Below are 144,179 nucleotides of genomic sequence, written 5' to 3'. Positions count from 1 at the left end.
GTCCATTGGGAAGCGGTGCACCTGGGGTCATATCGATGGAGTGCTTGACCTGACAGTGCAGAGGAACCCCTGCAGGGGGAGGTGAAGATGTCCTCGTACTCCTCCACGACCTTGTCCATCTGTAGTTGTCGTGCGGAGGGGCCCTATGTCGAGGTCTTGGCCACCATCTTCTTCTTTCGTTAAGGGCGTATCATCAGGAAAACAAATTTCCCGGTTTTGCAAATGAGCTTACTGCATTGTTTTATAGTAACCAAAGAGATGGAAATAGGTGATGCTACCTCCAGTATCCTGTACAACTTATTTCCCAAAGTAACAATAACAGCATGGGGCCTTGATTCATACATAGCATGTTGCTTCCACAAGTATGGTTGTCCTAATAATACATCACAAACATCAAGGGGAGCAACATCACACAATACCTCATCCATGAAGGGCTTGATGTTGTATGGAAGGCAGCACTACTGGCTCATGCAAAGATCTCGTCCTTGGTGAAGCCACCCGATGGTGTATGATTGTGGATGTGTTGTGGTCGGTTAGCCCAGCTGCTTCATGACCTCTGCTGAAAATGGGTTCTTTTGGCTCCTGTTATCAATAATGAACTGTAGAAGGGAGCCCTTTACCCACATCTGGGAGTGGAAGAGACGCTCCTCCTCCTCTGGGTCTTCGGGTTCCTCCTTCTGGATCTTCGTGGTGGCAATTGTGGCATTGGGCTCCTCATCGATAATCTGCTTCCCTTTGTCATTCCCCTTGTTGGGTTCTAACTCAAAGTCAAAACATGCATCTGATTTTGAAACCCTTACCTCGGCCAGCAGTGACTGCTTGGCCCAACACTCACTTGTGTTGTGAGTGGAGCTCTTATGGAACTCACACCACATTCCTATTTCCTTTTTTGGCTTCGCGACATTGTTCTTTGCTTGCAACTTTGGTGGGTTGTCTTGGGTCGCCCCGCCTTGCCTTTGTCCTTTGTTTTGTGGTTCAGGGGCACCTTTCCCTTGCTTCGGATTTGTAGATCCAAAGTCTCACTTCTTCTGTTTAAAATTTTGCTTGACCTTAACAGCATATTGGAATGTCGTACCGAGAAAGGAGATGTTCAGGAATTCTATTTCTTCCTGGATGTACTTGTGCAGGAAACCATGGTATTTGAGTACCAAATGTTGCTCTGAATCCTTGATACCCAACTTTGTGCGAAAAGTATGGAAAATATTGGTAAACTCTGGCACATCTTCGTCCCTTCCCTGCGTAGCGTGGTCCAGTTTATGTATTGATCCTCATAGCTTCCGACAGGGTAGTACTGCTCCTTGATGGCAGTCCAGAATGAATTCCAAGTGGGTGCGGCTGAAAATAGTGAGCCCGTAATTTCATCCTTCTACTCGCAGTAGGTTTCCCACCAATCCTTGACGTGGGGGGCTACTTTGAGAAGAGCGAAAATAATCTTTTCCCGACTTGAAAAATCATGAACAGAAAAATACACTTTTAACATATTTAACCATTTATCTACAGCATCTGTGTCTATTTGACCATCGAATATGGGGATTTCAAAATTAACGTGTACCTTAAAGGGTGTGGAATTTCTAGAGTAGTTGTTAGAAGCCGATGCGTCGCCTCTGGGTAGCCGCTAAAGGATCTGGGCAAATTTGTCCATCATCGAGTTCCTTTGCCACTTGAGTGCTTCTTCGAGCAAGATTTTAATAGTATCTCCTAACCCCTTGTCTTTCTTTTCATCCGCCATGGGAGGCCATCGAGATTTACGAGGCTAGTCTTGCAAAGGTTCGACCAATTCAAGCCCTAACTCCTTATATCCCGACCTCCTTGGGGACATGCAAAGAAAAACAAAGAAAAAGCAGACCACTCTAATACCACTAATCCGGATTTAAATGGGAACGCAACAAATTACAGAGATAACCATAAATACAGATATGCAACAGAAATAATACTTCATTTCATTACTGTAAAATACTGAAATATGCTTACAAACAGAAATGGAAATAAACCAGCTAGGGCGATGGTAGCTTATCTCTGAGAAGAGATGTGGCAGCTACATGCCTCTGAACTGTGTTACAATGAGGCTCAAAGGCATATTTATTGTTGAGAAACAATGAAAAACCCTAAACATCCAAAAACCTAACCCTAGAAGATGAAACGCCAACTTCAACTTCCCGGGGCGTAACTTTGGCATACGATCTTCGTTTGACATGCACAATATCTCGTTAGAAATATCTATCCGAGAACTACAACTTTGGGAAGAGAAACATTGGTCCATGGAACCATGTTGCTCCCATTTCTCCCAAAAAACATAGTTTAGGGCCTCAAAACAACTTTGAAAGTTTAGGACCTGAAAAACTACTAAAAACAGTAAATTGTGCTACAATTAAGGAAACTGAAAAGCTGAAAGAAACAATGGTGGGGGTCCAAGTGGACTTGGCGGGTGACCACCAATATCCACTTGGATCAATATGCTAGCTAACTCTCCTTTGAAACACTAGGTGAAACATTGAGAAAAGGGGAAAAAACCTCCCCCTTCCTAAATAAGTTAGTGACGAAACAAACATCCTCCTCTTTAGGTTAGTAAGAATAAGACCAAATTTGAATATATATGCCATGATCTCATAGATGGAACAACTCAGACAATAACTCAATGTTCCCTCAAGGGATTTAGCATCCTAAGAAAACTTTAGTAGGCCAACACCCCCCGAAAGGAGGTGAGTCTGAATAGTAATCAAATAATGAAATAAGTCCTTCTCCTCCCCCCTTGGCCTACCAAACATTCAATATTTATGTGGTCATCCTTGCTTTATATACAAACCTCATTAGGAAAATGTAGATATAAAATATACAATATGTACGAAATTACAATTTTTAATCTTTATTTAATATTAAATTTTAAATTTGGTGCATTAAAATTGGGTAAAACACCATGAAATGCCTCTTTGAATGAAACACATTGTCTCCAATGTGCCTATTTATTTATAACACACCATATATGTCATTTTAAGCTTCTATATTTACACTAGAGTGTTCATATTAATAAATACACTATAAAGTTGTGCTTTTTAGACCACACCAATTGTAAGACCCCACCCCACATGTACCCGCTCTTACAAGATCTCCAGGGTAAACATGAGCTAAGAGTTACTATGCATGACCCAACAACCAAGTTCCAATTATGAAAGTGGGGTCTACTATATTTAAACTTTACAACAACCTCCAAGAATACCTGATCACCTAGATGTTAGACAATATCCACTGATCAACTTTTCCTGGACCGGAACTACCCTCTTTGACTCGCTTAATAGCCCAGCTACACGCATGCAGACCTATTCATGCGGTAAAAAGGCTCCAACCACACACACAACTCACCCTCCATGCGGCTACAGTCAAAATTTCCAGGATTTGAGAGTGCGGCTAGAAGCCTAGTTTCAAATTTCAGGGCTAGCCTATAGGCCAACTACCCAGAACTACCCAGAACTTCTAGAGCTTCCTGTTGGAGTCTTCTTTCATTGTTCTTGACTCAATCCCTATTCAAACTTGCCCAATACGTATGATAATCATGTATACAAACACTTTGTAAGCATAGTACTTGTAGGCCATCAATGCATATCTATGCAATAATTCATTAAGTTCATCAAAGAATCATCAAGAAGGCTTGCTTCCCTCTTGTTGATGGTGTTGGACCCGCCAACATGTTAAGGGAAGCTCCTCGATAAGAAGTCCCAATTAGACCTCAAACTTTTTGGTGTAGGAGTCCCAACAGTGGGTCGTAAAGCAATGCCTTGACCACGATGTCGCACAAAGGCAAGTAAGATAACTCTATTGGTAACAAGGGTGTGACTACTGCAGTGAGTTAAGGAAGGTGTAAGGGAGGTTCTAAAACATGGGAGGTTGAGATGAATGCGCCCCTTGGCAACCTGTAACAGTACTCAGCTGGGAAGGGAACACGCGAGCAAAGATGCATCACAGGCTAGAAAGCAAGTCAGCCGACAATCCAAAGTGATGGTTAAACCAACAACAAATCTACAACAAGATTCATATAATTGCATACAAAGCAGTTCATACACAACTACGTAAGTTAAACAACATACATTGCTAAGCAACCAGAATAGTCCAACTACAATAACAACATATGCATGAAAATGTGTTGGCTCTTATTATATAAAGAAGTGTAAGTCCCAATCATACAATACATCCATGTAAACCTGCTAGCCCCAACAGTGGAACATTACAGCCACATCCGCCTACTCCTCCAAAGATATGAACTAGCTTCGTGCAGTGGAGAAGCCAAGGCGCATTACAATATTGTCCAAGCTTTCTCCAAGATAGTCTTATCAGAAGCTTGGTTGACCAAAAGCCCTTACAATGAGTTATAAGGGACTATTTATAGCAAAGGGTGGGGTGACCCTTGACATTCCCCTTTGTGAAATTTCATCTACCCTCATGACTCTTCATTTACTCTATGACTGTTACATCCAACTATTGACACTTGACATGACGTTACATTACAATGCACATGTACTCATGTGAGACAACATGGCTTGAGCAAACCATGCAAGACATCACTGACACTTGGTCCGTTGTGATGAAACCAACTCTTTGACATGCTTGTGATGGTGAAGGTGGTGAGCTGATGTCAAGATTGGTTGTCCATGATGGTGTGCATGCACCTCATGGTGACATCTTGCTGAAGTGAACTCTTGCCTCTGTTGCAATAGGTGCATTGGTTCGACTCCTTCATCCAACTCGTCTGCTAACATGTGCATGGTCTTCTTGGGTGCGGCTGAACCGGCAACACACTGATGCATAGTGTCCGTGTTGATCGTCAAGTGTGTGATGGTGGTCATGCGCATCAACTTGCCGAAGTACATGTTTAGCTCCAGTTGGACTTGCTTCTCGTCTTCGCCTTGGTGAGTGTGTTGAATGGGTTGGATTGCATGCGCGTGCACAATGACATGCATACTGCTGAATCCCTTGCATGCGATCAACAAAACTGCTCAACATGTCTACTCCATGGTAACTGCTGGTATGGATCTTTAAATTGTATGAGAGCAGTTTCATCCGTGAGTGCATGTTGTGCCCACTGTTGTTCCTGTTCCTACTACAACTCATTCATCTGTCTGTGCAGCTTCATTTTCTTCCTTGATTTGTTGCTTCAGCACATGAAACTCCTTTATTCCATTATCTCTCTTCGTGCGATCTCCATGTCGTGTCGTCACCTCATAGCCTAAGTCTCCACAATTTCTTTCATCATCAATGGATCTGCTTGATCTTGCAACTTTGTTTCGCCTCTGTGTTGTCGACAACATTGCTCTTACATTCGTTGTGTTAGTTGTGTTCGATGCATTTGTTGTGTTCACTGCATTCGTTGTGTTTGTTGCATTCACTACGTTCGCTGCATTCACTGTGTTCACTGCATTCATTGTGTTTAGTATGTTGCCTTCAATTGTTGTTCACGATGCTGCTCGTTGTGATATCTTGATGTTCTTGTCTACGAACAACTTGGTATCTTCATGAGTAGGCAAGCTCATAGACATTTGATCGATTGCATATCCTGGTGTTTTGGGCATGGTATCCCCCCAAGGCATTCTTAAAGTCCAAGTTTTGATCGAATATTTTTGCAAAAGCCCCATGAATTGCGGGCGTGGAGCGCGAGAGTATAATACAGTCACAGGGTTGTCCACCCTAGTTTTTGAAATGTAATTTTGGTTGGATAAACCTGCCCATGGTCAGCGGACCATGGGATTGTATAAATAAAGCGAGGCTCTAAGTGTAGAATAGAACAAGAGGAATGGAATAGAAGCATGAGAAGTCTAAGTGATTGAGTCGAAGTGTAAAGCATGTCTGTGGGTCGTAGAGTAGGAGAAGGCTCTGCAACTAAGTGCGCAAAGGAATAGTAGTCCGCAACTGAGTGCGCGGACCCCTGCAACTGAGTGCGCAAGGTAGGTCGAGTCTATAACCGTTGGAAGAATCAATAAAGAGAAGTTTTGCTATAATTATGTGTATCGTTTCCTGGTTTAATACATGATTGGATATAATTTGCAAGTATACTGTTTATTTACTGCGCGAACCTGTATGAATGTTTTGCATTATTAAGTATAACTTAAGACATTTAAGTAGGCGAAGGTGCTTAATTAATACTGGAAGATAAATAAGATCTCGGATAATAACACAGAGTACGGCATAGCCCTTAATTAGGGTTGTGCGAAGGCAGGGTATCAGGCCGCGAGGAAAGGAAGGTGGGCGAAGCCACCTACGTGCAGGAACAAACAAAGGACTAGTTGACCCTCTCAGACATCTCAAGGGTGCAGAAACCTGGTTCTAGCACCCTCCCATACTACTTCGGGTGAGACCTCAGTCCGCACTCCGTGGATTGTTGCTGAAACGACCAGTAGTACAGGGATTTGTTTGGCTACTTAACTCCGAACCTGGGTCAGGCCCCAACAAGCCAACAAATGGTTCTGTTGTCGGGACCAGGATCTGCATAGAGATTTATGATGTCGTATCACTGAAATCCGACAAAGAAAGGAATTGAAGAGAGGTTGGACAAAAAGATTCACGAGTTCGCGGCGCAGGAAAACAGGGATCCGCGACTATCAAAGGAAGAGTTGTTAGATTGCTACTTGTATACGGAGATCCACAAAATTTACTTTGCATCCTTCCCTACTGAGTTATATGAGTGGATCGCGAAGCTAACAGATATCCAAGGAAGGTGTAAACTCGACAAACCTATTGTGTGGACTCCAGAATTGGTGTGCATACTGGAAGCATCGAAAGATAAGATTGCGCATGCCATCGATCACTCACTCGATCGAATCATAGGAGGATTCACCACTGAAATTGCGGTAGATACTTCAATCAACTATAGTGAGGCAGAATGACACTTCCTCAAGGGACTGCGAGGTAAGTATGTTAAATCTTTGAACACTTGGATTAAAATGCTATTGTGTGAAAAATGGGTTATGCGAATAAATTGATGTTTGGGGCTACGCAGAGTGAGAAAATCTACAGAAATGAAGGTAGCACAGAACTAGAAACTAGCCCCTTGATTTCACCTCCGCGAGGGGGCGAGGAAGAGCTCACGAAGGTTTTTCCAAGAAGTGCGATCAATCTGATAAGGAAAAGAATTCCGCGCATACCACCCCCACCCACACCACCACCAGTTTCATCGTCTTCACCCCCGTCTTCACCCATACCACCTCCGCCACCACCGCGAAGCAGTATGGCCAGCGCAATAAAGATACCAATGTTCAAGGGAGTAGGGAATGAAGCACAGGGTGTCACGGACGACAATATAAAGAAGGCAACATTGGTCAGCGCTCTGCAGGATCGCGCGCTGACCTGGTACATTAAGCATTCCAATGAAAATCCGAATGTGAGGATAGTGGATATCCAAGTTGTGCTAAACAAATAACTTAACAGGCCAAAATCAGAGGCATAGTCAATTATTGTATTCAAGGAAATCACAATGCTACCAGGCGAAACCCCGTGGGAGTTGGATCAAAGACTGAAGTGCACAATTCGTGAAGCGAACATGACATTAACAGATGGGCAACACCGCGAATGGTTTGTAGCATCGTTAACACCACATCTATGGAACACGTTGTCGCAACAAAGGCTAACCACTCAGGCTGAGGCTTTGGAGGTCGCGATGAGATTGCACGAGACTCCGATACAAGATCCTAACCTGGGAGTTCAGCAGATTCACGTGCAGTTGAAAAACTTGTGCCTTGAGATGCAGAGTTTGAAACAAGACAGGATGGCTCACCTAGAAGTGCGCGACGAGGTATGGTGCATAAAATGCAAGGGCCAGGGGCACAACAAGGACCATTGCCCGGTGTTCATGAAATACCTTGCGGGAGGAGGGCCAATGCCACTAAGACCGGAGGCACAAGTAGGACCAAGTGCGACGCCTACGTTATGGTGCACAATTTTTCAGATAGGAGGAAAGCATGTTATAAATAACTACCATCTATTACAGAAGTATACGCAGAATTCCCAGCAGTCGTTCTGTAATTTCTGCAGGTCAGTAGGACGTGATGAGTGCACCTGTAGATGTTATGAACTGATGATGGATCGAACTCCTACCTACAGTGTTCAGGCCAAAACACGGGCCCTCGATCAAAACACAGGAATGGCACGCACCGGATTTCAGGGGCGCGGACGAGGCCGAGGTGGAGGGGGACCAGGAAGAGGTCGCAGACAGCTGATATGTTACAATTGCGGGGGGCCAAGACATTATGCTTGCGATTGTATGAATTCAACGTGGCCATCATGCTTGTATTGTACATTGTTTGATCATGAGACAGAGGATTGTTCAACGCTTATAGCGAGGTTGCGCGATAAAGGAGCACTCCAACCTCCCTCGACTCACAACCTGCAAATGATGAGGTCTGAGTTGCGCGAGGAAGACCCCAATGTAAATATCATGCTCTGGAGTGGTATTACGATAGGGGATGACAAAGGAAAGCAGCCTGAAGAAAGTACCTGGGTTCGTAAGGCCCCAACAAAGGAACCAGCATTTGATTTGGAGCATGCTAAGGAGACCTTCATGGAAGCTAAGAGGAGCTTCGCAGATGCCTCCACGTCAGAAAGTCAAGACAGACTGGAGCCGGAAATGGACCCATCGATTCTCACTACGTTCTTGGAGACATGCATGAAGCTGCTGCGTGACAACAAGGTTGTAAAGGGGTTGTAAGAACTCACAACTAGATGCATTGGGACCGTGCCAGGAGCACACGATGCGAACAGGAAGGGAGATGAGATTGACCACGCAGATCGAGGAATATGAGATGGACCAAGTGATTCTGGATCTAGGATCGGACACTAACGTCCTACCAAAGCAGACATGGGAGCACGTGGGCAGGCCTGCGCTGCAATGGTCTCCTATCCAACTACGAATGGCTAACCAACAAAAGATCATACCTATGGGGATGTTGCAGGGAATCATAGTAGACATCGAAGGAGATAGCACGCTAGCAGATTTCGAAGTAATAGAGATTGTTGATGACAGCAATCCCTACCCCGCGCTATTGGGAATAGGTTGGGCCACTAACATGAATGGAGTGATAAATATAAATAAGCACAAAATGATCTTTGAGAAAAAGTCTCTGCACGTAGTGGTACCTTTAGACCCTGCAGAAGGATTGTGCTACACAAGGCCAATGTGTGACTACGACATCAGCGATGACTTGGACTGTATTTACAAAATAAAGGTGCGAGATAAAGATTGGGTAAATCCAACCACGGATGGATGAATCTCTTGGGAGCGCAAAAGCTCTTGCACATCAGATTCTAATGAGGAGATAGAACGATGGCAAAACCAGTTACACGAGGTAACCACGCTCAACTATAACATGATGACAAGGTCGTTGCGTTGCGTGGCAACACAGGTAAGATATCTACCTACGTATGATGGGTTGAGCGAGGTGGATGACTTCTTGAACAAATTTGAAAAAGAAGTACCAGAACAGCAGCGTTTTGATGCTCTAAAATGGGTACTACGAGCTACGCTCGCAAGATGGTGGGGGACGCACCAAAGAAGTTTTGAGGACTGGCGCGAATGCAGAAGGATGATGCGCATGTGGTTTGGGAAGACTCATATGCAATTGAAAGACAATTATGACAGGGCCCGCACACCCACCTATCCAGGTAGATACAGGGATATGGCGTGAAACCTGCACGAATGCACACTGGCCTCGCGGTAGGAGACACGATCAGTAAGCAAGTGCGGGTAAGGCAATGGTGCGAACGAACTCTCCGGTTGGGACCACAAAGTATGGAAAGACCAAGTGCGCAGAAGAATATCCACGCATAAGCTTTTAACAAAGTATGCGAAGCGCTGAACAAGGTCCACAATGTGAAGCGGACAGTGTGGGACCTGTGCGTACCAGCAGTTCTCTGGGCTTATAGGACCGCGTGCAAAAACCTGATCGCGCAGGCACCGCCAAGTCTGGAGTATGAAGCAACCACAGTAAGCCCTATAGTACTTGGAGAACTTAGAATGCGCATGATAGCACCGATAGATACGACGGTTCGCGGAACCTTGGAAGCAGAAATCCAACAGGGAAATCTCAGACTCCAAGAACTTGAAGAAGAAAGGATACGCTTGAGAAAGAAAAGCGCTCTAGTGGACGTGGAAGTCAAGAAGTTGGAGGACGAGATAAAGGAATATTTTCTCGAAAAAAATACCAGGGTGATAAGGCAGGATGCGTACGATCGCGATGACAGGTTTAAGGCCTATCGCCACGAATTGATCAGTCTGATGCCTTGGCTTGGACAACACATTGCTAAGCATATTGACTAGGGTAGCGTGTTGCAAATGATAAAGTGCGCGATGCTGATCGTAACAATAAAAGGTTGGTATTCTCTGAGAAACATGATGGATGACAGGATGAAACTTTTTACTGGTGGTGCAGCCCCCTGACTAGCCGAAGGAAGAATAGTCTTAACGCTCCAAGCAGTTGAAAGGGAGCACGGGACTATAAACTATACTGCCCGGAAGCTGCGCGATGTTGAAGCTGCGCACAGAAGCAAAGAGTCACAAGGTCCACGACCTCGCACGAGGGGCTGCGCTGCCACACAGGTTGACCAAAAAGTGACCGTTGAAGTCACTATTCATGATGGGATGCTCGACTTGAGACCAAATGGAGCGAGCAGCAAGCATTTAAGACGCGATTTATGTGCAAGATTGGGGAAAATATGCTGCCAAGGGAGCATTAATGAACCGGATTTGAGGGGAACGGTCGAATTCAAATTTAAAAAGTGCTATAAATTACAAAGGGCTGCCTAGCAAACAACACTTGGTCATTTGTGAATTGAGCTATTGAGCAGAGCCCTGATTGTTGTATCCCGAGCGTTGATTGAGCCCCTGAGTTTGCGAGTGCTAGATTTCTGGATAGTTACGATGGCAACATCTAGATATGTTATGGAGATAACAGAAATGACCGCCGAAGAGGCCGCGTAGGCCCTGATTGTGGGGGAGGCTTTGGAAGATGCCGGGATTGTGGCATAAATCCCAAAATCACTATGCACACCAAGACCCAAGAAGGACAAATAAGAGATGGTTCATGTACGTGTGTCCCCGCGAAACCTGTTGTGCACCAAGATGTCAATGGAGGAGAAGGGGAAAGCCATCACCATAGAGACCGATGAAGAAGAGGAAGACCTGGAGGACCTAATCATCGCAGAAGACGAGGACGAAGGCATGGAGGAGGAAACTTAGCCTGCGCACCCCCCAACAAAGTTGCCTGCCTATGTCCCCCCGCGAAAAGGGAAGGCTAAAGTGCCCAAGGACTTGGACGAGACCAAGAGCTTGCTCCAGACCCTGCTCCTCCCAGACAACATTATGTTTGAGGGCACGCACCTGGGACAGGTGCCAAGCCTAAAATTTGAAGATTGGGACCTCACTGACCACGAGAAGTTCCCTCACCTTGAGACAAGGCACCTTATGAAGCCCAAACAGAACACCGCGGCAAGGGTTACAGAATTAGAGCCGCAAAAGTGGTTGCGCGGAGTGGAAAAGGCTGGGTTACTGAACCTGCTCTGGGTGCCGCATTTCTACCGTGCCCCAATAACCATTTTCGTCATCAGGCAACTGCTCTGCCTAGTGCATGATGGGTGTTTGTGGCTGGAGGAGCCCATCCCCATCACGACAGACTTGATTCACCGCATCTCCCGGCTTCCATGCAAAGGAGAGGACTTCGTGGACATCCTGGAGGGGAATAGAAGTGACTTGGCCATCATGGAGACCATGAAGAAAAAATACAAGCTGGCGAAGACGAAAAGGGGCTACACCATATCCAAGATTTGCGACAAAGCAGTGAAAGTGGCAACCCAAATACTAGCTGGTAAGGTTATGCGCAAGTGCAATCCAGACGAAGTACCCATGCAAGTGGTCACACTGGCTGAGCAATGCACAGAGGGGGTCCAGTTTAACTGGTCTGAGTTCCTCTGTAAGGAGTTTTTAGAGAATTGCCGCGAAGCTCAGGAACAGGGCAAAACGTTCCACTATGCATGGCTTCTACTGTCCATAGTGCTCGTGGTAGGGGAAATACCAGAGGATAGTCAATTCCCCATAATTTACAGGGACCTGACAAAGGCCGCGAAGTATGCTTCGCTTTGGGCTACATAGGATGCTAAGAGGATTCGCGACAATAAAATATTTTGCGTGTTCATGGAGATGAACCTCAGAATGGAGATCAACCACAAGTCACGGTTGTCGCCCACTATCTACAACAGCCTGCAAAGTTTTGCGGAATTCAAAGCAGACATCCACAACATTTACATCAGAGCACGCAAGGACCCGACCAAACAGTGGATAAAGCTACCCTTTGTAGCCACAGATGACGTCATTTTTAACGTACTGGAGGCATGGCCGCCAGAGTGGCGCACCCCAGACATCGCGAAGATAGAGAAGTCGACGGCACAAAGAAAGAAAGACAAGGCCAAGTTGCGCATCGCACAGTTGGCTGAAAAGAGAAGGAAGGAAGCAGCGACAGCAGAAGTGCGGGTGGCGCGGGACGCTGCACAGACAACACTTGAGCAGGAACAAGTCGCAGTAGCAGTAGCAGCAGCGCATGAGGCAGCCTCGAGGATGCGTGAGGGCCAACTGTCGCCTTCGCATGGGAAGGAAGCAGAGGAAGAAGAGGAAGGCACAGACCCACGAACCACGTCAACATAGTTAAAGCGCCAACACCCAGCTGAGTGGGCAGGGTCACGTAAAAAGGTCAAGGCATCAAAGTTATCGATTGACCTGATCACCCTAATCGAGGGTGATCTGCATGACATCAGTGAGACAGTGCGCAATGTCACCTCTAAGGCCCTCCAGAATTTCATGCAGGAGAACTACAATGTGTTGGGGGCCCTCAAAGCGTAGCTGCAGGAGTTGCAGGTTCGCCCTCCTCAAGCTAGTACCCTTTCGACCAGCCTCACAGTTGGCTCAACGGCAGTGGAACAGATGTTACGCGCGTGGATGGCGAATACCATAATGTTGCCGGAAGGGGCACTAGTGACAACGAATGAGGCTGACAGACCTACGGTTAGCGCACTAAATGGTCTCGGTATCAACATAGCTGCACTCCCACGAGAGACCTTATATGTCTTGCAGGATGGGATAACTTTAAAGTTACGAGCTAGGGAGAGTCGCGCACTGCAAGTCCTCAGCGAGCATAAAATAAATATGGAACAATTGAGCTTGCAGCACGATGAAGTGGTGTCGCAGAATCAACAATTGGTACAGGTAATAGATGACGCTTGCCAAAGCATCCCGGAGCTGGCCATCCCAGAAGACATGCCAGCAGAGGCGCAGATCCACAGGTTAGCAGCAGGGGTACATGAGGCGAGGGAAGAAATGACAAAGGTCCAACTAGAGCTGAATCTTCATATCGCCAAGCTGTAGTTAAAGGCGCAACCGTCCACCCCCATGGAAGTCAGAGAACAGTGCGCTATCACTATCACAACGGGAATAGAGGAAATTGGCATTGCAATGCAAGACTACACCAGCATGTTGGAAGAATCATTTGAGGTCCTCACAAATCTGCAGGAGGACCCCAACATCCAGCACTTAGAGATAGAGGCGGAGAACTCCAACAGCAGTATGACAGCGTCAAAGGAACTGCGCAGATGGTGGCCCTCACTCAGAGGCTCGTGCGAATGCAACAGGCTAAAGCGCTGAAAGAACAGGTGGATGTGACACGACACAAGGAAGCAGTCCTGAAGGCACGCATTCAGCCTTGGATCGACGAGGCCTTCACCATCACAACAGAAATTAAAGGCAAGCTCGCACAAATGCAGGGGATGCACACATTAATGCAGAGAAGCACTTCCAACATAGAGGTCTCGGAACAACGTATGTAGCAGATCCAGCAAGCAGCAACTTAGTGCGTTGCTGACCTTGCCGCAGTTCAAGAACAGTTGGAGGGACTCCGCGCAAAGATCTCCGCGCCAACAAAGTGACTCGAGGGCGAGTTGCGATGTTTGTGTTGGGGGCATGTTGGGCATGGAATCCCCCCAAGGCATGTTTTGGGGCTTAAAGTCCAAGTTTTGACCGAATCTTGTTGTAAAAGATCCACAAATTGTGGGCGCGGGGCGCGAAAATATAATAGAGTCACAAGGTTTTCCACCCTAGTTTTTGTAATGTAATTTCGGTTGGATAGCCTTACCCATGGTCAGCAGACCATGGGATTTTATAAATAGAGTGAGGCTCTAAGTGTAGAATAGAACAAGAGGAATGGAATAGAAGCATGAGAAGTCTAAGTGATTGAGTCGAAGTGTAAAGCGTGTCTGTGGGTCGTAGAGTAGGAGAAGGCTTTGCAGCTGAGTGCGCAGAGGCCTAGTAGTCCGCAACTGAGTGGGCGGACCCCTGCAGTTGAGTGCGTAGGGAAGGTTGAGTCTGTAACCATTGGAAGAATCAATAAAGAGAAGTTTTGCTATAATTATGTGTATCGTTTCCTGGTTTAATGCATGATTGGATCTAATTTGCAAGTATACTGTTTATTTACTGCACGAACCTGTATGAATGTTTTGCATTGTTAAGTATAACTTAAGACATTTAAGTAGGCAAAGGTGCTTAATTAATACTGGAAAATAAATAAGATCTCGGGTAATAGCACAGAGCGCTGCACAACCCCTGGTTAGGGCTACGCGAAGGCAGGTATCAGGCCGCGAGGAACGGAAGGTGTGTGAAGCCACCTGTGCACAGGAACAAACAAAGAACCAGTCGAGCCTCTCAGACATCTCAAGGGTGCGGAAACCTAGTTCTAGCACCCTCCCATACTAATTTGGGTGAGACCTCAGTCTGCACTCTGCAGACTGTTGTCGAAAGGGCCAGTAGTATAGGGATTTGTTTGGCTACTTAACTCTGAACCTGGGTTAGGCCCCAACAAGACAACATGGTGTGCTATGAATGGTGTCTTCGAATTTGCCCTCTTGGAAACCATTGTACCTGCACTGCTGAGAGGTGGATGAACACCTACAATACCTAGAGACATGGAAACACTCATGGCAAGCAATTTGTCAGTCGAAAACCAAAATGAACTTTAGAACTAACTTTCAACATACCTGTGTGACTGATCATGAAGGTTGCACAATTTCGACCAGGAGGTCGGAAGACTGATTGCCAAGACTGTGAAAGGCACAGTCTGGGCTACTGGGAGACTCGCTGACTGCTAGAACTGAGCAACGCATAGTCCAGTCTAGCTACTGACTACTAGAATTGTGCAATGCGCAATCTCAGCTAGCAATGGTTGCAGGCTCAGTGACTGCATTGCACAATTTTCTGGGCCAGCAGTCACTATCCCTCAGAAATGCGCAAAATAGTCCTGGAGGACAGTGCCTAGGTAGAAATGCACATTTATGGAGAGGAAGACAAAGCCTTCCTTCCCCAGATTGCGCAATGTTGTCTCAGTGAAGGCAGAGTCCAGACCAAGGTTGGTCTGACTCACTGACAGGAAACTGAAAGAAAATATTACAATGGATGCATGGTGACACTTAGTGAAAGTAAAAGTGATTGATAGTGCATGCAAACATGAATGAAAGATTCAGTAAACAGATCAACATGCATGTGGGTGAGGCGAGTCGTCGAATCGGTGACCGTTCATGAAAAACAGTTTCATGCATGCGACAACAGTGAGATGTCAATGAAAACTGAAACAGTGCTAGAACAAGCTAGTATACATGTAAATGACAGAACACATTCAAATAAAGCAAGCAAACAGAACTCGTACAAGCGAAAACACAAAAAGCGATATAAATGCAACACAAGGCATGGAAAGCGGGCTTACCCCAAAACAACTGAGCTAAATGTGCCGACTGCGCCTAGATGTGATGTGCGATTTCAGAGCTGTAAGGTTGATGTGAGAAAATAGATCTACGGCATCCAATTGATGAGTCTTAATAACATCGATGGAAAGCGACACTTGGTGGGAGATTTCTGAAACGAATCTTGCATGTAACCTCCAACTGCTAAAAATAGATCCCTGAAACAAGGCATGCCTTTTCATGCTGCTTTGGGATAAATAGCCCATGCATGCAAGTCAATTTTTCTCGGTTCCAGAGGGAACCGGTCAACTCAATTGCACATGCAAGAGACTGCTTGACTGCTGGGAGAAAATGCACATTTCTAGCTAGGCGTTGGGCAAGTTTCCCATGATATTTGTGCAATTTTTGGGCATAGCAGCTGACTGCTACCCATATTTGCGCAAATTCTAGGTTGATAAGCATTGCTGGGGAAAATTGCGCAATTTTCACTATGAGTGTTGACTGGCAGAATTGCGCAATTCTAAAGCCCAGCAGGCTGCCAGAGATTATTGCGCAATTTCTGGAGGGAAGGTTGGTTGCCCTCCAAAATTGCACAATTTCTTGGGCGAGCTGCTCAGCTTGCAGCTGGATCGAGTCCGGATGATCAGCTTGTGAGGGGAATGCATCGAGCTGTGATCGACAAGCTGCCTTTGTGCAAGAAAAACACTGAAGCTTGTGAACTTGATGAAGCAAGACAACTTGTTGTGAAAGGTTGGTAGGGAGGCTCCAAATTGAGGCAAAGGCAAAATTTTGGAGGGTGGTTGTAGCCGCTACAACACCTCCCTTACTAGTTGTAACAACACACATTAGCTCATGCATTCATATAAAGTAATCAAGAGCCCATCAAACCATGGAATGGATGCATAAAAAGAGCACATCATATGATGAGAAATATACCATGCATGTGTCCAACATTTAACTAGAATGGAACCATGACAAACCAGTCGTAAAATCATACATTAGACCAATACTTGTGCTCATTAACCTCAATAAGGAATAACACATGATAACATATGCAAAATGCCAACCAAGTCAAGGACTTCCATGTACCACCCAACCATAGATTAGGCTAAACCAAATCTTTCTTTCAACCAATCACCCTCATGCCATATTCCAAGCATAAATGTGGGATCTCATGGGATAAACCAAATATAACCAAACAAGGAATCTAGAGGTTAAACCACCTCCACCCTCAAGCCACAGTGATCTCACCTAAACCGGTACAAATATCACCAAACTAACACAATATTGGATGCCTCATAATTTCTTCACCATACCCCAAGGAATTTTCCTTTCTCCACCCACTTGTCAAGGGCTTCTCGGAGAAAACCATCTCCACCCCCAACCCTTGGGATTTTCATGAGACCACCTCACCCAGATCCAAAATCTTCCAGTAATCCAAACATCAACCAAAATGGGACCCACTACATCATGACTATCTAGAAATGACAAAGGAAAGGTTATGCTTCACAGTAAATCTGGGCAAAACCCATGCCAATGACAACAAAATAACTAGTGACCAAATACATGAACCATGCATTCAAATCCCAGCAAGGAAATCACACATGCAACTTGTTTCCTGCAATATCCTCGTATTGTAGCTACATTTCCAATCTTCTTCTTGCGCTCCTTGCTTTTATTTTCTTGCTTACTTGTGTCTTCCTTGTACTTTTTCCTCTTGATGTAGTTGTTTTCCTCTTCTCTCCTCCAAGTGAATGGTAGAATTTCCAAGTCTGTCCAAGAGTGTGATCCAAGCATAACCAAGGGTGTATGATCCAAAAGAGTGATCAAGTGAGTCATAAAATGTTCTATCTCTCCTTTTATTTTCTTTTCCTTCAATTTCCTTCATTTTACCTTGCATGCATATTCTTGTCTCTTCATCTTACTTTTCTCCTATTTTCCTTTATTTCTTGAATTAATTTCCATTTATTTCCTTTTGCCTTTTTCCAATGCCAATGCTAATTTCCATAGCCAATAATTAACCACAAGTGATGCCCACTTTAATGTTTTTCCCCTTCATTCAACTTGGAATACATGTCCCATGACCTTGGTCTTATTTTGCCTACATAATGTCCTTCCATTTACATGGAAAATCAACTTGGGGTTGTTACACCAATGTACCATGAGAGCAAGGTATGTGTCACCTATGTAGTGTGTTGAGTATGTTTGATTATAATACATGGTGTGTTAAGTCATCCCTAAAAGCACTATTGTACACAATATATTGAAAAAATTTAATAAACACGCCAAATTATGTGTGTAGTCACTAATTCCAATGTGCATGGAATGTGTAACACAACCACATGGTGCTATTGGTCCTCTTCTATGCATCACATATGGTAGGCAAGTACACAATGCCAAGCAGTATGCTAAAGTGAAATAGTAACATCGACTACAATACACTAAATCATCCACACACAAATTATCATTGCAAGGTATAATTGTCATCATCTACCAATGCACATCAAATAATTTGTAGCATTAAATAAGGACATTACTATTTCATGTCAATGCACTAGTTAACACAAGAACATACAAATTGATAAGCCAATGCACCAACATGATAGTGTAGCACCGACAATAGTGCGCTACATCATCCACCGCCATTTCGTGGTGAGCATGCATGGATATTTTTCCATGTTAGTGGTGCTCAATGACATCCCTTATTGTATTGAATAGCATAATAACTGTGTAAGCCAATTTTTTTTCAAAACATTGATGCACTTGATGTTGAAGAATCTAGGGCAAAGTAGTGTAGTGTGATTCTTCGTTACTTGATAACAATTTGTGGGGTCTTTTTATTTTTCTTGTTAGCTTATTCTTATTCTTATTATTATTAGTTCATATGTGTGTACTTCATCAAACTACTACCAAAACATAAAGCAAGAACACAAGATGTTGGCTCTCTGCCAGGGCCAAAACCTCTCTTCTCTTGAGAGGAAAACCCTTTAGTGAATTTCTCTTTTTGAAGCTTGTATTGATCAATGCCAAACCATACACCCATGACTAAGAGATCCTCCAAGCACAAGTCAAGTCTCCACTCCTTTCTGCACCATATACCCTAGCACTTCGTCCTCCTTCCTCCAACACTTCATTCTTCTTTCAACTTGTTAGTAACCTTGTTGTACTTGCTCTAGAGAATATGTCTTTCCCTTATGATGATCCCTTCACTCTCTGACCAAAGAACCTATTCATGACTGTCAAGGGAGGGTTGTTATGAGGACAAAGGCATCCTCCTATTTCCTCTCATGTGTGACTGTAATGGGCTTTAGGACAACCCTATTATCTTCGTTCTTATTCCTTACTTCTTCACTTGAGTGAGAGGCGCTCTAATTGTATGCACTTGGCCCAAATGATGAAGTTTATAGGACTGTGGTAGAGGGTTGCTATAATAGCAGAAAGACCCTCTCCTCCTTTGCACGCGTGACTGTTTTCTGCCCTATAAAACATTGTTCTACCTTCGTTGTCCCTCCCCCTTTCTTCGCTGCATCCTTTAGACCCTTTTCCTTGACTTCCTTCATTCCTCCTTCACTTATTTCTCTTGTGGATTTTAGAGACCAAGTTTTGTGTTGTATTTGGAGTGGACAACCTCTACAAATAGAGGACTGTCCCTCCATTTAGGCCGACTAGTAGGCCGACTTGATTGCTTGCTTGTAGGCCGACTTTGAGGGTGGTTTGTAGGCCTACTTGGAGGGAAGTTTGGTGGTTGATTTGTTGAGCAGACTTCACATATTTTCCATGGTGGTGTAGCATGCTTGAAGGAGCTTCTTGAAGGTGTCATAGGAGTAGACTTGACTTTTCTTGGAGGTTTCCCTTTTACTCTACTATAAATTTATACATAGTGTAACATGCCCTTAAAGCCTTCAATATTTTATCTTGACTATTTGACTCACCTATAGCACTTTGACATGTGCTAGACCTACTTCAATGAGTAAGACTCATTGTCATATATTATAAAAGTAATATTTCTTTTCTTGAATAAGTACAAATATCAAAAGTACATTTATGAAGACCGAACCTAGTTACACTTACTTGAACACTTGAAATGGTAAGGAGTATTGCACATAGTGTAACCTATAATGCATTTTCATGTAGTGCATGAATACAAATAGAAGGTCACATTAGTATCATATAATATAAAAAATAACAAAAGAACGAAATTGGAAAACTAACATTGTGAAGAAATTATCAAGTCTCGTCTCCCCCGCAAAGGCATGGTTGTTGTAATCACAAATTAAATTTAGCTCAATGTTGAAAAATTCAAAAATAAAATGGAATCCACTGTGAATGAAAACTATCAGTAAAATCCAATAATTTGGAAGCATGTAATGACAAGGCACTTATAAAGGGACAAGAAACATTGGTGCATGAAGTTGTTGGAAGTATTGTTGAATATTAAAAATGAGAAATTGATTTTCCAATTGTGTTTAATGCTAATGTTTTGTGCCCAATATTCCAACGCACATGTGCAATTATAGGTTTGGGATGCAAATCTAAGCAATCATTTAAAAATATTTAACCTTATCATGGTGTGTTGTGTAGATTTATGCACCAATATGTGTAGATTTTTTTGTAAGCATTGCGAAGTTTTTTTAAAAATATTATTTTTACAAAAGTTAGTTTTTTTTTATTAAACCCTAAAATGATGTGATTTGTACCAAGATGCACCAATGTAGTTGTATGTTTAATGCACACCACATAACAAAATTTTAAGATTGTTTGTTTTACATTTGAGCACTTAAAAAAACATCTACCGTGGTGTGATTTGTATTGTGATGCACCATTGTATTTGTAGCTTTAGTAAGCATTGCAAACTTTTCTAAAATGTGCTTGTTTTAAAAAACAACTTTTATATATTTACCCTGAAAGTGATGTACATTCTACCAAAATACATCAATGTGATTCTATGCTTAATGCGCACTGATGCATTTATATGTTTAGTAAAAACTATATGACAATTTTTTATTTTTTTAAATATAATGTGTTCAAATATTTAAGTGTAGGAGCTTACCTTCTGAAATATTATATGCAATGTATTTAGATATATAAGTGCACTAGTCTGGTTCTTACCATAGAGAAATGATGCATTTACTTGTATTTAGATGCACTAAATAAGAAACCTCCACTACAACCTCTATCCACCCACTTCATTACAAACCTTTGCTAAAAGTAGATCAAGGAGAATTGCTTTTGAGAGATCCATTATAACATATGCAACGATGTCAAAATCTTCATCACCATGCTTGATAAATTGAATTTGACTATCTAGAATACAAATCTTTTTTGGTGATAATCCTAGCCAAGAGTGTTTTTAGCAGTTTGTGAGGAAGAATATAACCTTTTTATAATCCCACCCAGGGTAACAAGTGTTTATTGCACAATGGGATAACACCTTTGTTAGCGTAAGTAGATTTGGATACATATGATTGGACATAAAACAAATCAAACAAAGGTCTATAATACTAATGCAAATGGGCTATTCACGATTTTTGTCAAACAATGGCACAACACTTTCTTCATATTTGTGTCTCAATGACAACATCAATAGAATTGTACTTAGTGATTTAAGAAAAAATTATGTCATGGGTTGAGACTTGGAAATAAATTTTCATAATGTTAACTTAAAAGGTGATAGTATAATGTTGAGTGCATAGTAGATACAACTCTAATGTATTACTACTATAAAAACATTAAACTAAAAATCTAAAGGACTTTCAACAACTTGGAGAATTTCCTCTAGGTCCATAGGAGCATGCCTTTTATTTAAATTTTTTAAAACCTTTAAGACGACATAATGCCAAAGTTCCATCGAAAAAATAACTAGCAATTGCACCAAGAGGTGCAAAGGAATGCTGAAAGAAGAAGTGAGGAATGTGAAAGGTAATAATAAAGTAAAAGAGGCCTACATGCTTATGCAATTTTTAGTAAGGCTCGTGCACTAGGCATGAATGCGAGGAAACATGAAAACAAGTCTGCTACTATTAATTCACAGACAAATATGAGAATAATGAGAACATAAACGAAATCAATGAATATAAGCCCCTTCAAAAGCCGAAAAGTGAGTTGAGAGTAATATTAGCCTGTGTGCAGCCATTACCACATATTAAATTCAATGTAAACTTAAGTACCAAACCCTAAACACCCCAAATTATTTTGTTTATTAAGATGTCTAAATTCTTGAGAAGCTAGAAATATCCAGATAAATAAGCCTCGAATATATAAATTTTGGCATGATGCACAAGCAATTAAATTATACTGGTTCACATTCAAAACCATGTGCGACCACCAAATCATATTCATTGATAAATCTTATTGAGTTCCAATTTTAATTTTAATATTCAACCACACAAGGTCACATGTACTGTTAAATATTATTCAACCCTAATCTAATTTTAATGTTAAATTACTAATTAAGTGGTTTCACAATTATTCTTCCTTAGCAAGCACTATAGGGGTCTATAGTTATTACATAGATGGTTCTACAACTCTCTCAGCAAGCACCACAATGATGAGATTTCCTTGTCAATTGTTTCATTAGACAATGACAAGCACCGTGTAGTTCAAGCATCCTGAGCTTCCCTATGACCATTTAGGTTGAGACTCACTGTCTAGTGGGCTTAATAATAATAATAATGTCCATTTTTAAGGTCACAACCAAGCCAGACACCAAATTGGTGTATGAGACCCCCTTGTTTGTGGGACAAGGGACCCACCTCCGCGCAATGATTTGACTGCTAAGTCTACGAAGGCATACATACTCTACCCCCCTCTGGTTTTGAACCTGAGACCTCTTAGGAGGAAACACATGCTCTTAACCATTAGGAAATACACAAGATGAGAGGAATAACCCCTAGGCTTCTAAACATTGGCTTTTAGACATTCCAATCCAACTCAATTCTTCAACTTAGCTTTGGAAACACCTTGCTCTCTCTCAAATTTTAAACTTAGCTATGACAACACCTTGCTCTCTCTCTCCAAGGCTTCTCTCACACATGCCCTGTTATGTGAATACTCTCCTTCTATAAAGGTTGTGCCTCCTCGCTACACTTCTCTTATCTTTTGTTTTCTTCCCAAGGAAGTCGTTCCACTGTCTCAATCCCTGAGGAGGCGACATGGATGGGTGTCTCCCCCCTCCCATGCAGCCCCATTCAATCTTCTTCAATGCTTGACAACGCTAATTGGTCACAGGGTAGTTGGAATTAAGGAAATTCAATGTGGTTGTATGGCCTTGTTCTCGACATGCCACAAGAAATCGACACACATACCATAGGCACCACAACAGGCACACTACAACCCTCCCCTCAAAGATTTGGATCTGTGTGTCCCTCCCTTCATCCAACCATCAATTTATTTTCCACATAAATTTATATACATCTATAATTTACACAGTTGGGTTACATACATGGGGTGTTATAGAAAAACAATTGTTACAAACTTATCAATGTGTATGCCAAAAAGGGTAAGAGATAAGGGGAATCCTTTCTTGACTCTTATATCGCAATTAATTTCTTCTTACTAACCCTTAGTGGTCCTAAACTTGGCAATAACATTCTCATACAACCTTGTTGCAACACCCCCAACTCCAAACAAACCTTTCCTCTTATTATAAATATGTTAAATATATCTAAATTGTAAATATATTAAACAACTTAAATTTAATTTAAAGACAATTGAGATTAAGTTGTTTGTGTGTGTGCATGCGTGAGTTTGTTAAAGTTGTATATATATATATATATTAGTGGGATTGGAGGATTATTCTTTATCTCAAGAGATATCTAAAAACTTCACTTGAGTTTTAAGGAATTTCACAAATTATCAAGTTGAGACATATACCCTTTTGGAAGGTCTTCTTTTAGTAAATGAAGATAGAATAAATAAATTACTTTTTTTATCAACTATTATAGTATAACTATCAAGTTGATGATCTCAAAAGCGCTTAATAGCATGAATCTAGAAGGAGGTAGTTTATAGATTTCAAAGGGTCTCTTTCTTCCAAGCTCTAAGAGAATACAATTATTAGGCCAACTCTCTAACTAACAAAGCAATAAGCTCAACATTAAGGTTCTTTAGAAAAATGACATCATGCTTTAGCCATACCTTAATCTTTGTATGCAAGGAAAAATGAGGCATGCTTCTATAGCCTAATGTTGTTATGGAACACATTACATCAATATCAAACAATATATGGCATGACACCATTTTCATTGGATTTTAAACAAGAGATCGAAATCTGAAAAGATATGCATCTTTACTTAATACATGCATAAATTAACTCCTAACCACCATTTTGAAGCATAATATGTATTTTTAACTCGTTACCAACATTATGAATCATAATACGTATTTTATCAGAGCAAATAATGGGATATAATGTCTTGTATGGATTGCTAGAGCTAAATTGCATGGTGGAGGAGTATTGAGGTTGAAATTCTTTTTGGAAAGGGCTTCCCTTTTCTTGGTGGTTCCGTATTCGAGCTTATGTTTGGTGAATAAAAGCTCAATAGACATTTGGTGCATTGTCATCTTTTTGTGGTGACAATTCAAAATTTGTTGGGTGTTTGGTTTTGATCGACACTTCAAAATTGGTTGAATGTTTGGTTTCTAAGATATTATGAAATTATGGTTATCTCTTGGTGATTTCCATTAGTTGTTGGTTATGGTGTCCTAGAATTGTGAATAATTGGAGGTTTTGTCCCCTTTGTGGGCTTAGTGGTTTCTCACGCATTTAGATGGACATATCAATGCTCTGTAAATTTCGCCTCGGTAAATGAAGACCATGCCTTTTCGCTTTGAATGAATTGCGCACAAGAAATATTTTGGAAAACATTATATTAATGGAAATATTTAATTTATTCATCGACTTTTGTAGTCACCAATGATGGGATGTTGCAATGCCAAGTGTCGATGATCATAGATAACATTAAAAGGCTATAAGTGCCTTCCCACTTAAAAATATATTTAAAACATTAATATAAATGAAAAATGATATATATAATATATACTTTAGAATTATTTACATTACATGTTTTATTGAATACAAGTGACTTTATAATAAATAAGCAATTTAATTAATTTTTAAATTGACTTTAAGGTGTTGGGTTTCTTAATTTATTTGAAATGGGCCTCCTTCAAATCCTCTCACTTTTCAAGGCGAATATCATGTTTTCATCTCATCTCTTAAAGTATATCTCACTCGTAACTCTAGGTTCCACCTTCTCAACTTTATAGCAATGTCGTTTACTTTTCAAAAGTGGGAGAAATTACCGTTAAATTTATGCAGTCCACCATGGTTCGAAATGCATAGAGTCTTACATGCAAAGGCAGTTAACAGGGGCCCTAGTAACCTTCTCCCTTACATATAAAACCTCTCTAATTGCTAAACCCTTTTGATACGCAGTCATGCCACGAAAATGAGCAGTGCCCATAGGATCACGTTCACCCCATGGGCTACCTACTGTCGTACCACCATACAAGGTTGAGCTCTGCAAGCCATCAGTAACAAATGCTTATGCGAAGAAAACCAAACTCCCGTGGTTCGATCCCATCACCAAAGCTAAACCATCTGCCAAGGACGTGATCATAACCTCAGGGACCATTTGCTATGTACTCCCAGAATATATTTACTAGCCCATCCCAACACACTTAAATCGTAGATGAGAATTATGCTACATAGTGATTAGTGAGTAAACTCATAGCTAAACCAACAGCTAGAATGTGCGGTGATATTACAACTATACAATGAAATTGATTTTGACATAAATTTATTTAAAACAATATACACAATTATCTATAACTATAAAAATAATTACCATATTTATGTTGAAAATAGCAACAAGAAATGATAAAAATAGAATCCAAAATATTCCAATTTTAATTTGTCCTTGAATTAAAATTCGAATTTAGTCTCACTAGTTGCTTGAAAATAATTAATTAATTCATTATGGATTAATTAGTTGGAGAAATTCAAGTTAGAAGTCTTTCTGAAGTCATGCAACAGTTATCCCTTAAATTAAGGAGATTATCCCTTAATTAAGGACATAAGATTAAGTTATATTTGGGTTCTAATTAGTTAGCTCAGTTTACTAAGTTAAGTCCAATTACATTAGTTCCAAACTGTTTGAGGAACTAATTGTTAGGATATTCCGACACATAGGATATAGTTAAGTTCAACTTGGTCTAGTATAGAGTTAGGTTAGAGTTAGGTAAAGTGTGTTTCTTTACCGTTGTACATTTTGTAACTTACAATCTGACGGTCACGATATGTAGTTATCCGACGGTTCACTCTCACCTCGATATTACCGACACTTGATCTGTGGCTTGACACCCGATTGGTCCATGAGTTCTATTTAAAGCGCATGGAAGGTCATTGTTCGGGTAATCTGTGCATGAGAGAAGCTTATGTAAATTTTCATTCTTTGATTAATAAATTTCCTGTAGTACCCACGTTGGGACAGGCCGTGGACTGTTTCCCTCCTTGCACTTTGAGGGTTTTAACCACGTCAAAAATACTAGTGTATTGATCTGCGATCTGGTTGTGAGCGGTGTCCTTTTGGTATTCTTTCTGAGGAACTTACCCTGTAAATTCCTACATGGTATCAGAGCTATTTGAGGGCCGCGTCCGTTGGTGATCCAAATCTGAAGCCGGTAGAACTGCATGCGGCTGTCGTTTCCTAGATCTGTTGTTTCTGACTGCTTTCGGGCCGAGAGGACTGCTCTGTTGCGTTCGGAGCATCTGTTCCAGTGAGGAACCCCTTTCGTTTCATGCGAAAAGGTTTCCGGTAGCCCTAGCTGCGTCATTTTTCAGATCGGGAGGTATACAGTGTTTTTTTTTGCAGTTTACTGTTATTTTCTCTCTGCTTATTTCGGTCTCAGTTTATTTAGCCTTTTTTTTAACCGGATCTATACCTTTCATTTCTGCGTATGCTCTTTGCCCTGCGACTCTGTGCGATTTGGGCAAATCAGAAACAGAAAGGAAGGATTTTTCTCATGCGTATGCTCTTTTCCCTGCACCTTAGTGTGATCTCGAAAAATCAGAAACATTGAGAAAAATATTTAGTTTTTCGGCTAAAGCTAACTTTGAGATTTTTTTTTTTTTTTTAATTTCTAGTTTTTGGCTAAAGCTAACTTCGAGCCGCAAGGTTCGTTTTTCTTTGCATATTCGTGTTGGGTTTTGTGTTTTGTGTTTTGTAGGGAAAAAGAGCTTTCTCAAGGCAAGCACGCAAACCAAGGCCCCCCCCCCCTCTCTCTCTCAAATTTTTTGTATAGATCAATTGGTTCAAAGCTATTTTAAGAGAGTAGAGGTCTTGGGTTCAAGTCTCCATTTTGTGGGGGCGGATTTTTTTCATTCTCGCACATTCGCGCACTTTGCCGGCAACGTCAACAATTTTTTTTTCAAAAAGCCATAACTTCTTCATCCGGAAGCCTTTTTCAGAGCCGTTTTTTTTAAAACCGCCTATTTTTTCGAGATCTATCCCTTGGAACACTTACTTTCAGCATCTTCAACTTCAATTTAAAAAAAAAAAAAAAAAATGGAAAGTCCATGCCAAGTCATTCTTGACAGCACTAACTACTTCCAATGGGTAGCCTACATGGAAGATTTACTTAGAAGTAAAGGTCTCTTCAGAATAGCCACAGACCAAGAGAAGAAACCAAAAGATGAAGACAAGGTTGCAAAATGGGAAAATAGACAAGATCAAGCACGTGGTTTGATAGGGATGTCTATTTCTCCTGATCTTAGATTCCACATTGCAGATCTTGAGACTCCTCATGAAGCATTACAAAAACTCGCTAAAGTTTTTGGGATTAAAAATGAAATTAGAGCCCATCAACTTGAAAATGAGCTGCTTACTTTGGATCCTAATAATTTTTCTTGCATTGAAGATTTCTTGTCCAAATTCAAGACCCTTAGATATCTCTTGGAAGGTGTTAAAGTTAAGAAAGAAGATGGTAACCTTATTTATTCCATCCTTACTAAGTTGGGACCAACCTACTCTGTATTTGTTTCCACTTTCCATTCTACAAGGGAAGCTTTCATTTGTCAAGGAAAAGACTACAAGGCCCCTTCCTTTGACTCCTTTTGTGATTCCTTAATAAGAGAACAAGAAAAACTCTTACACCTTGGTCTTCTTAATCTTGGAAACTCTTCCACGAAAGCGTTAGCCGCCCAGCAGCAACCAAATTCAAAGAATCCTAAGAAGTCATATCCTCAAAAGAATGGTCCTAAACCATCTCAGCCTCAAAATGAAAGATCATTTCAGCAAAATGATAAGACCAATAAAAACAAATGGAAGAAGACTGATAGACATTGTAACTTTTGTAATCGAGATGGCCACTTAGAATCTAAATGCTTTAAGAAGATGGAAGCCTTGGAAGCCGCAATGAAGAAACATAACATCCATGTGGAGCCTACTTCAACTTCAACTTCCGGAATGGCACTTTCTGCATGTCATTGTCAATCATCTCAGTCTGGTTATGCATTAAATGTATCTTCTTCTTCTTCTCATTCTCATGAGTGGCTCATTGATTCTGGAGCCTCTTGTCACATGGCCAAAAACCAAGCCATGTTTTCTTCTTTAAATGATTGTAACACCAAAAATATATATGTTGGTGATGATAGATCTCTTAATGTTGTAGGGACTGGAACTGTTCATCTAGACAATGGTCAGTTTAATGATGTATTATGTGTTCCAACCTTATCCTGCAACCTTCTATCTGTCTATCAGATAACTCATTCAGGTGAAGGTAAAATTGTTGAATTTTCACCTCATGATGTTGTAATCAAGGATCTAAAAGATCCTAAACAGATTCTAGCTACTGGTCTTGCTGATGATTCCAAAAGGTTGTATAAGTTTCACAACTTTGGGTCATCAAATCTTCCCTCAGTATTTGTTGCTCATAATGATGAAGTGAGCAAACTTTGGCATGAGCGATTTGGTCACTTAAACTATCGCTCCCTTCAGCATCTATGTAAAGAAAATATGGTGACAGGTCTTCCTATGGTATCTTGCAGAGATGGTGTTTGTTCCGGATGTGTACTCGGAAAACATCATCGGGACAGTTTTGACAAACGTGCCTCTTGGCACGCCTCAGCCCCTTTACAGCTTGTGCACAGTGATTTATGTGGTCCTCTTCCTGTTGCTTCATTCTCTGGCTGCAAGTACTTCTTAACTTTCATTGATGATTTCTCCAGACGCACTTGGGTATACTTCTTAAAACTCAAGAGCGAAGTATTTAACACCTTTTTGGCCTTCAAAGCCTTTGTTGAAAAACAATCTGGACATCAAATTCTTAAGCTAAGAACTGATAATGGTGGAGAATATGTTAAAAACACATTCATCAACTTTTGCACCGAAAATGGAATTCAAATGCAACATACTGTTCCATACACTCCACAACAAAATGGTGTAGCTGAAAGGAAAAATCGCACCTTAAAGGAAATGGCTAATTGTATGCTGCAATCTAAAGGACTCAGTCTTAGTTTTTGGGCCGAAGCAATTAATTGTGCAAATTATATAATAAATCGCACTCCTACTAAGGTTCTAGAGAATATCACTCCAGAAGAAGCTTGGAGTTCCATTAAACCAGATGTAAGTCACTTTCGTGTGTTTGGAAGTGAAGCATGGGCCCATATTCCAGATGAAAAGCATAAAGCTTTAGAACCTAAGAGTGAGAAATGTACTTTTGTTGGATATTCTGAAGATGTAAAAGGTTATAGACTTATTCCATTTAAGTCCAAAAATGTTATCATTAGAAGAGATGTAAAATTTGATGAAAATAAATCGGCCTGCGAGCCTAGTCCGGCGGATGTGCCACCTCTTCCTATCTCTTCTACTTTTGAAAACATTTCTTCTTCAGATGATGAAAGCGAGGATGATAATCCTCCCCCACCTTCTCAGGATCCTCAACTTCCACAATGGGTCCGTGCTACTCGGGATGCAGCAGGTGATCTTGCCGGTGATCCTACAGATCAGCGACGTACACGTTCTCAGTTTGAAAGAGCCTCTTCTTTACTGGCTCAAGCTCCAGTAAATCATGATCCTGACACTTTTGCAGAAGCTTCAGGCCATCCACATTGGGAAGCAGCTATGAATGAAGAATATCATTCATTGATGACAAATGATACATGGGATCTTGTTCCTCTACCAAAGGGACGCAAACTTGTTAGATGTAAATGGGTTTACAGAACCAAGTATGGACCAGATGGGAAAGTTGATAAACATAAAGCTCATCTCGTTGCTAAGGGCTTTTCACAGGTTGAAGGCATTGACTACACTGAAACCTTCTCCCCTGTTGCCAAAATGAACTCTATCCGCCTTGTTCTTTCCCTTGCTGCCTCTTTAAAATGGGAAGTCCATCAGATGGATGTTAAATCTGCCTTCTTGCATGGGGACTTGCAGGAAGAAATCTATATGGAACAACCCATTGGCTTCATACAAACAGACTCTAGCCTTGTTTGTCGACTTAAGAAATCCCTTTATGGCCTCAAGCAAGCTCCTCGGGCTTGGTATGCCAAAATGGATAGCTTTCTTTTAGAATCTGGCTTTTCTAGGTGTCATTCTGACAATACTGTCTACACCAAGAAAGTGGGCAACTCTCTTATCATCCTTGTTCTTTATGTTGATGATCTTATTCTTACTGGTAGTGATCCCAACCTTATAAACCATGTGAAGTCCAGCCTTAAAAAGAAATTTGAAATGACAGACTTAGGACACTTACACTATTTTCTCGGTCTTCAAGTCTTGCAATCCCAGGAGGGTATTTTCCTTTCCCAGTCCAAGTATGCTTGTGATATTCTTCGTCATTTTCACATGGAAGACTGTAAGCCAGCCCCTTCTCCCTTTCAGTCTGGAGTCAAACTTTCAGTCTCTTGTACTTCTCCTGAAGTTGATGCTACCTTATACCGTCAACTTGTCGGAAAACTCTTGTATTTAACCCATACTCGTCCTGATCTTTCCTTTGCTGTTGGCCTTGTTGCTCGTTTTATGCAAAACCCCCGTGAAAGTCATTGGAAAGCAGCTAAAAGAATACTTCGTTATGTTCGAGGTACAGTACAGTTTGGGATTCATTACAGTGCCAAAGCAGCTCCTCTGTTAGTTGGTTTCACTGATTCTGATTGGGCTGGTGACCCTGATGATCGGAAGTCTACTGCCGGTTATGTCTTCACTCTTGGTTCAGGACCTATTACATGGGCTTGTAAGAAACAGGCTGCCATTTCTCTTTCGTCAGCAGAAGCAGAGTATTGTGGTGCCGTGGAAGCAAGTAAGGAAGCCTTGTGGCTTCGTCAGATCCTATCAAAGTTTGGCTTTGAGCAGCAGCATCCAACCACACTTTGGTGTGATAATCAAAGTGCCATTCAGCTATGCAAAGATCCAGTCCAGCATCACCGCAGCAAACACATTGAACTACACATGCACTTCATCAGAAAGCTCATTCATGACCATGTTCTTGAAGTGCAATATTGTCCAACAGATGATCAGGTTGCAGACATCTTCACAAAGGCTCTCACAGAGGCGAAGTTCACTAAACTTCGATATATGCTTGGAGTTCAAGAAGTTGTCACTAAGGGGGGATAGGCTCTAGTGCCTCCTTCCTTCTCCTATTGTGTCATATTTGTAAATCCTTCAATCCTATCCCAAGTTGTTCTTAAGGGGGGATGTTAGGATATTCTGACACATAGGATATAGTTAAGTTCAACTTGGTCTAGTATAGAGTTAGGTTAGAGTTAGGTAAAGTGTGTTTCTTTACCGTTGTACATTTTGTAACTTACAATCCGACGGTCACGATATGTAGTGATCCGACGGTTCACTCTCACCTCGGTATTACCGACACTTGATCTGTGGCTTGACACCCGATTGGTCCATGAGTTCTATTTAAAGCGCATGGAGGGTCATTGTTCGGGTAATCCGTGCATGAGAGAAGCTTATGTAAATTTTCATTCTTTGATTAATAAATTGCCTGTAGTACCCACGTTGGGACAGGCCGCGGACTGTTTCCCTCCTTGCACTTTGAGGGTTTTAACCACGTCAAAAATACTGGTGTATTGATTTGCGATCTGGTTGTGAGCGGTGTCCTTTTGGTATTCTTTCTGAGGAACTTACCCTGTAAATTCCTATACTAATTGTGACTTATCAGTCAGTTGCGGTATGCATGCACTCAACAAGTGTACTCCAGATAACTAAAGATTCCCTCATCAAAAACTCATGCATGTCTATTCTGAGAAAGACCCAATTGAGCTAAATGTCAAGGACAGTGTACTATCAGTTGCATGTTTTCTCCTATAAAGGAAACTCATGCATGCAGTCAAGGTAAGGTTCCTTGACGTTTGCGTTGTTCTGACAGGGTGTGAGATCAGTGTTCCACTTGGTTGAGAGTTTTCCACTTGGTAACAGGAGGATCACCTAGGAGAAATTGTGCAAGGAAATAGGAGCTTGGAGGGTAGAGGAGAAGGCTTGTGAGAAGCCAAGTTTGCCTGTGAGCATCCAAGAGGATTGTACTGAGAGCTGGCTAGCTGTGAGAGCTAAGGCTTTGTGTAATTCTAATGTATTTCCACCTTGTATGATTATACAGATAGTGGGGTTTTTAGTTGAGGCTTTCCCCTGAGTATTTTATGTGTTTCATGTGCATTGATTCTTCTCCTTATGGTTATTTGTGTTCAGCTCGATCTTGCTCAATCTTTTAAGCTTCCACAAATTGATAGTAGAAATAGGTTATAGTATTTCCTTTGGTTATATTGCATTATCGGATTAACCTGCAACAGATCTACAACGCTATATTTGTAAACAAATTTTCTACCATTTATATATATTTTCTATCATTTTAAAAATAAATTTTCACATTTTTTCTATTTATAAATTACAAAATAAATACCACACAACATATAAAACTATAAAAATTAAATTAAAAAAACTCTTAATATCATAAATAAATATTTTAACTATCTTAAAGCATTCAATTTATATTAAAGAAAACAACACCTCTTATTAACATTTTTCCATACATTTCTCATTAACTAATAAATAATTTTTTAAAATTAAATAAAATACATTTTTTATACACAAATTCAATATAATATTATGTATTAATACTTTTCATCTCTTGCAACTATGTAAAAATACTAACTTATCAACATTTTCAATCTCACTTTCATAATTCTATAGGTGTTATGTATTTTAGGTTGGTATTTAAAAAAAAAAAAAAAAATTCTTTAAAAAATAGTAATAAATTTAATTTTGAAAATGATTAAGACAAATTAACTTATATAAAATATATTTTAACCTATTAACTTTTAAGGTCTATTTTATAAAACAAAATAAAGTGAAATGAAGTGGTTGAAAGCACTTTTATATCAGTGTAATACCTAGAATTTGACTGGTTTATAACTGACACCTTCGACAAGCACATTTGTAGATCAAGAGGTTTTCTCCCCCGCACTTTGTTTTGTTTATAGCCCGCTCCTTTGATGACTTTACCTTTTGCTTTTGGCGTGCTTCACGAACAATATCACTCATAGAGCTTAACAAACTCCCATAAGTTTTCCCTTCTCAATTGCCTTTATAAAACTGTAAGTCATGGCTCCGGTTGATGTAATCTTTGAAAGGCCATGTTCATAACAATTTTATTATTATATGCAAAAATAAGTGTAAAGAATCACACATATTATATACAATTTATTTATAGATTTTGAAATATTTTAGATATGTGTATAATAATATTTATTATTTTTATTTTTATTTATTATATTTCCAAAATATTTTATTATCTAAAATTATTTTAATATTTTGAAATTAATTTATATAATATATTTTTAACATGTATAAACAATAAGATAATCTTACTTTAATAGAAGTTTCGTCATCATCACATCCACTAAAAGATATGGTCTCACCTCCTATTGTTCTTTTCCACATACGATATGGTCTCACCTCCTATTGTTCTTTTCCACATACCATTTTGAGGTGTATGGTCCTCCCAAACACATTTTCCCCCACTATTACAAAAAAAAAGGTTGAAAAATGAAAACAGATGGATCTACTACTATAGAATAGTTGAGAACCAGCAATGATTGTAAGCAATAATTGTGGATGAAGACGCAGATGTAGGGAAAATCTAAAATAGTGCCATTGGCATGTGTTTCACAAACAGAAAAGAAGGCATCTCCACCTGTATCGAGTGCATCGACTGTATGAACTAGTGGCTCCCAGTATTGGTAACGGGCGGCTATCTATCGGCTAGCGGGTATCGAAACCTCCCGGAATGAGGGTCTTCTCTCGGTAGTGAGGAAAACCCATTCCATTAGAGTTCCGATGATATAGCCCCATAGATATTTCTTATTAGGCCTAACCTAGCCGAGATATAAGGCTGGTGGGGCTTAGTCAATGGCTGAATCAATTCTCAAATATATAATGAATGGAACCTCGATGATTGCATGCAGTCGAGCTCCTGGAGGAAGGGGTTTTACCAGCGTATCGTTGATCTCATTGTACACAATCATCCCCGTTGTCTCAAAGTCAAGAGGCAACAACGTTTCGTGGCAGACATCGTTGATCTCATTGTCCACAATCATCCCCGTCGTCTCAAAGTTAAGAGGCAACAACATTTCGTCGCAACCATCTAGGAAGATGGGTTCATAAATGTCCGGGGCCCAAAACTCTACAAAACTTGTCCGAAATTCATTTTACGTGTTAAAATATAGTTGGTTAGAAGGACGAAAATAGAGCTCTAGGATTGGGTGGGATGAACAGTGTTTTCCCACCCAATCTCACAAAAAAACGCATTTCGGCGTAATTAAAAACTATAAAAATTATGCACACACATAACGCTGGAGTATATAAGTTATACCTCTAGCTTAGAGTGGAGATTGTTTGGAGGAAGTGACCTTTTGCTATTTTTTATTTTATTCTCAACTTGTAAACAAATATTATGAGTAATGGAAACAAATGGATCCATAAAATAACAACTATTGACATGGTTATTGTACCTCAAATGTAGATCCTTGAGCATCATTGTCCCCCAACATCAACAAATGCTTATTATCCCATTTTTGCATTCTTTGATCAACTCTTCTCTTGTATTTCCTAGCCATATTATCGAATTAATAGTGCTGACCAACCCCACAAAGGATACAATATTTATGAACTAGTTGATAAGCATTCTATCAATGTGCATGAAAATATCTTTCATTATTTGTATAGGTAGGAAAAAACAATGTCCCAACTTGCATTAAAATTTGGTTGGGGTTCCATGCTCATCTTCCCCTTGCCCTACTAGGCAGTGCTTTAGTAAATTTCTGTACTCCCAAATAGTGCACCTTGAAATTTGAAAATTTACTCATGTGATAGATTTTGTTGTAGGGCTAGATCACACAATAATTAAGAGTTGTTAACAACCTCAGTTACAATGAAAATAATTGCTATTGATGTGAATTCAATTCCAAAGGATTGCTCCAACATAATGCCTTTTATTCGTACCAAACAAATCAGATGGAAAACATTGGCCCAATTTAACAAATTAAAACACCAGTTTGTTCGAAATTATAACACCAGTTTGTTCGAATGATTGATGTATTTAAATATTGATTAAAAACGTATTATTTTTTCAAAGTTTTCCTGTACTATTGCAAGTGATAGTTATTACTCATTCATCGTTTCTAAGAGCTTACAAATATTACAAAAAGTATCTACTATGAAATCAGGTAGTAGGCCCTCGTCCAAAATATTGAGGAACAACCAACAACACATGAGAATAGGTGGTATAGAATTAATTACTTATATAAGCATAACCACGACACTTGGCACTAAGTAGAGTGGAGCAAGGCCTGTCTTATCCTCACCATTTTAAATGATATGAAAGTGTAGCCCAACTTACACTCAATATTTTAAATGATAATATACATGACTCGACATTATCCTTACCCTTTTAAATGAGAACATAACAAAACCTGTCTTATTCCTCAACATTTTAAATATTACATAACAAAACTCACCTCTTCAACCTCTCAAAGAATACTAAAGGGTTTGTTGAGTGTAGGGCTTGGAGAGTTTGTTGAACACAAAGTAAGAATGTTTATGAAGTGAACATGTTTAAATAGAAGAGTAAGCCAAGTGCAATGCATGGGGTTTGTTGAGTTTAGAGTAAGATAGTGGGAGAAATGAATTCATTTAAGTAGAGAAATAAATGTATTGAGAATGAATGTGGCATATAACATTATGTAGAGCCATCATAATTTGATGTTGGTATGAACTTGTAGATTGAACTTTAACACCCTTTGTGGGTTGGTTAGATGTTAAATGAATGGGTCTCTTGCACTTTAATTTTAGGGATATAAGTTCTTATATTACTTCTAGGTTGGTTTTTGTTGTTGTTGCATATAATTAAATGATAATCATTTCCTATGATCATTAGAAGAGCTTAGTAGCCTAGGGAATATGCTAGGGAGAGAAAGGTCATTCCTCATCGATTGAGGCAGCTATATGTGTGATTCCAAAATACAATGACAATAATTGAGGGGTTTGTGTGATGTTAGGATAAATATGATAACATATTTTTTTGTATTAGGAGAATTAGTAGATTTGTCCTTCGTCCTTGAGGAGAACTAGGGTTGAGTTGGAGAGATTCTCCCTATACTTATGAGACTAATGCCACCATCCACATGCACGCTAAACAAGAGACTAACGTTACCATCCACACGCACACTAAACAAGTTAACTGAATTTCAAACTTAAACGACCCCAATATTAATCGACAAATAATTTTCAGTACAAAACGTCCACCATTCGACCTTACACAATGAAATAAATATAATAACACATAACATCTACCTATAGCATATAATAACGTCTACCTAACTTTAGTTTGTTGGAATTGTAGAGGTTACCCTTGGAGGAGGGGACCTAGGTTAGGGCCTATTGTGGAAGGTAGAGACATAATTTGTCTCACAGAAACTCATGAGCATGATGGTTGCAAAACTCCTGTGCTTAACGGTTATTTGAAGTTGGCAGTTTGGAACAAGGTAGCAGAAAATAGCAAAGGGTATGGGGGAATAGTAGTTTTAGTGAAAGAAAAAGAAGGCCGCCACATTCAGTTAATTAAAGAAGATGTAAATAAACAATATTTATGGTTCAAAATATCAGAGAATGAGAATCACATAAGAATTGTAGCATGTTATTTTGCCCCTCAAGTCTCAAAAGCTTACAAAAATAAGGGGTTTGACAACAAGGATCTGTATGCATCTTTAAAACAAGATATTGTTGTGTACTCTCAGCAAGGAGAAGTTATTTTAGTGGGAGATTTCAATGCTAGAACAACAAATAATCAAGCTAGCATTCTTTGTTGCAAAGAGGATAACAATCCTATTTGGCTCACTGAAGAGGAGAATCCCCAATGGCTGAGGTGTTCAGAAGATGACAAAGTTAGCAATCATTTTGGAGAGGAGTTGCTTACACTGTGTGGGGCTTTCAACTTAATTATTTGCAATGGTCTAAATTGATAGAAAAGGTCTAGGAACATCACTTGCAACACATACAATGGGGCAAGTGTCATTGACTATGTGATGTGTTCACAAAGCTTGATAGAAAAGAGATGAAGTTAATATTGGAGAGCATATTTGGGACTTAAAATCGAACCATAACCCAATTTATATAACGTTGTCATGGTTTGAAGAAAGGCAACATAGGAGGAAAACCCCATGCTCTTGACAATCACTATCAAGGGGCAAAATTCTTCAAACACAAGAAAATTGTACTATCTTCAAGACAATGTTAGAGAGATTATTTCAGAAGGAGAAAATTGGTTTCAAAAGCTTCAAAAATCACAAGTTAACAAATATAATTCAAAGTGCACTTAAGAAGTGAAAAAGAGCAAGAAACAAGAAATCATAATCAAATTGTTTTCCTGTAATTGCTTGGTTTGATGAGGAATGCAAAATGGCAAGGAGAATCTCGAAAAAGGCAGGAAAGGAGAAGATGAATGTAAATTTATATAAGTAGATACTAAAAAAGAAAAAAGACGAGTTCATGCAAACGAAGCGAGAAGAGTTAATATATTTAAGCAAGAATAATCCTAAGCTTTTATGGCAGGAACTGCAACCAAGGAAGAAGAAAATTGAAAATAATATTACAGTCAATCAATGGTTTGAATATGCAAGGCAACTAGAGAAAGAATCTGAGGCGGAACCCCCCTATGATCAACACAACTTCAAAGCTCTTCACGTTACAGGAGGTGGAGAATGGAATTAAGAAGTTGAAAGCAGGAAAGGCAAAGGACTTGGTTCAACTTCAAGCAGAGTATCTAAAATGGGGAACGAACGCTCTTGCATCGCACATCATGGAAATATTCAACAACATCATTCAACAAGGATTCCCAAGACACTAGACAACTAGCCTAGCAATACCCATTTTTAAAAGTGGAGACATTAATAATCCATCCAACTATAGAACCATTATGATCAATCCTTTGTTTGCAAAGCTTTTCGGCAGCATGATAGAAAACAAAATCAGTAAGTGGAAAGAAGTAAGAGAAAAGAGGGCAAGCTGACAAGCGGGTTTTAGGCTGAATCATTCTACAGTAGATCATGATATCATGTTGAGACACATTGTTGAAAAGGTTTGGGAGGACAAAGAAGAAGTATTTTTCTGTTTTGTCAACTTCAAAAAATCATTTGACACAGTCCCTAGACATAAGTTGTGGTGCAGAATGGAAGAACTTGAAATTCTTGTGCATTATAGAACCGTCGTCCATAGACTTTATGAAGAGGCGAAAGTCAAAATTAGAACCTCAAAAGGTATTTCAGAAAGCTTTAGAAGTGACATTGGAGTAAAGCAAGGTTGCCCTTTATCCCCTACTCTTTTTCGTTTATATATTAATAAATTGGAAGAGTGGCTAAATCTGCAAGGTGGAGATGGTGTTCGATTGGGGGATTTTGTGATAAAGCTTCTTTTTATATGTTGATGATATTGTATTGATTTCTAAATCGGCCCATGGATTGCAAATGCACTTATATGCCCTTGAGAATTTTTGTAGAGTAGTGGAGATGCAAAGTCAATACTAGCAAGACCAAAATAATGATTTTCTCTAATAAAAGGAAGCAAAGCCAACACATTTTCTTCTTTGAAGACAACACTCTTGAAGAAGTAAATGAGTACAAGTACCTTGGGATTGATTTCAAGAACAAACTCAATTGGGAGGTTTGTAGAAAGAAGAGAATTTTAGGAGGGTGGAAAACGTTATATGCTCTTCAAAACAGATGTAGAGAGGCACAATTATGGGATTGGAAAACAATTAAAATGCTTTTTGGACTCCTAATTTGTCTTGTGATGCTATATGGGTGTGAATCGTGGGCTAGTAGCACCCCTGTCTGATCCAGGTGGATGTTGGTGGCTACCCACCTATCCCACTTAGACCCCAACAACTGTCTCTTTCAGTTTTTCAGTTTCCATAATTGTAGCACAATTTACTATTTTACTTCCGGAGCCGTTTTGAGGCCCTAAATGACATTTTTTGGGAAATTTGGTGAGCAACATGGGTCCACCCAAAGTTGTAGTGCTCGGATAGATCTTTCTAACGAGCTATTGTACGCGTCAAACGGAGATCGTATGCCAAAGTTATGGCCCCGGGAAGTTGATGTACCAACTTACCCAAAACGGGGCCCACAATTTGGCGTTTCATCTTCTAGGGTTAGGTTTTGGGATGTTAAGGGTTTTCCATTGTTTCTCAACAAGAAATAGACCTTCGAGCCTCATTGTAACATAGTTCAGAGGCATGTAGCCACCACATCTCTTCTCAGAGATAAGCTACCATCACCCTAGCTGGTTTATTTCCATTGCTGTTTGTAAGCATATTTCAGTATTTTACATTAATGAAATGAAGTATTATTTCCACTACATCTCTGTGTTTATGGTTATCTCTGTAATTTATTGTGTTCCTGTTTAAATCCGGATCAGTGGTATCAGAGCGGTCTGCTTTTTCTCTGTTTTTCTTTGCATGTCCCCAATGAGGTCAGGATATAAGGAGTTAGGGCTTGAATTGGTCAAACCTTTGCAAGACCAGCATTGCAAATCCCGATGGCCTCCCATGGCGGATGAAAAGAAAGACGAGGGGGTAGGAGATCCTATCAAAATCTTGCTCGAAGAAGCCCTCGAGCGACAAAGGAACGTGATGATGGACAACTTTGCCTAGATCCTTCAGCGGCTACCTAAAGGCGATGCATCGGCTTCCAACAGCTACTCTCGAAACGCCACGCCCTTTAAGGTACAAGTTAATTTTGAAATCCCCATCTTCGAGGGTCAAATAGATGCAGATGTCGTAAATAAATGGTTAAATCTGCTGGAAGGGTATTTTTTGTTCATGATTTTTCGAGTTGGGAAAAGATTATTTTCGCTCTTCTCAAAGCAGCCCCCACGTTAAGGACCGGTGGGAAACCTACTGTGAGAAGAAGAATGAAAGTACGGGCTCACTATTTTCAACCGCACCAACTTGGGATTCATTCCGGGATGCCATCAAGGAGCAGTACTACCCTGTCAAAAGCTATTAGGACAAATACATAAAGTGGACCACGCTGCGGCAGGGACGAGACCAAGATGTGCCGGAGTTCACAAACATTTTTCATACCCTTCGCACATAGTTGGGTATCAAAGATTCTGAGCTGCATTTGGTACTCAAATACCACGACTGCCTACACAGATACATCTAGGAAGAGATGGAGTTCCTGAACATCTCCTCGCTCGGCACAACATACCGTTACGCTGTCAAAATCGAGCAAAAGTTCAAACAAAAGAAGAGAGACTTTGGATCTGTGAATCCAAAGACCAAAGGACAAAGCCAAGGTGGGGTGACCCAAGACAACCCATCGAAGCCACAAGACAATAACAACACCACGAAGTCAAAGAAGGACACAGGAAAGTGGTGTGAGTTCCACAAGAGTCCCACTCATAATACAAGTGAGTGTCGACCAAGCAGTTGCTGGTGCCCGAGTTGAAGGCTTCAGAATCAGATGCATGTTCCGACCCTGAGTCAAAACCTGACAAGGGGAATGGCAAACGGAAGCAGATCATTGATGTGAAGCCCAGCGTCACTGTTACCACTGCCAAGATCCAGAAGAATGAGCCCGAAGATCGAGAGGAGGGGGGGAATGTATTTTCTAGTCACAGATGTGGGTGAAGGGTTCACCGCTGCAATTCATTGTCGACAGTGGCAACCAAAAGAACCTCATTTCAGCAGAGGTTGTGAAGCGGCTGGGCCTACCGAGTACACCACACCCGCAGTTGTACAGTGTCGGGTGGCTTCATGAAGGACGAGATCTTAAAGTTCGTCAGCAGTGCCGCCTTCCCTACAACATCAAGCCCTTCACAGACGAGGTATTATGTGATGTTACACCTCTGGATGTTTGTGATGTACTATTAGGCCAACCATACCTGTGGAGGCAACATGTTGTGTATGAGTTAAGGCCTTGCGCTGTTATTATTTCTTTGGATGATTCATTATACAGGATACCAGAGGTAGCCCCACCTACCGCCACCTCTTTGATCACTGCTAAGAAAGGCAGCAAGCTCATCTCCCAGACTAGGAAATTCATTTTCTATCTGGTTCACTCCTAAATTAAGGGGAAGATCGTCACCACATCCATGACCCTCGTGAAGGGTTCCTCCACGCAGCAGTAGCAACAAAGGGATACGGTCATGACATAACACAGGAACAACTTCTCCCCACCCACAGGGCCACGACACAAGTTTCAGGCGGGCAACAAAGTCTGGTTGCATCTGCAGAAAGAACACCTTACAAGAGCCCATCAGAAACTCAGACCACTCCGACATGGTCCTTACACCAGTACCAAGGCTACGGGAAATAATGCTTTGGAGCATAGCATTCCTCCATTCCTTCGCCTGCACCAAGTGTTCAATGTGTACCGCCCTCGACCATGCTTCCCACCATTACTGGACACATCCGAGATTGTAGAACAACTCACCAGGGACCAAGTTCAGCAGATGGAGGAACTCAACGCAATGGGGACCATTGCTTCCTAAGGGGGGAGGAATGATCCAGGTGGATGTTGGTGGCCACCCACCTATCCCACTTGGACCCCCACAATTGTCTCTTTCATTTTTTCAGTTTCCGTAATTGTAGCACAATTTACTATTTTTAGCAGTTTTTCGGGTCTTGAACTTCCGGAGCCGTTTTGAGGCCCTAAACGACATTTTTTGAGAAATCTGATAGCAACATTAATCTACCAAAGTTGTATTGCTCGGATAGATCTTTCTAATGAGCTATTGTACGCGTCAAACGAAGATCGTATGCCAAAGTTACAACTCCGGGAAGTTGATGTACCAACTTACCCAAAACGGGGCCCACAATTTGGCGTTTCATCTTCTAGGGTTAGGTTTTGGGATGTTAAGGGTTTTCCATTGTTTCTCAACAATAAATAGGCCTTCGAGTCTCATTGTAACATAGTTTAGAGGCATGTAGCCACCACATCTCTTCTCAGAGATAAGCTACCATCGCCTTAGCTGGTTTATTTCCATTGCTGTTTGTAAGCATATTTAAGTATTTTACATTAATGAAATGAAGTATTATTTCCGCTACATCTCTGTGTTTATGGTTATCTCTGTAATTTATTGCGTTCCTGTTTAAATCCGGATCACTGTCTCAAAATGGAAACAAATTGAGAAAATCCAAAAACGCTTCATCATGAGCAAGTTCAAAATAAAAAGTTCAGTGTCTTATGAGATAATGTTGAGTGAGACAGGAGCAACTCCCATCGAAGCAATTGCTATGGTGTTGCTTATAAGATATCTAAAAAGAATTGAGCAAATGAGAGTAGGTAGATGGCCTAATGTTATCTTCAATGAATGCATGAGTGAAAGAAAGAAAACATGGATGAAACAAAACTACACATGGATGCAAAAATGGAATATCTACCTCAATGCGTGTCCCATAAATAGTAAGGAGCTAAAGAATTTTCTTATGGAGAAGTTTCGTAAAAGGGTACGGGGAAAAGAGTTGGGTAGAAAGAAAAAGTACTACATATAGGAATTCAACCCTACGTGTGATCTACAATAAAAAAAGTTCATTGGAGCTAACATTTCGTGGAGGGCAAAGGTTCTTATTGCTCAATTAAGGACTAACTCGCATCAACTTCGGTGTGAAACAAGACGGTGGAAAAGGCCTAAAGAAGCTTGGGAAGAACAGGTGTGTACATTTTGCACATCTGGGACAGTGGAATCAGAAAAACATTTCATTTTGGAATGTGACACATTCAAAGACATGAGAGAAAGTTATGAAACATGTTAGCATCAATTTCTTGGAATTGTCTTTCATAGAGGGGATTGTTGGAAGGTTGAGTCAGCGCATCATCAATATAAATCGGAAAAAAATTGAATTGCAAAAAACAAAAAACAAAAAACTAATGATTTCATAAACTATTGTTAGTCACGTAAACCTTAAAATATCATTTCATTTCAAAAAAATGTTAATCATGAAGTGTAGCAAAATATCCCCAAAGGCATAACGAGCTAGGGTGAGGAAGGACTTAGCGCGGGTGGCTGGATGAGCACGTTGGCCCCATGGTGCGCCAAGTGGGGACCTAAAATATACGATCTTTCTCACCGACGATTGTTTACCTGGATTATACGTAAGCTTAAATCGTGGCAAAATAATTTTTTCATGACAGGTAAGAGATGCTGTGGACCTATCAATGATGAAGCTTCCTTTAGGTTGGCAAGTTTAGACGCATAGAATTCGGAAAACGGTCATGTGCACCTATGATAGAGAGAGTGTTTGTGCACTCAATTCTGTTTACATTCCATTTCTTTTGTTTCCCCTCTCTTCACGACAAAGTTTAATGATGAATCCAAGCGTTTGCATGAATGTGATGAATGAGTTGGACTGTGGAAAACACTGAAAGAAGAAGTGCAGAGGCAGTGAGCCAATAGAACACTTTTAGTGTGCTCGAGGAAAGAGTACAACCACCCAAAGGTAAATGGTGGCTTATTTAGGTCAATTTCACCTTATCTTAATCTGGAAAGGGACTCAGAATGGGATCGCATGGCACCACTTTCGTTGTCTTGTGGCTCAATCTCTTCACTCTGGTATGGATATGAACATGAATTATGTGGATTCATATGAATATGATTTGCTATAATGCATTTGTAGTGAAGGAGTAGCGGGGGTTGAAATTGCAGGTGGTGTCTGTGGGGGTTGCAGGGATGGGGATATGGCTGAGCACCAGACATCATAACGAGTGTGACAAGCTCCTCACTCTGCCTGTCCTCGCCATTGGAGGTTTTGTTTTTCTCATGTATGTATTGCTCTACCCACTTCCATTGCAACCTTATTTGTTTATGTTCTATATGTTTAGTTGGGGTCTATGTACCCAACTCTGCATTATCAACGTACACCTACTTCAATGCGGGGGGCTGTCAAACTCAGTGACTAGTTCCCATGATCGGGTTTCTTTGTTAGTTGGGGCCTGAACTGGGGTCATTATTGTGGAGACACACCTCACAACCTCTAGGCCACAGCCGACGGACATATTCCTACCACCACCTTTGTGTTCTATTTATTTTTACTGAGTATACATTCGTTAAGCTAACATTAATGGATGCCTGATGTGTTGCCCTTGTTAGATCATTGACTGGGTTTATGGGAGCTCTGAAAGACATATCTATACTCTTATGGATTGTATCCTTTGAAATTCTATTAAATATTCCATTTTAAGTATTACTGATCTTTTACAAGTCAAATGGATAGAGGAGAAGAGAGTCCTTGACTATGCTTTTGCAGTACTTGATACTCATGTTTTTGCTGCTGGTGGGCATTGCCTCGTTCACAGTATTCGCGTAAGCTCTCTTCTTATTTTTATTCTTTGGCTTCCATGCCGTCTCCTTTCAGTGTGTTTTGGGCTGCCATTTCTCTCTTTGGAATGTCGCTGATAATTAGCATTGTTCCTTTTCATGCATTGGTTTTACAGATCAATCAATATTTGCATCCATATTTATACATTTGTTAAGACGAATTGAAAGGATCTTAATTGGTGGCTGTTGGACTAACTGACAGCTCTAATGACAACATTACACACTGGCAAAATGGAATGAATGTTGCAATAGTTAGGCCATAACAGTCTTTTTCCTTTTTTCATAGAAAATGTTGCCTTTAGCTCTTGGTGTTTAAAGTATGTACACATCTGCAATTTGTAATGAAAAATGTGGTTTGAAAGGGCAACCACTGCTAGCAACAGGGACAGTGAAGATCCCCATAAAAGTCTCTGAGTACATAAGTTAGTACTGCGATGAAGGGGGGTCCAACCTATATTCGTCTTCCTCAAAAAATTGTGCTTTGTCTGCAGGCAGCCCGATCTGTGCTAGGAGCCAAGAAACATAGTTCTTTAGAACTCTGTGAGACTAAATACGAAGTCTGGTGACATTAAAGATAACACCTTTTCACTTCCAAGTTCCTACATGTTTCAGTTGTTTTACTGATATGTATTGAGCATTTCGAGAAAACATGTTTCAAACTAAATGTGACAAATAACGTTATCCTTGGGGCTTATATAAAAAGATTTCTGTTCAAACTTTATACGAGTATAATCCAAGCCACCATTACTTAATCTTTTCAAAAGCGATTATGAACGTGGCCAATTACTGTAGAATACCTTGTTTATGTCCCTCTCCCCCTTTCAACTAATTTTCTTCGTGCTCTACCATAGTTGCCATTTTTTTTCCAAGGAAAACCTCATGGGAAACCCTTGGATACTTCTCCACATTTTGCAGATGGTAATCAGTGTAAGCCTGTCACAGCTGATTACAACACCTGACCTGGTAGAGACATCAAGTGAGTCACACAACAGAGGTTGTCAGCCCCCGGGATTGATTTTGAGACCTCATGCATGAAGCTCAAAGCACTCAACCACTCGAGCTAGCTCACTGAGATCACCGTTACCAAGTTACTTCTCAATCATAAACCGACCATTTAAAATAAAATATACTGTGAGGATTTGTCACAGATCTGGCATTATTACCCAACTGTAATAATTTAACATTTCACTTCTCTTAAAGACACCATTCATCATCTTTTCAAGATCTCAAAACATCATTGCCAACAGTCTGGCAACTGATTGCTAAAACTTAAAACTACGAAACATTTCCGTCTAATTGCATGCGGAGCATATAAATCACTTGACACTTATACCATACAAGGCATTAAGACAACATCACAGATATGATTGGTTAAGCCATAAGGCTGCTTAGTCTAAATACATTCAAGACTCTGCGCATCTATTAGGTACAGTCATGGAGCCAATAATAATAGAGTGGTTCATCTCTTTCAAACAAGAGAACATACATACGTACATACATAATATTCATGTATATGTGTTCTTATTGGTGTTGCAAATATCTCTGATTTGAGATCTCTCCTGAGTTTTCAGGTTGCTGATATGTCTGAAATTTTCTGCTTTTTGAGGTCCAGTTTAATTTTGCTGATATTTTCCATGATATTTCCAATAATTTTCTTTCCAGACCCTCAGAGACATATTCTCTGAAATGGTATTTGAAACATTGGTTCTTCTGTATCCATTTTGTTTATTTTTCTTTATCCATACTTGCTCTATCCATATATATACGATGTATCTGTGGAGAAAAGAAAATATACAAAATGGGTACAAAAGAATAGATATGTATGAATAAATAGAGGAACACATACATACACATGTATGTGTGGATAGAGAGAATATACAAGATGCAAACAATTGATACTTATCTTTTAGCAGAGATGGCATGTGAAACCAATTGCTATAGGACTGATTTGCCCCTCAGTTCTAGGCATTCCTTTTTGAATGCCACCTTTAACTTGGGACTATGAGATGGTGATGAAGTTGATCCTTTAGAACAACTTTTTTTAAAAATCTAGCAACTTTTCATAGCCAAACCCTTGCCAACGTCAACTCAATCAAAGAAAGCAACATGTAACAAGAAATATCAACAAGTTAAATCCCTAACCATTTGTGAGAATATTTAATGTAAACCCAACTTGAAGTGTTGTTTGGATCTTTGGGGCTTTTTGATCACTCCTTCATTAATGGTTAATCACTTTATTGGATATTGTGATCCCACCCTTTATCCCCACCCTTTATCTTAGGGGTAAACCCTAAACCTCTTTACTGGTGAGGCTCTAATCTCATTCAACATGCACAATACACAAAATGCTTTGTGCTCTTTGGGATTTTCTTTGGAAGATGTGTTTATTGGTGTTTTTGAACACCAGCATTGCACATCATGCAATCCTATCATGGCATTAGAGCGAGGGTTGCGGAAAGGAGTAAAACTATGTCCTGTGGAGGGTGATTTGATTTATTTTTAGGTATGATAGTATCACTGTAACAATCGTGCTTATGATACATTGATCTGGGTTTTGTTGCTGTGTGCCCTAAGTTTGATTAAGTTTGGTGATATAGTGATCGTGTTGACAAGCATATGTTAGGAATCACACTTCTTTTGCATGTCATGTGATGTGAGAATTTTGTGATTGGTGTGCCCTTCTAGAGGTGAGACCATTGTGATATGTGAGGTCTGCAAAATGGTTGCATGAGTTGTGATATGGCACTGTATAGAGTTGCGAATCTTGTTTTGGACTAAGCACAATTTTTTTTTCACAGCTAGGGCATTGGATTGCATTAGAGTTGTGGGTTTGTGAAGACGTACCCTGTGATGTTTTGGCGAGTAACTTATGCTTATGACAATGCAATCTGATTGCAGCAAATTGTGTTATGAGGACTGATTGAGTGATGGTTGATCCTTTTGGATTTGGCTACTATCAGATTGAAGTAATATTGAGCCTTCTGCCGTATCACGATTTTATAAACTTGTATTAGATATCATTGGAAGATTCACTTGAGCTTTCTTTTGTTTAGCTTTCCTTGAAATTATCGATTCTCAGTCTTTATTTTTCAACAAGAACGGTTATGATATGTATTAGAAAATTGCTGTGGCCATGCTGGCCAGCATAATAATACAAAAAGAAAGCTGTAACATAGTCTATAACACTGGTCAACATGATAATACAAAGAGAAAGCTATCACATAGTCTATAGTTCAGCATTTGACCAAAATAAAAAAAGTTTGATGCAAAAAAAGACTACTATCCTTCGTAGAGGATATCTGAAAGCTTTTGGTAGTGTAGATTCTAAAAAAGACTCCCAGGACGAGATCTATTTTGCAAAACACATGGCAAAATTATTATTAATGAAAGATATGATTACTGTGCACTTCATTCTGGTTGACATAATAAGGCAGGGGTACCTGATTCTCCATGTCCACATTTCTCAGAACTTGATGAATAGTTTCTTCTTCTTTGGGGTCCCCAGGCACTGATCCCATGGACATTCTATAGTCAAAGGCAGCGGATTGAGAGCCCCTGTTAAAAATTACAGCCCTGGTATCAAAACAAGATACATTCTACTTCTAAGGCTTGAATTTGTCGCTTTACTGTATCATGGTTTCCATTATAAGTGGATGCTGAATGTTATGAATTTTCTCTTGGCCATGCACTCTGCTTATAACATAAAATATCGAAGTTCTGTTATCCTTTATAAGATCTTCATGCATGTGAAGGACCCTATGATTTCGAAAGATTTCACAAGGATTTGACACGTTAATGTTTCAGATAAGCTGCTTCAATTGCCATGCTAGCACCCAGATGTGGCTTCTCCATAGACACCACACTTCTCTTTTTGTGTGGGTGGAGTTGTCCCAGTGAAATCTGCCCAAACAACAGAGGAAACACCACAAACATGGACAAGAAATTTCTTGAATTGCAAACAAACCCATGAGGCAGACTACCATCAATGCCAGTTATGCATTCATCATATAGACTAAGAACTCAACAAAAGTATGTCCAATGGTCTTAAGGCTTATGGGATGTGTTGAAGTTGAATAGGTGCACTTGCAAGGGCTCAACCAAACTAGAGCCACCAAAACCAACAGTTAAATCCATTGTCTTACCTTCAAACCACCTAGTCATCGAACCCATCTGAAATTGCTAGTTTTTCTTAAAGACAAAAATGCGTGAAAGTACTATAGATGTGATATCCATCATTATGTGTTCTCTCATAGGGTCTTTGCCTTGCCATTTGAATGCAAACGTTCTGGGCATGCAATCAATTATGTCAATCATCACGAAGAATTAAGGTATGGGAAAGATGGACGTCCCTTATTTGTTTCTAAGACTCTGCAATCCTGATAGGAGGTTGTAGAAGCGAGATCATCTTCCTATTGGTTGAGCTGCTCTTAAGACATGGTAATATTCTGTTGTGTCAAAGTGATGTGTTTCCTTTTGTATTCCTAGGATGAGTCTTGCAAGTTTGCCATTGGATGGGATATTCATTTTGCTCTTAAGTCTTATGACTATGGATGAGTCCCCAATAATCATAATATATTCCTGATGCAGCTTGGGTCTAGGAGTTTTATCCCTTGAAATAGAGCTAGTGCTTCAGCCTAACTGTTTGTTGCTACTCCCAATCCCTGTTCACAACTTGTTTCTTAGTTAGCTTTTGGGATCAAGGATGATCCCCTTCCCTCCCCTCCTCCCTGCTGATTTTTTGTGTAGCATCAGGAGGTATTCTTGCAGGACAAAAGGGTCTTTAAGTCGGCCTTGGATGAATTTTTATTTTATTGAGACAAGTCGGCCAACCAGTGAAGGGGCGTGTCCCTTGGGTTGTCACACCCCTTTGACATGTAGAAATAGATGATGTGATGTCTCATTTGATCACCAACCAAGAGCAAGTCTTTCTCTCTCCTCATCATTCTTTTATCCTTCTTGAGGCCACATGTGTGAAGGAAGGGCGATTTTGACCGACGTTGACCTGGGATGTTTGACTGCAGGAGGGCCGCATGTTCAGGCTATTGACTATAGGACCGAAGTTGACTATAGGCCGAGCTGACCACAAAGTCGATTGTTTGACTAGTGTTGACTTTTGATTATTTTGGTTGGTTTGACCAATGCTGACTTGCTGAAGTTTTGACCAGATTTCATTGGTATTTTGACTTGGATTATTGGCACAGATTTCTAGACAAATAGCTGATTTGTAAACTTTGCTGAAGAATAATTTTTCCTAAGAATTTTTTTTGGGTTTTCTCCCAAGGTTAGGTTTCCCGACGTAAAATTATTGTCTCTATTGTGCATGGCTGTGTTTCTATGATCTTTATTGTTTCCACAACATTAACTGTTGAGATTTTTTAGAGTGTAATTATTCAATGATACCATGTGAAAAATCATTAGAAAATTAATTATATGGCAGAAAATTGTATTCTACTACACTTGGCATAGAATTTCAACATGGTATCAGAGCTTTGTTGAAAGATCAACCATTGAAGTCAACCTAAGAGACAATATTCAATAGCTTGATTGGATTTTTTGATCTCTTGTCAAAATGGTGCCAAGTCTCAGAGTAGAAGACAAGTTGGATGGTGCTACTAATTTTAGATCTTGGAAGACCAGGATACTCCTTGTATTGGAAGAAATTGATCTTCAAGATCATGTGAAGGAGGTCATTCCATAGCCAGAGGGATCTGAGGAGAAAACCAAGTATAAGAAGAATGAAGCCAAGGCTAAGAGAATCTTGATAGATTCCATAAAGGACCATAACGTGATGATGTCTAGATTAGATTTTATTGTCTCCTATCTTATGAGAGTCTCCTAGTTGAGAGATGAACCTAGAGCCATTTGAGATACCATTTATGATACAAAGCTTGTTAAAGTGACTCTCAATGGATTTCCTTCCTTATGGGAGCCATTTGTTAAGGGAATTTGTGCATGAGAAAATTTGCCCAAGTTTGATAAACTATGGATTGATTGTGTTTGAGAGGAGGCCAACTTGTTGTCCAAGAGCAGCTGCAAAGACCTAGGATGAAGAAACTCAAGCACTTGCAACTTATGCACAAAAAGGAAAGGGAAGAAGAAATTTTGGAAAGTTTGATATAGGTAGAAGACCAACTTTAGTTCCAGATTAGAAGAAGAAGGATATGTCAAAGATCAAGTGCTTCATTTGTTGCGATTTTGGTCACTATGCTTCTCAGTGTTCTTAGAAGAAAAGGAAAGGAAAACAACATACATTAGCAGTTGATGTTGATGATGATGATAAACATCCACCTTAGAAGAAGTCAAAAGAATATTTCTTTGTCTCCACTCTTACAAGCACTATTACAGATGGCTGTGATGTTTGGTTGGTGGACAACAATGCTTTTAGGCATGTGATTGGTTTCGAGATTCTCTCTTTGATTTGACAAAGAAGGATTCAACATTGTAGGTGGAACTTGGGGATAAACCAAGTATGCAGTGAAAGGAGTTGGGACAACATCATTTCAACTGGAATCCGAAGATTCTCTACACATGAGAGATGTTTTGTTTGTACCAAATTTGAAGAAGAACTTGCTCTCTATCTCAACGTTGGATGATATAGGTTATGGAGTTGCATTTTTTTATTGTTAGGTTCTTGTATGGCCTAAGGGCTCGAGCATAGACTCAACAAGAGTGATTGGTGTTCGAGAGGGAGGACTGTACATATTGTTAGGACATCCAGCGCATGCATTGATACATGACAGTATCAGAGTAGAGCCAACAGAGCGAGTGGATCTACCTAAAGATGTTGTCGTGCCTAGAAATAGGCCAACATGGCTTCATGACACTTTGCAGGATGTAGAAAGGCATGCAACTCCCGTGGTACCTTCAGGGAGAGTAGACGACCACAGAGGTATTCGAGCCATATGGCATTGATGAGCCACATCATTGATTTTGAGCCTTCTAGTTATGAGGAGGCAACAAGCCAACAGGTTTGGAAGGATGCCATGATGGAGGAGTATCAATCCATCATGAAGAATGATGTGTGGGAGATAGTGTCGAGACCTGAGGGGAAGTCAATAGTGACTTCCAAGTGGATCTATAAGATCAAGCATGCAACAGATGGCAGCATTGAGAAGTACAAAGTGAGGTTTGTGGTGAGAGGGTTCTCTTAGAAAAGAGTGGACTATGAAGAGACATTTGCTCCAGTCGCCAAGTACACTTTTATTAGGACTATTGTTTCTATTGCTTCTGTTATGGGTTGGAGATTACATTAAATGGCTGTAAAGGTCGCATTCCTTAATGGTGTAATTGAGGAAGAAGTGTACATAGAGCAACCTCAGGGCTTTGAGGTACATGGGAAGGAGTTCCACGTTTGCAGATTGAAGAAATCTTCGTATGGACTCAAACGGTAACCTAGGGCATGGTATTCCAGGATTAATGGGTACTTGATGATTTTGGGCTTCACCAAGAGTGATGCGGATCTTGACCTTTACTTCATGGTTGTTGATGGCGATCCTTTGATCTTGGTGCTATATGTTGTTTATCTATTCCTTATTGGGGCAAAGAGACTCATCATTGGGTGCAAGAGAGATTTAGCCTTGGAGTTCGAGATGAAGGATCTTGGCCTGAGGCATTATTTCTTGGGATTGGAGGTGTGGTAGAGACCTAATGAGATCTTCCTCGGACAAGGGAAGTGCATTGTTAAGATTTTGTGGAGATTTGTTATGATAGACTGCAAGTCCATGGCTACACCTATGGTGACCAATTTGAAGAAGCTGAGTGATTCTGCTTTAGATTCAGATTGTACAGGCAATTGGTGTGATCCTTGGTGTACTTGATGAACACTAGGCCATATATTTTTTTTGTAGTGAACACCTTGAACCATATATGTTTGAGTTGAGGCATGTGCATTGGGTTGCAACAAAGCATGTGTTGAGGTATCTGCGTGGTGTAGTTGGATATGGTTTGAGATATGCCTTAGGTGGTGAAGTGAGGCTGCAGGGATATTGTTAAAATTGGCAACTAGGGCGAAAATCCACCTTGGACAACTCATATGATGGAGATGATATTTTTATTGGATTCCTCTTTTCGAGAGGTGTAGGATTGATCTAAAGATTATTTCATTCTGACAAGTAGAAATGGAATTATGAATTTATTTCTTCTATGGACAAATTGTCAAGGTCGGCCAGAAGTCTAATGTAGGCTCATGAAGCCCAACAGACGTGTCTCTACATCCTCAACGTTGTGTATATATAGAGGAGTCATTTTCCTCATTTGGTAACTGTTAATTTTAGGTATGTTCTATGCTGATAGCAAATTTACTTCAATTTTCCATATTAGCTCAATATGAATTCCAGATTAGCAATCACATTTAGCATGATAGTAAAATGCAGATAGAACATAAACATAAATCGCAGAAGACAAGCCAAGACAAGAGGACACAAGATGTGGCGCCAGCCAAGGACAAACCCCAATGTGGGGAAACCCTTGATCAATCTTCTTATATGTTCTTCAATTGTTCAACAAAGAGAGAGAGATAATACATATACATCAGAAGTCAATATTTTGACTTATTTAAATAAGAGCAGAGATCTTCTCAAAGATGTCACATGAGGTAGTTGATTTGGACTTAGGTGAAGGGATGCTGATCCTCCAAGGTGACTCTATCACCATGCTGCACCTCATCATCGTGCTGCACCCATTCACTGAGCTACTCTTATCACTGAGCTGCACCCATTCATTGAGCTGCTCTTATCACTGAGTTGCACCCATTCATTGAGTTGTACCCATTGCTGTGCACTATGTTGCACCATTCCATCACTGTTGTACCCATCACCAACAAGCTGCTGCAATGCATCGTGCTGCTGCTATGTCTACATGCCCATCATCACCATGTTGTACCATTGTGCAACATAGTACTGCATCCATGCTGCCCACACCAGTCACTGCATTTATCATGTTGTACCCATCCAAGTATGCTAAACATACTATCAATACAACCATGCTGATACAACCAAGCTGCATCTTATTACATCATGTGTTGCACCATATTGTACTGCACCATACTGTCCATTTTGCTGTACCTAAATATGCTGTCATATCAAACTTCAGTCCTCTATGCTGCTAGCATGCGGCCTAGCCCAACAGCAAGACAACCCAACTATCTTTACCCAATGACTTCCTATCAACCTTTTTGCTGCATAGCCTTACATCGTCTAATGGCTGATAGGATCCTCTCCATGGACTGTGTTTAGGCAGCGTTTGGTCTTCTCTTTGATAGCTAGGACTGTGGCCTATTCTTCTCATTCTTTGTGGCTGGGTTAAGACTTGAGACTGCAGAATAGGACAACAGCTTAGGGCACATGAAAACCCTCCTCAAACTGCGGCCTAGAACAACAATAAGGTCTTCTTCTTGACTGCGTTTAGGGCAGCTTCTTGACTGTGTTTAAGAAACAAACAAATCCTCTAGCCCGAGAGCGGGTCTAGCCACAAACAAACATTCTATGGAAGATTTCCTTAGGCTAGAATCAATTAAGAGGGCCTACCTCTTAGTATGCTTATTCCGCTTGGTGATGACTTTGCTTCCTTGCTCCAACTATCTTCCGTTTCCTTCTTTCGAACACCTGAAACAAGTAAACAACAACAAACAATGATAATATACAAATTGTATTCAACCTACTTAACAAGTCAAGAAACATTAAGCTATAAACATGTGAGATGACATTTTATGTAGGAAATCAATCGACTGATGTCTTGACGTTGCTGTTCTCCTCAGACAAATCCGGGTTCCCACACACTTCCTCTAGCATTCCATGGATGGCCCCAACAATGGTAGTCTTAAGGCTCTTCCCTTTAGTCTTCACACTAAACCAAACTCACAATTCTCCCTTATACACAAACTAGAGAGCTACAAACTATGAATAACTTGCTGATTACTCCAAAATCAAAACCTCAACCAAAACTTATTTAGGACTAGCTTGTGCTTGGGAAGAAGAGAGGTTTATATAGTTTGGATGGAAGGGAGATGGTTCCTCTTCTCATCGGAGAAGGTCTTATCCCTTGAGGTAGTTCCATCCTAATAGGGGAAAGCATCCCAAATTGACCTCCTCGGCTCCATCCAGCCTAAACATTTACCAGACTTCCGTTACGAGGCTTCTAGAGCTGGAAGCTTCGGTTCCTTATTTAAAAAACTTTCCAAAAGAGGATTGATGCGACTGGAAAAAGGCTCAGTCGGTTCTATCGGCGTTAGGGACAGTTGTAATCCCTGCATATCGGCGCGAGGAGGACACGGGTCATTAGCGTCGTCTTGTAAACTGGGAAAAACATAATATTTTGGGTGAATGATGCAAAAGGGAATTGTTCTACTCATGAAGAGGGACACAATGAGAGTTTCTTCATGAAGGGAAAGCATGTGGGGTTCACTGTAGAGGTCTTCCAGGATCATGGAATGGGGAGTACAGGGACAGTGACAAAATGCTGTGTAACAAATGCCCCCTAAAGCATGAAGACCGAACTAGAGTGGGGTGAAATGCTTTATGAATCAGTGTGGGGAACTAGAGTCTGTCTTCGGACAACCTGCAAGCAAGTACAGATACATATACATCACTTAAAGCTCTGTCAAATGATACATGAATCGTGGTATGGACATAGCCATCCAGAGAATGATCATGTAAATGGATCCAGGCATGGACGCACCCATCCGTTAAAGAGGATCATATCGAAACCAAGGTATGGTTGCACCCATCCAATAATGAGAAGGATCACATATGATGACAACTCATGGTATGGTCGCAACGGTCCATCTGAAAGAGACATGTATATCAACACAACCATGTCACATCGCCTTGCAACCTGGACTTTCGTAATCTGAGCCCAGGGTCTTGCGCTATAACACGACCTGATCAAAGTACAAATTCTAACATGTGAATAGATGTGTTGATGTCGAACATGCTAGAAAATCGCTTGATTACCAGTGGGTGATGTAAGCTGTTAACAAGCGCGAGAGAAACCACCAATAATGACAATGGTCCTCAAGGTACTATCAGCACAATTCATGGAATGTGAATAAAGGAATTGAAGTCGAACACTCATGAAATCACTCGATCGAAAGCCAATGATGTGAACTTGTCGTCGAGTGCGAAGAACTTGCCATTAAGGCATGCAAGCTCTAAGGTACTGGAAGGGAGTCTCTCGGTCAACTTCCTGGATAATGAGCTGAAGTCGACAGGAAGTGACCATGTCGAAGGAGGGCCATGATGTATCCCACATCATTGACACGAGACAAAGGGATGCAAAATGATTTTTGGATGATACAGAGAATCAGGGGTAAGTGTAACTGCAGAAGGACAACTCTTGAACATATCGGTGACACGACTCGGAGTTTTGCAACTTTTGGATCCATGGGATCGGTGGTCATGATGATGTGGCAGAGATCAAATGGAAGGCAAAAATAAACGACCCAACCCAGGAAGGACAAAGATGAAGTGAGGATATCCCAACCCGACACGACGCAGAAAGTGTCATGTTCAAGAGTGAGTTGTCGACACAACTGATAGAATTTCCCATTTTCCCCTACCATTTCTGGCAGGTACCCCAATTATTTTTTAATTGCAAGCTTGAAAGGGATAGCATATGCTTGCACTATAAGTCCATCCTTCGGATGAATCCGACCTAGTAAGTTTAATGAGCCCTAGGAAGGAGAAGCTCATGTTCGTTATGGTGACAAATTCGATGTCGTTTAATGTTTTAACGAGTCCGACAAAGGTGTAACTCGGTATCTTTTTCATGTTTAGAGAGTTTGAAAAAGACACGGAAAGAAAACTCCACATGGTCCCTTTTCGTACATTTGTGTCTCTTGAACCCGAAAAGGTAGAAAATAATACTTGAGAGAACCGCTTGACCATTTCAGTTAAGGAGTACCTTTTTCGTAAATAGTTCATTCCAGCTCGAAAAAGGGGTAAACGTTATTGGGTGAATGACGTTTCGCAGCCTTTAATGAGTTCAAAATGACAAGAGATCGACAATCTTTTTATGTTTAAAGGGTCGAAAAAGAGCTGAAAGCAAACCCTCCCCCCTGTTTTTATCTACTTTAACGAGTCAAAAACGGAAAAATACTTTGCGATCTTTTCATTTTTTACGAGTCAGAAAAGAGCTTAAACGTGACTCACCCTGAGTAGTATAAAGGGTAGCAACTAGTTCCGGTTATGGAGGAACTGCTCAAAACATGTAATGGTTAAGAGGCTGGCTAACAAAACCACTCATTGCTGCAGTTCCTCAGGAAAGGAAAAAACAACCAAGTGAAAGCATATGATTGTCCAAAGAGTGGTGGCGATGGAATGAAACAACTAAGGCTCATCTAGCAGAAATTAGCTGATAAAAATGGAATCACGAGATGTAAATTGGGCATGGGTTCATTTTTACACAAGCTTGAACCATGGAGAACTCTTCTTGGATTCGTTTTCATGTTTACACAAGCTTGAAATGAAAAACTATGCTTGCTATAAGTTTTCATGCCCCCAGTATAATGACTCAATCGAGGTACATGCCCCAAGCTTCATTTCAGTCAACTAGGTGGATGGAATGAAGGTTCACTTTCAAGATCTTGGAAAGACTCGACTGGGATTTTACGAGATCTTAATCAAAGAATCGATTTGGAAAAGGGAGTTGCTTCATTTTTTAATGAGGTTGACACAGTAAAAGAACTATCCTCGAGACCCTTGTTTCATTTTTTAACGAGCTTGACACAAGACAAAGAACTATGCTCACACCCTTTGTTTCATTTTTTAACGAGGTTGACACAAGACTAGGAACTATCCTCATGACCCTTGTTTCATTTTTTAACGAGCTTGACACAAGACAAGGAACTATGCTCACACCCTTTGTTTCATTTTTTAATGAGGTTGACAAAGAAAAAGAACCATCCTCGTAATCTGATCATGGACCATACGAGAACATGGCTCCCAAGAGGTCCTCACTAGACGAGAGAACTACGCTCTGGGAGAAACACCTGTCAACTGGTACCAAAGACAGATCGGGTTCCAATGCCCCCAATACATAATGTACTATACCATCTGCATGATCATCAGTAGATGTGGAGATGGAACGGGTAGCCACATAATTGACCTATGGCGAGGAAGGAATTGCTTGCAAACAAGAGCCGATAGGGGACGATGGTTGCAAAGGAGGCGCCTGGTGACCATTGAATAACAATTGATCAATAGTCTCAATTCTCCCTTTGTGCGGAAAACAAACCACTCGGAAAAGTGAAGAAGCAAGAGCTCTCATGACATAAACATAGTCGCGTCCAAGGAGAAGATTGAAATCTAAGGGACCTTTGACTACCATCACGTCTATATAGACAGTCTTCCCTTCCAAAGTAATAGGGAACTTCGGAAGGACCCCTAAGGGCTGACTAGTTCCTCTGTTGAAAGCCAACAGATTCTGGGTGACAGGCACAAGCTGTGGGGAACCCAAAGCTTGCCAAGTAGTAGAAGACATGATGCTAACAGATGAGCCTTCATCTAATATAGTGCCATGTACTACCATATTATAGGCTTGTACTGTAATCTGGAAAGGCACATAAGATGGAAGGCGGAAAGCAGTCAATGGACTCCAATCGAAAGAGACGACAAAACTACTTGGTGGGGGTATCATATGATTGCCCCCATGCTCCGCAGGAATAGAAGAAGGACTCTCCTGAACAATCGGGACGGGAGGGTCACTCTTCGATTCATGAGAATCTGAGGAGACGAGAAGAACATGAGCAATATGATCACCACTCCCTTCAGGAACAGAGTGAAGAACTGAGGGCGGAGCCAAGTCGACACTCTTTTCGACCAATGGTTGGTCGGGAACAGACATTAGAGAGTCGCGCTCAGGAAGAGCAGGACGGGCAAGATATGAATCCAAGTCAATCTCTTTACCAACCAGGAGAGGGTCAGAAGAAAGCCTCTGATAACCAACAGGAAGTTGGGGTTGAGGAGCTGTAAGGTTTTCCAAAACTTTGGAAGCTTTATCCATAAGAGGACAAAGGTGAAGAAGATGCTCTCCTTCACATAACCTACAGGGGAATCTAATCTTTCCCTTCTTCTTACCATCGCTAACCGAGGGTGCAACATCGACATGATCTCTAGAGGTCGATGGGGATGGTCGATCCAGATTTTGAGACCATACCTCTAAGACTCTGGGAATGCCAAGACAGTCTCGAAGGAGATGGTCACCCTTACATAGCTTGCAAGGGAATCTGACCTTTCGTGGAGGATCGAAAGGTTTGTCGACAGGAAGTGCATTTAGAGCAATAGCTGCACGGTTGGCCTCTCGCTTATCTGACTTCTTCTTCTTCTTAGCCTCCTGGTTACTAGATTTGAAACTTTCACCAGGCGAAGTAGAAGAGGAGGGTGAAGAAATAGGGGAAGAAGGCGAGGGGTCAACCTTAGAATCATCGTGACGTGATTCAAATGAAGGAGATTTTTGGACAGGAGTCAGGACACTTGGGACCACCGAGGTCGAAAACAACCAGACAGTTAAACCAATGGTTAACCCTGGAAGGGACAACGTCGCCATATAAGGAGCACCATAATTTCCAAAAGAAGGAAAAGGACCAGGATTCCATCCGAGGGGAATCCTTGACTGGTGGACTCTGGAAATGTTGCCATTGGAATCGACCCTGAAGAATTACTAAGGAATGTAACTTTAACCAGGAATATTTCGTGGGAAGTTAATTTTAGAACACTGAAACAAAACTTTGCCTTTTCATGTTTTAAGAGTCGAGAAAAGGGCAAAAGGTGACTCTATTCACTTTCGAAGTTAACGAGCTCGAAGGGACAAGTGCTCGAGTGATCTTTTAAGTTTAAAGAGTCAAAAAGATCAAATGACTACTCAGGATGATCTAGGTAAAAGGACTACCAGGTAATCGTGAACTGCAGAATACCTCCTGGCGAATCGAGAAGTACGGGCAGGCAATCTCCCCGAATGCTATGTTCAGTGTATCACGTTTACAAGGCGGTAGACTCGACTTCCAACGGATAAAGGTTTGCAAACCTAGTGGGGTCTCCCTTTATATACGTGACAGTACGGGGAGCACAAGTCCGTACTAGCGCTGTCTAAAGTTAACGACAACTGCTAGGTTTAAAGATGCCGGAACACGTCTCTAGCCTAGACCACTAAATGTGAGCGTTAAGTTTCAATGCTTCCTTAGGTTAATTCAATAAATTTTAACGATTGATCTTGAATTAGGTTTCAATTACAAGGCCCTACTGCTGTCATCTCAAAACTCCTATATGCAGCTGTATGAGAAAAGAAATCTTTCTTCGATGAAAGTTAACACTAATTGAGGGATAGAGAGCACACAATCAATGCAACAATCAAAGAATGAAAACTTTCACTTATGCATGTCCTAAATGCACTTAATCTTCCCTTAACAACAAAATAAGTTTCATTTCATTTCCATGCCTATGATGTTGCAATTATAGCTTCTCAATGACACTACTAATGCAATATTTTCGTTTAAGTAAACTAGAATGATGTACTTCTTTTCATAAAATGCAAAATGAATCTTTCACATAAAGCACTTTTAGTGAAAATTTCACAACCCTGAACAAAGAAGCATCGATCAAATCCAAAGCATGATAAATGAAACTAAAAGCAACTTCTTCCTTGAATCGAACAAACCAAACACATAAATGCTTCAATTGACAAACCAAGCAATGTAATCATGCTTGGAAAGAGAAAAGAGACACTCGAAATAAGAGAACAAACGAGACCCTTTCACTCATTTGATTGAAAATGAAGCAATGAAGATGTCGCGACTGAAAGATGGATTAAATGAAGCAGCAAATCAGAAACTTGACATAATGAGTAAATAAACAAATGAACGGTAATTGACCTAGATGCCCTAGGGTCATAGAAACCATCCAAAAACTCAAAAAATCAAGCAATGAAACTTCAAGCCAATCAATCAATCAAAACCAGCAAACAAAGCATCCTAGTCACTTCTGGGTGGAAGAAGAGAGTCTGAGGGTCAAGACACACTGGCACTGGAATGGGAGAAATTCTGATTTTTTCTTAACTCAGAGACCGGAGTGACTGCCTAACTGACAACAAGTGCCAGAAAGGGGTCAACGCGATTGTTTTATAGAAACTCACGCTGATCGGCGTGACTGTTAGAAAAATAAACGCGCTGACCGAGGATTCAAGGAAAAAATAAAAAAATTTCAAAGGCTAAAACCAAACTTGCCACTGTAAATTTCAGACTCAGAGCAGTATACCAAGCAAAGCAGAGAAAACTAAAGGGAAATGGTGATACTAGAAAAGTTCACACAAAACCATGAAATGACAATCAATCAAACAGAAAGATTGGTTCCCTAGTGGAGTCGCCAATTTGTGTTGTAGGTAAAATTCTAAGTGCGGACACAAACAATTCCTCTAGCCTGAGAGCGGGTCTAGCCACAAACAAACATTATATGGAAGATTTCCTTAGGCTGTAATCAATTAAGAGGGCCTACCTCTTAGTACGCTTATTATGCTCGGTGATGACCTTGCTTCCTTGCTCCAGCTATCTTCCGTTTCCTTCTTTCGAACACCTGAAACAAGTAAACAACAACAAACAACAACCGTGATAATATACAAATTGTATTTAGCCTACTTAACAAGTCAAGAAACATTAAGCCATAAACATGTGAGATGACATTTTATGTAGGAAATCAATCGATAGTTGCATTTATATTAGTTCAAGAAGAGATTACAACCGATGTCTTGATGTTGCTGTTCTCCTCCGACAAATCTGGGTTCCCACACACTTTCGCTAGCATTCCATGAATGGCCCCAACAATGGTAGTCTTAAGGCTCTTCCCTTTAGTCTTCACACTAAACCAAACTCACAATTCTCCCTTGTACACAAAGTAGAGAGCTACAAACTATGAATAACTTGCTGATTACTCCAAAATCAAAACCTCAACTAGAACTTAATTAGGACTAGCTTGTGCTTGGGAAGAAGAGAGGTTTATATAGCTTGGATGGAAGGGAGATGGTTCCTCTTCTCATGGGAGAATGTCTTATCTCTTGAGGTAGTTCCATCCTAATAGGGGAAAGGAGCCCAAACTGATCTCCTCGGCTCCATTCGGCCTAACCATTTACCAGACTTCCGTTACGAAGCTTCTAGAGCTGGAAGCTTTGGCTCCTTATTTAAAAAACTTTCCAAAAGAGGATCGACGCGACTGGAAAAACGCTCAGTCGCTTCTGTCGGCGCTAGGGACAGTGGTAATCCCTACATATCGACGTGAGGAGGACACGGGTCATTAGCGCTGGTCTTGTAAACTGGGAAAAACATAATATTTTGGGGAAATGATGCAAAAGGGAATTGTTCTACTCATGAAGAGGGACACAATGAGAGTTTCTTCATGAAGGGAAAGCATGTGGGGTTCACTTTAGAGGTCCTCTAGGATCATGAAATGGGGAATACAGGGACAGTGACAAAATGCTATGTAACAGTCCCTACCATTCGGACCCTCCTTCGCATAATGGCAGAACTTATTGCAAGCAAGGCATCTGCCTTTCCTTCCACCCTTAGATCCGGACTTCCCATTGAAGTGATATTTAGGTAGGCCATCATATGCTTCCGCTACGCCACTCAGATAATATTTTTTGCTTCGACTTCACCCTTGGTGATTTTGAGAGGGATGAGGAATCCATTGAGCCTTTTTGTCCTTTCCAACTGTCTTTGGTGATTGCTTTTTCACTCTCGCTTGGGCTTTGTCGTCACCTCACCTTTGATACCATGTTAATTTTAGGTATGTTCTATGCTGATAGCAAATTTACTTCAATTTTCCATATTAGCTCAATATCAATTCCAGATTAGCAATCACATTTAGCATGATAATAAATGCAGATAGAACATAAACATAAATCGCAGAAGACAAGCCAAGACAAGAGGACACAAGATGTGGCGCCAGCTAGGGACAAACCCCAATGTGGGGAAACCCTTGATCAATTCTTCTTACATGTTCTTCAATTGTTCAGTAGAGAGAGAGATAGTACATATACATCAGAAGTCAATATTTTGACTTATTGAGCAGAGATCTTCTCAAAGAAGATGTCACATGAGGTAGCTGATCTGGACTCAGGTGAAGGCATGCTGATCCTCCAAGGTGACTCCATCACCATGCTGCACTTCATCATCGTGCTGCACCCATCATTGTGCTGCACCCATTCACTGAGCTGCTCTTATCACTGAGCTGCACCCATAGTTTTAAAACTCCGACTCCGACTCCGACTCGACCGAGGATCGACTCCGACTCCGACTCCGAAACGGTAATGACTCGGCCGGCTCGATTTCAATGACTCGGTCGTTGTAAAAAATACATTAAATATTTATTTTTTTTATAAAAAAACATAATTTTAAAGATTTTAAACATAATTTTAATGATTTTCATTCATGTTTCCGAACACACAGCATTATAATATAGATGGAAGACAACATATGATCAAAGTAGGCTCATGAACCAATCCATTATATCAAAATGGTACCCAATGGAAATACATAGTCAACTGTCATACATGATCAAAGACTCAAAACAAAAAACACATAACCAAGGAGGCTAGAAATGGCCTCTACAACAAAAGTAAATTGTGACGGTGACCAGACTCCAGTACTAGTACTACTGGCTAGTAGCTACTGTTAGAGGAGCCAAGATCATGTCAATCAATCTTTGGATCATCATCATCAGAGTCAGACAGGGGGCCCCATGGCTCCTCCTCCTCATCATCATCTCCAACTGCAACTGTAGAAGTGGTACCACTAGCAGGCTGTGCCACTACAACAGATGCAAGCTGAGATAGAGTAGATATGCGGCTGCGCTTCTGTCGTGGCTGAGCAGAGGAAGCACCTACAACTGGAGTCCTTGCTGGCTGTGAGACTGACGCTGGTGGATTGGGATCTGCATTCATCTGAACAGGCTGAAGTTGAAAAACATGTTCAAGTTCAACTGATGTCTCCATTTCTAAATCTACATCAAGATCCTCATCAGGATCAAACTCTGCTGGACGACTCTCCACTACCCAATCTGATGTTGGATCAATGTCTTCCAACACAATGGGATCTGAATCAGGTCTTTTGTTCAGCAAATGGTTTCCTCTGAGCCGAAGGTTGTATTGGACATACACTAGATCATTTAGCCGTTTTTGATCCAAACGGTTTCTCTTCTTTGTGTGAATCCTCTCAAAGACAGACCAATTGCGCTCACACCCAGATGCACTGCAAGTTTGACTCAAAATACGAATTGCAAACCTTTGCAATTAAGGACAATGGCCACCAAAGGCCTCCCACCATTGTGCTGCAAAAAACATAGGAGTGTAATGAGTTAGCTCAACAAAATTACAAATTATATCTAACTTTCAAATTATAAACGATTTAACAAACTTAAAAAAAAGAACTAAAACTATTAAGAATTTGAAAATTGAAATTTTTGTTCACCTGGCTCATCTGCTTCTCTTGCAATCTTTGCTAGGTTCTTCCCAAAGGTACCTGCTGCTTTTCTGAAGATATTGGCCTGTCGGTGTATCTCCAGCTGATCAGACTCCAATGGGATCATGCGATCAATGCAATCAATCAGTCCATCTCTGACCTCCCCCCTCAAAGCTCCTGACTCCTTAGCTTTATAATGATACCGTGGGTTCAAAAAATACCCAGCTGCATGTATAGGGCGATGGAGTTGATTGTTCCATCTTTCATCAATGATTGCCCAAATGGGCCCATACTTTGCCACTCTATCCTTGTATACCGTCTTTATTTGCTCCTTTTCTTGATCCATAGCCTCATAAATGAAGCCCATAGCCAACCTTTCCCCATCCACCAACCGCAACACCTTAACTAGTGGCTCAGCAAGCTTCACAATCTCTGCTGCCTTTCTCCAAAAAGTTTCTTCATGGACTTTCCTTTTCAATTCTTTGCCTTCTGGTTTGTTAGACCAATTGCTTTGATTCCATTCATCACTGGAAAACATCTTTTGCAAGTTTCTATGTTGGGAAAGCATAGATTGCAATGTCAAAAAATGTGTAGCAAATCTAGTGATGGCAGGCCTAATAATATCCTTGCCCCCAGTGTGTTTCCTCATGAGGCTCAAAACCAATGTATGATTGTAGATAAATTTTGTTATGCTTTTGGCATGATCTATAGTGTTTTTGACCCAATCTAATTTTCCAATATCCTCAAGCATGAGGTCTATGCAATGTGCAGCGCATGGGGTCCAAAAGATGGTCTTGTGTTTTTCCTCTAATAGTTTACCAGCAAGAACATAGTTAGAGGCATTATCTGTGATGATTTGAACAACATTAGCCACCCCCACCTCCTCAACAACCTGATCCAATAGCTGAAACAAGAAGTGGCCATCTTTTACCTTATCAGATGCATCAACTGATTTTAAAAACATGGTTCCCTGTGGGCAGAAGACAAGAAAGTTTATGATGGTACGGTTTCTTTGATCAGTCCATCCATCTGACATGATGGTACACCCTGTTCTTACCCATGAGTCCCTGAACTCTTGCAAATGCTCATTAATGGATTGAATTTCTTTCTGCAAACGAAACCCCCTTAGCTCATGCATAGTAGGGCCTTTTCCAGCAGCATGTATGGCATCAAACATAGGCTCATAATATGGTGAACGAGCAGCATTAAAGGGGATATCAGCATCATACCACCATCTAGCTATGTACTCACAAGTAGTCTCCCTCAATTCTTTCTTCCAATGGTCATCTAAAGTGGGCTGCATTTGAGTTTTACTAACCTCAGGACCATGTGCATCTGATGGAGAGGAGGGAGTGAAATAACTTTTGATAGTCACATCACCCTTTTTCATTCTACCCTTTCCCTTATCTTGAACAGAACCAAAAGAGGGAGGAACATATCGGAAAGGGTTGGATGTATCAGTTTGAGGGATAGAGGAAGAACCCTCAAAATCATAATGGGGGTTGGCAGCCATCATTTTTTGTGTCTCCCTCTTCCTCCCAATTTAAGCCTGTATGTCTCTTTGCCTAGCCTTATCTTCTTTAAATTTCTCAAAATTGGCCAACGAATTCTTCCTAATCTCACCAATTTATGGTGAGGTACATGGGGTAATTTGGTCTCTAATCCCTGCCAAGTGTTGTTTCAGCCTATTAATGCCCCCAGGACCTTCCTTAATTTTCCTATGGCAAAATTTGCATTGCATTTGACTATCAACCATTTCAACATATGCCCAAGCAGGATCTCTTGCTCTAGGTGCCATTTTTTGACTAGGAAATGAAAGCAAACAATCTGAAAATGAAAAAAAAAAACCTTGATTCAATGTTCATTTATTTGACAAAAAACACTCTCTAAGATTTCTAGATATGCACCTAAAATTTACTAAGCAAAAACATATTTATAGAGGTGAAAAAAAATACCTCCAGGCACAAACTGCCTCCTCAAGCTTGCTCCAAGAATCAGCTCCTCAATGCTGCTCCAAATGGCTGCCCAAGAAGCTCCTCACTCTAGCTACAATGCTCCTCCAAGACTCCTCATTGCTGCTCCAAAACAAGCTCAAGAACTGCTCACTAACTCTCAAAGAAGTCTCTCACTCAAATGCATAAGATTGCTGTGAGTGAATGAGAGGACTTGGGTGTGTTAAATAGGGTTTGGGAGGGGGAAATGGACCCCAAAAATCATTTAGCAAATTCATATAACTGCTTGGAGTCCAAACCAACCAAAAAACAATTTAAAAATCCATTAAAATTTTATAAAATCGCAGTTTGACGTGATGCTGGGCGTTTTTTTGTGACTCGGCCGAGTCATAACGGAAACGGCCGAGTTGGCCGAGTCAGCCATGACTCGGCCGAGTCATTCAATGACTCGGCCGAGTCATGGCTGACTCGGCCAGTCGAACCGTTCCAAAGGCCGGGTCATAGAAATAGGCAACGGCTCGGATCAACCCGACCGTTTCGGTTTCCAAACGGCCGTTTCTTAAAACAGTGGCTGCACCTAATCACGACTGTACCCATTGCTGTGCACTATGCTGCACCATTCCATCACTGTTGTACCCATCACCAACAAGCTGCTGCAATGCATCGTGCTGTTGCTATGTCTACATGCCCATTATCACCATGCTGTACCATTGTGCATCATAGTACTGCATCCATGTTGCCCACACCAGTCATTGCATTTATCATGCTGTACCCATCTAAGTATGCTAAACATGCTGTCAATACAACCAAGCTGCATCTTATTACATCATGTGCTGCACCATACTGTACTGCACCATATTGTCCATTGTGCTGTACCTAAATATGTTGTCTTATCAAACTTCAGTCCTCTATGTTGTTGGTTTGCGACCTAGCCCAGCAACAAGACAACCCAACTATCTTTACCTAATGACTTCCTATCAACCTTATTACTGCACAACCTTACAACGTCTAATAGCTGATATGATCCTCTCCATGGACTGTGTTTAGGCAGTGCTTGGTCTTCTCTTTGACGGCTAGGATTGCGGCCTATTCTTCTCATTCTTTGTGGCTGGGTTAAGACTTGAGACTGTAGATTAGGACAGTGGCGTAGGGCACATGAAAACCCTCATCAAAATACGACCTAGAACAACGTTAAGGTCTTCTTCTTGACTGCGTTTAGGGCAGCTTCAATATGACCACGTCCTAGATCCATGACAGCGTAGAGGTCAGCTTAAACCTGACTGCGTCTTAGGTAGCTTCATCATGATAGTGTCCTAGATTTAGGGCATGTCTTCTCCACATGACTGCATCCTAGATCTAGGGCATGCATAGAGCTAGGGCATCATCTTCTAGGAGCTGCGTAGATCCTTTTCTAGGCTGCGTTGAGGGCTTACACCACTGCCCTTCTTGACTGCATATTAGATCTATGTTAGGGCTTCTCCATGGGGTAGCATTAAGGCTTCTTGAGGCTGAGATAAGGGCTGTCCTCCATGACAACGTAGAGCTTTCCCATCTCCTAAGATAGCGTAGAGCCTTCTCCATTAGGGCAGCGTTGACTCTTAGGATCTCTCCTCCCACCAAAACCCAAAGACAAGTGGAGAGGAAGAGATCACAAGAAGAGTGTGTACAAATGACTAGCAAGCCACCTCTTTTTATACTAAAACGTTGAGCACATGTGGGGGCAATTTGGTTGCTGGCCGACCTTGACGAATTGTCCCATAACACAAATAAATTCATATCTCCATGAATACATGTCGGAATTGGATGATCTTTAGATCAATCCTATACCTCTTGACGAGAGGAATCTAAGAAAAATATCAGTGGCCATAAATAAGATGACCCACATGGAGTTTGGTCCTAGTTGCAAATTTTAATAGTGACTCATCACTCACACATCTTTTTCTCTCTTCATCTGATTGGGTCGTACGAATTTCATGGCAGCTTGTTCCTCTCCACACGTGCGAAGGTTTGACTGGGTTTTTTTATTTTTGTGTTGACCGAGTTGCAGCCACCTTTAGCTAGCATTGACTGGGCAGTGTTTGACTTCGTTTGACTGTGATTTTTATGGGAATATCTCTGTTTGGGCAGGCCGCATATTTGGGCACAGAAACTGAGATTTTCTGGGCTGTTTGACCAATGTTGACTGCAACAAGTTTGACCACAGCGTTGACCTGCGGTGACCATCTTTGACTGAGAATTTCCAGACTGTTTTGGGTTGATGTGGACTATCCCTGAAGGCCGAGTTGACTAGGTTTGACTGTGATGATTTAGAGGAGGATTTTTGCTGGTTTTTCCAACGTTGATTTTCTGGTTAGGGCATCCTGTTGACTGTTGTTTGGATGGATTGTTTTGACAGTGTTTGGGCTAGTGATTTTTGTATGATGTACTCTCTCTTTGCTGAACTTTTGAAGAATAATGAGAAGATTTGATTAAAGGGTTTTCCTCACATTGGGGTTTTTCCCTAGCATCTGCCAAATATTGTGCCCTCTTGTCTTGGCTTGTCTTCTGTTTATTATTTATGTTCTATCTGCATTTACTATCATATTGGTGTGATTGCTAATGTGGAAATTGATATTGGGCTAATAAGAAAAAATGAAGTAAATTGCTCTAAAGCATAAAACATACCATTGTTATCTAAAATTAACATGGAATCAGAGCTGAGGTGAAGACAAAGCCCAAGCAAGAGTGAGAAGAGAAATCACTGAGATCTGTTGGACAAGAACAAGATTCAAATGGTCTCCTCATCTCATTTCAACTTTGATGACAAGTTCAATGATAAGTCTTATTATCATGCATGGAAGATGCCTCTTGACTTGACTTTGGAAGAGCATGATGCTATGGACTATGTGCAGGGAAAGATTGTTGAACCTCCTTCAAATGCATCGGCTGCCGCTAAGATAAAGTACAAGAAAGGTGAAGTCAAAGCTAAGAAGATCATCAGGGATTCTATTCATAAGCATTTAGTTGCTTACATATCTGATTTGGGCACATCTAAGGAAATGTATGACAAGTTGGTTAGCATGTTCAAAGATAGCAATGCAAACCAAGTTCTCTTCCTCAAGAACAAGTTGAAGGACATAAAGAAGGGAAGAGGAGAAGATATCCAATCCTACTTCATGAGGATCATCGAAATAAAACATGATCTTCTATCTATTGGTGAAGTTATAGCTGACAGGGAGCTCACTCTCATTGCCCTTTGAGGTCTCCCTCATGAATGGGATGTGTTCAACACTACTATCCTTGACAATGACCGGATTCTAGGTTTTGATGAATTGTTGACTAGATGTAGTCAAGAAGAAACAAGAATGACAGAGAGAGACATGCCTTCAAATAGGAATGATCCTACTGCATTTTCCGCTCATGTTAAAAAGAAGAACAATGTAGGTTCAAAGAAGCAATGTCAAGGAAGACTGGGATTCAAAGATGGAAGAAAGGGTAGATGCTTCATTTGTAACAGGTTTGGCCACTATGCTAGGGAGTGTCCTAATAAAAGGGATACACCTTGGGATGATGACAACAACAAGCGCAACAATTTCAGGGGCAACAATAATCAAAGGAATGGCAGATTCAACAACAAAAGGAAAAAGGAATGCTCCCGCTACTCAACATGGAAATGGTCGACTTCCCAAAAGATCAAGAAACTCCAGGTATGATGAATCTAATGTTGTAGATAACAAGAAAAAAGAATTTTATCTTATATTTGCCCTCTCTACTGCCTCTCCTACAGATACCTTGGGAAATTGGTTAATTGATAGTGGTGCATCAAGGCACTTCACTGGGTATAAGGAGGCTCTTTCAAATCTGATAGAAAAGGATACAAATTTGGAAATCATTCTTGGAGACAATGCCACCTATCCTGTGAAAGGAGTTGGGAATGTTACTCTTCAATTAAATCAAGGTAGCACCATTCATCTACGAGAAGTACTATATGTACACGATCTAAAGAAGACCTTGGTATCCATCTCATCAATGGAGGACAAAGGATTCAAGGTGGCATTCATTTAAAGGTATGTGTTTGGAAAAGAAATTTCAAAGAAGCATTTACTCTTGGATTTAGGGTTGATAGCCTATATCAAGTTGGAGGAAGTCCATTGGGAGCTGTCTTGCGACACATCTCTTCAATCCGAATTATGGCATCGAAGGTTTGCTCATTTTCATTATAAGGCTCTACCCCATGCAAGGAAGATGGTGACAGGTATGCCCAAATTTAAAGTAGAACATGAAGGTGTTTGTCAGGGATGTGCCGAAGGAAAACATACAAGGGGACCATTACCCTCAAGTGATAGTAAGACTACCGACATTTTGCAATTGGTTCATTTTGATCTATCTAGTATGTTGCCCGTGACATCTTTGGGAGGATATTTATATTATGCTATCTTTGTGGATGACTTCTCTCGCAAAACTTGGATTTATTTCTTAAAGAAGAAGGACGAAGTGTTCACATGGTTCCGCTCTTTCAAAGCCTTAGTTGAAAATCAAACAGGGAAGAAGATCAAAATATTGAGGACCGATAATGGAACCGAATACGAATCAAATGAGTTCAATGAATATTGTAGAGAAGATGGCATTTAGAGGGAGACTACTACTGCGTATACTCCTGAGTAAAATGGTGTTGCTATAAGAAATAATCGTTCCATTATAGAAGCCACACGTGCCATGCCTCATGATCAAAGCCTTCCGAAGTTCCTATGGGTAGAAGCTGCCAACAGTGCCGTGTATGTTCAAAATAGATGCCCTCATCAAGCCTCATACTCTAAAACTCTAGAAGAAGTTTTCATCGGTAAGAAACCTGATGTTTCTCACTTTAGAATTTTTGGTAGCCCCATGTATTTTCATGTGCTGAAAGAAAAGAGAAGCAAATTGGATGCATCTGGGAAGAAAGGAACATTTGTGGGCTACAGTGAAACTTCTAAGGCATATAAAATCTATGTGCCTGGTCAAAGAGAAGGAGAAGTAAGTCATGATGTCACCTTCGATGAAGATGCTGCCCTTGGGAAGATTAGGAACCTTCCTATTCCAAGGAAGGACAAAGAAGCATATACAGGAAAATAGGGAGAACCGCAGGATGAGTTGATACCCGATGTTGAAGAACCGATGGATCCCATTGATCCACCTCCTCATGAGCCCTCCTCCTAAAAAAGAAGGCCCTCATGGCTTAAGGACACTCTTGAAGATGCTGAGAGACATATTGCACCAAGGGGGACATTTCGTGAAAGTAAGAAGCCGAATAGGTACCAAGGGTACTTAGTTGCCATGATCACCATTGTTCAAACTGAGCCTTGCACATTCAAAGAAGCTGCGAGGCACCAAGTTTGGAAGGATGCTATGAACGAAGAATATGAGTCGATTATGAAGAATGATGTATGGGATGTGGTCCCTAGACCCAAGGACAAATCTGTTGTCACCTCGAAATGGCTCTACAAGATCAAGCATGGAGTTGATGGAAGTGCTGAAAAGTTCAAGGCTAGGTTTGTTGCTCGAGGCTTCTCTCAAAAGGAAGGTGTGGACTATGATGAAATATTTGCACCAGTTGCCTGATATACCACCATCCGTTCGATCATTGCCCTTGTTGCCTCTCAAGGATGGAATTTACATCAAATGGATGTCAAGACCGCCTTCTTGCATGGTTCACTTAAGGAGGAAGTCTATGTTGAACAACCCAAGGGGTTCGAAGTTCAAGATCGAAAGACACATGTATGTAGGTTGAAGAAAACCCTCTATGGTTTGAAGCAAGCTCCTCGGGCTTGGTATGAGAGGAACGAAAACTATCTGATGAAGTTGGGATTTACAAGAAGTGAAGTTGATCCGATCCTTTACTTTAAGGTTGAAAATGATAGAGATCTCATCTTGGTACTTTATGTGGACGATCTCTTTTTGACAGGTGCAAACCCTCATATTCATCAATGCAAGAGGGAGTTGGCTTCCGAATTCAAGATGAAGGACCTAGGATTGATGCACTACTTCCTAGGCTTGGAGGTTTGGCAAAAGCGAAGTGAGATTTTCCTTTCCCAAGGAAAATACATTGGGAAGCTACTTGAAAGATTTGGGATGGTGGATTGTAAGTCCGTGACTACTACGACAAAACTTAACTTCAAGAAGTTATGCGGAAGTGCTGCTGGGCCCAATTTGAGAAATCCTTCTTAGTATTGTCAACTCGTGGGGGCCCTGATGTTCTTGGTGAACTCCCTTCCGGACATATGCTTTGCAGTGAATACATTGAGTCAATCTATGGTCGAGCCTCATCACATACATTGTATTGCTGCCAAGAATCTCTTGAGATATCGCCGACGCAGAAAAACCTATGGACTGAGATACACTGCTAGGAATTTGAGGCTCCATGGTTATTTTGATGTTGACTGCGCTAGTAGTGTGGTGGATCGTAAGAGCACGTCGAGATGTTGCTTCTCACTAGGTTCTGCTTCAATATCCTTGATGAGCAGGAAGTAGAAATCGGTTGCTTTGAGCATCGTCGAGACTGAATATATTGCTGCTAGTATGGCCTCTTGTGAAGCTGTTTGGTTGAGGAAGCTCTTTAGTGAGCTGTTTAGGCATGTGTTGGATACCATCGTGATCTACTGGAGCAACCAAAGTGGGATTCGTCTTTCTGAGAATCTTGTGTTTCATGACCACTCCAAGCATATTGATATTAGGTACCACTTTATTCGGGATATGGTACAACGGGGTACAATAAGGCTTCGTCACATTGGGACTGATGATCAGGTCACAAATATTCTTACAAAGCCCCTAGGGAAGGTCAAACTCTTAAACTTCCATGAACGACTTGGAGTCGTGGAGAGACCCTCTTATGAGGGACTCGTTTAAATTGGATATTGAGCTATAGGAGCTCCGGGGGCTTGGGGTACTTCATGGATCTATGAGTGACCATAGGGTGAGTGGTTCACATTCCCCTAGTGGTGCGCTGTGTACAGGGTGAGTGGTTCACCTTCCCCTCTGATACCCCATGATGGTTGAGATATGCATCGGATGAGTGGTTCACCTTCTCCTACCAATACATCCTACCCATGCAGTTCGGGACTCATGGGAAGTACCTCTCATTTGGCCAATGAGTAGGGGAATGAGGATATGGACCATAGTACTACTAATGGACGCATCGTGTGTTACCGTACTCCCTATGCTAGGATGTTTGATATTGATCTGGGATTAATGGAGACTGACTTCGGGTCAGTGGGGAGTAGTATGATACACTCTCGATCATTTTTTCTTCATTATTTATTCTTGGTTTAGTAGAGCAGAGCAGAGTAGATAAGAGTAGGGATGTCAGTGATGGTATAGATTGTCAGATGGTTTGGCAGGTGGATTTCTCCCTAGTTGAGAGGGAGTGTTAAAATTGACAACTAGGGCCAAACTCCATCTTGGACAACTCATATGATGAAGATGATATTTATATTGGGTTCCTCTTTCCAAGAGGTGTAGTATTGATCTAAAGATCATCTCATTTTGACAAGTAGAAATGATCATCTCATTCTGACAAGTAGAAATGGAATTATGAATTTATTTCTTCTATGGACAAATTGTTAAGGTCAGCGAAAAGTCTTAATGTAGGCTCATGAAGCCCAATAGACGTGTCTCTTCATCCTCAACGTTGTGTATATATAGAGGAGTCATTTTCCTCATTTGGTCACTCATCACTCACACATCTTTCTCTCTCTTCATCTGATTGGGTCGTACGAATTTTAGGGCAGCCTGTTGCTCTCCACACGTGCAAAGTGACTGGGTTTTCTGATTTTTTCATTGACCGAGTTGCAGCCACCTTTGACCAGCATTGACCAGGCAGTGTTTGACTTCGTTTTTGTGGGAATATCTCTGTTTGGGCAGGCCGCATATTTGGGCACAGAAACTGAGATTTTCTGGGTTGTTTGACCAGCGTTGACTGCAACAAGTTTGACTGCATTGACCATCTTTGACCGAGAATTTCTACATTGTTTTGGGCTGATTTGGACTATCCCTAAAGGTCGAGTTAACTGGGTTTGACTGAGCTTTTGGAGGAGGATTTCCGCTGGTTTGAGAAATGTTGAATTTCTAGTTAGGGCATCCTATTGACTGCTGTTTGGCTGGATTGTTTTGACAGTGTTTGGGTTAGTGAATTTTGTATAATGTACTGTCTCTTTGCTGAACTTTTGAAGAATAATAAGAAGATTTGACCAAAGGGTTTTCCCCACATTGGGGTTTTTCCCTGGCATCCCCCAAATATTGTGTCCTCTTGTCTTGGCTTGTCTTCTGTTTATTATTTATGTTCTATTTGCATTTACAAAAAGAGAACCTTAGGGTGTTGCTTCAGCTTGGGATAAGCTATGGTATCTTGGTTTAGCAGGAAGCAGACTTTTTTCACAATCAATACAACAAAGGTAGAGTATATCGTAGCTAGTGCCGCAAGTCAAGAAGCAGTGTGGCTTTGGAAGCTACTTGCAGGGCTATTTGATCAAGAGCTAGAGACAACCTTGATACATTGTGATAATCAATGCTATGTTAAGCTTTCAAAGAATCCAATATTTCATGACAGGTTGAAGCACATTGAGATTAAATATCACTTCATCCGAGACATGGTGTAGAAGGGAGCAAAGAAACTCTAATACACATCCATAGACGAGCAGATTGCGAACATTTTGTTATGAATAAAATATATATAAATAATATAAATAATGATGATAATTGTAATAATGATTAGTTAATTAGTAATTAGTACTGAAGATACATGTCTAGTTGGGACATGACCTTCCCTGCCTAGGGTATATAAGCAGGCCCTCATTCTCATTCTTACATTTTAATATATATTCATGTATCTTCAATGGAGATCTACATATTCCAAATCTTCTTGAGTATTTAACTTAAAGAATGAACTTTGTTCGTTACATTTGGTATCAGAGTTGTTTGATCCTTTGGCCGCTCCACAAAGCTAGTCTGGTCTGGCCTTTGGCCATCGATTCCTTGTCAACTTCATTACTGTCGCCATTCAAGCGTTTCGCTACACAACTTTATGGAGTTTCTCCATTTTGCCATTAGACCTTTAGCCATAAAATAAAAGGAAGAAAAAAATTGGAAAAACAAAATTATAAAAAAAAGAGTTAAAAAAGTGAAAAAAGAAAGGAAAATAATATATTCTGAAATACACAGGAAATAAATAATATATATATATATATATTATTATTATTATTTTTTGTTATATTGATAACAAATAAAGGGAGAAAAGTATATTACAGAATAAAAAAAAAAAAAACTTACTAGACCACCTATGCCATCATTTGACCATTTGATCTGCAACCAACTAGCCACAAGCCATTGCCGCCACAACACTGTAGTCACGATTGTCTTGCCGCAAAAGACCACCATTGCTACCCATGTGGCAACGCCATTGTTCAGACAACGGCTGCTGCCATCCACGAGCAGTTCCACTGCGACTCTGGCCATAGTGCCCTCACCATTTACCAAGATATTTCGAGCTGCCGTGTCCGTCCCTCAGGCTGCTTCATCCTCTGCTACCACCGCTCCTGCACTCACAAGTTGAAGACCAACGCCACAGTGCTTCGTGCGAAGCTAGCCCGATTGCAGTTTGACCGATGCACCATTTCCCAAACACCACCACCTTTGGGTCACCACACTCAATCTCATCGCTGCAACACAACCACAATTCATTCCCATGCCTACCCAAACCGTATAGCCACCGTCAAACCACAACAAAATCATTGAAATTGTACGGGTGAATCCGCTGAAACCAAGGTTGACATCACGTTCATGGTAAAGGCCGCCTGGAAAGCATTGCTGCATTCATACAACTCATAGCCAAAACTGTTGAAAACGAGTTCTAGAAGGGTCGCAACCAATAAATGCAACGATTTATGTTTTACAAAAAAAAATGAATGCTGGAATGAGAAAATTCGTTAATCTTGGGTGATTTTTGTGTTAGGATATTCCGAAACATAGGAAATAATTAAATACAACTTGGTCTAGTGTATAGTTAGGTAAAGTGTGTTTATTTAGTATGTACTTTTTGTAACTTACAATTCGACGGTCACAATATGTTTTAGACATTAAATGATCCGACGGTTCATTCTCTCCTCGGTATTACCGACACTTGATCCGTGGCTTAACACCCGATTGGTCCATGATCTCTATTTAAAGAGCATGGAGTGTCATTTGTAAGGTGATTGTTCATGAGAGAAGCTTATGTAAATTTTCTTTCTTTTACATTAATAAATTGCCTGAAGTGGCCGCATTGGCTCAGGCTGTGCACTATTTCCCTCTTTGAGGGTTTTAACCATGTCAAGAATACTAGTGTACTGATCCGTGATTTGTTTGTGAGCGGTGTCCTTTGGTGTTCTATCTAAGGAACTTACCCTGTAAATTCCTACATGGTATCAGAGCTATTCGAGGGCCACATCCGTTGGTGATCCAAATCCGAAGTCGATACAATTGCATCCGATTGTTGTTTCCTAGATCTATTGTTTCTGACTGCTTTCGAGCCGAGAGGACTGCTCTATTGTGTTAGGAGCATCTGTTTCAGTGAGGAACCCCTTTCGTTTCATGCGAAAAGGTTCTTGGTAGCCCTAGCTACGTCATTTTTAAGATCTGGAGGTATACAACCTTTATTTGTAGTTTTAGTTATTTATCTCTCTATTTATTTCGGTTTATTTATTTCTCTGTTTTTTATTACAGGATCTATACCTTTCATTTCTGTGTATGCTCTTTGCAGTTTTAGTTATTTATCTCTCTGTTTATTTCGGTTTATTTATCTCTGTTTTTTATTATCGGATCTATACCTTTCATTTTTGCGTATGCTTTTTGCCTTGCGGCTTTGTGCGATCTGGGCAAACCAAAAACAAAAAGAAAGGATTTTTCTCATGCGTATGCTCTTTTCCACTGCGCCTTAGTGTGATCTCGGAAAACCAGAAACATTGAGGAAAATAGATAGTTTCCGGCCAAATCTAACTTGCAAGGCTTGGATTTCTTTTGCGTGTTCGTTTTGGTTTGTGTTTTTTGTTTTTGTTTTGTAGGAAAAAAAGAGGTTTTTCAAGTAAGCATGCACTCCAAAGCTTCAGTGAGCAAAAAAAAAAACCCCTTCCTCTTTTCCAAAAATTACTAACCTTTTAAACTAGCTCACTTGGTCCAAAGTTACTTTATGAGAATAGAGGTCTTGGGTTCAAGTCTTTCTTTTTGTTGAGTTACTTTTTCAAAAAGCACATGTAACTTATGTTTTAAAGTTACTTTATGTAAAAGTGTTCTCACTCATTATAAAAAGTGAGTCACTTATAATTCTAAAGTCACTTTATCTTTTATTTAAGTTACAATTTAGTGGATAGTTCATAAAGTACCATTGTAAAAGTGACTTTCACTTATTTATAAAAGTGGGTAACATAAAGTAATCTTTTTTTTTAAATGAGCTAATTAGATTAAGTTTGGAGGGGGGGGGGAATTTTTTTTTAAAATATAACATTATCATTCACTTCCCAACATTCACGTGGTTCGTCGACATTTTCAACAACTTTACTTCCAAAAGCCATAACTTCTTCATCCGAAGGCCGTTTTTAGAGCTGTTGTTTTTTAATCGAACTAATTTTTCTAGATCTTTCCATTGGAATACTTAGTTTCAGCATCTATAGCTTCAATTTCTTTTAAAATGGAAAGTCCATGCCTAGTTATTCTTGACAACACCAACTACTTTCAATGGCTATCCTACATTGTGGATTTACTTAGAAGTAAAGGTCTTTATAGAATAGCCTCAGGCAAAGAGTCTAAACCTAAAGATGAAGATAAGCAAGCCAAATGGGAAAATAAGCAAGATCAAGCACGTGGGTTGATAGGGATGTCTATTTCTCCAGACTTGAGATTCCATATCAGAGAAATTGATACCCCCGAAGAAATAAAGTTTTTGGAATTAAAAATGAAATTTTGAGCCTATCAACTTGAAAATAAGTTGCTTACATTGGACCCCAATAATTTTTCTTTCATTGAAGATTTTTTGTCCAAGTTTAAGACCCTTAGACTTCTCTTAGAAGGTGTTAAGGTTAAGAAAGAAGATGGTAGCCTTATCTATTCCATTCTTACTAAGTTAGGACTCGTCTACTCTGTGTTTGTTTCCACCTTCCATTCTACTAGAGAAGCCTTTATTTCTCAAGGACAAGCCTACAAGTCCCCCCGCTTTTGATGCCTTTTGTGATTCTTTAATAAGAGAACAAGAAAAACTCTTACATCTTGGTCTTCTTAATATTGGAAACTCTTCTAAGAAAGCATTAGTAGCCCGATAACAACCAAATTCAAAGAATCCTAAGAAGGAACATCCTAAAAAGAATGGTCTTAAACCAAACAAGGGTCCTAAGCAATTATAGTCTCAAAATGAAAAATCAACTCAACAAAATGATAAGGCAACTAAAAACAAAAGGAAGAAGACTGATAGACATTGCAACTTTTGTAATCGTGATGGCCACTTAGAATCCAAATGCTTTAAGAAGATGGAAGCCTTGGAAGCAACAACGAAGAAGCATAACATCCATTTGCAACACTCTTCAACTTCAACTTCATCTTCAGGAATAGCACTTTCTGCAAGTGGTTGTCAAACATCTCGGTCTGGTTATGCAGTAAATGTTTCTTCTTCTTCTCCTTCTCATAAGTGACTCATTAGTTCTAGAGCTTCTTATCACATGGCCAAAAACAAAGCCATGTTTTCTTCTTTAAATGATTGTAACACCAAAAATATATATGTTGGTGATGATAGATCTCTTAGTATTGTAGGGACTGGAACTATTCATCTAGACAATGGTAATGATGTATTATGTGTTCCTATCTTATCCTGCAACTTTCTATCTATATATCAGATAACTCATTCAGGTGAAGGTAAAACTGTTGAATTTTCACCTCATGATGTTGTAATTAAGGACCTAAGAGATCCTAGACAGATTTTAGCTACTGGCATTGCTGATGATTCTACAAGGTTGTATAAGTTTAACAACTTTGGGTCATCAACCCTTCCCTCGGTATTTGTTGCTCATAATGGTGAAGTAAGCAAACTTTGGCATGAACGATTTGGTCACTTAAACTATCGCTCCCTTCAAAATCTATGTAAAGAAAATATGGGGACAAGTCTTCCTGTGGTATCTTGCAGAGATGGTGTTTGTTCCGAATGTGTACTCGGAAAACATCATCGGGATAGTTTTGAAAAACGTGCCTCTTGGCACGCCTCAACCCCTTTACAACTTGTGCATAGTGATTTATGTGGTCCACTTCTAGTGGTTTCATTCTTTGGCTACAAGTATTTCTTAACTTTCATGGATGATTTCTCCAGACGCACTTGGGTATACTTCTTAAAACTTAAGAGTGAAGTCTTTAACATGTTCTTGGCCTTTAAGGCCTTTGTTGAGACACAATTTGGACATCAAATTCTTAAGATAAGATCTGATAATGGCGGAGAATATGTTAACAACAAATTCATCAACTTTTGCACTGAGCGTGGAGAATGGTGTAGCTGAAAAGAAGAATCTCACCTTAAAGGAAATGGCTAATTGTATGCCTCAATCTAAAGGACTTAGTCTTAATTTTTGGGCAGAGGCAATTAATTGTGCAAATTACATAGTAAATCGCACTCCTACCAAGGTTTTAAAGAATATCACTCCAGAAGAAGCCTGGAGCTCAATTAAACCATATGTAAGTCACTTTCATGTTTTGGAAGTGAAGCATGGGCCCATATTCCAGATGAGAAACATAAAGCCTTAGAACCTAAGAGTGAAAAATGTATTTTTGTTGGATATTATGAAGATGTCAAAGGATATATACTTCTTCAATCTGAATCCAAAAATGTTATCATTAGAAGAGATGTAAAGTTTGCTGAAAATATATCGGCCTACGAGCCTAGTTCGGCAAATGTGCCACCTCTCTCTATTCCTTCTATTTCTGAAAATATTCCTTCTTCAGATGATGACAACGAGGATGACAATCCTACCCCACATTCTTGGGATCCTCCTTCAGCTCCTCAGCTTCCAAAATGGGTCTGTGCTACTCGGGATGCAGCAGGTGCTCTTGCAGATGATCCTACAAATCAACGTCGTACAAGTTCTTAGTTCGATAGAGCGTCTTCTTTACTGGCTCAAGATTCAGAAGAGATCAAGTCAGCCTAAGGACATTTATTCGACCTCACATGGAGCCTATAAATACAAGCTAGTCGAAGTCATTTGGAGCATCACATCTCAAGCTAGTTCGATATCTCAAGAGTAACTGGGAAATGCGAAGTTTGAAGCTGGGAACCCAAAGGGAGTGTGAGTTTGGGGAAGTCTAAGGAGAAGAAGAAAATCGAACTTTTGGTGCCTCTCTCTCTTTGTTTTGTGCCCTAGATTGGGAGATCAAAGTCTTCCAAGTTTTGTTGATGACGGACACTGCTGCCTAGTCGAAGTTGCTGGAAAGGAGGTCGAAGATCTGGGACGCTGACTTGGTGTGGAGGAAGGGTTTGGTCTTTGTCTAGGGTGAAGAGTCTCAAAGAATACTATTGAAAGGAAGAATTTTTTTGACTGGGTTTTTCCCTGGCATAGTGCCTACAACTTGTGTCTCTTGTTTTGTGATCTTCATACATACATAATATGGTAATTGCTTGATGAAAGATAAGATAATAAGAAAGTAAAAAGAAGCCAACACACTGACAAGTAATTATCAAGAAAGGAGAATCAAACCCTAAGATAACTGCTTTGATTTTCCAACAAATTCCATTTCTGATATTTTCCGGTCATATTCCAAGCTTCATATTAGGCTTGTATCAGGTTAGGGAGGTGAAAGTACCTCCAACTAGCACTAAATGTTCAAGAACATGTTTCTACAAGCTCTAGGATACTAGCAGTGTCTATTATCTAAGACAATTTGGATTCTATATGAACCTTCAGATTGTGGAAGACACCAAATGGCTAATATCATGAAAGCACTGCTATAGAATATTTGCTCCAAAAGCTGAAACAGAGAAATCATTCCATTTCCCTATAAGGGATAATGGAAAATAAGAGTAGTTATCGTCATTTAAGGTGTAATGTAGCCTCTATATAGTTATTTTTGGTGTCAAGTCTTGTCTAGGGTGATGTTTGTAGGATTGACTTGCCAGTTCGAAATGCGGGCCGACCTTTAAGCTTTGGCTATGTGGCAGAAGATCATTGAATTAGTTTGGAACATGTTTTATTAGTGTTGATCACTGTTGGCCAAAATTTCACTTAAAGATGAGATTCAGGGATTAGTTTTGGTCTGTTTCGCCTCCTGTTTGTTTTGCGGTAATCAGAATTTCATTGGTTTGAAATTTAAATATTGTTCACTGGGTTTTAGTTCCTTTTATTAGTTTTCTTTCAAGATTAGGCCTTTTGCCCAACTGATTCATCTTTCTTACCTGTAACTTTGAATCATAGCATTGAATTTTTGCCCAATAATATATTAATATGTATGTGAAATAAACTAATCTTGTATCTGATGTTATACTTTCTGTTCTCTTTTTTTTTTTGATTGAGTAGATTCACTCTTTTTATTCACAAGGAGCTATGAACCTCATCTGCATTAAGAGGGAGGGCAGCCACCACATCAATGCAGTAGCCCCGTGAAACTCATTCACTGTGAAGATGCTTAATGCCTGCCCTATCCTAATCACTCAACCACAGCTTGATGGACACTCTTTCAAATCTTTATCTATGAATGCTTATTTGCTTAATCATTTATACTTTTTTCCATTATAACCAAGCACAGAAAACCCCTGGATACTTCACTGCCATCAATGTGTGGTAACTAGGGTAAACTGCTGGTACCTATTTTCCAAGCACCTCTCACTGAGGGGATCAAGAGAGTCAAACTCATGACCTCCTCGAATTGGGCGAGATATCTGATGTCTAGCTTATGATCACTTGAGACAACCCTCAGGGTTAAATTTATAATCTCCTTGCCTTATGTATGTGCACATTCAAGTGATTTATTAGAGAAAGCTTCTTATGTAAGCTAGGCAGGTTTGTTAGTAATATAAGCAGAAGCATATGGATGACACACCTAGCTGCAAACTGTGAGTTGATTCCAGTGAGTAGGATTAAAATGTATGAAAAAATTAAGCTAGTATGAAGCCTCTGTAGTACGCACATTTTTATTCCTCACAATTTGGTTGTTATCTGATTACTATTCTTTTCTACAATGAACTATTATTTCCAACTAGATGGTATTTATTTATCATATTTCAATGAGCCTTGAAACTAATCATATGTGTTTTTTTTACAAGAATCTCATAACAACAGTGTGCAAAATATACTTGTCAATGTCCTTAATGTAAATGTGTGCATGTTTGTTTAATGCTCGCTTGGTTTTCTGTATTGCCCTATTGGACTCATATCATTTTCCATATAATATTGAAATGATGGAGCAACAATGCTCAGTAATGAACATATATATATATATATATATATATAGTAAACTGAATGATTACAATTGTGGGAGGCCTTGGCCTAAATACTTCCTTGGGTGCCTCTTGGTGAATGGGCATGATCTTTGTGTTGGAAAAAATAACTATATTTGGTCTTCAATAATGTACTTGAGTCATTATGTAATGTACTTGTCAAAAGAATAAAGAAAATTATTATTATTATTATTATTGTGACTTATTAAAGCATGGGTTTCATGCTTGGGTCACCATGTTTTAGGTCAAAGTCTCCATTGAGGACTTCTAGGATTTATTCTGAGTCTATAGAGTTATTGTACATTTAAAGAGACCCTTCTTGGGCTTTTGAATCATGTAAAAAAGTTAAGTATTGAGTCAAATATGAATTATGTAACCTTGGCACCATGTCGGCCTAAGGGAAGATCAAGTCGGCCTAAGACCTTATTCAACCCCACAAGAGGCTTATAAAAGGAAGGACATCGAATTCATTTGGAGCATCACTTCTCATCAAGTTCAAATTCTCTCTACTGGGCAGAAGTGCGAAACTCTGTTTGCTAAGTAGAAGTGCGAAGTGGGTAGCTGGGAAAGTCTATTGCCAGGAAGCCAAAGTGAATGCGACTTTGGGTGAATCTAAGGAGTAAAGGAAAATCGAAATTTTGGTTGTGGTCTCTTTCTTGGGAGATCGAAATCTTCCAAGTTGGATTGCTGCCGGACGCTGTTAGCTGCTGCAAGTCACTGCATGGTCGAAGTTGTTGGGAAGAGGTCAAATCTTCTGGAGGCTGACTTGGTGTGGAGGGAAGGTCTGGTCTTGGTCTAGGGTGAAGAGTCTCAAAGAATACTATTGAAAGGAAGAATTACTTTGACTAGGTTTTCCCCTCGAGAGGGGTTGTGCCCTGGCATGTGCCTACATCTTGTGTCCATTGTTTATGTGCTGCTACTTTTGGTAATTGCTTGATTAACTAAAGAAAGGAGATATAAAGAATCGTAATAATAAGAAACATCACAAGTAATTATCAAGATTGAGAAAATCTTTACTGCCTTTTTGATTTTCCAACATGGTATCGGAGCTTTGGTGAAGAAAGAAGAAAAAGGCAGATCCATTCATAGGCACTATATCAGGGAAGGAGTCAATTATATTCAAGGAGGATGTCTAACTCAATCAAGGGTGAGAACAAACTTTAAGGAGCATCTAACTTCATATCCTGGAAGAAGAGGATTGACCTAATGCTCAAGAAGAACAAGGTGCTAGATTTGATAAAAGGAAATGTAAAGAAGCCTACAGAAGAAGCCAGTGATGCTGACAAAGCGGAATTTAGGGATTTGGAATTGGTGGCTATGACTCTGATGGTAGAAGGGATTAAAGACAATCTGGTCGAATTGGTGGCTATGAATCTGATGGTAGAAGGGATTAAAGACAATCTAGTCCCATTCATAGCTAACATTGATCATGCTCAGGAAATGTATGAAGCCTTGTTGAAACTGGTCACTATTAAGATTTAAGAACATTGGTCAAGTAGCAAGTTTGAAGAATGAGCTGAGGAATACAAAGATGACTAAAGAAGATACTGTGACAATCTTCTTTGTGAAGATATATAGACTCAGGTATGATCTCTTGGCCATCGATGAGATTGTTTCGGACAAAGATGGTGATCACTGCTATATAAGGATTGCCACCCTCTTGGAGTGCATTTGCTTCGGGTCTCAACAGTGGGAAGGTAGCCCCCACCTTTGAAGAATTATGGACCGCATGTAGTCAAGAAGAATTAAGGATCTCAATGGTTGCCAATCTCGAAGGAGTATCAAATGCTTATGTTGCTCATCATAAAGGAAAGAGATCGAAGGGATCAAGGAAGAAAGTTGACATGTCTAAGATAGAGTGATATCAATGTCATAAGAAAGGTCACTACAAGAGTGACTGTCCCGAGAATCCAAAGAACAAGAAAATAGGAAGAGATCAAGCCAACTTTGTTGAAGAAGGAGACTCAAAGAAAGTCAAGCCCGAAGAATCCGACATTAGGGGCTTACACTTTTCAGTTCTTTGCTTATAGCTTTACATATCTTGTTTTATATGTTTTAGAATTTATAGGAAAAATACATTTTTGTATTGTTTTAAGTTTGTAGGTTTCCCTTAAGCTTCAGAGGGAGTCCCCAACAATTCTCAAAGATAAGTATCTCATGTCTTTTCAGTTTTGGGTTCATGTACTCATTTAGATTTGATTATATTAAATACTAATCACCTTTCTCCCTCTATTTTCTTGATTAGGAAAAACATCTGTAAGGAGGATCTCTCAAGACAAGGTTAGTCAAGAAATAAAGGTATGTTTTGAATACATTGATTGAAAGGATTATTCATTTAATGATCTATTACTAACTCTGTTATGACTAGCTGTATTGAATCTCAGTGATTCTTGTTTGGGTGATTCATCTCTTGATAAATCTACCCACTTTGCTCTTACTCTTGATTGACTATGTAGAACCTTAGATAGGTTCTGGAAAACCCTAACCAAAGGGTATGCTAATATGAATGTCTGAAATCCTAAGTTGCTTAGGGATATTGTGAGATTCTAGTTGAAGTCTTATGGATAATGTCATGTTTGGGATTTTGGTGTGATCGGGAAATCCTAACTTGTTAAGATTGAGTGATAAGGTCTAAAATCCCAGAACCTTTGAAGTTTTGGTAATATAGGGTTTGTTATGTTTCCACATTGGAACCCTAACTCATTAGGGTTTGGTGGAATGTGTGAGCAAGACCCTTATATTGTCTTAGAATTGATTTACTTGGTATGTGTGTGTTGTCTGATCAAACCTTAGTGTAATCAAAATGATTGTGTCTAACTCTTATTTGATATTGTTGTGAAGTTGGGTTTGACTAACACATGATATGAAATGTATTTTTTATGATGATAAAATCTAGGCATATATAGATATGTCCTTTTTGGTTGAAATCCTAGGTTGGTCTAAGTCAAGATATATTAATGTTGTTGGACATATGATATGCTTATGTATGGTTATGAATTCTTAGATATGTGTGCTGACCTAGTCATTGATGATCATGAGTCTTAGGATTTAATAGAAGTCCTTGTCTGAGATTCTAGGATGATGATATTTGGAAATCTAGGGTGTTATAGCTAAACCCTAGTGAAGTTAAAATTGTCTAAGTGTGTGAAATGTAACAATATGAGATCTATGTATTTAATGATTGTTGAATTCTAAGGTTTTGGAGTTTAACCTTAGTCAAAGTAAAATCTCTAGAATATGATGATTTGAGATTTGTAGAAAGTTTGGTGAATTTGTGAATTCTAGGGTTTTGGAGTTGAACCTTAGTTGAAGGAATCTATGATGAGTGTTGACTATATGATAATTTGAGATTTGTGAAAGTTTGTTGAAATTTGAATTTCTGGTTGAGTCTAATGATTGCTCAGAAATCTAGGGTTTGCGAACTAACCCTAGTGGCAATTGGTCATGTTAGTTACTGATTGATGGTTGATTGAAAATCTAGGGGTTGGAACTAACCCTAGTGGAAGCTGGTCAGGTTAATGACTATGCTGTGATTGACTTTGATTGGTTCTATATGAAATCTAGGATTTGTATGAATCCCTAGTGAGAAGTCTAACATATGTATTTTGAAAGGTCGTTAGATGCTTTGTAGATCCATATGTATTTTGAATTGATTCTAGGGTTTTCTATATGTTGTAGTAAGGTATGTCACACCTTTGGAAGTCACATTGAAACCCTAGATGGAATGAATTTTGTTATGAAGTAGTCTAGGGTGTATAAAGTCCCTAGCAAGATGTTGAAGAATATATGTCTCTTGTTTTTGGGTATCTGATATGTCTAAATTTGAAATGCTTCCGTAATTTTGATATGGCTAACGTCATGCTTCTGTAGATATGGTTGTACTTGCTATTGAAGTTGTGCAGGTACATAATCTTCAACTTGGTGAAGATGCTCATTGATGTGATAAGCATGATGGGGATGATGATAACTTTGATGAAATGGTTGGAAGCCACGAAAGATTCTCCAATATCGAAAAGAAGAAGCTGATCTCCAGGAGGAAGCATGAATAGAAGAAATCTCCCTAAGATTAAGAGGGAATCTGGATAAAGACATGCTTCCTGGTTGAGAGGGAGTGACAGATATGGTTCTCTGCTTCATGTGTCATGCACTAGACCAGGACCAACAATTTTAATTTTGAGTGAAGGCCATGAGCAGGAAAAGGAAATTGGAGAATGCATTTTTGAGGTTTTGTTGAAAGAAAGGAAAGCAGGATCCGATTGAAGAATATGTTGTTGCATATGAAGTAGGAAGAATGAAAAATATGATCGAGGAACCTTCTTTCAAAGATTCGGTTGATAGTCCTACTGTGGAAAGTCGAGAAGCAACATCTGTTATCTATAAGACCCCTGAGGTTTGTATTTGGTTATGTACATTCAAAAGTATATTATTGATTGGGGTTGTGTTTGTACAGGTGAATCTCTCGGAGGATTTGACAACATGCTGGTTACCAATCAGTTTGATTGGGAGAGATTGAACATTCTTGATCTGTTGGATCAAGGGGTGTTGAGGCTATGCAAGTGAAGCATTGCATGGGCAGACATATTGCTGACACTTTGTGTTGATCTCTGGGTCCCAGAGTTGGAAAGGTGGCGTTGGTCATTGAGCTCTGACACACACCTGGATTTTGAGTTGAATGTTAGCAAGTAAGCCTGATGGTACCTAGAGGGGTTGAAAGCTTGAGTCCACCTTAGTCCTACTTAGATAGATTACCTTGGTCAGGAATCTAGTCCATGGCATTGCGGTGCCTAAATTGTTGAGTGATTGTTTGGATAGATTGCCCTGGTCAGGAATCTAGTCCATGGCATTGCGGTGCCTAAAGTTCTTCATGGTTCATATAGTTTTAGATCTTCCATTATATATGTACATTATGAATACCTGCCTAGTTAAGAGGGAGTGTTGGAAAAGGTAACTATGTTCGGTCTTCAATAATGTAGTTGTCAAAAGAATAAAGAAAATAATTATTATTATTATTATTGTGACTTATTAAAGCATGGGTTTCATGCTTGGGTCACCATGTTTTAGGTCAAAGTCCCCATTGAGGACTTCTAGGATTTATTCTGAGCCTATAGAGTTATTGTACATTTAAAGAGACCCTTCTTGGGCTTTTGAATCATGTAAAAAGGTTAAGTATTGGGTCAAATATGAATTATGTAACCTCGACACCATGTCAGCCTAAGGGAAGATCAAGTCGGCCTAAGACCCTATTTGATTCCACAAGAAACCTATAAAAGGAAGGACATCTAATTAATTTAGAGCATCACTTCTCATCACGTTCAAATTCTCTCTACTGGGCAAAAGTGCGAAATTTTTTTTGCTAGGAAGAAGTGTGAAGTGGGTAACTGGGAAACTCTGTTGCCGGGAAGCCGAAGTGAATGCGTGTTTGGGTGAGTCTAAGGAGTCAAGGAAAATCAAAATTTTGGTGGTGGTCTCTCTTTGTTTCGTGCTCTGGATTGGGAGATCGAAGTCTTCCAAGTTGGACTGTTGTCGGAAGCTGTTAGCTGCTACAAGTTGCTGCATAGTCGAAGTTGCTGGGAAGAGGTCAAATCTTCTGTACGCTGACTTGGCGTGGAGGGAACGTCTAGTCTTGGTTTAGGGTGAAGAGTCTCAAAGAATACTATTGAAAGGAATGATTACTTTGACTGGGTTTTCCGCTCGAGAGGGGTTTTTCCATGGCATGTGCCTACATCTTGTGTTCATTGTTTTATGTGCTGCTACTTTTGGTAATTGCTTGATGAATTAAAGAAAGAAGATGTAAAGAATCGTAATAATAAGAAACATCACAAGTAATTATCAAAATCAAGAAAATCTTTATTGCATTTTTTATTTTCCAACACTTTGATCATGCCCTTTGCCCAATTAATTACTAATTACATACTTGTTTAATTTCTATATAACATTGCCCTTCTCTTGAAAAGATGCTTTGTCCTCAAAGCATACGTAACGACGGGTGTTGTTGACGAAACACTTGTCTCCCAAGAAGCTTCTTCTTCTGGTAAGTCCTTCCACTTGATGAGGTATTCTTTGATTACTCGTGATCGTAACTTTTTTTCCCTGATGGTTCTAGAATGACCCTTCCTTCGTCATTTAAAGTTGGAAGTGTTGTTTGTGTTGATTGATGTTTTCCAAGTGCCTTTTTAAGGCAGGATACATGGAAATTGTTATGAATATGACTTTTATCAGGAAGGCTCAAACTGTATGCTACTTAGCTAACCTTTGTGTTGATCTGGTACGATCCATAAAACCTTGCTGCCAATTTGTTTTTTCCCTTTTGTTTTAAGGACAACTGCTTGTAAGGCTTAAGTTTAACAAATACCCATTCCCCAACTTCAAATTCTCTCTCTGTTATGTTTTGGTCATCTTGCTGCTTCATACGATTTCTTGCATTATTTAGATTTTCTTCTCAATGATAGCAAAGTCCTTCCATTTCAGAGGTTCATAACCATACAAGGCTTGAAATGGAGTCATTTTTGCTGACGTGTGGTAAGTAGAATTGTACCACCATTCAACGAGATGTAACCACTGAGCCCACTTATTTTGTTTGTTTGTGGCATAACAATGTAGGTAGGTTTCTAAACATTTATTGACAACCTTTGTTTGGCCATTTGTTTGAGGATAGTAGCCTGAACTCATATTGAGGTAGGTTCCTATATGTTTGAAGAATTCCTTCCAAAAATTATCTTTGAATTTGGCATCTCTATCGCTCACAATGACCTTGGGAAATCCATTTAATTTGTAAACATTTTTGCAGAAAATCTCAGCGACTTGTTTTGCTGAGTCTGATTTCCTCATTCAAATAAAGTGAGCATACTTGGTGAGTCTGTTGACTACTACAAGAATTTTATCCTTACCATCAGACATAGGTAAAGCTTCGATAAAGTCCATTGATATCTCCTCCCATTTCTGATTTGGGATATTTAAAGGATGAAGTAGTCCAGATATCATAATATTTTCATTTTTATTCCTTCGACATTTATCGCATTTTGCTACATATTTTTGAATCATTATTCATTCCCTTCCAAAAGAATGACTGGTGTGCATTATGGTAGGTTTTAAAGAATCCTACATGTCCGACTAATAGTGAATCATGCGACTCTTTGAGAATCTTGGCTTTAAAGTTGGAATTTAAACTCAGATAAATTCTTCCCTTGTACAATAGAATATTTTTTTCTATTCAAATTTGGAATTCCGAGGAAGGTTATTGATTATAGCACCTGTTTCTGGGTCTTTTGCATATTCACTTCGAATCTCATTAAGCCATTCAGGAACAACAACTGAAACTGCAAGTAATGATGGTTCTTTGTCTTTCCTAGACAGAGCATCAACTACTACGTTATCTTTCCCTTTTTTATGTAATATATCCATGTCGAAGGCAACGATTTTTTCAATCCATTTTTGTTGTTATGTAGATAGCATTTTTCTGCTGGAGGAGATGCTGAAGACTATTATGATTTGTTCGTATTAAGAACTTACTTTCTAAGAGATATTGTCTCCATTTGGCTAATGCGTACATAATAGCAAGCATTTCCTTGTTGTATGTAGACCTAAGACGTTCTTGCTTATTGAGCTTCCTGCTTTCAAACGCGATTGGGTGGCCATCCTGCATTAGCACTGATCTTATGCCAAAACCTGAAGCATCACACTCAATTACAAATGGTTTTGAGAAGTCTGGAGTTGCCAATACAGGGGCATTAGACATAACTTCCTTCAAGTTTTCAAAACACTTTTCTGCTTCATCATTTCGTCGAAATGAGTTCTTCTTTGGAAGGTTCGTTAGGGGTGCGTTTATATGGGCATAGTTTTTAATAAATCTTCGATAATACCCGGTCAATCCCAAGAATCCTCTTAGCTTGGAAATATTAACTAGTTTGGGCCATTCCCTTATAGCCTTGATCTTATTAGGATCTACTTTTACTCCTTCCTTGGATATTATATGTCTGAGATACTCTACTTCTTCTTTCCCAAAAGTGCATTTGGACTTCTTGGCATAGAACTGATGCTCTTCTAATACAGTAAGAACTTGCTCCAAATGTTGTAGGTGCTCCTTCCATGTTTTACTATAAATTAGAATGTCATCAAAGAACACTAACACAAACTTCCTTAGATATGGACGGAATAGCTCGTTCATAGTAGCTTGGAATGTCATTGGTGCATTGGTTAAACCAAAAGGCATTGCTTTAAACTCGTAATGAACTTCATGTGTTTGGAACACAATTTTTTCTGTCTTCCAACCTTATTTTGATTTGGTAATACCCTGACCTTAAGTCCAATTTTGAGAAGTATTTAGCTCCATGTATTTCATCCAACATTTCATCGATGAAAGGGATTGGAAACTTGTTTTTAATTGTTATTTTGTTTAGTCCTCGATAATCGACGCATAATCTGAACGATCCATCTTTCTTTCGAACTAATACAACTGGAGCAACATACAAACTTCTACTTTTTGTGATAATGCCACATTTTAAAAGATCCTGGACTAATCTTTCAATTTCGGTTTTTTGATGATGTGGATATCGATATAGTTTGATGTTGATGGGATTTGATCCTGATTTGACTTTGATTGTATGCTCGATTTCTCTTTTAGGAGGCAACTTCATTGGAAGATCTTGGAATACTTTTTCGTGCTTTTGAATTAGCTCTTGGACTTCGGTGCTTCTTTGTTGACCAAATTTGAAGTTAACATTTCTAATTGATGACACTGTACTAAATAAGCTGGTGCTCCCTTTCGAATCATTTTCATCATCTGGGATGATGATACAATTTGATTCTCAGGGGGCTGGAACCCATATAACTTGTATTTCTGCCCTTCCCATTTAAATTTTATAAATTGCTTTTGATGGTTGGCAGAGTAAGTACCTAGGGTTTGAAGCCATTGGATACCTAGGATCACATCCACTCCTAACGATACAGTGTAGAATGAAGATTCTAGATTATAGTCTTGAATCTGTAATTTAATTTTATGGCATTTCCCTACCTTTTCAATTTTCTTAGTGTCAGCTACCATAACCTTCATGTTGGGATTGGGAAATGTAAAAATGTTGAGTCTTTCCGCCATAGTTGAGTCCAAAAAGTTGTGGGTGCTTCCGGTATTGATCAGAACCATTACGTTTCTCTTTTTGATGTGTCCTTTTAACTTTAATGTTTGGGGTTGAGCTATACCTGTCATGGCCGATAATGACACTTGCAAAATATTCTCTTTATTTGGTTCTGGAGAAAATTTTGGAGAATCTTTGATTTCTTCTGTTGAAAAATGTGTAACTAGGTTCAATCTTCATAAGTATGAAATGTATTCTTGTAAATTATAAAATGAAAAGAAATTATTATTATTGGAGCATGGTTTTCATGCTCAAGTTCTTTTATTTTATAGGTCAAGCACCCATTGAGTGCTTCTAGGGTTTGTCCTAGATATATAAGAGTCATTGTCATATATTGAAGACCCTATGGGCACATTGTATCTTGTAAAGAAAAAAATATTTCTCTTTAGAGTGTCAAAGTACCTCCAAGATCAAGTCGGCCTACATGAAGCACCACATCTACGCTTGGAAGAGCCTATATATAGAGAGGAACTCGTCCTCCATTAACATCACTCGCTCATCTCTTGATATGCAAAGAAGTAGAAGAAGAGAGTGTGAAGAAGAGGAAGTTGAAGTGCTTTTGGCCTTATCTATCTCTCTTGTGAAAATCGAAGTTAAGGTTTTTGCACTGGGATCTTTTGTGGTTTGATCTTGGAAGAAGAAGAGAAGGGAAGGAAAGCGAAGGTCTCTTAGGGTGTCTTATTAGCCCTAAGACTCAAGACAAGGCAAGCAAAGACTAGAGGAAGGCTATTAGAGGGAGATCGAAGTCTCCAAGGGAAGCAACAATAGTTGCAGTAGTTGCTGGGGAGAGGATTTCGGATCTACTAGGGAGGTCGAAGATACTATAGCAGGAGGCCGTGGTAAACTTGATCTTGGGGTGTATTTGTCTAAGTCTCTAGGTCATGGTATTCATCAATTGAAGGACCTATAAGAAGAGGAGATTTCAGGGTTTTCCCCTCAAGAGGGGTTTTGGCCCTGGCTTGCAACCTATATACTGTGTCACTGTTCTTATTGTTTTGGTCGTTGTTTGATGTATTGCACATTGGAATAATAAGGAACAAAGCTAATAAGTAAAAAGGTAACACAAACAATTATCAAGTTAAGAGAATTAACATATTTATTGCCCTATTGAATTCTCAACATGTTATCAGAGCTAAGGTTATCTAAGGGCATCATGAAGATCTCCTCTACAATGAAGAAGGTCATCAACAAAATTGCAAGCCATCTCAAGAAAGGTATCAAGCATGGAGTTTCTTATTCTCTTCAAAGAAGGCATCATACAAAGAAAGGGATGAAGGTCTCTTCTCGACTCCCTCTGGTACATTCGAAGACGAAGACATTTGGGTAATTGATAGTGGTGCATCTAGGCACATGACTGGGCACTCCAACCAATCGAAGACCTTTTCAAAAGGAAAATCCGCTTACTCGGTGGAACTTGGAGACAACAAAAGCTATCCTGTGAAAGGCATTGGATCAACCTCCATAAAACTCAAAGATGGAAGCAACATCCACCTCAACAACATTCTATTTGTTCCAGGTTTGCACAAAAATTTACTATCTATTTCAAGTTTAGAAGAAAAAGGAGATAGAGTAATCTTCATTGATGGAAAGGTAGTTGTTTGTGGTAAAGACTCAAGCATAGATCAAGCTAAGGTTATTGGTATTCGAGAAGGAAGGTTCTACAGATTAATATCTCCTATAGCCCAAGCCCTAGTTCACACTAAGATTAGTCCATGTGAACTTTTGCATCGAAGATTTGGTCATCTACATTTCAAAATCCTTTCAACTTTAAGTTCCATTGTAGATGGAATCCTTAATCTAAAGGGGGATCATGAAGGTGTCTGCAAGGGATGTGCATTGGGCAAGAATGCCAAGAGACCATTTGGAAGCAGTGCTTCACAGTCAAAAGAAATCTTGAATCTCATTCACTCTAATGTGTGCGGCCCTATGACTCCAAAATAACTTGGAGGTCATCTATATTATGTCACATTCATAAATGACCATTCAAGAAAACTTGGGTTTACTTAATGAAAACCATGGATGAAGTATTTACAAAATCTCAAGAATTCAAGGCTGAAGTGGAGAACCTTATAGAAAGAAGAATCAAGATACTAAGATATGATAATGGAGGAGAATATGCATCCAAAGGGATTATAGCATTCTGTAAGGAGTCTGGGATTAAGAGGGAGATTATAGTCCCATATAATCCCGAACAAAATGGAGTTGTAGAAAGAAAGAATAGATCCATTGAAGAAAGTGTGAAAGCAATTTTACACAATCAAGATCTACCTAAGTTTCTGTGGGGAGAGGCAACAAAGACACCGGTCTACATTCAGAATAGATGTCCTCACAGATCTCTAGGTAACAAAACTTTGGAAGAAGTTTTCACTGGAAAGAAGCCATCTGTAGATCATCTCCAGATCTTTGGGTGTCGTTTGTATATTCATATATCAAAGGACAAAAGAAAGAATCTGGATCCTTCTGGTATTAAGGGTATAGTAACTCATCAAAAGCTTATAGAATCTATATGAAAGATGGAGATCACATTGAAATCAGTCGTGATGTCATATTTGATGAGAGTATAGCATTCAAGAAGTCAAAAGTACTTTCCATAGATTTTGTTGATGAAGAACTTCCGATATTTGAGGAGGAAGTTGACAAGGAAGAAGAAGAATCACGCCATGAAGAAGAAGGGCCTAGTGAACCTGTTCAACCCGTGGTCATCCTAGAAACAAGGGAAAGACCTAACTGTTTGAAATCCACTCTACTTGATGCAGAAGGTCATGGGGCAGCGCAAGGATCATTTAGAGAAAGTAAGAAACCCAAGAGATATTTTGGGTATGCTGTATACATGACAAAATTAATAGAAGCAAAACCATCCACCTTTGAAGAGGCTGCAAATCATCAAGAATGGAAGGATGCCATGAATGAAGAGTATCAATCTATAATGAAGAATGGAGTCAGGGAGATCGTACCTAGGCTCGAAGACAAATATGTGGTTACTCCAAGTGTATCTATAAGATCAAACATGCAACTGATGGAAGTATAGATAAGTATAAAGCAAGATTTGTGGCTAGAGGCTTCTCTCAACTTGAAGGCATTGATTATGGAGACATTTGCTCCAACAACATGATACACAACGATTCGATCATTAGTCTCTCTGGCAACATCGATGGATGGAACATCCACCAAATGGATGTCAAGACCGCGTTTCTGAATGGCACAATAGATGAAGAAATAGAACAACTCTTGGGATTTGAAGTCAAAGATAGGAAGGCATATGTTTGCAGATTGAAGAAAGAATTATATGGCCTCAAGCAAGCACCAAGGGCATGGTATGCTAGAATGGATGCATACCTGCAGAGAATAGGCTTCACAAAAGCTTCTGCTGATTCAAACCTTTATATTAAGGTTGTAAATGGTGAACCTATAATTATTCTTATGTATGTAGATGATCTTCTCTTGACAGGTGTAGAAGGTCAAATTGAAGAATGTAAGAAGCATCTGGCAACAAAATTTGACATGAAGGATCTTGGGCTGATGCATTACTATTTGGGACTAGAAGTCTGGCAAGGACCTAATGAAGTCTATTTGGGTCAAGGAAAGTACGTGATCGAGATACTAAAGAGGTTTGACATGATGAACTGTAAACCTATGACCACTCCGATGATCACAAACTTGAAGAGACTAAGGAGTTCCAAATCTGGCCCTGTGGATCCTTCCAAGTATAGGCAACTTGTTGGCTCATTGATGTACTTGGTGAATACTCGGCCAAACATATGTTTGCAGTAAATGTTCTCAGTCAATTCCAAGTGTAGCTGAAGCATGATCATTAGATAGCAGCAAAGCATATTCTGAGATATCTGCAAGGAACCATCAACCACTGTCTGAAATATGATAGAAGGAATGATATCCAATTAATTGGATATACAGATTTTGATTGGGGAGGCAGTGAACAAGATGGAAGAAAAACTACGGGAGGATGTTTCAGTTTAGGATCCTCCATGGTCTCATGGATGAGCAGAAAGCAGGACATCGTTGCTTTGAGTAGTGCTGGGGCTGAATATGTTGCAGTATGTGAAGTAAGCAGAGAAGCAATATGGTTAAGGAAGCTTCTATCCGACCTGTTTGAAGGACTATGAACCCTACAATGATACTTTGTGATAACACCAATTGCATTCATTTGTCTGAGGATCCAGTGTTTCATGGAAAGACAAAGCACGTAAAAAACAAGTATCACTATATTCGAGGGCTAGTGCAAAATAGTGTGTTGTAGCTATAGTATATCTCCACTGATGAACATGTAGTTGACATATTGACGAAATCACTTCCGAACAAGAAGCTTGTATATTTAAGAGACAAGCTTGGTTTAGTTGATATGTCCTCCCTAATTGAGAGGGAGAGATAGACACAACATTCTTGTCTTCACTTGGGAAGAAAGAATGGAGGATTGGGTAACCATCTGGTATTCGATACTCATTGAGAATGTGTTAGAGCATTTAAGACAAGAGTAGTAGTGGACCAATATTCTTTGAGGATTAGCTACCCAAGATAAGAATTGTCCAAAGGAAAGTCATACTTTGTGAACACCCAGGTGGAGTATGTACCTTGAGAGACAAAGATGATGGTGTCTATAAATCGTTGGTCTTGCTAGCATTGTGCTCTGATCTTGTGGAGAGATAGAGTTGTTAATCAAGGCCTTGTTATGTGACAATGGTAGTTTATATGATGCTAGATAGATGGGTTACCAATCCGACTATTTTTATGAGATCTCTTCAGATTGAGAATGACCATGTACCTCTTATGAATACCTCCCTAGTTAAGAGGGAGTGTTGAAAAATGTGTAAGTAGGTTCGGTCTTCATAAGTATGAAATGTATTCTTGTAAATTATAAAATGAAAAGAATTTATTATTATTGGAACATGGGTTTCATGCTCAAGTTCTTTTATTTTATAGGTCAAGCACCCATTGAGTGCTTTTAGGGTTTGTCCTAGATATAAGTCATTGTCATATATTGAAGACCCTATGGGCACATTGTATCTTGTAAAGAAAAAATAGTCTTTAAAGTGTCAAAATACCTCCAAGATCAAGTTGGCCTAAGGAGTTGTCAAGTAGGCCTAAGTGAAGAGCCACATCTACTCTTGGAAGAGCCTATATATAGAGAGGAACTCATCCTCCATTAGCATCACTCACTCATATCTTGATATGCGAAGAAGTCGAAGAAGAGAGTGCGAAGAAGAGGAAGTCAAAGTGCTTTGGGCCTTATCTATCTCTCTTGTGAAGATCGAAGTTAGGGTTTCTGCGCTGGAATCTTCTATGGTTCGATCTTGGAAGAAGAAGAGAAGGGAAGGCAAGCGAAGGTCTCTTAGGGTGTTGTATTAGCCCTAAGACTCCAGACAAGGCAAACGAAGACCAAAGGAAGGCTATTAGAGGGAGATCGAAGTCTCCAAGAGAAGCAACAGGAGTTGATGGGGACAAAATTTCGGATCTACTAGGGAGGTCGAAGATACTGCAACAGGAGGCCGTGGTAAACTTGATCTTGGAGGGTATTTGTCTAAGTCTCGAGGTCATGGTATTCGTCAATTGAAGGATCTATAAGAAGAGAAGAGATTTAAGGGTTTTCCCCTCAAGAGGAGGGGTTTTGGCCTTGGCTTGCAGCGTATATACTATGTCACTGTTCTTATTGTTTTGGTAGCTGTTTGATGTATTGCACATTGGAATAATAAGGAACAAAGCTAATAAGTAAAAAGGTAACACAAACAATTATCAAGTTAAGAGAATTAACATATTTATTGCCCTACTGAATTCTTCACTGTCTGAATCATTAGTTGCTTCACATTTATACATGTTCTTGGTTTCTTTTCCTTTAGCACATATATGTTTAGGGTCCTGTTTTTCGCCACAATGTTTGCACTTGTCCTCTTTCATTCTTTGCATTTCCAAGAGCACCATTGCTTGATTATGATTTAGATCCACCTTATTTGAAAGGATTGCATGATCCCTTTTAAATTCATTATGGTTCTGCTCGAGCTGACTTTCTATCCTCTTCGTTGAGCCTGGAGCTCCTTGATTTGATGACCTTATTCTCAAGTCTATCAATTTTTTACTAAAGTCAGCCATTGTCATAGATGACGACATCGAACGGGTATGTGGTGGTGTATATTTATCCCACTTAACCCCTTTTCTTAACTTGACCCTAATTTTTTTATTTTTATTTTTTTTAATTATATATATTTTTAAATAATATATATATATATATATATACGTATATTTTAATTAAATAATATATATATATATATACGTATATTTTAATTAAACTATATATATATATATATATTTTTAATTAAACTATATATATATATTAATTAAACCATATAATTAAAATATATATAAGTATATTAATATATAAACATAAATATATATTAATATTTTAATTATTAAAATTATGAACTAGCGAGCTGATTTAATAAAGGTTATGATTGGAGGGATCGGAAGTGGCGTTGGACAGTCGTGATGCTCGACGGTGTGTTGGTTGAGAGAGGACAAACTGGTGGCGGGAAGATAATTGGTTGGAAGGATCACGACATACAGGATGGCCGATATGACACAGAAGACGACAGTGCAGTGGTGGACATAGAAATGAAATCTGTGGAACAGTGGACCAGTGGAATGGTGTCGGGGAGAATTGGTGGCTAAAACACAATGGAGGACGGAAGACGGGGACAATAGAAGACGTAAGCTGGGAACAACGGAAGATGGGGAATAGCAGTGCAGTCGATAGGATGACAACGAAATAGTGAATGATAGACAGGGGGCAGAGTTGTTGAGGTTGATGATCAGGGGTCAAATGGCGGACGAGAGAACTGTGCAACAACTTCCCAGAGGACCACGAGGCTTTGATACCAGATGGAGCAACAATGTTCAGTAATGAACATAAAAACACACATATATATATATATATATATATTATTAATAAACTGAATGATTGAATGATGATTACAATTGTGGGAGGCCCTGGCTTAAATACTGCCTTGGGTGCCTCTTGGTGAATGGGCATGATCTTTGATCATGCCTTCTGCCTAATTAATTACTAATTACAGGCATGATCTTTGATCATGCCCTCTGCCTAATTAATTACTAATTACAGACTTGTTTAATTTTTATGTAACAAATAATTGCCACCAACTGTGCTTTTAGTTCCAAGCAGAGCGAACACTAAAACAGTTTATAGTGACTATTGCTTTTGATGGTCATTGCACTCATGCTTTTCAGGCACATAAAAGTCATAAAAAAATCTTTGGCACATACTTTGTTTTCTCACTTTAGTTTGAGCGAAGTAATAAATATTTATAATCTTATTTAATTTTTCAAGTTACCCTGAACAATTTCAGAATTGGGAGTTGCTCAAAAACTGAAGATGCCTGCTTTTATGTCATTGGCATAGGTTCATCATAACCAACAATGGTGCTGGTCATACAGTCGCTGGCCAAAGGTAATTGAAAACATGGCACACTTTTTCATTTTCAGTTATCAAATTATATTTAATTAGTTTAATAAAGATGCTTGATATTTCAAGCTTGCTATAATCTATTCCTATGAATTAATGAGAAGACAACCATCAGTAGTTGTTCGTTGCTATTTTCAATAGAATCTGAGAATGTTTGAATCATTTTATCTATTAATGTTTGCAATGCAGATATAAGGAATATCGACTTGAAGATTATTCCCATTGGTTTCAAAAGCAGGTAAGGGGGTGTGCATAAGTTTGGCTTTTTGTTTTCCTTTTTTCCTTTGGCCTCGAAGTTCCCTTGTGAAACTCAGATATTCATATAGGAGGAATATAAAAATGAGTCTTAAGTTTTAGTATCATTTATTTTCAGCTAAACGATAAAAGTTACTGGCAACATTTGAGGAATTGCCTTGTAAAACCTGACTACTGCAATAGCTTGATTAAGGAATATAAGGTGAGTTTTATAAAATCCATTTTCCCTAGAACACTCTGATTAGGTTTTGTGGTGAATACTGGTAGATTTATGTGGAAAATGATATAGTGCAGCTTTTGAATTTTCTTGAAGACTCTCGAGCAATATAAACATGCTAAATTAAGTCCAATAGAAGCTGGCTGTTGCAGACCGCCATCTGAGTAAGTTATTTTGAAGTTCTAGCAAAAGAATGCAAGTTATTTGAAGTTCTAGCAAAAGAATGCCTCCTTATCATTTATTAGTCACTTCTGGCCATTAAAATTAATATTTTGCTGGAAAAACCATGGAAGACACTGTAAAATGATTTCCCTTCATTAAAAACTTGGAATTTTTAGAGGGTATACACTGTCATTTTATTGGTGCTTCCATGAAATACAGCATCTGTCCTTGGTTAAGCTAACCCTTTTACATCCCTTGTGACCATTTTAGATGTGGTTATCCAGCCAGAAATGCATCCTACTATGACTTGAGCTTTAATCCTGTTAGTTCGAACAAGGATTGCCAGCTTTACAAAAACAGGCGATCAGTCAAGTGTTACAACTGCAATTCATGCAAGTATGTATCTATCTTCAAAGAAATTTCAGATGAAGAGTGAACTATTGAATTATCATTTGTTTTATTACATATTTATATGCTCATCTTCCTCTAGAAATCTAGATTATTGATTGGGTTCATCACATAGGGCTGGAGTAGCGCAATATTTGAAAAGGGAATGGAAGATTGCTGCAATTTTCAATGTCATTGCTCTGGCAGTGCTGGTAAATTATTCTTCCATGTATTTCTGTTTTCACACATTTCTTTCATGGAGTATATGACTGTATTCTGCCTCTGGGTAAACATAAAAATAAATTGACAACATGCTTGAAATAAACAATCACCCTTGCGACAGTGTTGTTTATATTTTGTTTTGTGTTTTTTTTTTTGGTTGTAATTTTTAATTTGTTTTATCCAGATTTACAACACTTATTCGAAACACTGTAATTCTCTTATTTGCAGATTCTTCTGTATTGTGTTGGATGTTATGCCAGACGAAATGCTTCCAAGGCACACCACTGCAAAATGTGAGTCTATATGCTTTGAGTTAATCAAAAGTATAAAGATATATGGACAAATTGGGTTTTTGTGTTTTCCATTCAAAGAATAGAATATTTTGCAAATGAATTAAATAAATTAAATGGAAAGGTCAATGTTGTTGGACAAGAGAATATCTGCAAGCTTATCTCTTTACTTTTATTAGAGTGAGAAGTGGGTAGATCATCTTGATAACAACTTCAATATAATTTTGCAATGATAGAAAGTATGCGGGATTGGTTTTTTCAAATGATTTCATCTAATAATGTAATATCTTGTAAGAGTCAGTATTAAATCATTCCAAGGGTGCGAAGGGCCATTGATATTCTCAGCTTGCTAAGATTGTTTTCCTTTCCCGAAAAGGACCAGAAGGCTCATATCATACTCACTACTTGGAACACAAGCAATAGAAACTTGAGATCAAAAACTGCAACTGTGAACATTTGACGGTGAAATGATGCCAAAAAAAGAATCAGGGGAACACAGGAAAATTAACATTTACAGTTAAATTTTGCAATTTAATTGCTTTTGCACCGGCTGAAGCGATATACACTCTACAGCCCAGATTGGATGGGACATTGAGATTTATCAGATGTGATGGTGGGTCGGTGATGCTAATAAGCAAGCTAAAATGGAAAAAATGATGCCTGGTGTCAATTTTAAGTGGTAACATTAATGAAAAAGTAAACTAGCATAGTAGATCTTTTAAGCAATGGAAGTTTTGCACCTGGTTGCTTTTGATCTCTCTCACTGCTTAATAGATCTAGGGCTAAGATGGGTCTTTGCTAGTACTGAGGTTGTGTGTGTATGTTGTTTTTTGATGTTAGTGAAGGACTTCTAGAATGTGATTGAATGCAGAGTAATTTACAATTTCAAATAAGTATAGAAAAAGTGAGCAAAGGAAAATTGTGAAGCATCCAACACAATTATTGCTGATGATATTCATGTAAACCAATCTTTTATCTTTGATACATAATATCTAGACTTAATTTTTGTAACAAGTTTAAGGTAAGGGATAACTCCTGCAAGAGCTTTGAGATGCACGAAAGGACATACCAGAAGAATATGGAATTACAACAGCGACATCAAGACAGTTGGACATGAATAGTATTGGTGTTGATCATAATGGTGGTATATGTAGGGTGATCTTGCCCCAACTCCAGGTCAGTGATCATGATGCTTACTCATGGAAGTGTGTTTGTAGTTCCAGTTGATATCTAACCAGTTGATTCACATGTTGCAGTTAGAGATTGAATAGCAAATCTAGTTCTTTGAGCTACAATCTTTACTCTTGTAAAATGGATTTAGCTAATGTTGGGATATAGAGAACCCACCGGACCTTATTGCACACATTATTTCCATTTGCTGTACTTTAGGATGTTCCAATGCTCTTCTTATTTCTGCCTTTACTTATGCCAGCTACTTGTGCTTCCCTTATACTTGTGTTTTGGCTTGGCCGAGATTGGTAACTTTGTATAAGGTCAGTTGATAGTTGACTAGTGGTATTACGATTGGCAACTAAGCACTATGAGGATTGACATCACCTTCCTAGCTGACTTGATATATCATAGCACACATATGTAGAATCATTGTTGAAAAAATTGGCATCGACAAAAGAGCATCGAGGATCCAGAACACTGTTAATTTCTAACCCCAACAACCTAGTTAATTACTTCTTAGCATATCAGATCTACTGAATTAAAAGCATGGCTGAGATTTTAAGACTTAAATAAAATATAATAGTGGAAGCAAATTAAAGACACCAAGTTCAAAAATGCAGACAAGATTTTTGCCCTTCAATATCTGCTATTTCATTATTTAAAATCTACAGCATACAAGGGCTCTCTTCCTCATATAATGGCCCATTGAGGAAAGATACCAATACAACAAGAACCTGGAATTGATCTAGCTAATCAAAATCTTGATTTGTCCTTCAATCCGCTGGCTAATTTGGATCCTTCTCTTGCTACCTCGACACTCTTCCTCGAACCTTGCACACTTGGATGAAATTCCTCCTTCACCCAATCACTGAGAGCTCATTGTCACTGTGTCTTGTGCTCAAGATGTGTCTTTTCTCTTAGCTTAGCCCTTCTTTTAAAGTTTGATTTATTGATTGAATCTGCAACCCTAATCTTTTAAGTGATCGAGGATTGAGATTAGATCTGAACATCACTATAGATCAATGGTCAATATTCATCTAATTCACTAATGCAAATAATCTTGCATTTCATTAGATTAACTCACTCTATATTATAAAAGTCAATTACTTATTAAAGTAATTGCTAGGGCTTAGGGCCAATTAGGTGACTTCCACACGTCTAGACACTTGGGCCTGTGCGAAAGTACTTGTCTGAGCTACTCTCATCAACAATGCCTCTTAGCGAGGAAGGTATTTCCTAAAGAGATTCCTAGAACTGGATGTCCCTTTGGTCATGGCACACTGTCCCATGCATCATCCTTTATCATGGCTTTCCCCCAAACCTCCTAGTTTGTTGCCTCTTTGATGACGCTACTCATCAATGCCATGTAGTTTGGCAACTTCTTCGGAGGCCTGCTCTCCTTGAACGATCTCCTAGGATCCTTCATATGCTCCAGAGCATCCCTCAATGTATGCTTAAACCATCTGGGTCATTTCATAGAACCTAGATGCTAAATTCTCGAATTTAACATCTTTGCTCGCAACTGTATTCCTCTGTGTTCGTATGAAGATCTTGTAAGCTTTTTAGGTCTTGCTATACTTTACAAATATCCCCTTATGTCTTAAAGGCTCCAACTTCGTTCTCTTCTCCATTGGAACATGGTTGTATGTTGGACAATCAAAGATCCTCAAGTGTCCTATCTCTGGTTTCACCTTAGTGAATGCCTCCTCCGGAGTCTTGTCCCCCAATATCCCATGAGGACTCCTATTCTGCACATACACTATTGTGTTACACACCTTTTCTTGAAGAAACATAGGCAACCCTTGGTCATGTATCATTGCCTTTGCAGAACTAGTGATGGATTGACTCTTTTTGACTGCAACATCATTTTGCAGAAGGTTGTGTGAGATTGTCATCTACCTTTTGTTGTTGTTGTCAATTAACCCACATGGGGTTTAAATTAATGACATTTTCGCAAGAAGTGCCTTAATAGTGCACCCATTGACCATCAATCCAAAGCCCCATGGGCTTAAAAATTTAGGGAGGACATCGGGGTGGGCTTTGATCCACTTATGTGTGCACATGTCATGAGACCTTTTAATATGGTATCTCTGGGTGCAACCACATGTTGGACCACTACCTCAAGGTGTCCCCATGGCTTCAAGTTAGGCCTCATGGCAGTTGAACCTTGCCCAATAACAAAAAATCATTAATTTTCTCCATTGGATCCAATCCCGTTGGGTGAAAAATGAAAAAGGAGGACATGGGGATGGGCTTTGATCCACTTATGTGTGCATGGGCCATGAAACCATTTAATATGGTCTCTCTGGGTGCAACCACACGTTTGACCACTACCCCAAGGTGCCTCCATGGCTCCAGGGTAAGTCATCATGGGAATTGAACCTTGCCTAATGGTGAAATACTCCTCGCTTTCCACCATTGGATCCAACCCCTTTGGGCATTATCCCCCTCTTATCCTGCCTCCTTGCATAAATCCTCAAAGTCGTTGGAGGTGTACTCTGCACCATTATATGACCTCAAGGCCTTGATCTTCTTGTTTGTCTAGTTCTCCACTTGGGCTTTGAATTCTCGAAACCTATTGAAGGCCTCATCCTTGGTCTTCATAAAGAAGATTCAGGTTTTCCTGGTATATTCATCAATAAATGTGATGTAATACTATACTCCTTGTATTGATGGCACTTACAAATCCACATATATCTGTGTGAATAAGATCCAAGATTCCCTTGGACCTACTCTCGTTGCTTGGAAAACTAGCCCTTGACATTCTTACCAAGTGCACACCCTCTGCACAAACCCTACTGCTTAATGTTGAACTTTAGGAGACCAATAACAATCTCCCTCAGGATTGGTGATTACCTATAATGCATGTGTCCCATCTTCCTATGCTCTAGCTCATATAGGTTGTCACTATCATGTACTGTTAAAATTGGCAACTAGGGCCAAACTCCATGTGGGTCATCTTATTAATGGAAGCTGATATTTTTCTTGGATCCCTCTCATCGAGAGGTGTAGGATTGATCTAAATATCATCCAATTCCGATAAATATTCATGGAGATATGAATTTATTTGTGTTATGGGACAATTCGTCAAGGTTGGCCAGCAACCAAATAAACCCCACTTGTGCTCAATGTTTAGTATAAATAGAGGTGGCCTTCAAGTCATTTCAACACACTTGAGATCTCTTCCTCTCTATTTGTCTTTGGGTTTTAGTAGGAGGAGAGATCCTAAGGGATGACGCTACCCTAATCGTAGAGGGCAGAAGCCGGCACTGTCGGGAACAACTGGAACTGCTGGGAACTACTAGAACTGTCGAGAACAACTGGAATTGCTGGAACAATCAGAACTGCCAGAACAACCCGAATTGTCGGGAACTGTCGGGAACACTGACGCAGAGGGCAGAAGCTGGAACTGTCGGGAACAACCGGAATTGCCGGGAACTGTCGGAACTGCCGGGAACAACCGGAATCGCCGGGAACTGTCGGAATTGCCGGGAAAGCTGACGCAAAGGGCAGAAGTCGGAATTGCCGAGACTCACCGGAACTGCCAGAACAGTTGGGAAAGCTAACGCAAAGGGCAAAAGCCGAAACAACCAGAACTGCCGGGAACTACCGAAACAGCCAGGAAAGATGACGCAGAGGGCAGAAGCCGAAACTGCCGGGAACAACCAGAACTACCGGAACTTCCAGGAACTGCCAGGAACTGCTGGGAACTGCCAGAACTGTAGGGAACAGTCGGGAATTGTCGGAACAACTGGAGCATCTGTCTCCGAAGGAGAGCTACATGCAAGGGATAGCTAACTAACATTGGGATAACTGTATGATACTTAGCAGCAAGTACACCAAGCATGCAATGTTACAGCAACAATGCTAGGGACAACAAGCAAGCAAGGGACAACAGGCAAGCAAGGTGCAGCCAGCACATAGGTCAATATGGCAACATGGTGCAACAATGGCATATAATGCAGTACGGTGATGGGTACAATCATGATTAATGAAGCATGATGAGATGCAACATAGTGATGATGGGTGTAGCATGGTGCAGCACGGTGAGGTGCAACATGATGACAAAATGCAACACAACAATAGGTGAAGGGGTCACCTTGGAGAATCAGTTGAAGCAGCATGTCTTCAACTGATCTCATGTATCATCTTCTTAGAGATGATCTATGCTCTTATCTAGATAAGTCAAAGTGTTGAATTCTGTTGTAAATGTACTATCTCTCTCTCTCTCTCTTTGCTGAACTATTGAAGAACATATAAGAAGATTTGATCAAGGGTTTCCCCACGTTGGGGTTTGTCCCTGGCTAGCGCCACACCTTGTGTCCTCTTGTCTTGGCTTGTCTTCTACGATTTATGTTTATGTTCTATCTGTAGTTTCCTTTAATGCTGATGTGATTGCTAATCTGAAAAAGGTATTGAGCTAATTGTGAAAATTGAAATAAATTGCTCTAAGCATAGAACATACTTAAAATTAACATGGTATCAGAGCTGAGGTGAAGACAATGCCCAAGCAAGAGTGAAAGAGCAATCACCAACGACAATTGGGAAAGGACAAAAGGATCAGTGGATTCCTCATCCCTCTTCAAATTTGCCGAGGGTGAAGTCGAAGCAGAGAATATTATCAGAATGGCGCAGCGGAAGTTTTTGATAGCCTACCTAAAGATCACTTCATTGGGAAGTCCATATCTATGGGTGGAAGGAAAGGCAGATGCTTTGGTTGCAATATATTCGGCCATTATGCGAAGGAGTGTTTGAATGGTAGAGACACATCTCTTGTTGAAGATAACAATCATTCCAGGGACATCTTCAATGATCAAAGGAATGACAGTTAATGCAGGTCATCAAGGAAATGGTCGACTCTTCAAGGAAAGCAAGGAACCCCAGGTACGAAGAATCAAATGTTGTTTTTGATAAGAAAAAGAAGCGTTATCTTGTATTGGCCCTCTCCTTCAAATTCTTTGGAAATCTGGCTTATTGATTGTAGTGCTTCAAGGCACTTCATCAGATAGAAGGGTGCACTCTCTAATTTGGTAGAGATGGAAATAATCGTGGGATTATACTTGGAGCCAATGCCACCTATCCCGGAAAGGGTGTAGGGAATGTTACCCCTCAATTGAATGAGGGTAACTCAATTCATTTACAGAATCTCTTTTATGTACCTGATCGCAAGAAGAACTTGGTGTGCATTTCGGTAATGGAAGTCAAAGGTTGCATGGTGGCACTCATCGATGGAAAGGTACGTGTTTGAAAAAAGATTTTTCAAAGATGTTTTTGAGTTCAGGGTTGTATCAAGTTGCAGGAAGTCCACTGGGGACCATGTCCATTGACACATAACACCAGAGGTCTGTGAGTTAGATGGTGATAGGGATGCCTGAATTCAAAAAGAGCATGAAAGTACATGTCTGAGATGTACCAAAGGAAAATCTTACAAGGGGACTATTCCCCTCATGTAGCAGGTCCACATGTTTGGAACAACCTAAGGGGTTTGAGATTCATGATCAGGAATCTCACGTATGCAGGTGGAAGAAAGCCCTCCGTGGCTTGAAGCAAAACTCCCCAGGCATAGTATGAGAGGATTGATAGCTGTCAGATGAAGCTGAGATTCACTAAGAGTCAAGCCGATCCAAACCATTGTTTGAAGGTTGTGGATGATAGACTTCTCATACCAGCACCTTCTGAGGACGACCTATTTCAAATAGGTGAAGACCCTCTCACTTGCAGAAGTAAGAGGGAGTTGGATTCCGAATGTGGAATGATAAACTGCAAGCCTGTGACTACCTCGAGGATCTTAACTTTCAGAAGTTATATGGTAGTGATGTCAGACTAGATTTGGGAAATGCCTCTGAGTTTCATTAAACTCATTCATGTTGATGTTCTTGGTGAACTTCTGTCCAGACATATGTTTTGTAGTTAGCATGGTGAGCTCATATTTGGTTGAGCCTCACTGGATTGGTGCCAAGAACCTTTTGAGATATCTTCGGGGCACAATCTCTCATGGATTGAGATACACTGTCGGAAATATGAAACTACATGATTATTCGAATGCTCACTGGGCAGGCAGTGTGGAGGATCACTAGAGCACTTCTCAGTGCTGGTTCTCTTTGGATTCTGCTTCGATATCATGGATGAGCAGGAAGCAGAAGTCAGTGGCTATAAGCACTGCCGAGACCGAACACATAGCTACAAGTATGATCTCGTGTGAAGCTACATGTTTACAGAAGCTCTTAAGTGAGCTACTTGTACACATGATGAATGCCACTGTGATTCTCTGTGACAACCAGAGGGGGGATTCGATTATTGAGGGATCCCGTATTCGATGATTGCTCCAGCAGATAGACATCAGATACTGCCTTATCTGGGATATGGTAAGTCGATGAGCGAGGAGGCTCCATCGCATTGAGACTGATGTACAGGTCGAAGACATTTTGTCAAAGCCTCGGGGAAAGGTCAAATCTTTGACTTTCCTGAATGACTTGGAGTCGTTGAGAGACCTTCTTATAAGGGTCTTGCATGTTGCATGCATTGAGCTCTGGGAGCTCTGGATAGCTTGGGGTACTTACTGGAGCAACATACGACCACAGGGTGACTCACCCTCCCTAGTGGTGCGCTATGTACAGGATGACAGGTTCAACCTTCCCCTGTGATACCCTGTGGCGACTGTGGAACATGATGATTAGTTCTCCTGTGGGCCATGATGATTAGTTCTCCCGTGGGTTGGGATGATTAGTTCTCCCGTGGAAACTGTGAAACATGATGATTAGTTCTCCTGTGGGCCGGCATGATTAGTTCTCTTGTGGCGACTGTGGGGCAGGATGATTCGTTCTCCTGCGGACAGGATGATTAGTTCTCCTGTCGAGGCATCCTACCCATGCAGTCTGGGACTTGTGGGAAGTACCTCTCATTTGATCAATGAGTAGGGAAATGGGGTTAGGGACCATAGTAGTACTATCAATGGACGCATCGATGTATCTACCGTACTCCCATGCTAGGATGACCTCCGTTGATCTGGGGTCAGTATGAGTGGTTTGAGACACTCTCTTGTGATATTGATATTGATTTGGGATCAATAAAACTGACTTCGGGCCAATAAGAGTGATGTGACACACTCTCTTAAGATGAAAATGACTTCGGGTCAGTAGAGAATGGTATGAGACATTCTCGATCAATTCTTCTTCTTCATGGTTCAACAGAGCAAAGCAGAGCAGAGCAGAGCAAAGCAAAGCTCAACAGAGTAGAGCAATGTAGGGCACTGATGGCAGAGATAGTACAATCAGACATATGGATCAGCGGATGGATTTCTCCCTAGTTGAGAGGGAGTGTTAAAATTGACAACTAGGGCCAAACTCCATGTGGGTCATCTTATTAATGGACGCTGATATTTTTCTTGGATCCCTCTCATTGAGAGGTGTAGGATTGATCTAAATATCATCCGATTCCGATAAGTATTCATGGAGATATGAATTTATTTGTGTTATGGGACAATTCGTCAAGGTCGACCAACAACCAAATAAACCCCACTTGTGCTCAACGTTTTAGTATAAATAGAGGTGGCCTTCAAGTCATTTCAACACACTTGGGATCTCTTCCTCTCTACTTGTCTTTGGGTTTTAGTAGGAGGAGAGATCCTAAGGGATAACACTACCTTAATTGTAGAGGGCAGAAGCTGGAATTGTCGGGAACAACCGGAATTGCCGGGAACTACCGGAATTGTCGGGAACAGTGGGAACTGTTGGAACAACCGGAATTGCCGAGAATTGTCGGAACTGCCGGGAAAGTTAACGCATAGGGCAGAAGCTGGAACTGTTGGGAACAACCGGAATTGCAGGGAACTGTCGGGAAAGCTGACGTAGAGGGCAGAAGTCGGAACTGCCAAGAATAGTCGGAACTACCGGAACAACCGGGAAAGATGACGCAGAGGGCAGAAGCTGGAACAACCGGGAATTGCCGGAACAACCGGGAAAGAGACGCAGAGAGAAGAAGCCGAAACTGCTAGGAACAGTTGGAACTGTCGGAACTGCCGGAACTTCTGGGAACTGCTGGGAACAACTGGAACTGCCAGGAATTGCCGGGAACTGTCGGGAACAGTCGGAACTACCAGAACTATCGGGAATTGTTGGAACAGCCGAAGCATCTGTCTTCGAAGGAGAGCTACATGCAAGGGATAGCTAACTAACATTGGGACAACTGTATGGTACTTAGCAGCAAGTACACCAAGCATGCAATGTTATAGCAAGCATGCTAGGGACAACAAGCAAGCAAGGTGCAGCCATCACATAGGTTAGTATGGCAACATGGTGCAACAATGGCACATAATGCAGTACAGTGATGGGTACAATCATGATTAATGAAGCATGATGAGATGCAACATGGTGCAGCATGACGATGAAATGCAACACAACGATAGGTGAAGGAGTCACCTTGGAGGATCAGTTGAAGCAGCGTGTCTTCAACTGATCTCATGTATCATCTTCTTAGAGATGATCTATGCTCTTATCTAGATAAGTCAAAGTGTTGACTTCTGTTGTAACTGTACTATCTCTCTCTCTCTCTGCTGAACTATTGAAGAACATACAAGAAGAATTGATCAAGGGTTTCCCCACATTGGGGTTTGTCCCTGGTTAGTGCCACATCTTGTGTCCTCTTGTCTTGGCTTGTCTTTTGCGATTTATGTTTATGTTCTATCTGCAATTTACTTTAGTGCTGATGTGATTGCTAATCTGGAAAAGATATTGAGCTAACTGTGAAAATTGAATTAAATTGCTCTAAGCATAGAACATACCTAAATTAACATGTACCAATGCTTGAACATATTTGCTTGTCAACTTGTATAAGTTTCTCTCCCTAACCCTGATAACTACTCAACGCTTAGGCTAGAATCCTTTGGATGAATGCACACCTGCCCATTCTTGAACATAACCTCATATCCTTTGTCCTTGATCATTAAGACTGAAAGCAAATTCTTCTTTAGTCCTGGTACAAATAGCACATCTTTGGCTTTCAACGTCCCTCCCAACTCTAGTTGGAACTTAATGGTTCCAACACCCTTCACTACATACTTGGCATCATTACCAAGCTCCACATGTAAAATGGTGTCTATGTCTATCTACCAACACCATCACAAGAAGTGCTTGGTACTTGGATAGTGATGCATCATGTCATATGGTAGAGGCACGGGAGCTATTTAACAATCTGACAAAGAGTTCGAAGAAGAAAGGAAAGGGGAAGTCGCAACAGACAACAACATTAGCAGAGGTTTAGCTTAATAATTTTGCAGCAAAATTCAAGGACACTGATGCATAATGCTCATTCTTGTGGGAAATGAAGCACTTGAGCTTGCTCAAGTCCTTCTTCCTTAGTTGAGAGGTAGACCCCTCACCATTACCCTTTGACCATACTGACTAGTGCCAGGTTCTCCTCTCCATCTCTTTGCCTATTGGCCTTAGACTCCTCTCAAGTCTCTTCCTAGATGCAATCATTCCAAAGCCATTCCTAGTTGGGAAGTTTCTCCCGAGTGCATATTCTGTTAACAAATGGTTCCCATGGCTTGGGAAAACCATTCAGTGCCACATGTATGAGCTCTATGTCCCGTACTTTCTCCCTAGTGGCTGCAAGTTGATCCTATGTCTGGGTGATCCTCAAGAAGCAACAAGTAACATTATCAAACCTTGACATCTAGATAGATCTAAGCCTTGTTTCTCAAGATCATCTTTCTATTCATGCTGTCACGCTGGAACATGTCCACTAGAGCCTTGAATGTCTCTCTAGTTGTCTTATTCTTTTCCAAGTAAGGGATCAAATGATCCTTCACAACATCCATGATGACATCCCGAGCTTTAATATGCTTCTTTTCATGGGTTTCCAACTGCGTTGGATCTGTTGGTGATTGAATCTCCTTGTCAACAATCTTCCAAATGTATTTTTCTAATTTCAATAGTAAGGTAACCCTTGCCTTCTAGGGCTAGAAGTTAGATGTTCCATCCAACCTATCCTAAAATCCAAATTGGTTGTTTCCCTCTGTAGATTTGATAATTTTTTCGCCTTGTGCTAAGTCCCACTAGCACCCACAAGAATTAAAAAACTACTGCTGGTTTATATATTTGCTAAGATCTTTTGTGGATTTGTGTTTCAGTCCTTTGAAAATGCACACAAACCCCTGACTAGTATGGTCTCCCTCTCTTCCTTTGAAGGATGACCTCTGACAATCACTACTGGCAAATCTGTGACTTTGCAAAATTTTGGCTACTGTAACTTGTTCCCTGCTGTCACCTCACAGCTATGGCTTGTTGTACAACTCATTGCGTACCTTGTACAATCACTTCATTTTCCTTGGCTTTGGCCACTGTGTATGGTGGCTGTGTTGTTGTACAACTCATACGACCTCAAAATCCTTCATGCATGCGACTTGTATGGGTTAGCAGTGGCTACAAGTTGTGCATCCTTTTTCTCCTCACGATCAATGGCTAGACCCTTGATTGGGATGCTTCTATCTGGTGTGCTAGCTTCTTCTGACCTTTTTCTCCCACAACTTCTTCTTTATGGTGGTTGACAGCCACTTGCGCGACAACTCTGTGATCACTGCTATTGTGCTTGCGACTTGGTTACCAACAACCTAGTTGCTGATGACTCCCTTTTTTGCTATCTGCTATAGCCTTTTTCTGCCCTCTGTTACTATGTTTGACAACCTGCCAGCTTGACCCTTGCGCTTGAAAACAATGTTACTTCATAACAATTCAAATATATTGAATTAAAAGCATGGCTGAGATTCTTGCCCAATCTCATACACATGCACATAAGATTCCTGCCCTTCAATAGTTGTTGTTTCATTAATTAAAGTCTCCAACATACAAGGGCTCCTTGGCTGGGATAATGGCCCTTTTTGTTGAAGAATGTAACTAGGTTCGGTCTTCGTAACTGTACTTAGTCAAAATAAAATGTATTTGTCAAAAGAAAAGCAAAAATAATTTTTATTATAATTGAATTGACTTGTTATAGCATGGGTTTCATGCTTGGGTCAATTGACATAGGTCAAGCCTCCATTAAAGGCTTTAGGATTGTTAGTTTGAGTCAAAGTCTATATTGTCATGGTAAAACTCCTCCTCCATTAAATTCTCCTTGATGTCGGCCTTAAAGAGAACCCTCATCAAGTAAGCTTCCTCCAAAGAACACATGTCGGCCTACATAGAGACACATCTCTTCATGATGATCATGTCGACTCATTTATGATGGACAAAACAATATATATATATACAAGCACAAGGATTTCACATTCTTTACAAGGAAAAAAAGTTTAGATCTTAGAGAGGAACTTTCGGTACTATTATAGTGAGACATTTCATATCTTTCTAGAGAATGGGTTCTAAAGCATTTCGATAAAGGCACGCATTAGCGTTTCGGTGAAGGCACAACTTGATGATTATATAATTGCGCTATATATTGCAGAGATGGTTTCGGTGCTACCATAGTGACGGAGTCTCGGCATAGTGACAAGATCTCGGTGTAATGGCAAAGATCTCGGTGCTATCTCAGTGAAATAGGTTCAGTGCTACCATAAGAACAAGGTCTCAGTGCTATTATAGTGATAAGGTTTCAGTGCTGCCACAAAGACAAGAATTCGGTACCATCTCAGTGACAAGGACTCAGTGCTCACATAGTGACATGGATGACAAACTGAAGAAGATCAAACAAGGATGACTTGATGGAGGGAGTCTCTAGTCTAGGTTGTAAGGGTCTTGGTCATCTCATCTTGAATCTACTGAAGGAAGAATTTTTACCGGGTTTTCCCCAAGAGTGGGGTTTTGCCCTGGCATCGTGCCTACATCTTATGCTCTCCTTTTGTTTGTTTGGCATTAGTCTTGATGATGAGAAACGATAATTTGAAAGAACAAATAATAATAATGAAAAACATCACAAGTTAGTGTCAAGATAAGAGAAATCATTTAACTGCCACTCTTTGGATTTCTCAACACTTCTAAGAAAAAATACCAATACAACAAGAAACTAGAACTGATCTAGTTGATCAAACCCTTGATCTGTCTTTCGGTCTGTTGGCTAATCTAGATCCTTCCCTTGTTGCACCTTGCACCATTCTTTGAACCCTGCACACTTGGATGAAAGTCCTTCTTCCCCCAATCACTAAGGTCTCACTCTCACCATGTCTTGTGCTCAAGATGTGTCTTCTCCCTGAGCTTAGCCTTTATTTTATAAGTTTGAGTTAGTAATTGAACCCACAACCCTAATCTCCAAAGTGATTGACGACCTGATTAGATCTCACATTCACTTTAAATCCACGATGGAGATTCATCTAATTCATTAATGCAAATAACCTTTGCATTTCATTAGATGAACTCACTTTATCTTATAAAAGTCAATTTTAGCCTTAGAGTCGTTATGAAATATATAATAAAACAACAACATAAAGAGAACTTTTTTCACTTCCTAAAAGCCCAAATTTGTAGGGAATCCAAGGAGAAAAGATACTAGACTATCTTGATAAGTTTTAACACTCAAGGGTAACTTGTGCTACATAAATTAGATCTGAAATTCATTTTTGTAATTATAATAGTAGTGAAACAAAAAATATATCAACAACAAAACATGTCTTAAATTCTTCTATAATGATGTCAAATCAACAAAATGTCCTTTTACTTATGTCAAATTGCCAAGACATATATAATTGTAAATAACAATACATGAAGAATATAGATGGCCGAAAATGAAATCTGGAAATTGCGTAACTTTTGGATTGAAAACTTCATCAATATGTTGAATGTGAAGTTCATGTACTTACGATAACCTTTATTCAAGGCTAGTACAAATCAGTAGCGCTCCAAAATCAGATCTAAGGAAAAGCAAGAAAAAATCTTACTTAACCAAGGAGCTTTAACGCCAAAGAATCACTCAAGCAAGTTCTCTAAGGCAAGACATTCTTTCGTCTTCTTCTAAATTACAACATGTACCCTAGGGTTTTATCACGAAACCATAACCTCAAACCTCCAAGGGATAAACCTTAACCATAGGCTTCCAAGATGCTCCTAGATACTTCAACAAAACAAAGACACCCTAATGACGAGAGAGAGAGAGAGAGAGAGAGAACAATGCGTAGTCCTCTTGAAGATCACATTTCTATGCAAGAGTGAAATATATGATGAGTGACTGATATGCATGGAAATGAATATGTTGCAAGAATCACTCCAACAAGTTCTCCAAGGCAAGTCCTCCTCTTCCCTTGTTCTTCTTTGCCAAATGCACCTTGATGTTCTATCGCAAAGTCCTAATTTGAAACCTTCTGAGGTATAAACCTTAACTCTAGACTTCACGATGCTCCAAGAAGACCATGAAACCCTATGAAACCCTAGTGTCTCCAAGAGAGAGAGAGAGAGTAGTGATCATCTCCAAGAGAGAGAGTAGTGATCATAACCAACATCTTCTTCACAAGAGTAAACCCTAGAATTTGACAGGTACAAGCTCCAATAAATACACCTCCTTTAGACTTCACAACTTCTCCTAGCGTTCATGAGGAAACCCTAGGAACTTCCTCTAAGAAGATAAGTACAAAGGAAAAGTATAATGATGATAATGAAAAGAATCTCTCTCTCTCTCTCTCTCTATATATATATATATATATATGTTGGGGAGGGGGGGAAGGTAGTGGAGGCCAACACCACAAAGTGGGTACAAGTCCTTACAAGAAACCTACAACAAATACTTGAAGAAGTACACAACTGAAGTGCTCCACTCGAAAGTGCACTTGTCATGCTTCAAGTTTATGTTGTGCACAATAAGACCATAAGGGCTCTAGGTTCATGTAGCTACACAAGGAATGTTCACCTCTTCAACACAAGCCTCCATGAACTCCATCGGTCTTCCTAAGCCATGCACTCCATTGGGTTAGTTACCTCTGTGTTGTAGTGGCTACAATCACCCTCCAAAATTTTGCCTTCGCTTTGTTTTGGAGCCTCTCTCCTCAAAATCTTAGCAGCATGTCTTGCACTACTTAGGTACTTGTGTTTTTATTTCAAGTTATCTTTCACTTTGCAACTTGTGTTTGCTAACTTGTTTTGCTGACCAACCACAAGCTGACCTTGTGACTTGGTTCACATTTGGTTCTTGCGCTGTCTTGGCAAACTGCGCAATCCTAGAGGGCAACCAACCTTGCTCTCAGGAATTGCACAAAGTAGCCCGACAGTCAGCCTTGCTTTCCAGAAATGCGTAGAGCAGTCCGACAAACAACCTTGCTTAGAGGAATTGCGCAGAACATCTCGACATTGAGCTTCGGCTTAGGAATTGCGCAAACCCAACTGACAACTTATCTTCAGCTGGGATATTGCACAGAGCATGAGAGGCAACCAGAGCACTCAACCTAGGAATTGCGCAGAAGCATTTCTCATGTTGCTGTTCGATGCATGTGCTGGTAGGTTGCCTGGTTCCCTCCAGAACTGCGCAATTCTTCCTTGCATGCATGGCAGTCTTTCCCGAAAAAGAAAAAAGTAAAAAGCATCCCTAAAAATAAGGATCTATTTTTAGCACTGGGAGTTACATGCAAGTTGATTTTAGAAACTTCTCGCCAAGTGTCGCTTTTTCCTAGATTTGTGGCATGCACGTCATAAACCCTAAATCTACCAAATCTATTTAATGGAAGCCCCATAGCTCATTCTACACATTCGATCTTGGAGCTCTGGCATTCCCGAGGCATCTAGGAACCTTTGGAATTGTCAGCGCAACTTTCTCGGGTAAGTTTTGCTTTTCAAGTCTTTTGCTGCTTTTTCTGTCGCTTTTATAACCTTGGCTTGTGTGAGTGCTGTTTTGCATATTTTATTGAATGATCGCTTGCGTTTTAGTTTGTTTTAACTTGTAGAAGTGTTGTTTCAAGTTTTGCATTATCTTTCCTAAGTGTCGCATGCATAACACTGTTTTTGCACTAACAGTCGCTGTTGCGGCGACCCACTCTACTAGCTTTGTTGTTCGTTCGTTTGACTGATTCCTGCATTGGTTTTGATTGCATGCATGATCATTCACTCCTGTCTGCACCATCCTTTGCTTATGCTTTCAGATATACTCGTTTTCAAGTTGCCCTTGAGCAGATCTGGGTTGCCTTGGCTCAGATTTTGCTTTCCCCAACATGCTTTGTGCATTCCTGAGCACGAGGCTCTGCCTTGGCTCCAGGAATTGCGCAGAGGCTGCCTGTCACTGCTCTCCAGTTGTGCTTTGCGCAGTTCTAGGAGACATTGCCCAGTCTTGCCCATTGGGATTGTGCAATGCGCAGTCCCAGCCAACAGTCAAGCCGGACTGAACTGCACATTGCGCAGTTCCAGTCCATAGTCAATCTAGCTAGACTGCGCTATTCGCAGTTCCAGTCAGCAGTAGGTATCACTGGAAGCTGGGACTGCACAATGCACAATTCTAGCTGACAGTCTCCCAACCCTGAGAGTCACTACTGCACAATCTTGCCCAACAATCACCCGATTTGTTGCATGATCGATCCTTGAAGTGCATTGTGTTTTTTAACTGACATTTGCTTGTTGTGAGTGTCTGCTCTGTCTCCAGGTACATCAGTTGTTGAGCAGTCTCTTAGCAGTACAAGCATCATGGTTTCCAAGAGAGCTGGATCAAAGGACACTGTAGAGAGCAGCACTGGAGACGTGGTTGAACAGGTGCCAATAAAATTGCCCATCTATGTAGACACGTAGTTGTTCGTAGAGAAGGACATGAAGATCACATGGCAAGAAATAAAGGACATATTTGCAGGCACTTTCAAGGAATATCTGGAAGATCGACAAGTCTATGTCAACATTCACAAGTTAGGCTTGTACAGGGTTGCATGTAGGTACCCTGCCTTCCCGTGCACGGATATCATTCACTGGGTTGTCTCACATACTGATCCCGAGACAATGACACTGAGCAACACCAATTGAACTCAACTTGCCACCTTCAGGACATAAAACTACAATCAAATGTGTCACTTGCCGCAGACGGTGAACTACATTGATGCACTGTTCTTCACTCCCAACAACAATGTGAACTCAAGAGATATCTTGAAGCGTTGGGTAAAAGAGCCATCGAAGTTCAAGACAACACCCAACCAGATCTACAAGACGAAGTCTCTTAGGAGGGCTTACCAACTCCTGGTATCCTTTGCATGTCGCTTGTACGACCAAGAGAGCACGAAGACCTTCTCACAGAGTTGGGTTATTATATTGGATCAGTTGGCAAATGAAGGAAGGTCTTTCAACTGGTCGAACATGTTGGCTCTTCAGCTAAAAGTGCATGTGTCAAATGCCCGTAATCCGCCTAAGGATGCACAAGCAAGACTTTATATGTTTGCGTACTTGCTTGATGCAATCTATGCGCAATGGTAGTTCCCTTGCATGGGTTGGACATGGACACCATCAAAAGAAGCTATGAATGTTTACTGTAAGTTGCTCTCTGAGTGCAACTATCGAGGAGTCACGACGAGCCTATCTGACCACTTCATCGCCTCGCTGTATAAGATGATATTTGAACAGGACCCACCTTGCATGTCCCAGGTAGCAATGGAGGCATTGCTCAACATTGTAGATTGGTATGCCTCACCCGATGGCACCTTCATCAGGATGTTTGGCTAGAGGAAGATCCTTGGAGGTATTGCTATAACTCCTCTAGGCTCAATGAACTGGTCAACATGGCTATAGAATGGAAAGCGACACTGTAAGCAACAACACCACAGGAAGCAACAACAACAACAACAGAGAGTAGAAAACCGGTGCAAGACAAAGGCAAGAGGAAGATTGCCGAGAGTGTAGAGGCTGAGCAAAGCTACAAGTTCAAAGAAGATCCACTTGTTGAAAGAGTAGCTTTGGAGATAGAAGCAAAGAGGCGACAACGTGACGAGAGAGTAGGGCAGAGAAAGAGAGAGAAGCAAAGATTGGAAGAAACAGAGAGGAAGTTGCAGGAGATGAAGAAGAAGTTGAAAGAAGAACAAGAGCTCAGGAGGAGAGAAAGTGAAGAAAGGCAGAAATAGGAACAGGAAGAAGGACATGGTACACTGACAGAGAAAATTGCGTAGATACAAGTTGAGACGACAGAGCAGCGAGTAGATGATGAACAGGGTGAGCAGGTGCAGGTTTGGGAACTTGCTCAGCAGGTTGAGCAGTTGGTTGAGGCAACATACATGAGGGCATCCGAGGTCGTACCACAGTCTCCGCCACCTCCAGAACCACAACCAGTGCTGACCAGATTTGTCACTGTGCACAAGGTGGTTGTCCATCTATATGGTTTTCAATAGCAGTGCATGCAGACAACCCAAACTCTCAAAGACATTCACACTATTATTGCACACATGCAAAAATGGACAATGAGGTACAAGGGAGCCCCGCTTTACTTGCACAAGAAGATGAAGCCACAGGCTGAGCTAGACAAAGCACGGATTCAGATGCAGATCTAGAATTATGAGCAACTCCCTCCGCTCATCACTAGCATTGAGGCTTCCTATGCATGGTTGTTCAGGAGTTTGGATGTCATAGTGCGAACACATAAGATCCCTTCCATCAAAACCCTCACCCAGGTCATGAGGAAGAACCAAGTCATGCTGGATGTTGACAAGTACATAGAGTAGTTGATGTGCATAGCCACCAACGATGACTTGCAACTCAACATAGAGAACATGCAAAGGTACATCAGTGGTCCAGCCACACTCAGGACAATGTTGTGCATGCTTCAGGATGAGCTGGACAGAGGTTTCAGAACCATATACCTGGAAGCCATGGAGGCAAGGGTTCGCTTTGATAAATATGCCATCAAACAATATGGGGACACAATAGAGTAGTACCAAGCTTGGTATCAGTTCGTCACCGAAGATCACCGCGAGGGGGTTACTGAGTTGATCTTTGCCAAAGACCCTGAGTGATGTTGTTTGTCTTGTCAGGCTGACTCAAGCCTATTTTTGTCCCACATGGGTATATGTGGAAATTGTATTATTGTAAATGTATTGTAAGTGAAATTCCAAGTGTCATTAGTGGAATGTGAACAATCACTATGTAATATGAAGAGTCATGAGGGTAGTCCAAGAGTCAAAGGGGAATGTCAAGGGTCACCCCACCCTTTGCTATATATATAACCTCATAACTCATAGTACAGGCTTTTGGGAGCCAAGCTTTTGGCTAGGCATTACTTAGAGAAGGCTTGGAGAGTATTGTGACGAGCCTTGGCTTCTCCATAGTGCAGAGCGAGTACATCTCTTTGGAGGAGCAGGTGGTGTTGATTGTAATGTTCCACTATTGGGGCTAGTGGTTGTCAATGGTGTATGTATGGATGGAACTTTCACTTTATATATATATATATATAAAACAGAGCCAACATGTCTTCATGCATATATTGTTATTGTAGTTGGACTATTCTGGTTGCTTTAGCAATGTATGTTATTTAACTTACGCATTTGTGTATGAACTATTTTGTATATGATTGTATGAATCTTGTTGAAGTCATGTTGTTGGTTTAACTTGTCACTTTGGATTGTGGACTATTCTGCTTTCCAGCTTGTGATGTCATTCAACTCGTGTGTTCCTTTCAGGCTGCGTACTATTACAGGGTTCTAAGGGACACACTTCTTTTTCCCCTCCGTGTGTTAGAACCCCCATGCATCTCACTTGACTCACTGCAAGGTCACACACTTGCTTTCGACAAAGATATCACACTTACCTTTGCGCGCTATCGCAGTCAAGGCATTGCTTTACTACCGTCAACACCGTCAACACTCTGCAAGAACCCAGTTCGTCCTCAAGCTAACTAAAAGCCTTCATCCAAGCTATCCCATACTATTTAGGACTTGATGCCCTCCTCTAATATGCATAATGGTCCTTCTCCCAAGTACGATGTTCTCTAGGTAATTGAACCTCTTCATGTGGCGATTATGAAGAACATCTTCCAAGCTATCAAGAAAACTCGAACACTTTAGGGAAGAATATCGAGACAACATCTAACTGAGGTCAAGCAATCAATGAGGAAGCTGTTTGCACATGCAATGCAACATGGATGATCTCCCATTTATCAGTCCATCTCATATCATCTAGGGGCTAAACATACACCATGTACCCCAAATCTCGTTAAGCACTCGAAAACATGGTGTAAACACTTTTGAAGTAACATCAAAGGTAGTACTTCCTCTTTACAATGAAAGTGTTTACAATGACACCCATTGATCCACTCTACAACTCCACCAAAATTGCCACTTGCAAGTTTGTACCTGCTATAGTCTCAAAATCAAGCACTGTCACTTGTAAAGAGATTATCACTTGTGCTACCACAACATCTCAATCCTTCAAAAAATAATAACCACTTCAGAATATTGAGGGACATTCTTTAGAACAAAAATAATATGCCAAACATCTTGTGCCAAAATCATCCTTCAAATCAACATCATGTGCCAAAATCATCCTTCAAATCAACATCATGTGCCAAAATCAATGGACACCCCCATCTTGCACAATCCTAGATACCTAGTAGAGAAGATCACATCTCCATACAACATCATGACAAGTGGATTACACCCATCAAAGTCACGAATATAAAATTCTACATAGGTCAAATCCTTGATCCTTGAATACCAAGCTTGTGGTTGATGTAGCAATCCATGTAAGGCTATCATAAACTTGTCATCACGAGAATACCTATCAAGTGGCTCAAATCCCTTGGCAATTGAAATATCAACCTAAATTAGGTAAAGTCCCTCATCTTGAGAGAATCTTGAAGCAAGAGTAATATCATGGTCAACTCCCTTTGTTTGAGAGAAACTTGAAGCAAGAGTAATATCATGGTCAACTCCCTTTGATTGAGAGAATCCATAGGCAACTCCCTTTGATTGAGAGAATCCATAGGCAACTCCCTCTTTTTGAGAGAATTTATCTACTCAATCCTTGTACTCTACAACACAGTCATCAATTGCAAACTTGGAATCAATCTTAACAATATCCTCTATCAAGGCATCAGACCTCTCCTCTAGATAATTGGAAGGCAAATAGATGGAAAAACTAATCAATATGAATAAAATATCTCCTAGGAGGTATGCTTTCCCTCACTAAGGATTTGGGAACTCCTACATGTTTTTGAGCCTCTTGCAATGTTCTAGTGAGTTATATCAGTCTCTTGTGGGATGGTATAGGAGGGCATATTCCAATCTAATGTTGTCCCATCTCCTCCTAAATATGTCTCATCTCTTCAAATATCGAATCTCTGTACACATCAATCTTCCATTGTGCCATAATATCTATCCTACAAGTTGTAGAAGTGTCACTATATCCATTAACACAACATGTTGACACAACATCTATCATAGGTTTTGAAGCTATTTCCATGACATCTCCCCATGCATGTGCCTCTCAAAGCTAGAACACTCATCTACAAGTGTGAATGGACCAACAAGTAACATGTTAAAGGGTACCCCTTTTCATTGTTCTAGCCAAAATCTCTAGACTAGCTAGACTACAATAACTGATGGTGCATAGTTTCCCCTAAAAACTAACTCTTTATTGTACATTTCATGACATTCAAGGAAGGTTTTTCCGCAAACCAAAAATAAGAAGAATATCACTTATCTCAAAAACATCACTTGTAGGAATCTTAAAGGAAATGGAACTTGCTATCTATTGGTGTCTCCTTAGAGGAAAAGTCCTAACCTCATCGAGCGGAAAACCTAAGGAAAATATAAGGCAAGCTACCCACTATCACCTTCGCAACCTTGCCCCTCACTTCTAGGTCTAAAAAGATGGTTTACTACCTAAGGGGGGCATTCCCTAGACTAAATCCTAATCCTATCATTTTAGTACAAGTGAGTGAAGGTGGCTAGGATTTGATTATGCAAATGGGGTCAATCATACCATATATTGATTAAATGCCTCAAATGGTAGAGCTTTTTTGAGTATTTATTGTGCATGAGCAATCATGTGATCAAAGATTTAACCTTTAAATATTATTTCTAAGATAATTTATATGCAAGTGTTCGTGAAATTGAAGAGGTCTTGGGCAAGACACAAGAAAAGAAAAAATGGCTTCAAGAAAAAATGGCTTCCAGTTAAAATGTGAGCTGATTACTACAACTCTGAAATATATCTACATAGGTCCAATATGAGAATATACTCTTCTCAAATGTCGTTTTCAGTGCACTATAACAATTCAACGTTTAAATGGATGATTTCAAGATGCTTTGGGGGATTTCTGATCTACTCAAGGTATATAGAAGTGATATCCGTGATCAGGTCGGTCTAATGCAATACTGCTCAAATAGATACCAACCAGGATTACCACCAACAAGGAAAACCTTTAGCTCAATGAGTAAGCCTCTTGAAGTCTTGGGTATCTTTGTGTGTGCTTTCCAAACCACAGTTTTAAATTCCTAATGACAAATCGTGTTATTATCTAGAGACATTAGAACATGTCTTCTAGCCTAAAATTGATTAATGGTCTTTCCCAAGAAGATATTCATTATCATGGAATCCATCATAACTTGCATTGTAAAATAAAATGCTCAAAAATATATAAACCAAAAATCAAAGTGCATGAAAATGATTTATAAAAATAAACATTTTAAATTTTTGTTTATTTATTATTGATATGAATAAATTAAATTTATGCAAATAAATAAGAATTATTAAAGAGCAGAAATAAAAGTTTAGGAAAATATTTCAGCCATAATAAAACTTGGAAAATGTACTCCTGAAATAAGTTAACAAGCATATAAATCAAAATAATGTACTAGCAAACTAGAAAATTAAATTTATGTTAAATAAGGAAAAATAGATTTTCCAAAATGCTATTACAATAAAATAAATGTTCAAAATTTGGATGAATAAAATATCACCAACATGACGGTATAGTTAATTTAAATGAAACACATTTTATCTCAAATAAGCATGGTTGGTAACCCCAAAGGTGAATTGAAAAATAAACTGAGTGTGGAAATAAAATATAAAATCAAATAAAATATCACTAACATTTGAAAATTCTTAAAAGTTTTCAAGTTTATTATTTAAAATTGGGTTAAAAAACAAAGATATTTAATTTAAAAATTAATCCATACTAATTTGATAAAAAAACAAAATAAAATAAAAGTAAACAAAATAAAATAAAAGTTACATTCTATTTAAATTAATAAAAACAAATTAATTTTTTAAAATTTCTCTTTATCCGGATTAATTTGTTTAATAAATTTAGGTTTCTGTGATCCATATCAATTTTGAGAAGAATTTTCGAGGAAAATCACATAGAGATATTTATATATTTAAATTTTTGACTATTTAATTTTATTTAATTCTTATTATTTTTAGTTTTATATATATATATATATATATATTTTATTTTTTTATTTTTTTATTTTTTAACTATTTTTACCCTTAATAAACTATTAGTTAATATTGCAATTTCTCTAGTATTTTTATATGGGGATACTATGAATATGAAACTAATCTATTTATTTTAATATATATTCATAAATATATGTCCTTTTAGCTTATATTTTAAAATAGAATTAACTATTTATAGATTATTCTATTTTAAACTTATACAACTAACTAATATCTATAAACATCTTTGATAACTAATTAATTTATTCATTTATTTACTTAATTTAAATTAAGATTTAAATGTCCCTTTAACTTATATTTTATTTAAAATATAATTTATATTTAATTAAAATATAATTAACTATTCTCTATTACTTGAGTTATTTTATGATTATAATATATTAACTCGCTTATTCTAACATATATTTATAATTATATAATTGTCCATTTATGTTTATTTTAATAAGGAAATTAATAACTGAATTTACTTATTTAAATAAATTATGCCCTTCATAGTCAAAGTAGCCGTTTCCTGGTCAAATCTCGCTGTTATCATTTTAACCGTTACCTGATCCAGAAATTTGGTCAGTGGATATTTTGCCCAATCTATTTATAATGCATAGCAAGATCTGCTCATTCAACTTGTCCTGACGATGACCCACATTGGTTGGTTCGAAACGCGTCGACAAAAATATCTCTATGTGATTTTTGCCGAAGATTCTTTTCAAAATTAATTTGTTTTTTCTAATGTTTTTTGTTTTGTTTTTCTTTTAGGCTTAGAGAATAGTTTTAATAATGCTTCTTTGTTTCTTTGAAGTCGAATTGGAACTTTCTTTCTCTTTGCTATCCTTTAAATGTTTGTTGTTGAAGTTCATTACCACATTAAAGGTATTGTTGATATAGTCCAAACTTGAGGTTCATTTAGGTATGGTTTCACAAATTTAGGGTTAGCTCTAAAACTAGTAAGCAAACCATCAATGACTTTGAAATTTATGTTTGTTGTTGAAGTTCATTACCACCTTAAATGTATTGTTGATATAGTCCAAACTTGAGGTTCATTTAGGTATGGTTTCACAAATTTAGGGTTAGCTCTAAAACTAGTAAGCAAACCATCAATGACTTTGAAATTGAAATAAAGATGAAATAAAAAAGAAAATTGACAATGGACAATTTGCTCTAATAGTTCAACATATATCAATGAAATGAAGTAAAGGGTAGTGCAAAATATGCTCTTTGAAAACTTTACCTCGAAGTAGTGGACTCTCTCCTTGCTATGACTTGGAATTCACTTTGAAAATTACTTAAAATAAAAATGAAATTAAAAGACTCTAACCAAGATTTTGTTGCAAAGAAATTCTATTATTATTCCCCAACTTGTGAAATGGGTGAAAGAGCCTTCCTTTTATAGGAGAGGCCTTTAAACCATCCACTACTATCTATGTGCTCAATACAAGTGGTTTTCCAACCAACTTTTGTTCACATGTATGAGATGGACTACGTCAAAAAATAATAAAAAATAATGGAGCACTACCTTAATAGTCTGCATGTGTGGATGTCAAAAAGTCAAATCCCACGATACTTTTCACGCAGAAATTCCGCAACAATGTAATTTGGTTAATTTTCATTTGTTTTTTATTTTGACCCAATTTCAAAATTCTTGCGATCAATCCGCATTCAATGTCGTTGAAGTAAAAGATAATTGCGCCTAAAGTTGGCTACCTTTTCTAGAAGCTTCTAGAAGTGTAATGAGAGAGATAGGTGACTATTTATGTTCACACTCATGGATGTGACAACTAGTGCACATATACATAAGATAAACTCTGATGTGTGAACACAAATACATCATAGAGGGGACTTCCCTCATACATGTATCAATATACATATATAATAAATACAATGATGCTCATATAAATTTGAATGTACACAAAAACTAATGTAGACCTTTGGTGATGATGTGGCAATCTATTCATCATTCATGTTAGTTGACACATATCCAAATGCATGGCACACATTCTAAGAATCTTTGACATATATCCCAATGTGATCAGACATGGTTGTATGTAGGTACATGGATCACAAGGCACTATGCATGTACGTCGAGGCATGTTACATGTGGGGGGGCAGGTGGAACAAAATGAAGTAGTTTTTTTTTGCTTAATATATTTTGCTCTTCACCACTTCAACCCTTTATTTGGTTTCATTTAATTCAAGGCTTTCCTTATTTTTCTTTATTTTTTTTCATGACCCTTTTCTGGATGATCTTTGTTAAGTCACCAATGAGTTAGGGGAATGTTAATTTTTTTATGAATATGATGTAAATGTAAGTATGTTTAATGAAAAATGTTAAGTATGGAGGAGGTATAATTACATTACCCACCTTATTCCCTAATAGTTCTTAGTGGCCTAGACTAAGGCACATTCATCTAGAAGCAATTATGTCTTGGGATGGTTAGGCATAGTAATAAGGTAACATCCTTACTAAGTCATAAGTGATAAAACATCCATCTAATGCTAACACCTAACAAACAAGTTAAAGCCTTAACACTATTTCTAAGCAAGGATGCTATACATTAAAAAATTGTACCAATTGGAAGTGAGGCATCAATAAATCATCTGGGACATCTAATATATATGGCATAAGAACTAAATATACCACTCTCTGTGATACAACTAGTGGATGGAGAATACAAGTTCAAGGTGATGAGTAGGAATCACATCAAAGGAGGAATAAAATCCCACTCCAAATGAGTGTGTCTCTAAGGGTGGTCACCTGAAGGGAAACATCTAGCTCCAACTTGGGGACATGCACTCTCATACAAGAGTGTGTGAGAGCTTGAAATTCTCCTAGTTTCGCATATCCTAAGTCCTATCCATGGGGCCATGGAGTCACTACACATGTAATTTGTGCAAATCTAACTTGGGAGACATGAGAGCCAACAAGCAAATCTACTACCCTTGGCAACCACTGGAAATAAAACATGCTGAAATGAAATAACTTAAAGTAAATGCAATTATAGTAGGAAATGAAAGTACACAAACGTAAATGCAATATTAATCTAAACAAAGCGTAAATGAACACACAAGATTTTGTTACTTGCTCAAAGAGCTTTTTTAAACTAACCTACTAGCTAACTAGAAGATGTGACTATTAGGTGAAACCAAAAAGCTAATGTAGCCATTTGAGAAATTCTTCCACGATGTAGGATCTTCCTTTGTATTTGGTTATCAACCAAAACATGGATATATTGAAGATTATGTGGACATCAAGGGGAATGTCAATCATCATTATGTTTGGAACCCAAGAAAAGTATGATCATGAAGTATAAGGTCCAAACCATACCAAAATTGTTTGGTTCCTCCACAAACTTCTTCCATCCAAATGCCAATAGGGCTAATTTAATTACAAAAATGGGTCAACTTGTTGAATTCATTTGGAAGATTATTAGGGAAAAAGTGTTGTGAAGGTTGGATGGAACTTGGATTTGGATGAAAATCGTTGAAATTTCAAGCCATTTCGAACTAGAGGCAAGGAAAGAGAACAAGTCAAATGTCATGGAAGGTGGTGATCGTTCCATGATTCAAGGATGGGATAATGCGATGAGCACATTCAAGAGTGAAGATTAAATTTTCACAAGACAAGGAATGCTCAAAATCCATGTCAATATTTTCACACTTAACCATTTCATGGAGAGGGAAATCACTGACTTTACATTCCTCAAGATTTGGACCAAAAGTGTCTAAGTCAACTTCCTCAACTTGTCCAAGTGTATAAATCACTTCTTCACCTTCAAAATTAGTGTCATATATTAGATTATCTTCAAAGTAAACACAACTCACATCCCATTTAGATCTTCTTATGTGGAAAAGGTCAAAATCAAACTTATCAAAGGGCATTGTCTAACGAGGCCACAATTTTATCTTGACGATGAATTTCTCGCGAGAATTTTGTGAAAAGTTCTTCAAGAAATCTCACTGTGAGAGTGTTTAAATCGTTTTTTTGATGGCATAAATGGATTTAGCACCATCAAGAACCTTGGGGCACCCAAAATCCTGAAGCTTGACAGTTGTAGCCTAGATTTTCAAACTTTTTTGCCGAATTTTCTCAAAATCATGCCGAAATTTCTATTGTTTTCTGGGTGAAATGGTGACATGTTTAGGCTACGCGCTTATCAAAGTCATCACCTACTTCATGTAATGAGGGGGTGTCCACCACCTCTTCTTTAAAGTTCACCCTTCCAAAACATTAAAAAGATAGATCATGTGAGTCAAGGTTTTGAAAAGTGGGATATTCTTCATTAGGATAGGAAAAAAATTGGTCATTTTCACACTCGCACTCTAAGTTCTCATCCAAAACTTGCTCATAAAGTTGTTCCTTGATGGGTCCTTGACATTCTGTTTTATCCATCTGGTCGTCATCAAGGTTATACTCTTATTGAAATGTTCTTGTTGTAAGGAACCACTAGATGGTTGGTCTTCTTCATATTCTTGATGCTTTATAGACTTATTCAATGACTCCTTTCGATGAGTTGTAGTTATTGTTGGCCTTTTCTTAGTTGATTCCAAAAGAGTGTTGTTTTCTTCTATCTTGCTAGCTATTTCGACCTAACCTGTGAAGAATATCTTTGAAACTCAAGGGATAAATCATCAATCTATCTTTTCCTTTGATGATAAATTTGTAACCAATCAACAAAGTGTTTTTCTCAATTGACACTTCTTTCACATGATTGACTTACCATATTAGTGTAATACATTTCTTCCTCATTCTCCATAAGGTCATGCTCTTCTTTTTGTGAAGTAATGAAATAGTTTGTAAGAAAATTTCTTGAATTTTGAAGTGGAGGAACATATCATTTAACAAATAGCTCAGAGAAAAGATCCATGAAGTGATACTTTTTGGACTTCCACAATGTTCGACCCACTCTTGTTTATACTCCAAAGAGTTGGCAAAAGTCTCACCAACCCATCCTCATGCATTACACTGATCTTTGAGGTGTATTTGAGAAAGTTATATCTAATGAGGAATAGCTAATGAGGACTCACCATTATACCTCGGGAGCTCATCTAACCAATGTGGAGTGTAATAATTTAGATACCTAGGGATCCCTTTGACATCAAGAGTTTTGTATCTCATGAAAATGTATTCCTCATTGCAATGGAGTTGCTGAGTGAGTTAACTTATAAAAACTTTCAAATCTTACTCATCGAATCTTGTTGAAGCCATTGTCAAATTCCCATGTAATGGACATTGCCCTAGGCAATGGTTCCCAAAATGCTATCTCTTGGCTTCTCCCTAGAGGAAAGTCCTAACCTCACCAAGGGGGAAATCTAAGGAGACTACTAGGCAAACTAGCCATTGTTATCTTGGAATAGGTCTTGGAAGATGGTTTCTTATCTAAGGGGGGATTCCCTAGACCAAATCCTAAACCTATCATTTTAATATAAGTGAGTGAATTTGGATAAGATTTGATTATGTAAATTGGGTTAATCATAAAATTGATTAATTAGAATGCCTCAAATGGTAGAGTTTTTTTTGAGTGTTTACTGTGCATGAACAATCATGTGTGATCAAAGATTGAACCTTTAAGCATTATTCCCAAGATCATTTATATGCAAGTGTTTATGAAATAGAAGATGTCTTTGGAAGGACATAAAACAAAAGAGAAAATGACTTGCATTGAAAAAGTGTGCTTGGTGCTAGGGGTGGTGGGGGGTTGGGGGGAGGGGGGGGGGGCTTGTACAACCGTGATGGCAAATTGAACACAAGGTATCCCTGGGGTTTGGGGTCCATGGCAAAAAACCATGTTGAATTGCATGACCTTCTCATTTCAAAATACCTGCGAGTATCCAATATAGTCATCCTTGGAGACTCTCTTCTAGCTATTCATCATCTCTACAAAGGTACATTGCCCAAAGAAAGTGGCTTGGAAATTATAATGAGAAGAATTACATCATTGTTTGAAGCATTCGCCCAAAAGTCATGCTTCCACATCCTTCGTAAGAAAAACAACGAGGCAGATAAATGCGTTAACAAAGCTTGTCAGCTCCAAGTCAGGCAACTACAAATAAATGGAGCCCTTTGACGATGCAGTCTACTGCAATTTCAATTATCAACTCATGGTTCTCAATGTTGAAAAAGTGTAACTAGGTTCGATCTTCATAATGACATGTAATTATGATTTTATGTAAAGAGATGTAAATAAGAAAAATGAAATTATTTTATTGACTTGCTTCATGGGTTTCATGAGCAAGGGATTTTGTTTTTGAGTCAAGACTCCCATTGAGAGTCTTTAGGGTTTATTCATCTAGTCATAAAAGAGTCATTGTCATGTAAATGAAGTCATGTTACACTTGGCAAAAGGTCAATATTGTCTATGTAAAGTATCAAGAACTTTTCACCAAACCCCTTCAAGTCGGCCTACAAACTATGAGGAAGCTGCAAGATGAAGTCGACCTAAACTCCACCTATCAAGTCGACCTAAAGGGCAACGAAGAAGGGTATATATAGCCCTACTCGGCCTCATTTGGAGACACACAATTTGTATAAGCATTCACTGAAAAGTGCGAAGTAGAAGGCAAAATAAAGAGGACTTAAAGGAGGATGAAGAAGAAGAAGCAAAAGGGTAGGACAAATATTTTTCTGGGTCATCATCTACTAGGTACAACGAAGATTCTTCTGGGAAGTGCGAAGTCTGGGCAGTGGGATCTTCTGGGAAGTGCGAAGTCTGGGCATTAGATTCTTCTGGGAAGTACGAAGTTTGGGCAACAGATTCTTCTGGGGCAGCAAGAGAGAAACTCTACTAAGTGATCAAAGTAGAGGCTGAGCTTTTCTCTAGAAGAACTAGAGACCGAGATTCTCTAGGGAAGTTGTGAAGGTGCAGTACAACAAGATAGAGACCGAGTTTTTTAAGAAGGAAAGACAAAGGAAGGGAGAAACAGATCAAGGTGGGTGACAAGGTTTTTGAAATGATAATATAGTCAAGGGTTCAATGTCATGGTCTTGGTACTTATCAATTGAAGATCTAGAAGAAGAATTTTATCGGGTTTTCCTCTCAAGAGGTGAGAGGTTTTGGCCTTGGCTGGAGAAGCCTATATTTTGTGTCACTTGTCTTTATTTTGATATGTGTCTTGATGAAAATGAATACTCTAATAAGCTAACAAAGTGAAAGATCATAAGTAAAAGAAGAACACGCATATCACAAGCAATTATCAAGCAGAGAAATTGTTAACATTGAATGCCCTAGATTTATCAACATGGTATCAGAGCTAAGGTGTTGAAAAGAAAGAAGGGGCAGACAAAGCAAGCTGACACACAAGAATCAATCTTCTAAGGAGGAATCAAAGTAAGTCAAAGGTTATAAAGAAGGAGATCCAAAAATCAAAAGCAAGAATCTTAAAATCATCTTCAATAAGGAAGAAAAAACTCTAGAAGCATTTCAGAAGGAGATCTAGAAATCAAAAGCAAGATTCTTAAAATCATCTTCAATAAGGAAGAAAAAACTCTAGAAGCATTTCAAAAGTGGAAGCTCTTCAAATCCAAGGAAGTTTGAAATAAAAGTCAATCCTCTCTCTTGAAGCGAAGATATCATAGAAGGTAGTCCTACCTTTAGATTTTGAAGCAAGAAGCAGCAAGTTCATCATCAAAGCTGAAAATTTGATCTTCTCAAGTAAGAACCTCTTATTATAAATACAATCTAGGAAAATGACTTCATGTTTTAAGGAAGATCAAAAGCTGGTTGGGTTATCAAATTTCCTTGCTTGGAAAAATAGGATAGACATTGTCCTCGAAGTAAATGAAGTCATTGATCATGTTCATGGGAGATCTTCAGAAGCACAGTAGAAAAGATCTTAACACTTAGATCTGAACTCCATAAGTTGAACATAGATGAAGGGATATCATCATGCCTCTCTAAGGCATCTCAAATAAAAGAACAACTAAAGGATATGGGATACAAAGTATCAGTTAATGAAATACTCTCAACAATTCTAAATGCATTAACTGATGAACAAGGTAACCTCATTGCCTCTAGAGAAGAGGAAGCTATCCCATACATCAGGTTATGGTCTCTCGTCAAAGCAGAAGGAGACAAGATGAAAAATGAAAGTGAAGAAAGATCATAAAGAAGGAAACAATTAGTGTCAGAACAAAAAAAAAAATGGAAAGTTCGGTATTCCAAAGAAGAAAAGGAAGAACATGGCTAAAGTAAGATGCTATGGTCGTCACAATTTTGGATACTACAGAAAAGACTGTCCTAATCACAAGAGGGGTAGGGAAGAAAACTTATCTACTAAGGAAGTAAAAGAACCTGAGACAGAGAAGCGTAAGAAGGAAGAAGCTAAAAGATGACTAAGATAATCTTCTTCATTAGAAGGTTTCTTTTACTTGTAAGTTATAGATAGGTAGCAATGTAAAGCAAATAGAATGCATTAGAAGGAAACATCATGATAAAAGTATTAGAGTTAAGAACTCATGACATAGGAAGAAAGTATGTCTGGTCTAAATCCTACTGATTAGGAAGCTCTTAGGAAACCTCATGAGTATTTATAAAAGCAAAGATCATCATCGACTGGGATCATCATAGAAGAAAACATCTGCTAGATGAGGACATAAAATATCCTCAAGTTTCTCTGAAGGACTCACCGATAGAGAAAGGAAGCAAAAGTTTTTCATTAGGAATTCCAACTTGTGGGATTCAAGGAATAATATGATGACACAACAAGGAAGCAGGTTTGAAGGATAAAGTCCCTTCGGATGAAGCTACTACATGAAGTCTGGATGACCGAAAGAAAAATGAGGTATGCATGCTCGCATGAATTATTATCGTCATATGGTTACAGTTAAATATGATTTGGAGAAGAAAGGATCTCCTCCTCCGAAGTATTGCAGAAGAGCATAAGTCACACTAGATAATATATGCAACATGAGGAAGCTGACTACAAACAAGATTGGAAGCTCTTGGGAATGAAGTGTGTGAAAAGAAAGGAAGAGATCATGATAATATACAACGATGATAGAAGGCATTCAAAGTCCAAGAAGATTTGACTAGAATATCTCCCGGAAGAAGTCGGAAAAAGATAGAGACCCTTGACACTAAATATCACTGTGGAGATGCGTCAATCTGCATTCAGGATGCTAATACTTATAAGATGTCATGGTGAAAGATCATCACAAAGGTAACTTTGATTTGAAGTGTTCATTAATTATTTACTAACATCTAGATGGAATTATGTAGGATTGTCAAAGGGAAGATTTGTGAATAACTTCCAAGCGAACCATATAGAATGATGTAATGTTCTTACGAAAATATGGCATGAAAGCAGAATGACATGAAGCAAAGCTAGATGGAAAATATGATAAATCACTTTCTGATAAGTTGAGGACATGATTGACTCATGAACAAAAGTAATGAATGATCTATGTAGGTCCCAAAGGATGAAGACTCCTTATCGTAGAAGAAATTCATGACATCGAATAAAGGAGCTCTTCATGCAGTTGAGCATTCTAGGATCCCCACATAAAGAGCTGCTATAGATCCTTGGTTTAGAGGGAGCCTGAGAAGAAGTTTCTTACTTGGAAGAAACTCAAAAATTTCTAAGCTGAAAGCTTAGGTACATTCCTCTGTGATAGGAATGAGTACATTAAAGGAATAAAACCTCCTGGTATAAGAAGGAGCGATATACATGTTTTGTGCTTCACCTGAGAAGACAGAATGGAGGATTGTGCAATCATTTGGCACCCGATGCTCTTGTGGGATGAGATAGGGAATCCCATGAAAGAGTAGTCGTGGGGGACCGATATTATTTTAGGGACTGGGGGGTCCAAGAAATTAATAGTCCTCATGGAACATATCTTGAGAGAACCCGAGTGGGGTATGTTCCGAGAGAGACAATGTTGAGTATGTCTATAAATCATTTGTCTCACCAGCATTTTGCTCTGATCTTATGGAGAGATAGAGTTGCTAGTCAAGGCCTTGCTATATAAATGCTAGTTGGTATGATGCTATACAAATGAGTTACAAATTTGAATTCTTCTTATGAGAGATTCTTCAGATTGAGAAAGTCCAAGGTACCATTATGAATACCTCCCTAGTTAAGAGGGAGTGTTGAAAAAGTGTAACTAGGTTCAGTCTTGATAATGACATGTACTTATGATTTTATGTAAAGAGATGTAAATAAGAAAAATGAAATTATTATATTCACTTGCTTCATGGGTTTCATGAGTAAGGGATTTTGTTTTTGAGTCAAGACTCCCATTGAGAGTCTTTAGGGTTTATTCATCTAGTCATAAAAGAGTCATTGTCATGTAAATGAAGTCATGTTACACTTGGAAAAAGGTCAATATTGTCTATGTAAAGTATCCTCCAAGAACTTGTCACCAAACCCCTTCAAGTCGGCCTACAAACTATGAGGAGGCTACAAGATGAAGTTAGCCTAAACTCCAACTGTCAAGTCGGCCTAAAGGGCAGCGAAGAAGGGTACATATAACCCTACTCGGCCTCATTTGGAGACACACAATCTGTACAAGAATTCACTGAAAAGTGTGAAGTAGAAGGCAAAAGAAAGAGGAATTAAAGGAGGACGAAGAAGAAGCAACAAAAGGGTAGGACGAAGATTCTTCTAGGTCATCATCTACTGGGTACAATGAAGATTCTTCTGGGAAGTGCGAAGTCTGGGCAACAGGATCTTCTAGGAAGTGCAAAGTCTGGGCAACAAAATCTTCTGGGTATTGCGAAGTCTGGGCAACAAATTCTTCTAGGAAGTACGAAGTTTGGGCAACAGATTCTTCTGGGGCAGCAAGAGATAAACTCTACTAAGTGATCAAAGTAGAGGCCGTGGTTCTCTCTAGAAGAACTAGAGACCGAGATTCTCTAGGGAAGTTGTGAAGGTGCAGTACAACGAGATAAAGACCAAGTTTCTCTAGAAGGAAAGACAAAGGAAGGGAGAAGCAGATCAAGGTGGGTGACAAGGTTCTTGGAAGGATACTATAGTCTAGGGTTCAATGTCATGGTCTTGGTACTTATCAATTGAAGATTTAGAAGAAGAATTTTATTGGGTTTTCCTCTCAAGAGGTGAGAGGTTTTGGCCCTGGCTGGAGAAGCCTATATTTTGTGTCACTTGTCTTTATTTTGATAATTGTCTTGATGAAAAAGAACACTCTAATAAGCTAACAAGTGAAAGATCATAAGTAAAAGAAGAACAAGCATATCACAAGCAATTATCAAGCAGAGAAATTGTTAACATTGAATGCCCTAGATTTCTCGACACTCAAGTTCAATTTGATTCAGTCCCTTCAAAATACTCTTGACATAAGGCACAATCCTCCAACTTTAACGAAAATCAATAACATACAAACCACACAAGTGGTTGGGATCATGCAAAGGCTCATTGTTTCTCATGATGTTAGTGACACCCTCCCAAAATGCATGCACACATTCTGGAAGTTGCCCCTTATGTACCAAGCTCCATCCTCCCCTACTCGCATGACGAAATCTCACAATGGGCGAAAGGTGTTATCATTTCAAATCTTGTTGCAAGTGAATCAATCAAGTAGTGGATTGTAATCATGATTCCTTCCTTGTGCAAGTACATTTGATTCAATGTAGGTTGAAGTCTCAAGTAGATGTTGGGGCTTATAAATCAGGTTAAGGGAGCACAATGGAAGATTATAAGACCATACCTCTTTTTTGTGAATTAATGGGGAACACCTTCCTACCATTTGGATGCTTTGCTTGTGAATTTCTTCTGGGTGGATGAGTCTTTGCAATTATAGCTGTTACTTTTACAATTGGATTGGTTCCCTATTTATTTCCATCCCACAGGTAGGCGTGGTAAGGCGGGTATTCACGTGGAGCCATATAGATTCTCGTGTTGGTGTGACTAGTGCTCAGGGAATTCTCTGTGCCACGGACAATCTTCCAGAAACCCTGGGCAAGATCAAATTGTCCCTTGGTGGTGAGTTAGTTTTCTGTTTGTCATCCTTTGAAACTCATGACAAGCATTGCTCTTTCCTAAACAGACTGTAGGAATTGACATTGAAGGCACAAGAGGCAATATGTGGAAAATCCACCTGATCAGGTTGATAGTAGTCATGGGAATGAGAATATGAATTGTGCTAGCTTAGACATAATAGCCCAACAAAAGCAGAAAATAGATGATATGAACGTTCAACTCATGCCTCTAAATCTGAAAATTCAAGACTACATGTTATGTGGGGTCCATGCCCAAGAAGAAAACCTTTCTCTCTGTGAGAAGCTTGCTAGGAAGGACGATGAACTAGAGGCCCTCCAAAGTCAATTGAAGACTCTTCAAGAACAAATTAACCATCTGACTGTCCATATCTCTGAGAATGAAGTGGCAATTCGCATCCATGACGATCAAAGGCTTGACCTCAACAAGCCAACCATAGGATGGTGTTTCCATAGATTGTATCTTATGTTGCCATGTAAGTTTTCTCTTTTGCATGGTCGATTTTGTCATGTGTATAGTTATTGGAACAACATACAATTTGATATAGTCTATTACCATGTTAGCAAAATATTAGTAGTCTTTAGACTTTTTGACTTGTTAGAAAGTGATGATATTGTAAACCTCTTGAGTAAAAGCTATGTTTGGGCACATATTTTAATTTAATTTTACTCACTTTTGTAAAAAAAAGAAGGAAGAGAAAAAGAAAAAGTGTGCTTGGTGCTACAAATCTCAAATATACTAACATGGGTTACATGATGCACTATAACAGTGTAGTGGTCGAATGGATGGTTTCAAGATACCTAAGAGGACTTCTGATATACTCAAGGCACATGGAAGTTGTTAATTTTTCATAGGGCTACATTGTTCTTTGCTTTGATAATTGCATTTCTTCATTAATACATTAAGTTCACCCCATATCATCATCACATTATTCAAATCTACAACATTATTCATCAACATATGCAATTAGATAGAAAGAACAACAACATCATCATCAATGCAGTGGAACAAAAAGGAACAATAAAAGAAAAGTATGCACACACATAGAGACACCAGGATTGGTCCAAGACCAGGGCAAAACCCACTATGGGGAAAACCCTTGCAAATCTTCTTCTTCTTAGATCGTCACGAAATGATTCAACAAAAGAGAGTATATTGATCCATAACTTTATCTATGCAACAAAACAACTATGATATCCATGAAACAAATCTAATCATGCTTATAATCACAACCTTGATTCTGAGGACTGTAGTGTGCTGTGACTGACTATAGTCAACTACTGGATACTGCTTTCACTATGCCAAACACTGCTGTCACTGAGCGAAATCTTCATAATACTGAAATCTCATCTTTGAGTCCCAGACGCAGGGAGGAGGAGTTGTGCAAGCGTCTATAACAATCTTGGACGCTCACTGTGAATTGTATGCCAACGTCTATGATAACCCGGACACTCCCTAGACCATTTTGTGGCTGCGTTTGGGGACCAACTCGCCAGATCTGCTTTAAACCCCCAGATGCTCTCTTCTAGTTATTGTGTGTGCGTCTGGGATAGCCTGGACGCTCTTAGGACCACTCTGTGCGAGCGTCCGAGGACCGACACCTCCAGATCTGCCTCTGAAACCCTGGACGCTCCCATAGGATTCTATGCCAATGTCTAGGGCTCTCTCAATGCTCTCTTGACCACTGTGTGAAGCCTCTATAACAATCCCGGGCGCTCTCTATGAATAGTATGCCTACGTTTATGATAGACCAGATGCTCCCTAGACCATTTTTTGTGTGCATTTGGGGATGAAATCACCAGATTTGCTCCAAACCCCCAAACGCTCTCTTACAGTTACTGTGCGTGCATCCGGGATAGCCTGGATGCTCTTAGGACCACTCTGTGTGAGCGTCTAGGGATCGACACCTCCAGATCCGCCTCTGAAACCCTGGACACTCTCTTGACCATTGTGTGCAGTGTCTAGGGACTAAAATGCCCAGTTCTGTGCCAGTGTCCAGGAATCAGAAAACCCTAGATCAATGCGAGCTTCATCCCTGAGATTTCAGACCCTTGCGCGAACTTTCCTCCGACAGACCTATGCGAACCAAGACAATAAGAGAAGAGAAGATGGCTTGATCAATGTGTCCAAATGAGCTTGAGGTCTCTTCTATTTATAGGCTTTCATGAGGGTCCACTTGGGGTTGAGGCCAACCTGTCCAATTTAACATGTGCTTAGGGCCGACCTAACCCAATGTACATGAGTGAATAAATAAGTTCAAAAATCAACTTTCCTTGTCCAAATAAGGTGACCTTTAGGTCGATTTTGGTCCTCTCGAAAAGAGGAATCTAATGCAATCATCATCTCGGTCATCTGAGCTGTCCAAGGTGGAATTTAACCGCAGTTGCAAAAATTAACATAAGTGATACTTGTGGTCAGATCTGTTTAATGCAATACCTATCGAATTGGTACCAATAGGGGTTACCTAGATCTCCCACAAAGTGAGCCTTAAGCTCAATGAGCAGCTTTTTGAAGTTTTGAATATCTCCATGAACAACGTATAACATGGAGAAGCATACGATAATAATTCATGCGAGCATGCATACCTCATTTTTCTTTCGGTCATCCAAACTTCCTGTAGTAGCTTCATCCAAAGGGACTTTATCCTTCACACTTGCTTCCTTGTTGTGTCATCATATTATTCCTTGCATCCCACAAGTTGGAATTCCTAATGAAAAACTTTTGCTTCCTTTCTCTATCCGTGAGTCCTTTAATGAGAGATTTATCAGAGAAACTTGAGGATATTTGATGTCCTCATCTAGCAGATGTTTTCTTCTATGATGATCCCAATCGATGATGATCTTTGCTTCTTATAAATACTCATGAGGTTTCCTAAAAGCTTCCTAATCAGTAGGATTTAGACCAGACATACTTTCTTCCTATGTCATGAGATCTTAACTCTAATACTTTTATCATGATGTTTCCTTCTAATGCATTCTATTTGCTTTACATTGCTACCTATCTATAACTTACAAGTAAAAGAAACCTTCTAATGAAGAAGATTATCTTAGTCATCTTTTAGCTTCTTCCTTCTTACGCTTCTAATGAACAACGTATGCTTCTTCCATCTTGTTCTTCTTTGGTGGTCTTTCATCATCAACATTTGCATGATCCCTTTCTCTCTTCTTATTTCTTGGATTCTCAGGACAATGACTCCGGTAATGTCTCATGTTGTGGCAATTGTAACATTCAACCTTGGATAGGTCCAAATTCTTCTTTGGTCCTTTGAACTTCTTGAAAGTTCCCTTATTTTTGTAATGAGCAGAGTAAACATTCAATGTGTTTTCTTCTTCATTCTCCTTTTTGTTGTTTACCATCGATATTATGACTTCTTCTTGACTACATGCATTCCACATTTGTTCAAATATTGGCAAATCTTTCCAACTGTTGAGTCCCGATGCAAAGACACTCCAAGATTTAGGTAGTCCTAGGAGAGCAGTAATTACGAGCTCATTTTCTAGGACAACTTCATCTTTTTCTTGGAGTTCATCCTTGATTCTAGATATCCTTATAAAGTATGATGAAACAATATCATCATTTATCATCTTAACAGTTCTTAGTTCATTCTTGCGGCTTTCTATTTGACCAATGTTCTTGATTGTGAATAACTTTGAGAGAGCCTCATACATTTCTTGAGAAGAATTTATGTTGGATATGTATGGAATTAAATTATCCTTAACTCCACCCACTATTAGATTCATAGCCACGATTTCAAGTTCTCTAAACTTCACTTTATCTTCTTTACTTGATTCATCAATAAGCTTTTTGAATTTTCCTTGAACAAGATCTAGAACTTTATTCTTTTCAAGAATGAGATCTATTCTCTTTTTCCAGGCCCTGTACTTAGAGGCTCCTTCTAGTTTGTTCTCTTCCTTCATTGAGTTTGTCATGTTGATATCTTTTATTTCTAACCTTGAAAATCCTTATTCTCTTTTTAATAGATCTTCAGGTTGCCTTTTTCCTTCCTTCTTTCACCTTAGGTCTAATACCATGTTAGAAAATCAGAAAGGCAGAAATATTTTCTTATGTTGATAATTACTTGTGATATTCTTTTGTTCTTATTAACTTTCTTATGTTCTTCTTTTATCTTTGTTTCATCAAGCAATTATGAAAAGCAAAAACATGAAGGTCAGGGACACCAAATGTAGGCGGACAACTATGGCTAAAACCCCTATATAGGGGAATACCCCGTCAAGAACTCTTCGTTTAGTAATTCAGATTGAGATGGACCAAGACCCTAACCCAACATACTTTCCTCCTCCACCAAGTCAACTTTCCAAGATGATATAGTAGTATCTTCTTATCCAGTAGCTCCAACCCAACAACAATCTAGAAATTCGACTTCCTAGTTGCAAAATTTCGACCCCCAACAACAGAAGTTCAACCTCCTAGTTACTGCAGATTTTCGGTCCCATTCCAGCAGCTGCACAACTTCACATGTGTGGGAAAGAGAGAAAATTTTGACTTCTTATGCTTGTGAGAGACCTCCTTCTCCTTCACTATCCTTCTTCCTCCTCTTCCTTGAAATTCACACTTTTTCTGGCCCCAGAAGTTGCAAATTGAACTTGTTGTGAGTGAGTGACAAATGAGGTCGAGTTGTTGCCTTTATATAGTGATTGTGTTGCCCAGTTTTAGGCTGACTTGTCCATTTTTAGGCCGACTTGTCCAGTTTTGAGGCCGACTTGTCCAATTTTTAGGCCGACTTGTCCAGTTTTGAGGCTCACTGAACAATTAAGTCAACACATATATCTAGGACTTCATCATCATGCATAAGCATATGTGTTAGTCAAACACAAATATCAATAAGTTACACATATAACAAACTTGATTAGACTAGGTTTTGAATGGACAAACATACACTCTAGGACATTATAAGGGTCTTGCTTATGCACCCTACCAAACCTTAATGATCTAGGGTTTCAATACAAAACATAGAAACCCTAAGTTACCAGTACTTCAAAGCTTCAGGATTTCAGACATTACCATTCAACCCTAACAAGTTAGGGTTTCCATAACCATACCAAAACCCCAAACATGACATCATCAAAACATCAAACATTTTCTTTTGACTTCAACAATAACCCTAAGTAGATTAGGGTTTCATACATTATCATCGACATACTCTTAAGTTGAGGTTTTTCACAACGAATATTTCTAGGGTTCCACAAGAGTAATCAAAGATATGAGGAGGGTAGATTTATCTAATGATGAATCACCCAATCAAGAATCTTAAAGATTCAAGAATGCTAGACAAATGATGTTAGTAATAGTTTATCAAGAATGAATATGAAGAGAACAAAAACTTGTAGTTCAAAACATACCTCTTGTTTCTTAACAAACCTTGTAATTACAATGCCTTGTCTTGTGAGGCCTTCTTCCGTGAGTCTTCAACAAGTTTTTCCTAAACAAGGAAAATGAGTAGAAATGTGATTAGTATTTAATGAAAGCAAGACTAGATAAGTGAGGTGTTAAAATTGGCAATTAGGGCCAAATTCCATATGGGTCAGCTTATTTATGGCAAGTGATATTTTTATTGGATCCCTCTTGATGAGAGGTATAGGATTGATCTAAAGATCATCCGATTCCGATAAGTATTTATGGAGATATGAATTCATTTTGATTATGGAATTATTATCAAGCTGACCAACAACTTGAGTAGGCTTAGAAGCCTAATAGACATGCCTATTCATAATCTACGTTTTAATATAAATTGGCAAGGACTTGAAGTCATTTGAACGCACATTCTTCATGTGATCTCCTCTCCACGTCTTAGGTTTTTGGTGAAGGAGAGACACTAATGAAGAATGCCCTTGCTGCAGATGAAGCCCTAGTCACAGTCAACGTAATACCCTAATTCATGGAGATATATATACGCACAACATTCAAGGGATACATATGCAGCTATATGTATGAACAACATGGAAACCTCAAACCTAGCTGCAATACAAACAAGCCTAATACGCTGGTCATTGATGATACTTATACGCAGATCATGGAGATTCTATGCAGGTCATGAAGACTCATACACAGTCAATGATGACACTTATACACAGATCATGGAGATTCTACGCAGGTCATGAAGACTCATACGCAGTCAATGATGACACTAATACGCAGATCAGGGAGACTCATATACGCTGTAATAGGACATGTTATACACAGTTCTAAGTGGATGTTATACACTGTACTTATACGTTGTTCATAGTGGATGTGACACGCTGTTCAAAGCGGATGTTATACGCTGTTCATAGAGATTTCTTCACATAGTCATATAAGATATGTTCTCGTAGTCATGGGAGATATGTTCTCGCAGTCATGGGAGATATGCTCACGCGGAGACATGTTCATCCTCTGCTCATGGATTAACATATAGCTGTTGCCATAATAATAGTGATCTCATCTGAGACTCAATATTATGACCTGTTCAGGTACTATGACTTGATGGGCAGTAATGTTGATGCATATAGCAATCAATGGTATAATCTATTCATTGACATGGCATGGAAGACACACTATGTATAATATGGCAGACAACATACATGGGCATGAGCAACATAATGATCATGAGCAGCATAATGTATGGGTGGCATCATGAGCAGCACAATGATCATGAGCAGCGTAATGCATGGGCAACATCATGAGCAGCATAATGTATGGGCAACATCATGAGCAACATAATGTATGGGCAGCATAATTATGCATGATGATATGAGCATGGGCAGCTTGATGATGAATAAGACCATGGAAGATGCAGCATGATGAGCAGCATGAAGATGAGAGCAGCTCAGTCATCTAGGTTCAACACATGTGACAGTACAACATGGTGTCACATGGTTATGTGTTGCAAATGAACGGGAGGCAACACTATGATAGGTGAAGGAGTCACCTTAGAGAATCAGTTGAAGCAATATGTCTTCAATTGATCTCTGCAGATATCAAAAGTCAAAGTGTTGACTTCTATTGTAAATGTACTATCTCTCATTTTCTCTACTGAACTTTGAAGAACATAAAAGAAGAATTGATCAAGGGTTTCCCCACATTGTGGGGTTTGTCCCTGGCTAGTGCCACATCTTGTGTCCTCGTGTCTTGGCTTGTCTTCTGCGATTTATATTTATGTTCTATCTACAGTTTATTTTAATGCTGATGTGATTGCTAATCTGGAAAAATATATTGGAAAATTAAAATAAATGCTCTAGCATAGAACATACCTAAATTTAACATGGTATCAGAGGTGAGGTGAAGACAATGCCCAAGCAAGAGTGAAAGAGGAATCACCAAAGACAATAGGGACAAGACAAAATGATCAATGGGTTCCGCTTCTCTCTTCTAAGTTCACAAAGGGTGAAGTCGAAGCAGAGCATATTATCAGACTGGTGTAGCGGAAGTTTCTGATGGCCCATCTAAAGATCACTCCATTTGGAAGTTCAGATCTAAGGGTGGAAGGAAAGGCAGATGCCTTGGTCGCAATAAGTTCGACCATTATGCGAAGGAGTGTCCGAATGGCAGAGACACATCTCTTGATGACGATAACAATCATTCTAGGGACATCTTCAATGATCAAAGGAATGACTGGTAATGCAGGTCATCAAGGAAATGGTCGACTCTTCAAAGAAATTAAGGAACCTCAGAATCTCTTTTATGTACCTGAACGCAAGAAGAACTTGGTGTCCATTTAAGGAATGGAAGTCGAAGGTTTTAAGGTGGCATTCGTCGATGGAAAGATATGCGTTTGAAAATAAAATTTTCAAAGATGTTTTTGAGTTCAGGGTTGTATTACGTTACAGGAAGTCCACTAGGGACCATGTACATTGACACATAGCACCGGAGGTCTGTGAGTCAAATGGTGACGGGGAAGCCTGAATTCAAAAAGAGCATGAAAGTACATGTGTGAGATGTACCGAAGGAAAATCTTACAAGGGACCATTCCCCCTCATGTAGCGGGTCCACAGGTTTGGAACAACCCGTGGAGTTTGAGATTCATGAACGAGAATCTCATGTATACAGGTGGAAGAAAGCCCTTTATGGCTTGAAGCAAAACACCCTGGGCGTAGTATGAGAGGATTGATAGCTGTTTGATGAAGCTGA

General features: G+C 39.5%; 1 protein-coding gene across 7 annotated transcripts; it reads left to right on the top strand.

Moving 5' to 3' along the window:
• Positions 1–43,310: 43,310 nt before the first annotated feature.
• Positions 43,311–101,985, top strand: TET10 (tetraspanin10). 7 transcript variants are annotated; one of them, XM_089438397.1, is made up of 12 exons: positions 43,320–43,862; positions 43,956–44,071; positions 44,400–44,454; positions 44,557–44,612; positions 99,016–99,063; positions 99,268–99,316; positions 99,452–99,535; positions 99,647–99,714; positions 99,983–100,108; positions 100,236–100,311; positions 100,550–100,614; positions 100,988–101,591. In XM_089438397.1, the coding sequence occupies exons 1-12, from the start codon at positions 43,809–43,811 to the stop codon at positions 101,040–101,042; spliced, it is 852 nt and encodes a 283-aa protein (XP_089294523.1). In that variant the 5' UTR covers positions 43,320–43,808; the 3' UTR covers positions 101,043–101,591. The 7 variants fall into 7 exon arrangements, with proteins under 7 accessions (XP_089294527.1, XP_089294528.1, XP_089294523.1 ...); XM_089438398.1 differs by lacking the exon at positions 100,988–101,591 and adding an exon at positions 101,627–101,985 and having other exon boundaries at positions 43,322–43,862; XM_089438400.1 differs by having other exon boundaries at positions 43,322–43,749.
• The last annotated feature ends 42,194 nt before the right edge of the window (positions 101,986–144,179 follow it).

This window comes from Pinus tabuliformis, chromosome 9 (assembly GCF_031772625.1).
Source record: "Pinus tabuliformis cultivar Carrire ecotype Pingquan chromosome 9, CPIR1, whole genome shotgun sequence".
NCBI lineage: Eukaryota > Viridiplantae > Streptophyta > Pinopsida > Pinales > Pinaceae > Pinus > Pinus tabuliformis.
The sequence above is the reverse complement of the archived record's forward strand: the minus strand, read 5'-3'. Positions and strand labels throughout refer to the sequence as shown.

Coding starts and splice junctions, on each gene's coding strand:
- TET10 (XM_089438397.1), top strand. CDS start 43,809: ATGGGATCGCATGGCACCACTTTCGTTGTCTTGTGGCTCAATCTCTTC. Junction 44,613..99,015: donor GCCTCGTTCACAGTATTCGC/GTAAGCTCTCTT, acceptor TCATTGGCATAG/GTTCATCATAACCAACAATG. Junction 100,312..100,549: donor TCATTGCTCTGGCAGTGCTG/GTAAATTATTCT, acceptor TCTTATTTGCAG/ATTCTTCTGTATTGTGTTGG.